Here is a 120,000-nt window from a genome sequence, read left to right as displayed (position 1 = left end):
TCTGAGATTCATAGTGACTGACTGCACTGGCTAGACAGGTTGAGGCTGCTGTGAGGTTGCGGCTGTGTGTGTGATCTCCTCACCTTGTGTATGAACTCGTCCTCGTGCAGCAGCAGTAGCTTGGTGATGCTGTACTGCTGTTCCAGCACCAGAGCAAAGTACTCAATGCAGCGGAGAGACAACTTGTCCTTCAGAGTCAGAACGATGTCCTGCAACAACAAAACAACAGCATATCTCAGTCAACTAACACCAGGTAAGGTATTTTGCAAAGTAATGCTGTTGTAAGGTTGCCTGACAAATGAATACTTCTGTTAGCGCTAGTGGGGTAGTGAGTCATGCAGACGGCACAGGTTTACAAGCACGAGTGATTCTACGGCATCAAATCAGAATATTTGTAGGTAAATGTAATATATGTTATATCCATACTTTGACGGTGGTGGTAGTGTCAAACTTGAAGGCCTTGGTCTGTCCGTTCTCCAGATACACCTTCAGAACATTGGGCAGGAACAGAAGAGAGTTCCCCTGCAGGAAAAAAAAACTAGAGGATGAGAGAATGAGAGAGAGTGAGAGAGAGAGAATGAGAGAGAGAGCAAGAGAGAGAGAGCAAGAGAATGAGAGAGAAAGCAAGAGAGAGAGCAAGAGAATGAGAGAGAGAGCAAGAGAATGAGAGAGAAAGCAAGAGAGAGAGAGAGAGAGAGAGAGATAGAGTGAGAGAAGGAGAGAGTGAGCGAGAGAATGAGAGAGAGAGAGAGAATGAGAGAGAACAAGAGAGAGAGAGAGAGAGAGAGAGAGAGGGAGGGAGAGAGAGAGAGAGATAGAGAGCAAGAGAATGAGAGAGAGAGAGAGAGAGCGAGAGAATGAGAGAGAGAGCGAGAGAATGAGAGAGAACAAGAGAGAGAGAGAGAGCGAGAGAATGAGAGAGAGCGAGAGAATGAGAGAGGGAGAGAGAGAGAGAGAGAGAGAGAGAGACAGAGACAGAGAGAGAGAGAGAGAGAGAGAGAGAGAGGGGGTCCTGACCTGAGTGTGACCGTTGACAACCACTTCCTCTGCGAAGCGTACTTTGATCGGGTTACTCCTCAGACGAGCCCTCTTCTCTGCCGACATGATGGACGACTTAGGACCCTGACACATGGAGAAACAACATTATGTCATCACATACACACAGGTGTGCACACACAAACACACACCCACACACGGACACACTTGCATGCACACACACACGCATGCACACTCACACACACTTACTGTCATGTTCCTTAGGATTGTCATTGTGACAAAGTCCTCCAAGTCCCTAAAGAAACACAGAGACAAGATGTTTCTGTCCAGTGGTCACGGAAACATTTACATTTGACCTGACTGACTTAGCATTTGACCTGTCACACCCTCAAACTCACACACACACACACACAATCACACAGACATTATGAAAGTATGCTTTCAGAACTGGAAGGAAGTCCTAGTCCCAGTAACCTGTCTGTACTCTCTAATCTAGTGAGCATATAGAGACTGAGAAACAGAGGGAGAAAACAGAGTGAGGAACAAAGAGAATAAAAAGAGAGAAAACAGAGTAAGGAGAGGGAATAAAGAAAGAGATAACAGTGAGGAACAGAGGGAATAAAGAAAGAGATAACAGTGAGGAACAGAGGGAATAAAGAAAGAGATAACAGTGAGGAACAGAGGGAATAAAGAGAGAGATAACAGTGAGGAACAGAGGGAATAAAGAGAGAGATAACAGTGAGGAACAGAGGGAATAAAGAGAGATAACAGTGAGGAACAGAGGGAATAAAGAAGAGATAACAGTGAGGAACAGAGGGAATAAAGGAGATAACAGTGAGGAACAGAGGGAATAAAGAGAGAGATAACAGTGAGGAACAGAGGGAATAAGAGAGAGATAACAGTGAGGAACAGAGGAATAAAGAGAGAGATAACAGTGAGGAACAGAGGAATAAGAGAGAGATAACAGTGAGGAACAGAGGAATAAAGAGAGATAACAGTGAGAACAGGGGATAAAGAGAGAGATAACAGTGAGGAACAGAGGAATAAAGAGAGAGATAACAGTGAGGAACAGAGGGAATAAAGAGAGAGATAACAGTGAGGAACAGAGGGAATAAAGAGAGAGATAACAGTGAGGAACAGAGGGAATAAAGAGAGAGATAACAGTGAGGAACAGAGGGAATAAAGAGAGAGATAACAGTGAGGAACAGAGGGAATAAAGAGAGATAACAGTGAGGAACAGAGGGAATAAAGAGAGAGATAACAGTGAGGAACAGAGGGAATAAAGAGAGAGATAACAGTGAGGAACAGGGGGAATAAAGAGAGAGATAACAACGTTAGTTACTTGGTGATGTCTTGCAGTTGTTCATAGCTGAGATGGTCCACCAGCAGGTCATTGATCTGTATCACCTGGTCTCCAGGGTACAGTATCCCATCTGCTGGGCCTCCTACACACACACAGAGGACAAAAAGTTATATAGTTCAACACAGTCACATGTGCTTACAGTAGCTCCTCTGGGGAGGCATATGAGAGTTAACATTATTCTGGGTCCTTGCCAGCCTCTCTGCCAGTCTTTCTGGATCATTGCCAGCCTCTCTGCCAGTCTCTCTGTCAGTCTCTCTGCCAGTCTCTCTGCCAGTTTCTCTGACAGCCTCTCTGCCAGCCTCTCTGCCAGTCTCTCTGCCATCCTCTCTGCCAGTCTCTCTGCCAGTCTCTCTGCTTTCTCTGGTTGGTTGTTTATACTCATTTGTCCTCAGGCCAGAGAGCAGGACTGAGGCACAGCAGTTACTCTGCTGCCCTCTCTCTCCACACACGCACACACACCCCTCCGCCTGCCCAGCAAAGCCCTGTCCCTGATCCCACTCTACTAACCACTGACAGCATATGGCACTATCACACACACACACACACACACACACACACACACACACACACACACACACCCACACACACACACACACACACACACACACACACACACACACACACACACACACACACAGTCTGGTGCAGCTAACCTTGCGGGGACATACAATTCAGTCCCATTCAACATCCTATTTTCCTTAACCCCTAACCCTAACCCTAACCCTAACCCCAAAACCTAACGTTAACCCTAACCCTGACCCTATATCCTAACCCTAAACCTAACCCTAGCTCCTAACCCTAACCCTAACCTAATTCTAACCTTAACCCGTAACCCTAAACCTAATTCTAACCTTAACCCTAAACCCACTAGAAATAGCATTTGACCTCGTGGGGACCAACAAAATGTCCCCAGTTGGTCAAATTTTTGTTTGTTTACTTCTGGTCCCCACAAGTATAGTTAAACACACAGAAACACAGACACACACACACACACACACGCGCACAGACACACACACACAACACACACACACACACAACACACACACAACACACACACACACACACACACACACACACACACACACACACACACACACACACATGCACCACATTCACTCTCTCTCCCTCTTTCACAATGTCAGGTCTGCCAACCCCCTGCTGTGCTTTCGTGCCAGCACTGCCAATACCCTGATCCAATACCCTGATCCCTACAGCTCACTCTCTTCTTTTCTCTTACCTTCTGATCCAATCCCTGATCCAATACCCTGATCCCTACAGCCACTCTCTCTCCTTTTCTCTCTACCCTTCCTGATCCAATACCCTGATCCCTACAGCTCCACTCTCTCTCCTTTTCTCTCTACCCTTCCTGATCCAATACCCTGATCCAATACCCTGATCCCTACAGCTCCACTCTCTCTCCTTTTCTCTCTACCCTTCCTGATCCAATACCCTGATCCCTACAGCTCCACTCTCTCTCCTTTTCTCTCTACCCTTCCTGATCCAATACCCTGATCCAATACCCTGATACCTACAGCCCCACTCTCTCTCCTTTTCTCTCTACCCTTCCTGATCCAATACCCTGATCCAATACCCTGATCCCTACAGCTCCACTCTCTCTCCTTTTCTCTCTACCCTTCCTGATCCAATACCCTGATCCAATACCCTGATCCCTACAGCTCACTCTCTCTCCTTTCTCTACCTCCTGATCCAATAGATCAATACCCTGATCCCTACAGCTCACCTCTCTCCTTTCTACCTTTCCTCCGGACACTCTCTCTCACCCTCTCAGTCCTCCTCATTGTTCCACACCATCACATCCTATCTCTCTTTTCTCTCTACCTCTCTAACTTCACCACTCACTCTCTACTCTTACTCTCCATCTACCCCTCTTTTTCTCTCTCCATCTCTCTCTCATCCACCTCTCTCTACCCTCCTCTCTCTACTGCCTCTCTCTTACCCCCCCCCCCTCTTTCTCTCTTCCTATCCTCCCTACTCCGCTCCCCTCTAATCTCTTCCTCTTCCCTCTCCCCTCCTTTCCCCTTCCCCCCCTTCTTTCACTCTCTCTCCCCCTATCTCCCTCCCCCCCCCCCCATTCCCTCTCTCTCTCCTCTCTCGCTCCCTCTCTGTCTCCACCCTCTCTCTCCCTCTCCCTCCCTCTCTGTCTCTCCCCTCTCTTTCTCCCTGCCCCTCTCTCTCCTTCCCCCTTCTCTCTTTTCCCCCTCCCTCTCTTCTCCCCCCCTCCCTCTCTCCCTCCCTCTCTTCTCTCCCCTCTCCTCTCCCCTCCTCTCCCTCCCTCTGTCTCCCCCTCTCTCTCCCTCCCTCTCTGTCTCACCCCTCTCTCTCCCTCTCTCTCTCTCTCCCCCTCTCTGTCTCCCCCTCTTCTCCTCTCTCTCTCTCCTCCCTCTCTCTCTCCCTCTCTCGCTCCCTCCCTCTCTCTCTCCACCCTCTCTCTCCCCTCTCCTCCCTCTCTGTCTCTCCTCTCTTTCTCCCTGCCCTCTCTCTCTCCCCCTCTCTGTTTCCCCCCTCCCTCTCTTTCTCCCTCCCCCTCTCTCTCTCCCTCCCTCTCTGTCTCCCCCCTCTCTCTTTCTCTCACTCCCCCTCTCTCTCTCTGCAGCAAGTTGTGATTATTGGGCCGGGGGCAGCAGGGTACTCCTCAGGGTATTGATCAGGGTATTGATCAGGGTATTGATCAGTAGATTCTACAGAGAGGAAAGAAACACACAGCTCAGCAAGGCGTGTGTGTGTGTGTTAATGTGTGTGTCCAACTAAATGAAGAGTGATCAAATCTAAAAAGGATGAGCAGGTGGCTCTGTTGTTTCACTGGCTTTTCTGGCACGGTGCCTGGCATTCTAAATGCCAGGAGAGGGTTGGTGTGTGTGTGCGTACGCGCACATGTGTGTGTGCATGTGTTTGTGTGTGCCTAAATCTGTCTTGCTGTGGGCGAGTCTACTGCGGCATGATGAAGCAGGTGGCCACATTTCGGAGAGAGCGTTCACTCTCTCGCTCTCTCAGACACACGCGCATGGCGTACCTGTAGCCACGTCCCTGACCAGCAGAGGGTGCTGTTTGGAGAGGGAGAACCCATGACCGCTGGAGTCCAACACCGGGTCTCTGACGATCTGAACCGTTAGCCTCACCGGGAAGTTCTGACTGGTCACGCTGCCAGACCGGTTGGACCTCCCATCCCCAAGGATCCGCTCTCTGAGAGGTCAAACAGGGGTTAAATAGGGGTTAGAGGTCAGGGGTTATTGGGAGTGGCAGAGCAGCTGGTGTGAGACTATGTGAGTGAAGTATTTGTGTAAAACATTGAATTAGATTCACTACAGAGGGCTAAAGGCATCCTCTTCCATCTCTGTCAGCTGTTTCTGGCGTGTTTACTAGCATGACTAACAGGTGGCCAGTCCACACACTTCATTCTATTGTGGGAGTGCAAACCTCTTGACATCGAATCTATGTAGGTTTCTCTGTCTATGAATGTGTGTTTCTCTATCTGTGAATGCATATGCCTCTCATGTGTTGATACTGTACCTGCTGAGTGATTCGCGGGTGCGTCTGATCAATGTCCCCACCACCTGCTGCACCCGGGTGGCCCTACGGCTACGAGACAGAGACCGACTCCTACTCCTCTCTTTCTCCTCCATTTAACTACACACACAGAGAGAGAGAGAGAGAGAGAGAGAGAGAGAGAGAGAGAGAGAGAGAGGAGAGAGGAGAGAGAGAGAGAGAGAGAGAGAGAGAGAGAGAGAGAGAGAGAGAGAGAGAGAGAGCGACAGGGGTGTTAAAAGGGTGAGAGAGAGAGAGCGACAGGGGTGTTAAAAGGGTGAGAGAGAGAGAGGGAGGATAAAATGAAAAACTTTGTTGCACACAACTGAAATATGTTTTTCACATTTAATCCAACACCTCTAAATCAGAGAGCTGCAGTGGGCTGCCTTAGTTTACATCACCAGCACCCAGTTGTTGTTAACCGCCTTGCTCAATGGCAGATTTCTCCACCTTGCCGGCTCTGGGATTCAAACCAGCGACCTTTCAGCTACTGGCTCAACACTCTTAACCACTCGCCCAGTGGTCAGATGAAGCAGATGCTAAACTGGAACATGTTCCGGGATTCTTCTGATGGCATTGAGGAGTACACCACAGCAGTCACTGGCTTTATCAATAAGTGCATCGAGGACGTCATCCCCACAGTGACTGTACGTACATACCCCAACCAGAAGCCATGGATTACAGGCAACATTCGCACTTAGCAAAAGGGTAGAGCTGCCGCTTTCAAGGTGCGGGACTCTAACCCGGAAGCTTATAAGAAATCCTGCTATGCCCTGCGACGAACCATCAAACAGGCAAAGCGTCAATACAGGCCTAAGATTGAAACATACTACACCGGCTCCGACGCTCGTCTTATGTGTCAGGGCTTGCAAACTATTACAGACTACAAAGGGAAGCACAGCTGCAAGCTGCCCAGTGACACGAGCCTACCAGACGAGCTAAATCACTTCTATGCTCGCTTCGAGGCAAGCAACACTGAGGCATACATGAGAGCATCAGCTGTTCCCGGACAACTGTGTGATCACGCTCTCCATAACCGACGTGAGTAAGACCTTTAAACAGGTCAACATTCACAAGGCTGCGGGGCCAGACGGATTACCAGGACGTGTGCTCCGGGCATGTGCTGACCAACTGGCAGGTGTCTTCACTGACATTTTCAACATGTCCCTGATTGAGTCTGTAATACCAACATGTTACAAGCAGACCACCATAGTCCCTGTGCCCAAGAGCACGAAGGCAACCTGCCTAAATGACTACAGACCCGTAGCACTCACGTCCGTAGCCATGAAGTGCTTTGAAAGGGGTAATGGCTACACTCAACACCATTATCCCAGAAACCCTAGACCCACTCCAATTTGCATACCGCCCAAACAGATCCACAGATGATGCAATCTCTATTGCACTCACACTGCCCTTTCCACCTGGACAAAAGGAACACCTATGTGAGAATGCTATTCATGACTACAGCTCAGCGTTCAACACCATAGTACCCTCAAAGCTCACCACTAAGCTAAGGATCCTGGCACTAAACACCTCCTCTGCAACTGGATCCTGGAATTCCTGACGGGCCGCCCCCAGGTGGTGAGGTAGGTAGCAACACATCTGCCACGCTGATCCTCAACACTGGAGCCCCCCAGGGGTGCGTGTCAGTCCCCTCCTGTACTCCCTGTTCACCACGACTGCATGGCGAGGCACGACTCCAACACCATCATTAAGTTTGCAGACAACACAACAGTGGTAGGCCTGATCACCGATAACGACGAGACAGCCTATAGGGAGGTCAGAGACCTGGCCGGGTGGTGCCAGAATAACAACCTATCCCTCAACATAACCAAGACTAAGGAGATGATTGTGGACTACAGGAAAAGGAGGACCAAGCACCCCCATTCTCATCGACGGGGCTGTAGTGGAGCAGGTTGAGAGCTTCAAGTTCCTTGGTGTCCACATCACCAACAAACTAGAATGGTCCAAACACACCAAGACAGTCGTGAAGAGGTCACGACAAATCTATTCCCCCCTCAGGAAACTAAAAAGATTTGGCATGGGTCCTCAGATCCTCAAAAGGTTCTACAGCTGCAACGTCGAGAGCATCCTGACTGGTTGCATCACTGCCTGGTACGGCAATTGCTCGGCCTCGACCGCAAGGCACTACAGAGGGTAGTGTACGCCCAGTACATCACTGGGGCTAAGCTGCCTGCCATCCAGAACCTCTACACCAGGCGGTGTCAGAGGAAGGCCCTAAAAATTGTCAAAGACCCCAGCCACCCCAGTCATAGACTGTTCTCTCTACTACCACATGGCAAGCGATACGGAGTGCCAGGTCTAGGAAAAAATAGGCTTCTCAACAGTTTTTACCCCCAAGCCATAAGACTCCTGAACAGGTAATCAAATGGCTACCTGGACTATTTGCATTGTGTGCCCCCCCCCAACCCCTCTTTTACGCTACTGCTACTCTCTGTTTATCATATATGCATAGTCACTTTAACTACACAATACATATTACCTCAATTGGGCCGACCAACCACAGAAGCAGAAAGGAAAGACAGACAAAAAGGTATTGTTGAAATGGGAACCAGAGAAGGACGGAAGACAGATCTTAGTGTTGTGTTGGACTACAATTATGTTAGTAACAGATCTGTATCTTGTGTTGTTTGGGAGGAGGGAGTCAGAAGGGTATTCAACTCTACATTCACAAGGCGAAACACGTCACACTCAACAAGATGTGACACATAGGACAACCACGCTTATAGGACACGCTTTTAGAACATTTAAGAAGGAACAAACACGCACATACACATTGCGCGCGCCCACACACGCACACGCACACACACACACACACACACACACACACACACACACACACACACACACACACACACACACACACACACACACACACACAGACACTACTTGTCTCTGTGTTTATCACAACTGACAACTTTGCAGCAGTGCACTTTCTGTTCAGCCTACCCTTTATGCAGATATGTGGGTGGCTGGGAACGAGGGATGGAGGGAGGTAAAGAAACAGGAGGAGGGAGAGTGGAAGGGGTTCGTTATGTTTTAATCAAATCCCAGAGAAGTGTGCTCAGCATTCGCTCAGTCTGACCACAACTCATGGCCAACACCACCCCGCAATACTGTTTCCTCCCCAACAGCCAATCAATAGCCCTCCTCGTGTTGGCCATATTCATCCTCTGATAATTCACTGACATGCTTTATCTGATGTTTCTGAGGTTTCTGACAGTCTGGGTTCCGTCTGGGTTCAGTACGATGCTAAAATTGGACATAGACACACAGCGTCTGGGTAAACTGAATTTAAATTGCAACCTTAATTCAAATCAGTCCATTGTTAATTTGTTGATATCCATGCTAACGTTAGCACTCAATAAAGAAAAGATCTAGGTTGATGGATGGGATCATACTGTGAGTTGAATGAACATCCCCTGCAACCCTGCTACTAGCATACTGCACAGCAGGAGAGAGAGATTCAATTGAAATTGAATTGAATAGAGAGAGAGAGAGAGAAAATTGAAACTGAATTGAATAGAGAGAAGCGAGAGAGAGAGAGAGCTCAATAGTGGCTAACGATGATGGATTTGGTGCTGAAGTGATCGATACACAAAGCTCCTCCTCTATCACCTCCATCTGCAGCTGAGGCTGATCAGCTCCACCAAAAACTGTCAACTTTCCTCGAGCTCAGAGAGAAGACGTTATCACGGTCTGACTGGCTGTTTCAGGACTCTCCAGTCTGCTTGCTCTGCTTCAGTAACTACAGCATCTGAGTGCTGTATTCTGTCTGAGTGCCTGTGCTTCAGCCAACCTCTTTTTATTGTCATGCCATGCCACACAATGACAAAGGAACTGGCTAAACAGGAAGTAACTGCCAACTGCAGGCGAATGTTCTATCAATCAGCGTGATTAGCTGGCAATATCAGACTGTTCACTGATTCAGGTTTTGAATGATATTTGCGGTAGAAACTGTGGAGTGAGCAGACTCGTTTAGTCATTCAGTACACTGAAAGCTCTTAATGGCTAGACCGCTAACAAATTGAAGTGAATGCTCTCAGGCGCCATGCCAGGCCGCTAACATCCTACACATTGAAATGAATGGTCGTAGGCGCTAAGGTAAGGCTAGCCCAGTCTACTAACTTTATCCCTATTGAAGTGAATCTTCTAAGGTGCTAAGGCTAGCCCTCTAGCGTTGCCCTCATTGAAGCCAATGCTGTGGGTCTATAAGAGGATTATGTCCTCTTTCTGAGCGGGCCTGGACAGGGTGTTACCTTGGCATCCCGTTGATCCGGATTGTTGTGGATGAGGGGTAACTCGTCTCTGACAGCTGGGCCTGAAAGACCAGCTTCTCCTGAGTCACACACATTACCCAAACCTGTTCAATCAATCTGAGATGGACACTGAGAGCTGTTCAGGTGTGTGTGTGTGTGTGTGTGTGTGTGTGTGTGTGTGTGTGTGTGTGTGTGTGTGTGTGTGTGTGTGTGTGTGTGTGTGTGTGTGTGTGTGTGTGTGTGTGTGTGTGTGTGTGTGTGTGTGTGTGTGTGTGTGAGTATGTGATTCTGTGTGCAGATGGACAAGTATCTACTTATGAGTGTGTGTGCATGTGCAGATGTCTCTGTTATGTGTGTGTATCCATGCTGCAGTGCTGACTCAGGTGAAACCTGTCTCTAGCTCTGTTTCTTCATCTCTCTTTCTCACTCACACACACAAATACACACACAAACACACACATACACACAAATACACACAGAAACACACACACATTTTCACTCTGCTCCCTGTGCCCTTGCCGAGTCAGGAAGTCATCTTCGGTGACACTTTCTCTTGCTGCTGCAGACACCATCCATAAATACATGATCACCTGGATCACTGGGGAATGGGTTCACTGCTGCCCCAACTATCTTAGCAAACTGCCTTTTGAACCAATGCATTTTGGCTATACATAATCCATTGTCCGATTTTCGGCAAGGTAATACACAATTCACTTTTGTAATTCATTACTCACTCCTTAAACTCTCTCAAATATTCCATCAGTGATCTGCATATCGGAGTATACAGATGTAGGATCTTAAGTTGAGCCAGTTTGCTACAGCGGGATAATAATCCTGCAGCAACAGGAAATGTGAATTATTATGTGGAATATAATCAATGGACATTTTTTGTAGGGCTTGATACATTTTTTGTTTGGTCAAATCAAGTCTGACATTTTAAATTGGAAATTACCAACTTTAGAAGCCTTTTAAAACCTTGGGTACACTACAAGTTTGCATTTACTGCTGTGCAGGAGAATTCTCAGCAACAAAAGAGTGATCCAATTAAGATCCTACATCTGTATAGATTATTATGATAATGTTAATATATTAATACTGTATATATTGTAGAAGTTAAGGAATGAGATAAGGAAGCCAATTCAAAGTACTGAGACCAGACTCAAGTGTTTAGTGAATGTGCCAAGACCAGATATTGTCTGTCTGTCTGTCTGTCTGTCTGTCTGTCTGTCTGTCTGTCTGTCTGTCTGTCTGTCTGTCTGTCTGTCTGTCTGTCTGTCTGTCTGTCTGTCACTCACCGTGGTATTGCTTGTATCTTCTGGATTCCCGAACATGAAAATCCTCGGGCCATCTGTGACATCAGCTCCGGAGCCCCATCGGGATTGGCCGACAAGAGGTGGAAGAGGGCCCTTGTGATCATCAGGACCAAGAATAATTTGTAATCCGGATAGTCGCCTTTGCAGAATAGAACAACAAATCAATCAGTTGCACTGTCATTGCCTCATAATGCAAAACAATGATACATTCTGGGGTAACTGATACAATGCAAAGAGTGGATATATACCCAAAGTGCTGTGGCGTCATAACATATATAGTACCAGTCAAAAGTTTGGACACAGCAACTCATTCAAGGGTTTTACTTTATTTTTACTATTTTCTACATTGTAGAATAATAGTGAAAACATCAAAACTATGAAATAACACATATGGAATCATGTAGTAACCAAAAAAGGGTTAAACAAATTAATAACAAAAATTTGATTTTAGATTCTTCAAAGTAGCCTCCCTTTGCCTTGATGACAGCTTTGCACACTCTTGGCATTTTCTCAACCAGCTTCATGAGGTAGTCACCTGGAATGCTTTTCCAACAGTCTTGAAGGATTTACCACATTTGCTGAGCACTTGTTGGCTGCTTTTCCTTCACTCTGCGGTCCAACTCATCCCAAACCATCTCAATTGGGTTGAGGTCGGGTGGTTGTGGAGACCTGGTCATCTGATGCAGCACTCCATCACTCTCCTTCTTGGTCAAATAGCCCTTACACAGCCTGGAGGTGTGTTGGGTCATTGTCCTGTTGAAAAACAAATGATAGTCCCACTAAGCGCAAACCAAATGGGATGGTGTATTGCTGCATAATGCTGTGGTAGTCATGCTTGTTAAGTGTGCCCTGAATTCTAAATAAAACACAGACAATGTCACCAGCAAAGAACTCCCACACCATCACACCTCCTCCTCCATGCTTCACGGTGGGAAGCATGTGACCCAAATGTACAAATTTCCACCGGTCTGATGTCCACTGCTCATGTTTCTTGGCCCAAGCAAGACTCTTCTTATTATTGGTGTCCTTTAGTAGTGGTTTCCTTGCAGCAATTCGACCATGAAGGCCTGATTCATGGAGTCTCCTCTGAACAGTTGATGTTGAGATGTGTCTGTTACTTGAGCTCTCTAAAGCATTTATTTGGGCTGCAATCTGAGGTGCAGTTAATTTCCGATATCTGAGGCTGGTATCTCTAATGAACTGATCCTCTGCAGCAGAGGTAACTCTGGGTCTTCCTTTCCTGTAGCGGTCCTCGTGAGAGCCAGTTTCATCGCTTGATGGTTTTTCAGCACGTGATGGTTGTTGCGAGTGCACTTGAAGAAACTTTAAAAGTTCTTGAAATTTTCCGGATTGACTGACCTTCATGTCTTAAAGTAATGATGGACTGTCGTTTCTCTTTGCTTATTTGAGCTGTTCTTGACATAATATGGACTTGGTATTTTACCAAATAGGACTCTCTTCTGTATACCACCCCTACCTTGTAACAACACAACTGATTGGCTCAAACGCATTAAGAAGGAAAGAAAATCTGCAAATTAACTTTTAACAAGGCACACCTGTTAATTGAAATGCATTCCCGGTGACTACCTCATTAAGCGGGTTGAGAGAATGCCAAGCGTGTGCAAAGCTGTCATCAAGGCAAAGGGTGGCTACTTTGAAGAATCTCAAATATAAAATAAATGTTGATTTGTGTAACACTTTTTTGGTTACTACATGATTCCATATGTGTTATTTCATAGTTTTGATGTCTTCACTATTATTCTACAATGTAGAAAATAGTAAAAATAAAGAAAAACCCTGGAGTGAGTAGGTGTGTCCAAACTTTTGACTGCTACTGTACGTGTCATAATGTTCGCTGAACAAGCAGTCTTTCTCTTTCTGTTAGAACCAGTCTAAGCAGCAGTGTGGTTTTATGATAGAGGCCACCACTGTTCTCCCCACCCCCAGGCCTCCTTGCCCCAATCAAAGCAGTGTAGCCTGAAAAGCACATGACGTTGTGTTGGAGAAGAGGCAATCTAGCTTTGTTCAGAGACCGTTCCAACTGGCCCCTTTTAAAAGCTGTAAGAGGAAAGACAATTCCACTGCGGTTGAAAGGAGCTGTGCCAAGGATCTCAGAAAAACGGCACCAGCCGTTATACAAACATCAACTGTGGATGAGGCTGAAGTGTAGGGCAACATTCTGTGACCCAAATACGCTCAGACCGTGCTTTGTGCACTAATATAATGGCTCTGAGTCGGAATATGTTCACCTTATCGAAATCAGTGGAGACTGCTGAGGGAGGACGGTTTATAATAATGTCTGGAACGGCGCAAACCATGTGTTTGATGTATTTGATACCATTCCACCTATTCCGCTCTAGCCATTACCAGGAGCCCGTCCTCCCCAATTAAGATGTCATCAACCTCCTGTGATCAAAATAAAGACACAGTTAAACACTTGTTTAGTGCCTCTCTGTTCTCTCAAGTGTCATTCCCATTTCAGCGGCTCCTGTTCCCTGAATGTCCCTGACATGCTGCTCTTTCACCAGGCCCGGTCCCCGGACACAGAGCTCCTTCACCAGGCCTGGTCCCCAGACGCAGAGGTCCCTAGTGCGCAGCTAGGAAATGACCCAGACTCACACAGACTGCAGGGCTCCAGAAGACGTGGATGTCGATTAAGGCAGCCCCCCACACCTTTCTGATTGAGAAGGTTTGGGTTAAATGCGGAAGACACATTTCAGTTGAATACATTCAGTTGGACAACTGACTAGGTATCCCCCTTTCCCTTTCCCTTTCGTGAATAATGCATAGAGCTAATGCAGCTAGTTAGGCCTCTTATCTCCTCCAGCCTCCTCTGACAACACATGCACCCACAGAGGAGCGATGGAAGGAGGAGAGGAAATAGAGAAAGAGGGGGGTGCAGGCGGTGCAGAGGGGTGGACTGTGGAGAGTAAAAATAGAGAAGGGGGAGCAGGGGGTAGAGAAAGGGGGAAAGAGAATTGGCCAAGGGGGAGAAAGAGAAAAGGACAGGATATTGGAGGGGGTTGTAGTGAGGAGGAAAGAGCGAGAGAATTTTTAAAGAGGGTGAAGAGGGCAGCAGCACAGGGGGCGGAGAGAGAGAGAGAAATGTAGATGAAGAGAAAGAGTTGAGAAAAGAACAGCTAGATGTAAGTGTTTTAGTGAGGAGAAAAGGCTGATCAGTACAGCATTTCTCTGCAAATACAGTACAAACATAGCCCAGCGGCAGGGATTGATGTATGGTCAATCGTTAAATAAATAATAAAACAAACCTACATTCATTATTGCACTATTCATCTCATGCTGTTCTTTCCCTGCAGCGTGATGGAAAACAGATGAAATGTACAAAATCAGGGGTGTTTTTTCCACTGGAGTAAATGTCTTGTAATAATGTGAGATCAGTACATAGACTTTACCCCACTTTAGAGCCACGGTCGGGATTTCCCTGTCTGTCTGTCTGTCTCTCCGTCTGTGGCTGGTGATAAATCTGCCCCTAATCTGGCTCTGAATCAACAGTAATCGTGACTGCTGTGTTTACAAATGTCTCCAAGCTGTCCACAAAATTCATCGGTACAGCTCGTAGCCTGTCTGTATGTCTGTGCCTTCTGTCTGTCTGTCTGTCTGTCTGTCTGTCTGTCTGTCTGTCTGTCTGTCTGTCTGTCTGTCTGTCTGTCTGTCTGTCTGTCTGTCTGTCTGTCTGTCTGTGTCTTTTCTGTCTGTCTGTCTGGGCTTTCTGGGCCTTCTATCTTTCTCTTTGTCTCTCACTATCTCTCTGCTACTCTCCATCTTGACTGTCTACAGAAGTCATTAGTACAGTTGCTTAAAGTCTGTCTTTCTTTCTCTTTGTCTCTCACGTTGTGCCACTTTCACCATCTTGATCGTCATTAGTATAGCTTGTAGAATGTCCAAGCTTTCTTTCATTCCTTCACTCTCACTTCCGCTCTCTCTATCTCTCTATCTCTCTCTGACACTTTCACCATCTTAGACTTTCCCTCTCTTAATATCACTCTCCTCTCACTCTCAACCATGGAACAATCACTTTGGATGAGCTTTGCTGTTTGCTAACCCACTCTGCATCTCTTGTCACACACTCTAGCTCTTATCCTCCAGATTTGAATGAGCAAACACACACACAGAGACACTACCTCTCTGTTTATCTTCCACCATCCTCTCTCTGTCTCCCTCTCTCTGAGAGGTAGTGTTAAAGGGGAGGCACTGATAGCTGGACAGGAAACAGAGTCTAGTTGAAATTAAATTAGGCATGCTAAGACAAGCCAGGCAGCGACCGGACCAACTGACAGTACAGTTCAGGAGAAATCTACAGTGGCTCGCGAAAGTATTCACCCCCCTTGGCATTTTTCCTATTTTGTTGCCTTACAACCTGGAATTAAAATTGATTTTTGGGGGGTTTGTGTCATTTGATTTACACAACATGCCTACCACTTTGAAGATGCAAAATATTTTTTATTGTGAAACAAACAAGACAAAAAAACTGAAAACTTGAGCATGCATAACTATTCACCCCCCCCCAAAGTCAATACTTTGTAGAGCCACCTTTTGCAGTAATTACAGCTGCAAGTCTCTTGGGTATGTCTCTAAAAGCTTGGCACATCTAGCCACTGGGATTTTACACCATTCTTCAAGGCAAAAATGCTCCAGCTCCTTCAAGTTGGATGGGTTCTGCTGATGTACAGTAATCTTTAAGTCATACCACAGATTCTCAATTGGATTGAGGTCTCGGCTTTGACTAGGCCATTCCAAAACATTTAAATGTTTCCTCTTAAACCACCCAAGTGTTGCTTTAGCAGTATGCTTAGGATCATTGTCCTGCTGGAAGGTGAACCTCTGTCCCAGTCTCAAATCTCTTGAAGACTGAAACAGGTTTCCCTCAAGAATTTCCTGTATTTAGCACCATCCATAATTTCTTCAATTCTGACCAGTTTCCCAGTCCCTGCCGATGAAAAACATCCCAACAGCATGAATCTGCCACCACCATGCTTCACTGTGGGGATGGTGTTCTCGGGGTGATGAGAGGTGTTGGTTTGCGCCAGACATAGCGTTTTCCTTGATGGCCAAACAGCTAAATTTTAGTCTCACCTGACCAGAGTACCTTCTTCTATATGTTTGGGAAGTCTCCCACGTGCCTTTTGGCAAACACCAAACATGTGTGCTTATTTTCTTCTGGTCACTCTTCCGTAAAGCCCAGCTCTGTGGATTGTTCGGCTTAAAGTGGTCCTATGGACAGATACTCCAATCTCCGCTGTGGAGCTTTGCAGCTCCTTCAGGGTTATCTCGGTCTCTTTGTTGCCTATCTGATTAATGCACTCCTTGCCTGGTCCGTGAGTTTTGGTGGGCGGCCCTCTCTTGGCAGGTTTGTTGTGGTGCCATATTCTTTCCATTTTTAAATAATGGATTTAATGGTGCTCCGTGGGATGTTCAAAGTTTTTGATATTTTTTTACAACCCAAGCCTGATCTGTACTTTTTCCCTGACCTGTTTGGAGAGCTCATTGGTCTTCATAGTGCTGCTTGCTTGCTGGTGCACCTTGCTTAGTGGTGTTGCAGATTCTGGGGCCTTTCAGAACAGGTGTATATATACTGAGATCATGTGACAGATCATGTGACACTTAGATTACACACAGGTGGACTTTATTTAACTAATTATGTGACTTCTGAAGGTAATTGGTTGCACCAGATCTTATTTAGGGGCTTCATAGCAAAGGGGGTGAATACATATGCACGCACCATTTTTCCGTTTTTAAATTTTTTATAATTTTTTGGACCAATTTTGGACTATTTTGTGTATGCCCATTATACGAAATCCAAATAAAGATGAATTTAAATGACAGGTTGTAATGCAACAAAATAGGAAAAATGCCAAGGGGGTGAATACTTTTGCAAGTCACTGTATCTTCAGAAAGGCCTGACAACTTCTTCTGAGGGTCCCACATGTGGAGCTCCTCCACCAGGCTCTGTCCTATTTTCCCGATGATCCCACAGGTGGAGCTGCACAAACAGGCCCTGTCCTATTCTCCTGAAGGTCCCACATGTAGAGCTCCTCCACCAGGCTCTGTCCTATTTTCCTGAGGGTCCCACAGGTGGAGCTCCTCCACCAGGCCCTTTCCCATTGACTGATATGATGGGGACTGACAGAAAGGCCTAATCGCATGGTCGGTGTTCTCAGCAGTAATGGATTTTTATATTATTATATTTATATATTAATTTTTTTACCCAGTTTTCTCCCCAATTCTGTGGTATCCAATTGGTAGTTACAGTCTTGTCTCATCGCTGCAACTCGCGTACGGACTCGGGAGAGTCGAAGGTCTAGAGCCGTGCATCCACGAAACACAACCCAACCAAGCCACACTGCTTCTTGACACAATGCCCACTTAACCCGGAAGCCAGCCGCACCAATGTGTCGGAGGAAACACCGTGCACCTCGTGACTGTGTCAGCGTGCACAGCGCCCAGCCTGCCACAGGAGTCGCTAGTGCACGTTGGGACAAGGACATCCCTGCCAGCCAAACCCTCCCCTAACCCGGACGACGCTGGGCCAATGGTGCGCCGCCCCATGGGTCTCCCGGTCGTGGGCGGCTAAGTAACGGATTTAGCAATGAACTTGCAACAGACCCCTGTCATTCATATTGTAGACATAAAGAGGGAAGCAGGGAAACAGCCCTTCTGTGTAGTTTCTGAACTGCATACATCTACAACGGTACAACAATCTAGGCCTACATCAAGAGTCCTCTTCGCCAAACCTCTTTTTGGAGAACAACAGACTTGAGTCAAAGCATGTCTCCGCCCACCTTAAATACAGTAGATAATAAAAGTGGAGAAATCCCAATCCTTACAAACCTTGATTAACCTATCTAGCCTATCCTTAACCACAACCCTTACCTAACCCTAACCTTAACGACTATAATAGGGTAGGGACGTCCCAAGGATCCCATAGGACCATGGTCCTAGGGCTCAGGTCCTACTGGTGGGGAGACAGATTGGTCTAACCAATTGGTCAGCCAATCGATCACCAGTCCAATCAATAATGGTGGTCATTAAGACATTACTGTAGATCCATATTGTGCAGTGCCCCAGACACATTTTGGCAGCTAGTGACTGTCGGGTCGTCAATCATTTTTTTCTCCTAACAACAATCCATTTAATGGCTGGGCCTTTTGCCCCTCCCAACAATTTGAATAGGAACGTGAGGTTGTATAATTTCAACCAAATTATATAAAAATAAAATCTGAACAATTTCCGAAATATACATAAAAAAATATATAGTACACTATCAATGCTAGCACCCTAAATGAGATTTCTCTGGATAAATTGTTCTTCTGAAGAGGGATGGAAGGGGTTGTTTAAAGAAAATCAATGCCTACTCACAGCCAATCAGCCAGCAGCCTCTGGCAGCCAGCGCTTCACTCATACCTACTGCTCCAATAGGAATTTCCACAGGCTCTGGAGAACCACTAGGCTCTGGAGAACCACCAGGCTCTGGAGAACAACCAGGCTCTGGAGAACAACCAGGCTCTGGAGAACCACCAGGCTCTGGAGAACCACCAGGCTCTGGAGAACAACCAAGCTCTGGAGAACCACCAGGCTCTGTAGAACCACCAGGCTCTGGAGAACAACCAGGCTCTGGAGAACCACCAGGCTCTGGAGAACCACCAGGCTTTGGAGAACCACTAGGTTCTGGAGAACCACCAGGCTCTGGAGAACCGCTAGGCTCTGGAGAACAACCAGGCTCTGGAGAACCACCAGGCTCTGGAGAACAACTAGGCTCTGGAGAACCACCAGGCTCTGGGGAACCACTAGGCTCTGGAGAACCACCAGGCTCTGGAGAACCACCAGGCTCTGGAGAACAACTAGGCTCTGGAGAACCACCAGGCTCTGGAGAACCACCAGGCTCTGGAGAACAACCAGGCTCTGGAGAACAACCAGGCTCTGGAGAACAACCAGGCTCTGGAGAACCACTAGGCTCTGGAGAACCACCAGGCTCTGGAGAACCACCAGGCTCTGGAGAACCACCAGGCTCTGGAGAACCACTAGGCTCTGGAGAACCACTAGGCTCTGGAGAACCACCAGGCTCTGGAGAACCACCAGGCTCTGGAGAACCACCAGGCTCTGGAGAACAACCAGGCTCTGGAGAACCACCAGGCTCTGGAGAACAACCAGGCTCTGGAGAACAACCAGGCTCTGGAGAACAACCAGGCTCTGGAGAACAACCAGGTTCTGCAGAACCACCAGGCTCTGGAAAACCACCACCAATCAATCAAATGTATTTATAAAGCCCTTCTTACATCAGCTGATGTCACAATGTTCTGTACAGAAACCCAGCCTAAAACCCCAAACAGCAAGCAATGCAGGTGTAGAAGCACGGTGGCTAGGAAAAACTCCCTAGAAAGCCGGAACCCAGGCTCTGGAGAACAACCAGACTATGGGTTGGCCAGGCTCTGGAGAACAACGTGAGCGAGGCCTGGAAGCCGAGGCTATGGGCTGGCCAATGGACCAGCATTGGGACATACTGTACATGAAAAATCCGCTCTAAATTGTAGAGTCCCTTCCAGACATAACAGCACCATGATCTATGAACATGTAAAAAGGTCTGGTCTAGACATAGGAGAGGCACAGGTCACTCATCCTAGATTTGCACAATCCCAAATCAACCCCTAGTTCCTATCCCTTGGCACTTGTGAAGGATTGGATAGGTGTAAGCAATATGGAGACAATTCCATCTCAGCTGTTGTCATATTGTTTAAAACCATGCTTTGAGATCACACCCTTATACAGGAAGGGGTTAAGCCGGGTTAAGGACAAGGTGTTGATTTGGACTGGAGTATGATTTCAATCCACCTACTAATGTCCCAATCTCTTCATCTTCTTCCCCAGACAGATAGTGACCTCAAGTACCCAGGTAGTCGTCTCTCTGACTCTGACCCGATCAAAACCCCAGATAACTGGAACACAGCAGACTATTAATCTTCCAGTGGCCTAGTATTTAATAGTGCATTGGGGACCTCAGTCTCCCCCTGGTTGCTGTTGCAAGTGGAGATGAAATGAGTGGTGCAGGGGCGGGTTCTGTCTTAATAATGCTAATGGAATGAGCTGACAGGGGGAACGCAGGATGGAACGGTAGATTTGATTAGGTCTGGAAGGGAACTGAGGAAGCGGGAACATCGCCAACCAAACAAACAATAATGCAACGGAGCGCTCCTGGGGAATAGACAACAGGAGTACACCATTACATTCATCATCATATATTACATTCATTCATATATATTTTTTATATTCAGTAATATGATTTATTTGGTTGTTTGCACAGTTCTATGACTTTTTGTATGCATATTATTATATTATATAACACAACCATATAGCGTCTGGCTTTCTGTGTTGGTTTGTGTTGTTTTGTACTCTGCACAGCCCCTCTCCTGTTCTGGTCTGGTTTGGTCTGGTGTAACTCGGTGTCAGACTGAGGTCCTGAACAGATCTGTCTCCCGCTGTGCTCCTCCTCATGGGGTGCAGCTACACCCGGTGGGTAACTCAGGCCTACTGAAGGGGGTTCGCCCACTCAGGCAGAATTAGGCCTCAGACGTCAATAGCAGACAACTGGTTGATCCGCAAAAATACCTGTTTTTTGTTGTTGTCATAGGCCGAGGCCACATGCAGCCACACAAGGAAAGGGTTTGGATTGGAACATATACCACTACTCTCCCGCATATAAAAGCTGATTAAGTATTAAGGATAGGCTAGATAGGTTAATCAAGGTTTGTAAGGATTGGGATTTCTCCACTTTTAGGGATTATCTACTGTATTTAAGGTGGGCGGCATGCTTTGACTAAAGTCTGTTGTTCTCCAAAAAGAGGTTTGGCGAAGAGGACTCTTGATGTAGGCCTAGATTGTTGTACCGTTGTAGATGTATGCAGTTCAGAAACTAAGGTTAGGATAGGATAGGAATTAAGGTTAGGGTTTAGGGTAGGGACGTCCCAAGGATCCGGGGATTGCATTGACCATGCCTCAGGACTACCTGGCCTGACAACTCCCAGCTGTCTCTGTCCCCAGTCCACTCGGTCGTGCTGCCGATCCAGTTCTGCTTCTCTGCCTGCGGCTATGGAACTAGCTTGTCCCGGACCTGCTGTTGGCCTGATGACTCCTGTCTGTTGGTTATGAAAACTGTTTCACAGAACACGCTGCTTTGTTCCAAATCTGCTGTTTTCAACTCTTTCTCTCTCTCCTCTCTCGCTCTTTCTATCGCTCTCTCTCTCTCTCTCTCTGAACCTCTTGCAAGAACGGCTTTTCACTGTACTAGCCACCATGCTTCTACATCTGCATTGCTTGCTGTTTGGAGTTTTAGGCTGGGTTTCTGTATAGCACTTTGTGACATTGGCTGATGTGAAATGGGCGATATAAAATGCATGTGATTGATTGACCAGCACACAACTCAAACTGCCCTAGAAACAACAAGGAGCAAGAATGAACTGACACCCTATTCCCCACATAGTGCACTGCGTTTGACCCCTAGTCCATATGGCTTGGGTAAAAAGTTGTGTGCTATGTAGGGAATAGGCTGTAATTTTAGATGTGGAGGCTCCGGGGTAAGAGAGAGCAGTAAGAACACTCAGTAAGGCAGACAGGCAGACAGTTAGGCAGGGAGGCAGGCAGATAGGCAGGAAGGCAGATAGACAGTCAGGCAGTTTGGCAGACAGACAGACAGACAGACAGACAGACAGACAGACAGACAGACAGACAGACAGACAGACAGACAGGGAGGGAGGGAGGGAGGGAGGGAGGGAGGGAGGGAGGGAGGGAGGGAGGGAGGGAGGGAGGGAGGGAGGGAGGGAGGGAGGGAGGGAGGGAGGGAGGCAGTTGAGCAGTGAGGCAGGCAGGCAAGTAAGAAGATAGATAGGCAGGCACGCAGTTAGGCAGGTAGACAGGCAGGAAGGGAGGCAGTTAGGCAGGTAAGTAGGCAGATAGACAGGCATGCAAGTAGGCAGATAGACAGGCAGGCAGGTCGTTTGGTAGTCAGGCAGTTAGGCATGGAGACAAGCAGGCAGGCAGGCAGGAAGGGACACAGCTAGTCTTTCCTGATGTGCAAGTCCTGTCATTCCTCTTGCATTTCTCTGGTGGTTGGGTAAACTCAGAGCAACAGCTCTGGTGGCTGGATGAACTCAGAACAACAGCTCTGGTGGCTGGATGAACTCAGAACAACAGCTCTGGTGACTGGGTGAACTCAGGGCAACAGCTCTGTTGGCTGGGTGAACTCAGGGCAACAGCTCTGGTGGCTGGGTGAACTCAGGACAACAGCTCTGGTGGCTGGGTGAACTCAGGGCAACAGCTCTGGTGGCTGGGTGAACTCAGGGCAACAGCTCTGGTGGCTGGGTGAACTTAGGGCAACAGCTCTGGTAGCTGGGTGAACTCAGGGCAACAGCTCCATCACATGTTCTACCATACATCCCTAAGTCATCATGCACACTGCCTGCAGCACTGGCATAGCAGCACAGGCAAAACACACACACACACACACACACACACACACACACACACACACACACACACACACACACACACACACACACACACACACACACACACACACACACTTATGCTCATACAACCAAGTGTGCACACTCACAATGTGGGGCAGGTGCTCAAACTGAGAGAAAAAAAGTTACATGAGAGAAAGGAAACTAAAAATAAAATAAAAGGTAATTAATTGTAAATAAAAATGCCACCATTCAAAAGGGCACTTTTTTCATATGAGGGCAAAGGGACAGGTGCTCCAGCACCTCTAAAGCTCTATCTGGGCACGTGCCTGCAAACACATACACACAGATGGTATCGCATGCGCACAATCACACACACTGAGGAGTCACGCCCATAAGGCAGCACAAGACCAGACCGACAACCGTCCATGTGTGAGATGATGTGGGCTATGTGTGTCGGTGTGGGAGTGTAGGAACGCGGTAGTCCTACATATTTATATGTGAACATAGTAAGTGATCATTTTCTGTGACATTAAATACATACTCTCATGGGCAGCATGTACATTTTAGGTACAGCACATGTCTGACCTATATACAATCATAATCAGTGGTCATATTAAATCATGTCATGAATTAAATAAAGGACCCAGAAAAGCTAAATGCATTGTTTCGGTCTAGTTGTGTTGCGATATTCTTGCTTGTCGCCGCATCGAAAACATAATGAACGTCGCATTTTCACAAACCTATGGAGACGCGCATGAGGAATAAGGCTGTTTCTGTGTCTCTTCACAACTCGTCGACGCCCATTGATAACAAGACATTGGCCATTTACTATAAAGGCGTTTTACACCACCACTAGAGACACCTGTCATCAGCGCTGGATCTACTACTCTCATTCAATTTATACTATCGCCATTTGCATTAAGTGACAGAAATGTCATGTTGCACAGAATTCCATTGGCTGCGTATTAGCCATGCAAAATGCATGTGTTGAGTATCCTAGATGGATGAGGATAGGTATGAACGAATGACAAAATAACTACGACCATAGCCACAAATGCATGGGGTAACAGTGGGCTCCTCAGCATGCAATAAAACGAAACACAGAATAGAATAACAACAGCCCATCGCGCCATAGTTGTCCCCCTAATTCATATGCAATTTTCTCTACGTCGATATAAAATATTTAAATGTGTTATAACTCAGATATATCTGTGTATTATGCTGTTTTCATATTTCATAGTTCACCCTCCAGGATCAACACTAACCCGAGATATAATCGGTGACAGCAGTCCTGACAGATTAGCCCGTAAACAAAGAAAAAAAAGGTCAGTCTTTTTTACTATAGTCCTAATCCGATTAAGATCTCTCTACTCATCTCCGAAACAGGGGCACGTGGACCCGCATGAGGTCCAAATCCTGCAGATAGAATCGATATTTTGTTTCTATGTGAAAAATGTCACACCAGATTCTTGCAATCAATGCAAGGTGCACGCAGAAACATACCCACCGGCTCCTCCAGCATCCGTCCAGACAGTTTGACAATAAAGAGGAGAATAAAATCACGAAAAAACTAACTCACCTCGTGTTCTAAAGAAAAAGACGGACCGGGGTTGTGGATCGGGAGGGTCAAATTAAGTGATTGAAGAGAGAGAGCAGACAGAATAGTTTGTCAGAATCGGTAGAATCCGTGTCCGGACGGTGTGGCGCGTGGGGGTTTAGGCTGGATGCTGTCATCGTATTGGGATTGCTCTCGACCGCTTAATCCCCGGCCCTGAGCTCAGAAATAACCCATCCCCTCCCTTCGTCTTCTCCTCCCTTTATTTTCTCAGCCTCTCCTTCACGTTCATCATTGTTCGCTCCCTCTCCGTCTGTTTTGAAGCCCCCCTCACAACGCCAGTTTGATTGAAGGCGAGGGAGATCATGATTAACATTAAAACATTCAATAGATATGATATTACTGTATTAAGTGTGGGGGGGGGGGGGGGGGGGGGGTCGTAAACAAATTAGAATTACAGTATATTGTAGCCTAATAAGCAATCATATAAAACAAACATAAAATATAATATTTACATTTTATTGACATTGTTATTCGTCTCTAAATATATATTTTAAATAGACTTATACTTAGATAAATTGGAAAGTCTTGAGTTAGTAGAAATTCCTCATAAATAAATTTGTATAGTTTTGCCCTTCGCCTATCGTAGAGTTTGTACCTCTACGGCCATTTCATTTACAGTAATCCTTCAAGCGTAATTTCCGGTTTAAACAGTCACATTTCCGCCATCAAGCACGCCGGTACTGAGAATCAAACCAAAGAGCAAGCGTAACACCAATTTGCAGGGAAATCGCAGCCATAAAATCACAACCAGCGCAGGGGTTGGGTGTAAAACCTTCACAGACCACGCCGGGATGTTCAAACTCGAGGGGTTAGGGCCGAAAATGGACCCAGAGGAGATGAAGAAAAAGATGCGACAGGACGTCATCTCGTCCGTGCGCAATTTCTTAATCTATATTGTCCTTCTCAGAGCCAGTAAGTATCGGCCTTCACATTCCTCTCGGTTTGCACATTTTCTCACAATATATTGTGTAATGCATGTGTCACTCAACTGGTCAGTGCTCAGACCAGAGAATGTACACAGAATCAATGACATCACCAGACATGACCTTCCACAGATCATCCAACAGGTAGTGACCCCAAAAAATGGTTCCCCGCTTTTGAAAGGGAGCCAACTATGCATGAAAATTAATGGCCATTAATATAGATAGCATCCCCGGGGTCTTCAATAGCACTTTTGACTGCAAACAATGTCTCAATCAAAAGTTAACATTTATGTATAATTTACTCTGTCTCCACAGCTCCATATATTTTGAAGAAGTTGGACAGCATTTGAGACCATCTACCTCTCCAGTATTCCCACACTCCATTTACTGCATCAAGCACAATGGACATAACGATGACAGGGGAACAAAGCTAAACACCATCATATGGATCCTATATGGAATACTTATTTATAGGCTTCAATGAAGACAGTGCGTTGTGTCCCACATAGCACTTGAACACTAAGTAGTTGTCAGTTGTAGTTTTCAAGATGTCCTCTGTTTTTGTTTACGGTTAGTGCTCAGTAACAGAAAAACATCTGATTGCATTTTGGTTTTGAGTGATACTGTACCTCCATTTGCAATGGTCCCTAACAATAAATGAGAGTGTTGTAATTGAACGTTTGAATTTTGTTGGTCATGTGAATCACCTGCAATAAAGGGAAGACATGTTTAAATATTGATTGGATGTTCATATCATCAGGTATACCTAAATGTCTCCCTGAAAAAGCAATGTCCAAACTGGCAAAAAAAACTTTAACAACTATAATTTATGGGTTTTGATATGAAGATATTCAGTGGATCATAAGGTATACACTATTCTGCAAAAGGGTGGTAGAGGATATTATGTCAAATTTGCTACACACAGATCCTTACTTGCCCCCTGGACTCCACATCATAAAGATACACCGTATATATACTGAACACAAATATAAACGCAACAGGTAAAGAAGTGTTGGTCCCATTTTCCATGAGCTGAAATAAAAGATCTCAGATATTTTCCATACACACAAAAATATTATTTCTCACATTTTGTGCGCAAATTTGTTTACATCCCTGTAGGGTGAGCATTTCTCCTTTGCCAAGACAATCCATCCATCTGAACGGTGTGGCATATCAAGAAGCTGATTAAACAGCATGATCATTACACAGGTGCACCTTGAGCTGGGGACAATAAAAGGCCACACTAAAATGTGCAGTTTTGTCACACAACACAATGCCACAGATGTCTCAAGTTTTGAGGGAGTGTGCAATTGTCATGCTGACTGCAGGAATGTCCAATCGAGCTGTTGCCAGAGAATTGAATGTTAATTTCTCTACCATAAGCCACCTCCAATATCCTTTTATTGAATTTGGCAGTACATCCAACCGGCCTCACAACCGCAGACCACGTGTAACCACGCCAGCCCAGGACCTCCACATCCAGCTTCTTCACTTGCGGGATCGTCTGAGGAGGGAGAGGGAGGGGGTGCTGAGGAGTATTTCTGTCTGTAATAAAGCCCTTCTGATTGGCTGGGCCTGGCTCCCAAGTGGGTTTGCATGGCTGTACCCATGCCCAGTCATGTGAAATGCATAGATTAGGGACTCATTTATTTATTTCAATTGACTGATTTCCTTCAATGAAGTGTATCTTAGTAAAATCTTTGAAATTGTTGCATGTTTATATTTTTGTTCAGTATAGTGCGGAAGTAAAGCAGTCGTGCATTACCTGAATATCCCACAATGGGGGCGCTCTTGTCCTGTTTTTGAGGAGTACATCAGCATTCTGATCATAAAGTTGACGATTTCAAATGCTTTTTTTCTTTATTCAGATAATGTTGCATAATATTGTCTGATATATTAATAATAGTTGACGGATGGGATGCATATACGAATGAAGAGTGTGGTTAGGGTTAAAGTTAGTGTTATGTTTTAAGGGTAACTCTCAACCTCAATTTCAGCCTTTGCCCAATCTCAAAAAAAAAAAAAAATGCATTCAAATGAGAAATTGTGGGTTACTCATAAATATTAATTTTGGGGGTGGGTAAACGTAGTTGTACCTGATCCCAACACTTTCTCACTAAAGTTTACCATAAATCCACCGCCACGCTCTGATAATAAAATGATGTGCATAATGAGCAAATACGGCTCTGGACAGTTAGTTAGGTTAGTTTACAGTGGTAAGGTGCCGAGTTCCTGACATCTATTGCCACTTGCGGGGTGCAAATTCGAATCGCCCACGGGTTGCAAAACAAATCTCACATTTATTGCACTATTGTGATTGGAAGAAAAGTGCAATCATCACCTTGAAAATAAAGATTAGGTGCTCAATTCGGTCCGCATTGCAGTGTTTACGCAGTAGCTCTTTTTCCAATGGTCAAATGAACTCACAGATTGGTCTTGAGTTCTGTATAAAAACCTACAACTACTACCAGGGCGACTCCTCTCACAGGTATGCTTTCACTTTTCAGAATTAGAAGTGTGTAGGCACAGAATGAATATTGTAAATAAAGGAGAGAAAATAATAATATGTATCCCATGTGGGATTAGAATTCACAACCATTGGACTATCAGCCAACTGTTTTAGAGGACTGCGCCACCAATCAGTTATTAACCGGTGGAAAAAATACGAGTTCAAATCACCATTATTGTCATCTATTGTTGCGATGGATGTAGCAACGAATGCATAATCCCCATAGCCAACATGTTTTTTTCTTCGTAAAAACATGGAGGTGTATGAAACAGTAAGAAAAAACGTTGAATTTGGTCATATGAGGAAATGTGCCTTAACTGCCTTTAATATGTAATGTCAGTAGTCTAGTCAAGGAAGCATCATGCGAAATACAGTATATTACCACGTTCCTTTACCAAGACCATGGCCAAGTAAGGCGCACTGTCACCTGCTTTCAGTGGTTGACTTGGACTGAAATAGGTGCTGGTACTCATTTTGGTTGCGATACTGTTTACAGTTAGGTGCAGTAGTAAAAAGGCACAGCAGTAGAACATGTACGGTGCTGGTACTCAGCTCTGGTGAGCTCCTGGCAAAGTCAAGCACTGCCTGCTTTTATAGTAAACCTTAATGTGGTACCATGCAGCTCACAGATACCCTGCAGATATAGAAGGGTATGTATTTCATACCGAACCCCTCCCTTGAGATGACGTAGAGGCACCTGTACGTCACGATTTCAATGGTAGAGTTGAACCACTAGGGGCAAAAACAGCTAGATTTACCTTTAAAAGACCAAAATATATCACTTTTGCAACGAACTGTCAAAATGAAGACCATAATTGACGTGTCTCACTATAACTAAGCCTTAAATATCTGTTTTTGATTATAAAAAAAAAAAATTCTTCATGAAAGTTAGTCTTTAAAGTCACATTTTAAGAAGATACATTTTGAAATGGGCGGGGTTTATGACTTTGTGGCTGTGGTAACTAGTGACGACCGATGAGACCCCGCGTTCTTGTTCTTCCGTGTTTTTGTTAAGATTAGATGTTTGGGCCCGCCTCCTCCCAGTTTACTGTGACCCCATACATCTTTTGCAGGCTAAAGACTATTTTCAGGTAAAGTAAGCCAAATATTGTAGTTTTTTTTTGCGTTGATCGCTTTGTTACAATTTGAGAAGCTCGCTAGTTAGTGTATGTAGCTAACTGGGCCATTTTCATTCATTCAGCGAATGATACAAACGTAAAAGGAGGGCGGTACTGAACGAACGTGAGCCAGGTCTTCTGGTCTATATTTCAGGCACGAGCATGGGGACAGTGCGAGATGATATGCCGGTTTTCATACAATTAGTAACTAATATTTGCAAGGACAAATGTGATCTACAGTGTCAGACCTTTATACCAGTCAAATTAGTCCATAGACATTACATTTGCATTATAGTTTTTTGTTACTAGCATTGAGTCTATTGTATGGAAACTGGCCTGGGTGTAGTGCATTGAATGATCAGAATTTTTTTTGTCAGCTTGATCTCTCAGTTTGACTATTCCTCATGTTCATCCTCAGGCAAAGATGGACTTCCCAGGTCACTTTGAGAACATCTTCCAGCAGCTGAACCACCAGCGTGTCAGTGGTCAGCTCTGTGACTGTGTGATCCTAGTGGGAGGCCAACACTTCAGAGCACACCGCTCTGTCCTGGCAGCCTGCAGTACACACTTCAGGGCCCTTCTGAATGCAGTGGAGGGGGATGGTGGAGGAGCCAGTGTGATGGAGCTGGATCTAGAGGTAGTGACTCCTGAGGCTCTCTCTGCCCTGCTGGACATGATCTACACCTCCACTCTCACTCTGGGGGCCTCCAACGTAATGGATGTGCTCCTGGCTGCCTCCCACCTGCACCTCAACACTGTGGTCAAGGCCTGCAAGCACCACCTCACCTCCCGCAGCTTCCCCACATCGCCCCCGCGTGGTTGGAGTTCGCCAGTGCAGCAGCAGCGGTTCAGCCATGCAGTGGACCAGCAGCACCTGAGGCAGTCTCCATGCCAGGCAGCAGCCATGGCTGGGGTCAACTCCAGGCAGCAGAGATCTGTCCTACTCCAGCAGCTGGGGCTCAGCCTGGTCACATCGGCCCTGGAAGGTAGCCTCGACGTTGGCGAGACTGAGTTGGATGCTAGCCAGGCTGGAGGCAGGGACGGAGGGGATGGAGCAGATGGAAGCATGGAGCAACTGGCAGCTTTCTCAGGTCGGCGTCACCACAAACGCAAGAGCTCTTCTCCCCAAATGTTTCAGGAGGAGAGGCTGAACAGCAAGCAGAGTGGGTGCAGGCTATCTGAGGGGAATCACTGGGAGGGCTACCCAAGGGTGTCCAGGAGTAATGAGGGTGAGGAGCTTCCCTCCCCTGACTCCCTGAAGACAGACGAGTGCCTCTGCCTGGAGAGGGAAAGTGCAGAGAAGCAGGAGGAGAAGTATGAAGGGACTTTACAAGAAGAGGTACAGCTGCCTAGCCAATCAGATAGTAATGTGGGAGGGACACGGGATAATGGGGGAGAGGATCACACAGAGGGTTCTCAGGTGGATGGAGGGATCATGTTTAAAGTGAAAGTGGGAGAAGAGGGAGAAGAGGAGGATCATAAGATGGATGTAGTTGTGAAGAGTGAGCAGGTGAACTCTTATCCAGACACACCAGGTGTGTCCAATTATCCTCCATTCCCATCCGAGGACACTGGTGATCATCAGGATGAGCCAGCAAATGATGAGAAAGACAAACTCAGCCCGAAGGGAAATGACCCAAGCTCATCCAACCCCCAATCTAGCTCCAATCCTCAGACAGACACACACCCACTCCAAGACAACACGAATGGAGATGGGTTGTCTGATAATGAGGGCCTAGACAGCAACCAAGACCTGGGCCTTTCATGCATTCTCAACCCCAGGAATCAGCTTGAGGCATTAGGAGAGGACAGTCTCCTTAACACCACCATCAGTGAGGCTCAGGCAGAAAGCAATGAGGCTGTTAGGTCACTTCAAAACTCAGAGGCAACAAACGCCTCCTCTTCCTCCTTTATGTTCCCAGTAACCTCTGTCCCCTTCCAGCAGCTCCTCAGTAGCGAGGGGCACAGTTTCAGTGATGGATTCATCCTCCAGTCCACCCAGACTCAGGATGTTCTGGGGGGCTTCTTGAGGGGTGTCAGGCCAGATGTAGGCACCTTGGGCAGCCTCAGTTTGAGCACATCCCTCTCCCGATCATCCAGGGCTGAGATGACCGGAGTTGGGGGTAGCTTAGGCCTGCCAGCTTACCGTCGCATCGCCCCAAAAGTGAACCCCAACTCTGAGGGCCAGATAGATGGACAACCCCAGGATCCTTCCTCCTCCTCCGGTCCAGCAGGGGGGGATACTGCTCCTCGCCCTGCCCTCACCAGAGCATCAGAGGACGTCCTTTCAAAGTGTAAGAAGGCCATGACGGAGCACAACGTCCTGGTAGTGGAGGGGGCAAGGAAATACGCCTGCCGGATCTGCTGTAAGACCTTCCTAAACCTGACTGACTGTAAGAAACACATCAGAGTCCACACAGGAGAAAAACCTTACGCCTGCCTCAAGTGTGGCAAACGCTTCAGTCAGTCGTCCCATTTGTACAAACACTCTAAGACCACCTGTCTACGCTGGCAGAGCAGCCACCTGCCTGCCACGCTGCTCTGAGAGACAGGGAAATCAGGTGGAAACACTGTGAAAAATAGCCAGTGCTACCAGTCAGAAAGCTCATTGACAATTTCCATTTCAAAATGTTCTGCCATATCAGGGTTATGCTTGTCTGGTCATTGTTATAAATCTTGTTTAAGTAGACACTTTAATATTGATGTGAAAACAAATGTTGACTGTGTGTTGATGATTTTAGAAAGCACGTACAGAATGTACTGTAGTTTGTCTAGAAGATGACTACATGAAATGTGATGTTATCATCATAGAACAGAGAGAATGGAACTCTTTAAAATAATCTTTACACTACTCAGTAAGATCACTATTGAAGAGTGGTACAAATTAAACTACATTGGAACCAAACTGAACCCTGACCATCTTTTAAATGATCTATTCTAACTTTGTTCATTTACGCATGGATCTAGAATTCTTCTTATGGGGGAAATATGTTCACACATTTCTACATACTGTACAACATTTCTACTTTATTCAACAAAGCCAGAATGACAAACCATGTTAGAGGGAGGGATCAGCTGGTTTGAAACAATGATTACAGACGAGGTGTTTTACCATAGATTAATTAGAGATGGTGTTTCTTAGAATTATGCACAAATATACAATGGAGATGCATATCTCAACAAACACAAAACTGTCATGAGAACAAGAGAAAACATTACCATTACAACTACTATTTTATTCAAGTATTTTGTACAATTCGACAGTGTTTCATAAGAACAAGAAGGCCACTAATGAATTGTGTGCAGAGACATTGTAGTGCTTTTCTACGTCTTTAAAAGGAAGTCATGGCTGACCCTTAGGAGTACTGTTAGTGTACTAAGGCATGTTCTCAAAACACTAATACTATACACTTCCTCTTTCAAGTAACATTTTATAAGTTAGTTCTTTCTTATAAAACAGTAAGAGCAAGAGGCAGAAGTTTACCTTCATGTTAGGAGAGCATGTTAAAGGAAACATTCACCCATTTTAAATGTTATACAGTTTTTGTGCATCTATTTGCCATTCAAGCAGGCATAAATACAGCCGAAAGGACGAATTTTACATCATATACAAAATTCATCATACCGGCTGTATTTCTATGACGCAAAAGACGTCATACCGGCTGTATTTCTTGCGATGCAAAACATGGCATACTGGCTGTATTTCTGCATGTTTGAACGACGAATAGCTCAGGTACACATGAAAACACATGAAAATCCCCGGGAATCGATAGAACATCGCTCAGAGACGCACAAAAATGATAAAACATTCAAAACGGGTGAAACTTTTCTTTAATAGAACTGCAATAATCTCAACACAGATTCCTTCCTGGTTACTTAAGGCTTTTACCTTCCCTGGTAAAGACTACTGATTGGTTGATTAAAAAAATCATTCTAACAGGAGGACCCAGGCAGAATTGAGTAGTTGTAGAGCAGCACTAGAATTTGAGTTCGCTGGGCATGTCTGTGCCCTGTAGGCCTGCTAGCAGGTTGTTTGCGGACAGCTCTGCCATGATGCCACGTGTGGAGTAGGTAGCACTGCCAATGTGGGGCAAGACCACTGCAGGTGGACAGAGGAGAGAAAAGTATTAGCAGGGATGTGAGGGATTGCACAATATACACTGAACAAAAATCTAAACACAACATGTAAAGTATTGGTCCCATGTTTAATGAGCTGAAATAAAAATGGCACAGAAATGTTCCATACGCACAAAAAGCTTATTTCTCTTGTTTATATGCCTGTTAGTGAGCATTTCTCCTTTTGCAAGATAATCCATCCACCTGAAAGGTGTGGCATATCAAGAAGCTGATTAAACAGCACGCTCATTACACAGGTGCACCTTGTGCTGGGGACAATAAAAGGGCACTCTAAAATGTGCAGTTGTGTCACACAACACACTGCCACAGATGTCTCAAGTTTTGAGGGAATGTGCAATTGGCATGCCGACTGCAGGAATGTCCAACCGAGCTGTTGCCAGATAATTGAATGTTCATTTTTTGCCTCCAACGTTGTTTTAGAGAATTTGGCAGTACGTCCAACCGGCCTCTCAACCGCAGACCACGTGCATGGCGTCATGTGGGCGAGCGGTTTGCTGATGTCAACGTTGTGAACAGAGTGCCCCGTGGTGGCGGTGGGGTTATGGTATGGGGAGGTATAAGCTACGGACAACGAACACAATTGCCTTTTATCGATGGCAATTTGAATGCACAGAAATACCATGACTAGTACCTGAGGCCCATTTTTTTAAGGTATCTGTGACCAACAGATGCATATCTGTATTCCCAGTCATGTGAAATCCATAGATTAGGGCCTAATGAATTTATTTCAATTGACTGAGTTCATTATATAAAACTAACTCAGTAAAATATTTGAAATTGTTACATGTTGCGTTTATATCTTGTTCAGTATAAATCATCTCTGGGGAAAAGCAACTGGTTCATTTTAATGAGCAGGCGTAAAAAAAAAATAGTATTCTTGATTCCCCTGGAAAGACCACAACAATGATTAGAGACAAATCATAGACAATAAAACAGAGTAAACTGGCTTCCATCCCTGTGTCTCCATATACTCACCACAGTTTTTGAGGGTGAGGAGGGGGTGGTCGGTGGGGAGTGGTTCTGGGGTTGTGACGTCCAGCCCAGCACAAGCTATCTGACCACTGGACAGAGCCTGGTACAGATCCTCCTGATTCACCACTGCACCCCTAACACACACACACACCTCTATTTTTACAACTTTGAATGATTGTGTGTAACAGTGCTTATTTCCAAAAGCAGTCAGTGTGGTTTGTTTTGCACTGCTCTACGTGTTTAATGGAGTACCTGCTGGTGTTGATGAAGACAGCGGTGTTCTTCATCTTGCTGAAGAAGTCCTTGTTACACAGGCCCTGGGTCTCTGGTGTGAGGGCGCAGGACACCACGACAAAATCACTCTCAGACACCAGCGTGTCCAAGGGCACTGCAACAGAGAGGGGAGGAGAGAGGGTGAAGAAACAGCCAAGTAAACACCTCATCTGATTCTCACCCTCTCTCTTATACTTTCCTGTTTTCCCTAGCCCCTCCAACCCCACTCACCGTATTCTCCCTCCACCTCAGCAGCATAGGATTTGGCAGTTCTTCCAGAGTACAGGAGCCTCTTCACTCCAAACGGTTTCAGCCTCCTGGCAATGGCCATACCTGAGCGAAAACAGCATTGACTCCAGACAATCAATCAGTTAGTAAGACATTTTGTCCAGCCCTTTCAGCTACAGTATGGATTGTATGGACCACAGGCCTAAAGGCAGGAGTCCCAGAATCCAGTATCAATCAATCACTGTCACTACCTATGCGTCCCAGTCCAATGACACCGACAGTGCTGCCTGACAGACCATAACCACACAACCACAGAGGTTTCCAGGTGCTCCAGCCTCCACTGAGAGAGAGAGAAAGAGAAAGTGAGAGAAAGCGAGAGACAGCGAGAGAGTTAATAAGTGGGAAATGAGGACACACATTCTGTTTTGCTCATATTAATTGTAGATAGAAATTTGGTTCAGCAACACATCCCTAAAGTATCAATGTACAACATGTAAGAGTGACCATCTGAAACTGAAGTCTCATGTAGTAAATGTATCTGTGTTTTTATTGGTCACTGACTTCTTGACCTCCACCACGCCCTCTGGTAGCCGCCGAGCTGTAGCCAGGAGCAGGGCAACGGTCAGCTCCGCTGTGGCATCAGTCAGGACGTCTGGAGTGTAGCCCACACGCACCCCTCTGCACAGAACATGGGGACGAGGGCACAATGAGAGTTTCTGACTTAGATGTGAGGAAAGTATTTGTTCGTACATTCATTGCTTGAATTGGGCCAGAGCGCCGTACCGGCACCTCAAATTTTCAAAAAAAGGTTGATCAAAGTGGAGAAGGCGGGGTGAATGCGGGGTCTGCATTGAATAGCAATTGAGAGTGGGCATCCATATCATGATTCCGCTTTGTTCAAGTTTATTTTCCGCTAGTCTGTGAATCCGGTGTATGCGTGGCAGTAGACTGTTCCAGTTTGAGAATGCGCCAGCCTGAATGAGCAGGATGCGATGTTCCAAGTTGTCAAATTGGGTTTCTTAAGGTCATGAACATCCTGGAAAAGTAATTTCATTTTAATATTGTGATTTCCTTTTAAAATATATTATCAAATCACTTAAAAATCAACATATCAGCCATGATCAGAATTAGGCATAGCCTTCAGCGCATCTCTCTGCGTGTGCTGTGCATTATCTGCATGTGCTGGGCATTATCTGCATGTGCTGTGCATTATCTGCATGTGCTGTGCATTATCTGCATGTGGGCCATTTGCCCGAGGAGAGAGAGAGAGACATTTCAGCAGCAAGTAGCCTATAAAAGAATGATAGACTAACTATATAGCCAATTCAAAACATAACTAGCCATACTAGAAGCTATCTCACTATGCCTAAGAATTAAAGTCGTTGACTCATTGTTGCCTTTTCACCGGCACTGTTGAGAAATAAATCTGACACCATCATTTGAAAGCTGTGATTCCCCTCTATTAAACAGTAGGCTAGCCATGTAAATCCGACAATGCAAAAAATATTCGAAGAATAGCCTAATTGACAAATAACTTTGATGCTGTGCATAGATCTCCCCTGAAACATGAATATTATAGATAAACATGTCTTAGTGAGCTACCTTGCTTTGAAGTAGCCCACCTTATTCGTTTTATCCCTGATTCATGGAATGAATGAGGGAATAATTGAATAGAAACATAAAAAAGTGTTTGGTTGTAAATGTTGCAATATTTTATATCGAGGGTGGCCAACAGCTACTGGGTGTGAAGGTTTTTGTTCCGAGCCCTGCTCCAAATTGTAGCCTAAACATCAGCTGCTCAACAGGAACTTGATAAGGAGACTGGTGTGTTTCAGGGCTGGATCAAAAACCTGCCCACCCTGTAGCTCTCCAGATGGAGGGTTGACCACGTGCATTTTATACAGTAGCCTAACAGTGCAGTTATTCTACTCTGTACGGGGTTAAGTGCCTTGATGAAGGGCACAACGGCAGAAGATACAGTGGCAAGAAAAAGTATGTCAACCATTTGGAATTACCTGGATTTCTGCATAAATTTTACATAGATGAAGATCAGGTCACAACAATAGACAAACAGTGTGCTTAAACTAAAAACACACAAATTGTATTTTTCTCGTCTATATTGAATGCAATATTTAAACATTCACAGTGTAAGTTGGAAAAAGTATGTGAACCCCTAGGCTAATGACTTCTCCAAAAGCTAATTGGAGTCATGAGTCAGCTAACCTGGAGTCCAATCATTGAGACAAGGTTGGAGATGTCGGTTAGAGCTGCCTTGCCCTATAAAAAAACTCACAAAATGTGAGTTTGCTATTCACAAGAAGCACTGCCTGATGTGAACCATGCCTCAAACAAAAGTGATCTCAGAAGACCTAAGATTAAGAATTGTTAACTTGCATAAAGCTGGAAAGGTTTACAAAAGTATCTCTAAAGGCCTTGATGTTCATCAGTCCACGGTAAGACAAATTGTCTATAAATGGAGAAAGTTCAGCACTGTTGCTACTTTCCCTAGGAGTGGCCGTCCTGCAAAGATGACTGCAAGAGCACAGCGCAGAATGCTCAATGAGGTTAAGAAGTATCCTAGAGTGTCAGCTAAAGACTTACAGAAATCTCTGGTAGATGCTAACATCTTTGTTGACGAGTCTATGATACATAAAACACTAAACAAGAATGGTGTTCATGGGAGGACACTACGGAAGAAGACACTGCTGTCCAAAAAAAACATTGCTGCACATCTGAAGTTAGCAAAATGCACCTGGATGTTCCACAGCGCTACTGGCAAAATATTATGTGGACAGATGTAACTACAGTTGAGTTGTTTGGAAGGAACACACAACACTATGCGTGGAAGAAAAAAAGGCACAGCACACCAACATCAAAACCTCATCCCAACTGTAAAGTATGGTGGAGGGAGCATCGTGGTTTGGGGCTGGGCCTGGACAGCTTGCTATCGTCGACAGAAAAACGAATTCCCAAGTTTATCAAGACATTTTGCAGGAGAATGTTAGGCTATCTGTCCGCCAATAGAAGCTCCACAGAAGTTAAGTAATGCAACAGGACAACAACCCATTAGACAGATGTAAATCAACAACAGAATGGCTTGAACAGAAGAAAATAAGCCTTCTGGAGTGGCCCAGTCAGTCCTGACCTCAACCTGATTGAGATGCTGTGGCATGACCTCAAGAGAGCGGTTCACACCAGACATCCCAAGAATATTGCTGAACTGAAACAGTTTTGTAAAGAAGAATGGTCCAAAATTCCTCCTGATCGTTGTGCAGGTCTGATCCACAACTACAGAAAACGTTTGTTTGAGGTTATTGCTGCCAAAGGAGGGTCAACCTGTTATTAAATCCAAGGGTTCACATACTTTTTCCAACCTGCACTGTGAATGTTTACACGGTGTGATCAATAAAGAGATGTGTGTGTTATTAGTTTAAGCAGACTGTGTTTGTCTTTTTTTCTGACTTAGATGAAGATCAGATAAAATGTTATAACAAATTTATGCAGAAATCCAGGTAATTCTAAAGGGTTACATACTTTTTCTTCCCATTATAGTAGGCCTACATGGGATCAGAGACCAGAAGCCTTTAATTATGCTGACTTTTTTCATGTAGGCGACAGGGCCACAACCAATTATTGGTCATGGAAATTTGGTTAAAAGTCATGGAGAAGTCATGGAAAAGTAATGAAATTCCATCTGTCAAAATGCGTATGAACCCTTCCACTGGGCACAGCCAGAAGAGGACTGGCCACCCCTCAGAGCCTGGTTCCCTTCCTAGGTTCCTGCCTTTCTCAGGAGTTTTTCCTAGCCACCATGCTTCTACATCTGCATTGCTTGCTGTTTGGTGTTTTAGGGTGGGTTTCTATATAGCACTTAGTGACATCTGCTGATGTAAAAATGGCTTTATAAATACATTTGATTAACAGTGAATAAACAGATCTCTGTAGCATAATATAATTTGAGAATTTCTGTGAACATAGTCTAATGGACTGACTTAGAAAAAGACAGCTCCTGCACCTCTTTCCTCCCAAGTTAAGCACTGCGTACAAGCTAGTTGGTAGTTAGTCTTACCGTTTCTTGATCTCATCTATGGCCATGTGGTCAAATCCGACAGACAAGGTACTTATAACCTTCAGGTTTGGACCTGAACACAAATCAATAGCTACGTGTTAGGAGAAGACAAAATGGGAACTACCTTACAACACATTTACTGTATAATACATATCTAACAGCCTCAAATTACAGATTTCTAATTTACTTACTTATGTAGGCATATGTATGCTGCAATTCAGCTTTTAGCTGCAAATGTATACAATTCAAAATAAACCTTAAATATACAGTACCAGTCAAAAGTTTGACACACCTACTGATTCAAGGGTTTTTCTTTATTTTTACTATTTTCTACATTGTAGAATAATAGTGAAGACATCAAAACTATGAAAAAAACACATGGAATTATGTAGTAACCAAAAAAGTGTTAAACAAATCCAAAAATATTTTATATTTGAGATTCTTCAAAGTAGCCACCCTTTGCCTTGATGACAGCTTTGGACCCTCTTGGTATTCTCTCAACCAGCTTCACCTGGAATGTTTTTCCCACAGTCTTGAAGGAATTCCCACATATGCTGAGCACATGTTGGCTGCTTTTCCTCAACTCCGCGGTCCAACTCATCCCAAACCATCTCAATTGGGTTGAGGTCGGTGATTGTGGAGGCCAGGTCATCTGATGCATTCTCCTTGGTCAAATAGCCCTTACACAGCCTGGAGGTGTTGGGTCATTGTCCTGTTGAAAAACAAATGATAGTCTCATCAGTGTCACCAGCAAAGCACCTCCACACCTCCTCCTCCATGCTTCACGGTGGGAACCACACATGCAGAGATCATCCGTTCACCTACTCTGCGTCTCAAAGACAATGGCGGTTGGAACCAGAAATATCAAATTTGGACTCCTCAGACCAAAAGACAGATTTCCACCGGTCTGATGTCCATTGCTCGTGTTTCTTGGCCCAAGCAAGTCTCTTCTTATTATTGGTGTCCTTTAGTGGTGGTTTCTTTGCAGCAATTCGACCATGAAGGTCTGATTCATGCAGTCTCCTCTGTACAGTTGATATGTGTCTGTTACCTGAACCCTGTGAAGCATTTATTTGGGCTGCAATCTGAGGCTGGTAACTCTAATGAACTTCTCCTCTGCAGCAGAGGTAACTCTGGGTCTTCCTTTCCTGTGACGATTCTCATGAGAGTCAGTTTCATCATAGCGCTTGATGGTTTTTGCGACTGCACTTTCAAAGTTCTTGACATTGTCCGCATTGACTGACCTTCATGTCTTAAAGAAATGATGGACTGTCGTTTGTCTTTGCTTATTTGAGCTGTTCTTGCCATAATATGGACTTGGTCTTTTACCAAATAGGGCTATCTTTTGTTGTCACAACACAACCGATTGGCTCAAACGCATTAAGAAGGAAAGAAATAACACAAATTAACAAGGCACACCTGTTAATTGAAATGCATTCCAGGTGACTACCTCAAATTAAATTGTATTAGTCACATGCTCCGAATACAACCAGTGTAGACCTGACAGTGAAATGATTACTTACGAGTCCCTAACCAACAATGCAGCTAAAAAATATATAAGAATAAAAAATAAAAAAGTAACAAGTAATTAAAGAGCAGCAGTAAAATAACAATAGCGAGACTATATACAGGGGGGTACCGGTAGAGTCAATGTGCGGGAGCACCGGTTAGTTGAGGTAATATGTACATGTAGGTAGAGTTACTAAAGTGACTATGCATAGATGATAACAACAGAGAGTAGCAGCGGTATACAAGTGGGGGAGGGAGGAGGTGCGGCAATGCAAATAGTCTGGGTAGCCATTTAATTAGATGTTCAGGAGTCTTATGGCTTGGGGGTAGAAGCTGTTTAGAAGCCTCTTGGACCTAGACTTGGCGCTCTGGTACCGCTTGCCGTGCGGTAGCAGAGAGAACAGTCTATGACTAAGGTGGATGGAGTCTTTGACAATTTTTAGGGCCTTCCTCTGACACCGCCTGGTATAGACGTCCTGGATGGCAGGAAGCTTGGCCCCAGTGATGTACTGGGACGTTCGCACTACGCTCTGTAGTGCATTGCGGTCGGAAGCCGAGCAGTTGCCATGCCAGGCGGTGACGCAAACAGTCAGGATGCTCTCGATGGTGCAGCTGTAGAAACTTTTGAGGATCTGAGGACCCATGGCACATCTTTTCAGTCTCCTGAAGGGGAATAGGTTTTGTCGTGCCCTCTTCACGACTGTAATGGTGTGCTTGGACCATGTTAGTTTGTTGGTGATGTGGACACCATGGAACTTGAAGCTCTCAACCTGCTCCACTGCAGCCCTGTTGATGAGAGTGGGGGCGTGCTCGGTCTTCTTTTTCCTGTAGTCCACAATCATCTCCTTTGTCTTGATCACGTTGAGGGAGAGGTTGTTGTCTTGGCACCACACGGCCAGGCCTCTGACCTCCTCCCTATAGGCTGTCTCGTCGTTGTCGGTGATCAGGCCTACCACTGTTGTGTCATCGGCAAACTTAATGATGGTGTTGGAGTCGTGCCTGACCGTGCAGTCATGAGTGAACAAGGAGTACAGGAGGGGACTGAGCACGCACCCCCGGGGCCCCTGTGTTGAGGATCAGCGTGGTGAATGTGTTGCTACCTACCCTTACCACCCGGGGGCGGCCCGTCATGAAGTCCAGGATCCAGTTGCAGAGGGAGGTGTTTAGTCCCAGGGTCCGTAGCTTATTGATGAGCTTTGAGGGCACTATGGTGTTGAACACTGAGCTGTAGTCAATGAATAGCATTCTCACATAGGTGTTCCTTTTGTCCAGGTGGGAAAGGGCAGTGTGGAGTGCAATAGAGATTGCATCATTTGTGGATCTGTTGGGGCGGTATGTAAATTGGAGTGGGTCTAGTGTTTCTGGGATAAAAGTGTTGATGTGAGCCATGACCAGCCTTTCAAAGAACTTCATGGCTACAGACGTGAGTGCTACGGGTCAATAGTCATTTAGGCAGGTTACCTTAGTGTTCTTGGGCACATGCATGCTTAAAACATGTTGGTATTACAGACTCGGACAGGAGAGGTTGAACATGTCAGTGAAGACACTTGCCAGTTGGCCAGCGCATGCTCTCAGTACACGTCCTGGTAATCCGTCTGGCCCTGCGGCCTTGTGAACGTTGATCTGTTTAAACGTCTTACTCACATCGGCTGCGGAGAGCGTGATCACACAGTATTCACGGAACAGCTGGTGCTCTCATGCATGTTTCAGTGTTATTTGCCTCGAAGCGAGCTTATGAGTAGTTTAGCTCGTCTGGGAGGCTCGTGTCATTGGGCAGCTCTCGGCTGTGCTCCCCTTTGTAATGGTTTGCAAGCCCTACCACATCCGACGAGCGTCAGAGCCGGTGTAGTACGATTCGATCTTAGTCCTGTATTGACGCTTTGCCTGTTTGATGATTCGTCGGAGGGCATAGCGGGATTTCTTATAAGCTTCCGGGTTAGAGTCCCACTCCTTGAAAGCCACAGCTCTAGCATTTAGCTCAGTGCAGATGTTGCCTGTAATTCATGGCTTCTGGTTGGGGTATGTACGTACGGTCACTGTGGGGATGACGTCATCAATGCACTTATGGATGACGCCAATGACTGATGTGGTGTACTCCTCAATGCCATCGAAGGAATCCCGGAACATATTCCAGTCTGTGCTAGCAAAACAGTCCTGTAGCTTAGCATCTGCTTCATCTGACCACTTTTTTATTGATCTAGTCACTGTTGCTTCCTGCTTTCATTTTTGCTTGTAAGTAGGAATCAGGAGGATAGAATTATGGTCAGATTTGCCAAATGGAGGGCGAGGAAGAGCTGTGTGTGTCGAGTAAAGGTGGTCCAGAGTTTTTTACCCTCTGGTTGCACATTTAACATGCTGATAGAAATTTGGAAAAACAAATTTACGTTTCCCTCCATTAAAGTCCCCGGCTACTAGGAGCGCCACCTCTGGGTGAGCGTTTTCTTGTTTGCTTATGGAGGACTACAACTCATTCAATGCTGTCTTAGTGCCAGCCTCAGCCTGTGGTGGTATGTAAACAGCTACGAAAAATACAGATGAAAACTCTCTAGGTAGATAGTGTGGTCTACAGCTTATCATGAGATACTCAGGCGAGCAATAGCTCGAGACTTCCTTAGATATCATGCACCAGCTGTTATTTACAAAAAAACATAGTCCGCTGTCCCCTTGTCTTACCAGACGCCGCTGTTCTGTCCTTCCGGTACAGCGTATAACCAGCCAGCTGTATGTTGATAGTGTCGTCGTTCAGCCACTACTCCGTGAAGCATAAGATATTACAGTTTTGAATGTCCCGTTGGTAGTTTAATCTTCTGCGTAGGTCATCGATTTTATTCTCCAAAGATTTTACATTTGCTAGCAGAATGGAAGGAAGTGGAGGTTAATTTGATCACCTACGAATTCTCAAAAGGCAGCCCGCCCTCTGGCCCATTTTTCTCTGCCTCCTCTTCACGTAAATCACGGGGATCTGGGCCTGTTCCCGAGGAAGCAGTATATAATTCACGTCAGACTCGTTAAGGGGACAAAAGGATTCTGCCAGTCCGTGGTGAGTAATCGCATTCCTGATGTCCAGAAGTTATTTTCGGTCATAAGAGACGGTAGCAGCAATAAGTTAAAAAATAAGTTACAAATAAAGCTCATGAAGCTGGTTGAGAGAATGCCAAGAGTGTGCAAAGCTGTCATCAAGGCAAAGGGTGGCTACTTTGAAGAATCTCAAATATATTTTGATTTGTTTAACTCTTTTGGTTACTACATGATTCCATGTGTTATTTCATAGTTTTGATGTCTTCACTATTATTCTACAATGTAGAAAATAGTAAAAAATAAAGAAAAACCCTTAAATGAGTAGGTGTGCCCAAACTTTTGACTGGTACTGTATTGGAAAATACTGAGAAGTGCTATTTGAGTTAATCTGATCCAGATTATGTCCAGTGTACCTGCTGCGTCCAGAACCTCTGTGTCGATCTTGTCCGACAGGAGGCACAGCAGCCCATGGGCCCCCTCCACGCCCTTCAGAAGCTCCGCCCTCGGAACAGGCTCATCAGAGTCCCACAGTGACACTTTACATCTGTTTCCATGGAAACGGGGAGATGACCAGATTAAAATGAGAGACCAAGACAATTTACAACATTTACTTCATTGTACAGTACTCTCCACATATTCTGCATTGTCTGTCTGTGTGCTTTTTTTTCAAGGTCTGTTTTCCCCCCATACCTTCCACTACCTTTAATCTTTATTATACCTCATTACCTAAACCAAATGTTACATAGACGTTTGTAAGTGTTATAAAAACGCCTTCAGAGAACCCGCTATAATGTGTGACCTGGAATAAAGGTCATAAACAACTCCAATGAAATTTCACTTTTAGAACACGGTGTAACATTACTCTCCACTTCCTGTGTGTGTGTCCAATGCATTTATACAGCAAGAAGTAGACTAGCACTAAAATTAAGTAACACAATTATAACACTACTGGCATGTCATGCATTATAGATTAAAAGTGCCAGCTCATGAGATACTCATTAGGCTAGCTACCAAGCTGATCATAGCAAACTATAAAGTGAAACCTGCATACACTCCAGCCTGTGACAGAATCTTCATTCCCTCCTGTGGGATGCGTCTTGTTATGAAAACCTTCATGATCTGTGTGCGTCCTCCGATTGACGGAAAAAGTCAGAAGAACTGCTTGAAATAACGACCCGAATACCCTAACAGATGTAGCTAAATTTGCGGATTGTTTAGTGTTCACGATGACATTTCAACGTGTGCACACGCTGTTGAACCAGGAAGTGTGTTGGGGTCAGACAACATTGTACATGCGTAGTACTGCAATCGATTCCAGACGGAGATGCTTTACTCCATGATTTGTTGTTAATGTTTGTTTTTGTTTTTGCATAATGTCAGGACGATATTCCTTGTTGTTGACCTATCTATCCTTTCACTGCCTTCACGTATTTCTGGACATCCTACGTCAAATGGATGAATAAATAGATAACCACAATAAAATGATCAATATGGAATAAATAAAAGTGAGTTGGAATTTATATTTTTTAATTTGTTTAATTTAAGAAGGCAAGTCAGTTAATAACAAATTCTTAATTACAATGATGGCCTACTGGGGAACAGTGGTTTAAGAGGAGGGCTGGCTTTCACAGGGACGTGATGAGCAATCAGTACAATATGGAGGCGGGAGTTGGATTAAAAGTAGGAGTTGGAAGTCATTGGAGTGAAATACTTTCAATGGCTTAACTGCCTTGTTCAGCGGGGATTCGATCCAGGAACCTTTCGGTTACTGGCCCAACCACTAGGCCGCCCCAAATAAATGTATCAATATAGTTTGCTAAAGGCATACATCAGATATACATCAATTAATATGGTTCTGGAAAGTAGCCTACACTAGAAATAAAAAAACAAAATAACTGGATTGATGCAGATAATTTACAAAAGTAAAACAACATCATTTTGAGAGCGATTAGGATATTCTTTATAATATAAATCGTGTCCTTTCCCCTTTAAGAGAACCATTCCTCCATGCCCCTCCTTGTAAGGGTATGTTTACTTTTCCGTGCCTATATGTTTTCTTCCTGGTTCCATTAAATAGTAAACTCTCCTTGACTTTGGATATCAGAGTGGAGCAACTTTTGCCAAAGCGAATTATTAAAAATAGCTGTCTATCGAAGCTGACTGCGTGTGAAGGAGAAGCGTCCAAATACAAAATAAGTAGGCATTTTGTCGGAAGCAAGGAATAGAGGAACTCTTGCTCGATCGTTCTCTATCACTTTCACGCTTGTTTTTAGCTAGCTAGCATATGGATCAGTTGCCTATCGACTGTAAGTTACGTCCTGACTAGCTTGTTAGCTGGCACAGCTTGTTGATTTGTAGTCGATCAACAGCACTGTCAACTCAAACATAATTGATGTCTTCCATATGACATCAACTCCATGTTCTAGCTTCTCAAATGTTGGTATTTTTCAGACACGACTAGTTAGCTAGCTATTGTTTAATTGTAACTACTATATATATATATATATATATAATGTTTTGGGGGGATCTTTGCGTGTGATGTGCACTCGAGCGCAGTATAGCACACGATTATTTCATAACCATACGTGGACATTGTGAAGGAATGCTTGGCATGTCACTACAATGGCTATCTTCCATGTGATGCCTAACTATAACGTTACGTTTCAAATGTCCATTTGCGTCTCCTCCACTATCTAGGTTGTCTGCAGAGCATACTGTATCTTTAGAAACGGGTATTTGATAATCCGCTCCAACTACGTTCCAGATTTGTGATTACATCCTCGCCACCACGCCCACCCTCCCACATATTTGAGGAACCCCCCTGTCCGCGTCTCGCAAGGCGCTTGTGACCCGCGTCTCGCAAGGCGCTTGTGAAGAACCTGCGGACCGAGCCGTGCATTGCTATGGCTCTGCTGACCCTGCACCGGCCCCCGTCCATCTCCACGGCTCCGGTGAGTCCCCTTTCCCGCGCACATCTCAATGTAGAAATACTAGATTTTTTATTTTCCATGACATTGCCTTCACATCATAACACTGTGCGATTTGATGCACTGCCTACACCTGCTATTGCCTATTCATCCAGAATATATTTTCTTTGATTTAATGAACAACAATCATTGCCTGAAGCTGTCAAGTGTCCAGCTTGATGTATTTATTATATTCTCGACGTCATCACGACATTGTACCCTGTGGATGTCAAGGGTCTTTGATGGTCCCTGGTAGAGAAGATAGCATAGCCTCTGGAAGTAGGGATACTGAGGGTGCTTCAGCACCCCCTAATAAATCACAATAAATAAAATAAAAAAATGTGTTTTGTTATTTAAAATAGTTTAATATATTGTTCCACAAAATTAGTGCTCTAGGCCTTTATTACTCCTGTATGAGCGGAGAAAACTACTCGTCAGCAGAGCGGAGAGCTATTTTGTACCCCCGTGCCCCACGCCTCAACAAAATATTTCCTCTGCACCCCCCCAGACAAATGTCAGCACCCCCACCCCAAAACATCGGCCATGCAGCAATAAAGCAGATAACTAGAGGGCACAACATGCCATAGATCAGTTCTTCCCAACCCTCTCCTCGTGGACCACCCAACATTTCACATATGTGTTGTAGCCCTGAACTGGCACACCTGATTCAATTAGTCAAGGGCTTGGTGATAGTTGACTAATTGAATCGGGTGTGATTTAAGGTCAAGGTACATTATGTCACAGTGTATCTGTATTTGTGGGTGACTACAGTAGTCAAATCTACTCCTGCTGCCTAACCCTTGATTCCACCACACAGACAGTGTTCCAAATGGTAACACTCATCCTCCTTATGTCCTTATCATTTCTCCCCTCACTCTTTCTGTATTTCTCTTTCACTTCTCTTTAAACATTTTAGAGCAACTTTAACAGGCTCATTTAAACGTTGTTAATTCCAAGGCCTCTTTGGTATGTTACGAGTGTGCCAATACATCAGGCAACAGTTTCACTTTTCTGTTCCCAGCTTCCCCAGGCTGGCGGACATAACTTTGCCATAACCCCCCCCCCCTGCATTCCACTGTCATTGAGTCTTAAACCCCTGCATTCCACTGTCATTGAGTCTTAAATCTCTACTACTGTTAGTTCCTTTTTTTTCTTCTCCTTCACTCCTCCTTTGTAACCCACAATGCTCCTCTCCTGTCCTCTCCTGTCCTCTCCTCGTCTCCAGCACCCCTCTACTCTTTTTCGTGTCTGTCTAGACATGTCAGTTGCATAACAGGTAATGTTACTGTCTCAAGTTTCACTCACTCACACTGCTAAACCCCACTCCCTCATGCATTCTGTTCTTACTCTTTTTCCCCACCCTCTCTGTTGTCTTTTCTATTCCTCTGTTTCTTATCCCCGTCTCCCTCCTTTCTCTGTGTCCCTCGGTTTTTTAACTTCCGTAGTTGTTTCCTCTGCCTCTTATCTTTGTAGCTGCACATTTTACAAGTAATCCTGCTCATTCTTTCAGGACACGCCACTTTAGATTTCTGCTGTAATCAATGGAATGACTCTATAATTAAAGAGGTTTGTCACTCTGTAATCAGCGGACTTCATCATGTAACAAAAGATGACATATTTATCAGATTGTAGATTTTCACAGTGAAGAGTTTATAGCCTGGTCCCAGATCTGTTTGTGTTCTTGCCAACTTCATTGTGGTCATTGTCAAGTGAAGTTTGGCATGGCAATGATTGACAGGGAGTTTGCATGATAGCCCAAACGGACTGGCACTGGCTAAAGGGTTAGTGAATTAATCATCTTTCAAATAATTTCTTGAAGGATGAAAGCATTCCAAGAAGAGGCAGACTTCAGAAAAGGTATACTTTTTGTTGTTGTTGGCCTTTTGGTTGTGAATTAAATGTTTCTATAGTTTGGATAAAATAACTACAGTTGTGATATGTATGTTGTGAACATTTGAACTTGCAGAGAAAATGTTTTTAATATATAAATATATTTTTACAACCATTCCTGCACAATAACATAATATACAGTTTCACAGTAATTCATAATACAGGAATAATAATTAAATCCCCCATAACAGGGAGAGCTTTGCTCTGGTCAAGGGGGCCGTCCTTCTCTTGGAGGGAGAGAGGGAGGAGCCTCATGAAGAGACATCACCCAATCACTCTTCTTCACCCCTGAAGCTGGGGGGCGGAGCTTCAGACACACAGCACAGACATCTGCATGCCATGGTGTCATTACTAAGACCAGAGGACACTATCAAACTGGTGAGACCCATCAGCTGTCACATGACCACCGGTAGAATGTATAGAATAAGCATACAATAGATAGGACTGGCATTGTGTGACGGTTTAAACTTGGGTCATCTGTAGTCTGCATACCACAACACTGTGTTAGTGCTTAGATAATGCCAGTCTTCAGGTCTCTCATCAGCCAGGGTTACTCATCACTGTTACGTGCTTCACCAAACCACTTCTGTTACAATTGCATGACAATAACAGGCGCGATGCACTGAGCAATGTCATGTTAAAAGCATCTACTAATGGGTCACATTCATGTAATGCTTTTCACTAGGTCTCAAAGCACCTTACATTATCGCAAGGATGGTATCTCACCCTATACACCACCAACATGTAACATCCTAGATCTGGTACCAGATCTGTTCGTGCCAACTCCATTGCTCGTTGTCAAGCCCAAACATGTTTGGCATAACAAGGAGTTGGCGTGATGGTACACACAGACTGGCACTCATCCACTAGTAACATCCACCTACACATTCATAAATGCCCTTTACCCCTCTCTCACCCCTTATTATGCTTAACCGTTCGCTTATCCCACTGTTCTTCCCTCTCCTTCCTACCTCCCTCTCTCCTTCCTACCTCCCTCTCACCTCCCCCTCCCTCTCTCCCTCCTACCTCCCCCTGTCCTTGCAGGCAGTGAGGTTGGAGTCAGTGAGTCCAGTCAGAGTGAGGTATCTGATCGTGGTCTCCACCCTCGGTAACAAACAGGAGAGCATTCTCCTGGGCATGGACTTCCCCGACACAGACAGGTGTGTTCCATGCTGTAACCATTAACATGTTTCCATGGATACATCAGATGGGTCTAGACTAGAGAACGACTTGTGTTAAAAATAAATCTAGTAAATGTTGCCAAAACCGAGGGATGAAAACAGTCTGTCTCTGTGTCTTTCAGTGATCAGTGTACTATCGGTATGGTTGTGCCCATATGGAGTGCCACACAAGTGTACCTGGACGGAGATGGGTAAGAAGTGGGAGAAAACCCACTGCCGTTAGAAACAGAGAGAAAAATTGATGGATTTCCTGAGTGCAGGAGTCAAATGAGGAAACTAGGAAATAGCTAGCTGAGCCTGTTCCACGGTTGGCCTGGCATCTTGGAGGCTGGCCAGACATAATAATACTAATGAGTAATCTCTCTCTGTTTATGTACCCGAATTACATCTGTTTCTGTCACTATGTCGCCCCTTATGTCAACACTTTTAACATCTGCATTCATCACATACAGTGCATTCGGAAAGTATTCAGACCCTTTGACTTTTTCCACATTTTGTTACGTTACAGCCTTGTTCTAAAATTGATTAAATAAAATTCTCATCCATCTACACACAATACCCCATAATGACAAAGCAAAAATAGGTTTTAGAAATGTTTGCAAAAAAAAGAAGGAAATATCACATTTGCATAAGATTTCAGATCCTTTCCTCAGTACTTTGTTGAGGCACCTTTGGCAGTGATTTACAACCTAGAGTCTTCTTGGGTATGACGCTACAAGCTTGGCACACCTGTATTTGGAGAGTTTCTCTCATTCTTCTCTGCAGATCCTCTCAAGCTCTGTCAGGTTGGATGGGGAGTGTTGCTGCACAGTTATTTTCAGGTCTCCAGAGATGTTCAATCGGGTTCATGTCCAGGCTCTGGCTGGGCCACTCAAGGACATTCAGAGACTTGTCCCGAAGCCACTCCTGCGTTGTCTTGGCTGTGTGCTTAGGGTCGTTGCCCTCTTGGAAGGTGACCCTTCGCCCCAGTCCTGAGCACTCAAGGATGATCAATGGAAACAGGATGCACCTGAGCTCAATTTTGAGTCTTATAGCAAAGGGTCTGAATACTTATGTAAATTAGGTTTTTAAGTTTTAAATTTGTAATACATTTGCAAAAATGTCTAAACCTGTTTTCGCTTTGTCATTATGGGGTATTGTGTGTAGATTGATGAGGAAAATGTTTATTTAATTAATTTTAGAATAAGGCTGTAACGTAACAAAATGTTGTAAAAGTCATTGGCTTTGAATAATTTCCGAATGCACTGTAAGTACTTTATAAAGGTTTGCTAACAATGTGTTGACTGTAAAGTTTATATAGTGCTTTTGGCTGTTCTGTGATGTGGTCAGGATTGTGTTGCTCATTGACCTGAGTGTGCAGGAGTGTCGGCTCAAGCAAGAAGTTTCCTTTTACCACAGATCTAGGATCAGATTACTCCACCTCCGATCTTAACTAGGAGTATGAAAGAGCTTTTGAGGACATGTTCAGATCTGGAGCTAAATAAAACCCCAGAAACAGCATTAGAGTTTTGATTTTGTAGCCCTGCCTGTTCTGTGTAGTTGTAATGTATAGATAATATGTAGGGTTGGGCTCTATCCAGATTTTCATACCGTTTCTGTACTATACTGGGGTATACGGTATTACCATAAGTGCGTACAAGGGGCGCTAATTAGTCAATTATAATAATAATGACACAAATATTTGTCTCACAACACAATTTAGGCAACAGGGATCTTTATCCAAGAGGGAATTTAATGTCTCTGCTGTAACCAAGAAGCTTGATCTTGACATCTAGACACTTAGCTAGCAAGTTAGCAAACCAAATATATAGCTGGAGCCCTGAACTGGATATAATTTATTTGACACATCTTAGACTTCTTATAGTTGTACTCAACTTTTATATTTTTTTGTATTTTTTTTTAACGGTATTGAAAATTATACTGGCTGTATTTTGAAATACCCCGTTAAATGGTATATTCGGCCAAGTCTAGTAATAGGGCTCACATGCTGTGTCTGTTTGATACAGACGGTCTTTGATCTGACACTCACACCCACAGACTGGTTTTCTGCCATCAGCAGGCTCACACAGTTAACAGTGTTCTCATTCTCACACCATCTGTCTTGCACACGTTCTCTCTCAATCTCCCTCCTCAGTGGGTTCAGTGTCACGTCAGCAGAAGAGACAAGAATCTTCAAGCCTGTTTCCATACAGACCATGTGGTAGGTTTTATTCAAGCCTGTTTCCATACAGACTGAGTGGTAGGTTTTATTCAAGCCTGTTTCCATACAGACTGAGTGGTAGGTTTTATTCAAGCCTTGTTCCATACAGACTGAGTGGTAGGTTTTATTCAAGCCTGGTTCCATATAGACTGAGTGGTAGGTTTTATTCAAGCCTGTTTCCATACAGACTGAGTGGTAGGTTTTATTCAAGCTTGTTTCCATACAGACTGAGTGGTAGGTTTTATTCAAGCCTGGTTCCATATAGACTGAGTGGTAGGTTTTATTCAAGCCTGTTTCCATACAGACTGAGTGGTAGGTTTTATTCAAGCTTGTTTCCATACAGACTTTTATTATGTTTCCATAAAGTAAACACACACACACAATATTCCTTTTCAGTACTGTAATAGAATGACCTAGAACCTCTACGCTTTCATCTGTCATGGCCTTGCCACTTCCCCTGTCTAGATCCTGCAGGGGTGGGCAACTCCAGTTGTCGAAGGCCTTATTGGTGTCACACTTTTTCAGTGGTGTAAAGTACTTAAGTAAAAATACTTGAAAGTACAACTTAAGTCGTTTTTTGGGGTATCTGTACTTTTAGATTTTTGACTACTTTTACCTAAATACATTCCTAAAGAAAATTATGAACTTTTTACTCCATACATTTTCCATGATACTCAAAAGTACTTATTACATTTTGAATGGTTAGCAGGACAGAAAAGTTGTCTAATTCACACACTTAACCAAGAAAACATCCCTGGTCAATCCTACAGCCTCTGATCTGGCAGACTCACTAAACACATGTTTGTTTGTAAATTATGTCTGAGTGTTGGAGTGTGCCCCTAGCTATCAGTAAAAAAAAAAAAAAAAAATCTAAGAAAATGTCTGATGCCAATTTTTCTCCCCAATTTTGTGATATCCAATTGGTAGTTAGTCTTGTCCCATCATTGGAGGAAACACCGTACAAACTGGCGTCCTGTGTCAGCGTGCATGCGTCCGGCCCGCCACAGGAGTCACTAGAGTGGCCAAACCCTCCCCTAACCCGGACAATGCTGGGCCAATTTTGTACGGCCTCATGGGTCTCCTGGTTGCGGCCGCCTGCGACACAGACCGGGATCGAATCCGGATCTGTAGTGACGCCTCTAGCGCGGCGATGCAGTGCCTTAGACAGCTGTGCCATTCAGGAGGCCTACTTAAGTACATTTTAGCAATTACATTTACATTTGATACTTAAGTATACCTAAAACCAAATACTTTTAGACTTTTACTCAAGTAGTATTTTACTGGGTGACTTTTACTTGAGTAATTTTCTATTAAGATATCTTTACTTTTACTCAAGTATGACAATTGGGTACTTTTTCTCCATCCCTAGCCAACACAGCTGATTAATCAAATTGCATTCTAAACTGAAGATCATGATTAGGTGATTATTGGAGTCAGGTGTGTTAGCTGGGGAAAAACTGTGACACCAATCAGGCCCTCAAGGACTGGAATTGCCCACCCCTGCGCCTAATGTGTCTGTCGCTGTCCCCAGGTCAGTGTTGCAGGCGCTGCATGGCTGCTGTGAGCGGGCGGTGAAGGGTGCAGTGATTCCAGGCTGTGGGCTGGACTGGGCCCAACACTACTATGGGCATGTGGAGTCTAATCGCCTCTGTCTAAACGAGTGGGGAGCCATGACAGGCCTGGAGTCAATTAGGAGGGACAGCGCCGGACAGAGGTGTGTGCACGTGTCTCTCTCTATTTATTTTTGACATCCTAGGGGGCGCGGCAATGCTGCCTGACCCTGAGCTCACCTGCGTGAATTGTTTGTTTATATTGTTTGTTTTTATAGTTATATCGTTACATTTTGTTTCGTTTTATCGACATCTAAGTGTGTCGCAAGTTTAACAGTGTATATTGTTCGTGGCATGTGTGACGACCTTAATTCTAATCGCAGTAAAATGCGGAAAACTTTACAATCACTGCCGGAGGTTGTAGAGATTCAGTGAGTAAATCAACCACCATCACCTACTCATGAGTTTATGCTCTCTTTCCGAGATAAAGTTCACACTCCAAAACAGCATTGCCTTGCCTGATGGTTGTTCTACAAAGTCAAAAAGGGAAACTAAGAAGAAGCGAGGCTCAAGAGGTGGTAACAGGAACAGATTATGGAGGCGGGGAAGCCGTCACCCGCTCCCGAGAAAGCTCACACCCAAACAGCATTACCTTGCCCGATGATTGTTCTACAAAGTCAAAAAGGGAAACTAAGAAGAAGCGAGGCTCAAGAGGTGGTAACAGGAACAGAGTACGGAGGCGGGGAAGCCAACATCTGTTCCTGATACCACCTCTTGAGCCCTGTGAAATGTGCGGTCATTAAATAACAAACTGGATGAGTTAGCGGCAAGGGCTACATTTGAAGAGGACTGTAGGGGAAGTAATTTCATCTGATTTACAGAAACGTGGCTCAAGCAGGACCAGGCTGTATCACGACCGGTCGTGATTGGGAGTCCCATAGGGCGGCGCACAACAGGCCCAGCGTCGTCCGGGTTTCGCCGGTGCAGGCCGTCATTGTAAATAACAATTTGTTTTTAACTGACTTGCCTAGTTAAATGTGAACATTGATGGATACACTGTCTTTAGAGCAGATCGAGACAAAACGTCACAAATTAATGTATCTTTGTAGATAATACTTGGGCCACGATGTGTAATGTGATTGGACAAGTGTGCACCAGGCACCCATCGGGAACATTCTATCTACCACACGAGTTTGGACAAATTACCATTATTCTGGTCTATGTGCCTGGACCTAGGATAAAGTGGAGCAGAGGTTCTGTACATGCAAGACAAGCATGGGAAGGGCTTAATGCAATGATGGGAAGAAAATGGAGAATAATATGGCAGACTGTTCATCCTTTGTAAACGACCTACACTGGTTTTGTTAGAGACGAATGTAAACAAATAGGTGCGAGTATCACCAAATCCTCTCCTGTCCAGATAAGAGAACGAGGTGGCCTCATGCTTGTTAAATATTAAGCCACACAAAGCACCGGGCCCAGACGGACTATGGGGCAAAGTACTGTAGGTCTGCGCCGACTGGCTCAAGGGAGTGCTCACACGACTGTTTCAACTCCTGATGAGAACCTGTACAGTGCCAAAATCCTGGAAGGTGTCGACCATTGTACCGGTGCCTAAGAAGTCAGGGGCCAAATGACTTTCGACCTGTGGCCCTCACACCACTTTTGGACAAATGCATGGAAAGGGTTGTTAGTAAGCACCTTAACCTTTCCATAGCAGATCAACTGGACCTGTTAGTTTGCTATTAGGCACAGAGGGGGACTGAGGATGCTACCCTGACATTGGTGAACATGATGGCTAGTAAGCTTCAACATGCAAAATCACATTTTATTTATTGATTTTAGTTCAGCTTTTAATACAATGCAAATACACACTGCTGAAACGACATTCAGGTCCAGTAATCAACGGAGGCCTCACAGGTTGGATGAAGAACTTTTTAACTGACCGCCTACAGAGGGTCCTCATGAATGGAGCCCCCTCTGTTGAACTGACCCTGAACACGGGTGCCCCAGGTGTGTCCTTTCACTGTTCTCTATCTACACTAATGAGCTGAAGATCCAAGGAAGCAATGTGAGCCTTTTCAAGTATGAGGATGACATGGCTCTGGTAGAACTCTGTATTTAAAAACTAAAAATAAAAACAAGGTAACGCCTGTTCTTAATCAGGAAATGAAAGGGGTTTGGGGTCAGCCAGGATGTACTGGAGAGGGTGTACAGCAGCTTGGTGCATCCTCACGTTCAATATGACCGCCTGGTAATCTGAGCGTGACGAGCAAAAGCAAATTGACCAGAATAGTAAACACAGCCAGCAAAGTAATTGGTCGATCACAAGCACATTTGAGCGTTCTCTTCCACAAGGCAACCAAAAAGAAGGCACCGGCAGTCGTTGGCGACCCCTCCCACCCTCAGTTTGAGAGGCTTCACTCTGTCTGGCACTTCAGAATGGCCAAGAAGAACGTGTTCAAACATTAATTCGTACCTTGTGCTGTTGGACGACTAAATGCAAAGTAAATTGTATCAGTATATGTACTTATCTATCCAGTGTAGTTGGGACAGCGGTCGGTTGTGAGTGAATGTATTCATGTCCTCTGTTAGTGTACAACATGATGGACTGACTGGTTTAAATGTGTATGATATGAGAATGTATGTGTATGTGATTATTTTAATGGAAAGTGATGCCAAAGAAAAATGTCCATCCTGGATGGACAAAGTTTTATTCTATGTTTGTGTGTTGGTGAACTGTGTAAGGGGAAGCGGGTAGTGATACTCTTGTCTCTGCACAGCTCGACGGAGAGGGTGTCTGTGGAGAGGCAGATCAAAGAGGAACTCCGAGACATCATGAGAACAGAGGACCTGGAGAACATCACCTCCAAACAGGTACCACAGAGAAGGACAAGACGATGGGATGTTATATATTGGAACAAGCCCCAAAGTATGCAAGAAGACCAATACTTGTCACGGACAAACAATGGCTGACATAGCTGTCTGAAATACAAGTAGAAGTAAATCAATTGTCTGGTAATATAGAGGCAGTCTGTCTACAGTCTGTGACCTAAATTAATGACTTTAAGAGTCTTGTGTCCGGATCTATGACACCTCACTTGTAACACAAGCCAATTAAACCAGCCAAGTCACAACCAGAGCTCAACAGCCCCTTATAACCTCATGGATGGATTGAATTCCCAGAGGGAGCAAACATGGTGTTGTGCTGTTGATCAGTTGGCCATCCTCTTCCTGTCTCCTTCCCCAGGTCCGCAGTGCCCTGGAGACCAGGATAGGCATGGATATGAAGAACTACAAGGAATACATCGACAATGAAATGATGGTCACCATGGCGCAGATGGACAAGCCCTCCAAAATATTTGACTATTTGTACCTGGTGAGTCCCATCTGACTCACATTTGACGTCTTGGCTTATACCACTCAGCAGTAGCCCCTAACCACAGCTCTGGAATCAGATGCCACTCAGCAGTAGCCCCTAACCACAGCTCTGGAATCAGATGCCACTCAGCAGTAGCCCCTAACCACAGCTCTGGAATCAGATGCCACTCAGCAGTAGCCCCTAACCACAGCTCTGGAATCAGATGCCACTCAGCAGTAGCCCCTAACCACAGCTCTGGAATCAGATGCCACTCAGCAGTAGCCCCTAACCACAGCTCTGGAATCAGATGCCACTCAGCAGTAGCCCCTAACCACAGCTCTGGAATCAGATGCCACTCAGCAGTAGCCCCTAACCACAGCTCTGGAATCAGATGCCACTCAGCAGTAGCCCCTAACCACAGCTCTGGAATCAGATGCCACTCAGCAGTAGCCCCTAACCACAGCTCTGGAATCAGATGCCACTCAGCAGTAGCCCCAAACCACAGCTCTGGAATCAGATGCCACTCAGCAGTAGCCCCTAACCACAGCTCTGGAATCAGATGCCACTCAGCAGTAGCCCCTAACCACAGCTCTGGAATCAGATGCCACTCAGCAGTAGCCCCAAACCACAGCTCTGGAATCAGATGCCACTCAGCAGTAGCCCCTAACCACAGCTCTGGAATCAGATGCCACTCAGCAGTAGCCCCAAACCACAGCTCTGGAATCAGATGCCACTCAGCAGTAGCCCCTAACCACAGCTCTGGAATCAGATGCCACTCAGCAGTAGCCCCTAACCACAGCTCTGGAATCAGATGCCACTCAGCAGTAGCCCCTAACCACAGCTCTGGAATCAGATGCCACTCAGCAGTAGCCCCTAACCACAGCTCTGGAATCAGATGCCACTCAGCAGTAGCCCCTAACCTTAATTATGAGGTTGTAAAGAATATATGACACTGGACCAGTTAAGTTGTAAGGAAATCTCCTCAGAGCTGATCATGACAGGAAGTACATTTTTAAATGTTTACATTTGAGTCATTTAGCAGACGCTATTATCCAGAGTGACTTCCAGTAGTGAGTGCATAGTTCATACATTTTGGTATTGGTCCCCCCGTGAGAATCAAACCTACAACCCTGGCATTGTATGCGCAATGCTCTATCAACTGAGCCACAGGGGAAGTGTGCTGCAACCAAGAGTATGTCGCATGACTCGAACTTCCCTTTTCAGAGCCTAGTGTTTACAGCTGTTGAATATAAAGCTCTGGCCCTCTAGTGTCCTCTCGTCTTCAGTGAATAAGGCTCTGTCTCTCTCTCTTTTAGGGGTCTGAGTGGAATGCTGCCAACTTTGAGGAGCTACAGAAAAACAAGTAAACCTTTCATTTACTGTGTTGGTGTGCGTGTGCTCTTGTTATTGACTTGTATAAGGTGCGTGCAAACGAGCAAGCCAAAGTGTGTGGTTGCTGGGTAACTAAGTTTCTGCCGATGTTTCAGTGTGGGCTACATCCTGAACATTACGCGGGAGATCGATAACTTCTTCCCAGAGTCCTTCAGCTACATGAACATCAGGGTGTACGACGTGGAGGCTACAGACCTGCTGTCACACTGGAAAGACACATACACCTTCATCAACACAGCCAGGTAGTTCCACCCTCCTCCCCTCTCTCTCCTATACGTTCTCCCTGCATTGTACTCTAACGATATGGCTTTGACATAGATTTGTTTTTTCTATAAATATTTTTTTACTGTTTGAATGTGTTGTAACTTTGTGCCCCCCTGGATAAACCAGCGACAGTCGCACAATGATGACACTCCATCAGTAGTCGCACAATGATGACACAACCCCTCTCTTTCCCCCCATACAGGCAGAGTGGCAAGGCGGTGCTGGTGCACTGTAAGATGGGCGTGTCTCGCTCTGGGTCCACGGTGGTGGCGTACGCCATGAAGGAGCAGCGCTGGCCCCTGGAGGTGGCTCTGTCCTACGTCAGGGACCGCAGGCCCATTGTCCAGCCCAACGTCGGCTTCATGAAGCAACTCCACACCTACAGCGGCATCCTTAACGCCAGGTCAGCATATTCATTTATCGTGTTTGGTTTGTGTGTGTGTGTGACATTATTATTTTTTATTTCACCTTTTATTTAACCAGGTAGGATGGTTGAGAACAAGTTCTCATTTACAACTGCAACCTGGCCAAGATAAAGCACAGCAGATTGACACATACAACAACACAGAGTTACACATGGAATAATCAAACATACAGTAGAAAAAATAAGAAAGTCTATATACAGTGTGTAAATGAGGTAAAATAAAGGAGGTAAGGCAATAAATAGGCCATGGTGGCGAAGTAATTACAATATAGCAATTAAACACTGGAATGGTAGATGTGCAGAAGATGAATGTGCAAGTAGAGATACTGGGGTGCAAAGGAGCAAGATAAATACAGTATGGGGATGAGGTAGTTGGATGGGCTGTTTACAGATGGGCTATGTACAGGTGCAGTGATCTGTGAGCTGCTCTGACAGCTGGTGCTTAAAACTAGTGAGTGAGATATGAGTCTCCAGCTTCAGTAATTTTTGCAGTTCGTTCCAGTCATTGGCAGCAGAGAACTGGAAGGAAAGGCAGCCAAAAGAGGAATTGGCTTTGGGGGTGACCAGTGAGATATACCTGCTGGAGCACGTGCTACGGGTGGGTGCTGCTATGGTGACCAATGAGCTGAGATAAGGCGGGGCTTTACCTAGCAAAGACTTGTAGATGACCTGGAGCCAGTGGGTTTGGCGACGAATATGAAGCGAGGGCCAGCCAACGAGAGCGTACAGGTCGCAGTGGTGGGTAGTATATGGGGCTTTGGTGACTAAACAGATGGCACTGTGATGGACTGCATCCAATTTTTTGAGTAGAGTGTTGGAGGCTATTTTATAAATGATATCGCCGAAGTCGAGGATCGGTAGGATGGTCAGTTTTACGAGGGTATGTTTGGCAGCATGAGTGAAGGATGCTTTGTTGCGAAATAGGAAGCCGATTCTAGATTTAATTTTGGTTTGGAGATGCTTAATGTGAGTCTGGAATGAGAGTTTACAGTCTAACCAGACACCTAGGTATTTGTAGTTGTCCACATATTCTAAGTTAGAACCGTCCAGGGTAGTGATGCTGGATGGGCGGGCAGTGATCGGTTGAAGAGCATGCATTTAGTTTTACTTGCATTTAAGAGCAATTGGAGACCACGGAAGGAGAGTTGTATGGCATTGAAGCTCTTCTGGAGGTTAGTTAAGTGTCCAAAGAAGGGCCGTAAGTATACAGAATGGTGTCCTCTGCATAGAGGTGGATCAGAGAATCACCAGCAGCAAGAGCGACATCATTGATGTATACAGAGAAGAGTCGGCCTGAGAATTGAACCCTGTGGCACCCCCATAGAGACTGCCAGAGGTCCGGACAACAGGCCCTCCGATTTGACATACTGAACTCTATCAGAGAAGTAGTTGGTGAACCAGGCGAGGCAATCAGTTGAGAAACCAAGGCTGTTGAGTCTGCCAATAAGAGTGTGGTGATTGACAGAGTCGAAAGCCTTGGCCAGGTTGATGAATACGGCTGCACAGTATTGTCTCTTATCGATGGCGGTTATGATATCGTCGACATCACCTGTATGTTCACTGTACCCTCCATTCCAGTCAGCAGCGCCACAGCGCTCTCTGGAGGCGGATGTCGCGAGAGAAGAGAAAGAGGTCTGCTGCTTCACGCAGCAATGATGAGGAGGACGAAGAGGAGGAGGAGGGGAGTGACGAAGAGGAGGAGGAGGATGAAGAAGAGATGGGGAGTCCGGATGAAGTTGATGAGGCAGATAAAGAGGTAAAAGTTACAGAATGTTTATGGTTAGGATTAGTGCTGTGGTGAACATTACATATGGTCAGCTAGTAACTGTCATGCAAATGATTGCCGGTCTCATGGTAATTGACCTCTAACATAAACACGTTAAGCATCTCCAAAGTATACAAACCGCTGATGTGCGCCTTTAGAACAACAAAAAATTTTAAAGTCTAATAAATTCATTTAATATACACCGTCACAGTAAATCCATTATTTTAGGCAGGTCTTAAGAAACATGATATGAAGAAATGTATTTAAGAACAGAATTTAATATTCTGAGTTGGTCTACTGTATGTTATCTGGCTATGCGCCATGACAATGGCAGCCAAGGCTGTTCATTTAGCAGACAAGATATGCTTATAATTCCCGTGACATTATTTTATGATTTTATATTAAGAAGACTATAAGTGAACATGGCTGAATAAAATACATTTTTCTCATACGATTGCCGAGGGAGTGAGGACATGAAGCGGCTGTTCTGTGTTTAGAGTAAAAAGCTATCATGTGAAAGCTCAGTTTCTAGCCTAGACTGCACACGCTGTTAATTAGTCTCTCATTCACAAGTAATAATAGTCTCACCCATCGGACTATTCTATATTTAATATTGTCTTTACATATTAGGGCTATAACAAATGCAGTGCGTTCGGAAAGTACTCAGATCCCTGGACCTTTTCCACATTTTGTAACATTACAGCCTTATTCTAAAATGGATTAAATCGTTTTTTTCTCATCAATCTACACACAATACCCCATAATGACAAAGCAGAAACACAGGTTTTTAGCAAATGTATAAAATAACTGAAATTACATTTTACATAAGTATTCAGACCCTTTACTCAGTACTTTGAAGCACATTTGGAAGTGATTTACAACCTAGTCTTCTTGGGTATGACGCTACAAGCTTAGCACACCTGTATTTGGGGAGTTTCTTCTCTGCAGATCCTCTCAAGCTCTGGCAGGTTGGATGGGGATTGTCGCTGCACAGCTATTTTCAGGTCTCTCCCAGAGATGTTTGATCGGGTTCAAGTCCGGGCTCTGGCTGGGCAACGCAAGGACATTCAGAGACTTGTCCCGAAGCCACTCTTGCATTGTCTTGGCTGTGTGCTTAGTTTCCTGTTGGAAGGTGAACCTTCGACCCCAGTCTGAGCGCTCTGGAGCAGGTTTTCATCAAGGATCTCTGTACTTTGCTCCGTTCATCTTTCCCTCAATCCTGACTAGTCTCCCAGTCCCTGCCACTGAAAAACATCCCCACAGCATGGTGCTAGGTTTCCTCCAGATGTGACACTTGGCATTCAGGCCAAAGAGTTCAATCTTGGTTTCATCAGACCAAATAATCTTGTTTCTCATGGTCAGAGTACTTTAAGTGCCTTTTTGGCAAACTCCAAGCGGGCTGTCACTTGCTTTTTACTTCTGTCTGGTCACTCTACCATAAAGGCCTGATTGGTGGAGTGCTGCAGAGATGGTTGTACTTCTGGAAGGTTCTCCCATCTCCAGAGGAGCTCTGTCAGTGACCATCGGGTTCTTGGTCACCTCGATGACCAAGGCCCTTCTCCCCCGATTGCTCAGTTTGGCCGGGCAGCCAGCTCTATGATGAGTCTTGGTGGTTCTAAATTTCTTCCATTTTAGAATGATGGAGGCCACTGTGTTCTTGGGGACCTTCAATGCTGCAGACATTTTTTGGTACCCTTCCCCAAATTTGTCTCGACACAATCCTGTCTCACAAACTCTACAGACAATTACTTCAACCTCATGGCTTGGTTTTTGCTCTGACATGCACTGTCAACTGTGGGACCTTACATAGACAGGTGTGTGCCTTGCCAAATAATGTCCAATCAATTGAATTTACCACAGCTGGACTTCAATCAAGTTGTAGAAACAAACAGGAAGGACTAAGAACAAACAAGAGAGAACTATTGTAAAGTAGACTGTGTATAAGATGTATAAATTGAAGGTAAAAGCAGAAGTGTTTATTAGTTTACTCCAATTGGGGGATCGATGGTAGGGTTTGCGGGGAATAATAATAAAGGTATATTCTTTTAAATAGTATGTATGTCTATATAGGTATGTGTATATGTATGGATACGTGTATGGATATATATATTTACCAAAAAAATATGGGGGATTGGAAATGATGCAGACAATTACATTGGAAGCAACATTCTTTCTGCAATATTAAGCTGATCCACCCCTTAAAAAAAAGTAAATATATATTTTTTTAATTTAAAAAATAAATAAACAATTGTAGAAACATCTCAAGAGTGATCGATGGAAACCGGATGCACCGGAGCTCAATTTCAAGTCTCATAGCAAACGGTGTGAATACTTATGTGTAACGGTAGTCCTCCTCCTCTTCAACCGAAGAGGAGGAGTAGTGATTGAACCAAGGCGCAGCTTTGTGAAATGACATGATTTAATAAAGACACGACAAAACAACTAAGACAGAAAACGAACTAGACTTGATTTAACTAACAAAATAACAAAACGAATGTGTAGACAAACCTATACATACGAACTTACAATAAAACACGAAGAACGCACGAACAGGGAAAAATAGACTACACAAAAATGACGATGTACAAACATACCGAACAGTCCCGTATGGTGCGACAAACACTGACACAGGAGACAACCACCCACAACGAACACTGTGAAACAACCTACCTAAATATGACTCTCAATTAGAGGAAACGCCAAACACCTGCCTCTAATTGAGAGCCATACCAGGCAACCCTTAAACCAACATAGAAACAGAAAACATAGAATGCCCACCCAAACTCACGTCCTGACCAACTAACACATACAACAAACTAACAGAAATAGGTCAGGAACGTGACATTATGTAAATAAGATATTTCTAAAAACCCGTTTTCACTTTGTCATTATGGGGTATTGTGACGTCATTATGTGGAGATTGAGGGGGGAAAAAATGTAATTTAAACCATTATAGAATAAGGCTGTAACTTAACTGAATTTTGAAAAAGTCAATGGGTCTGAAAACTTTCCGAATGCACTGCATGTGTGAAATTGGTGTTGATTAAAAATGAGCCATTATCAGCTGCATGGGCATGCCATCAGAATGCACTTGAATAGAGAATGTAGGACTCTTTTACCGAGTAGGCTACGCTGTTGAAAAGCGATGCAATTTGTGCCTAATATTAGAAGTTGAGAAATAAATCAAGCCTGGTAGAGGCCATCAGAACTCTGTTTTCACACGTGATTGCATAAAGAAATGTTGCGCTATGACTCGGTTTGAGGGCACTTTTGCTCCAACCCGGTTCAGCTTATCAACCAGATAATTATGTTAGTCTCTGTTTTAAAAGGTATTTATCCATTTCGGGTCGGAAAGCCCTGGGTCCATTTCGAGTGGGAAAGCCCTGGGTCCATTTCGGAATGAGAACTGTAACTCTCCATTTATCCTCATTCAGATCAGGGAGTCATGCTAGCTTTCAAAAGTCTGCCCTTCAGACCCTCAAAATCAGCATTTTAATAGATCTGCGTTCCAACTAAACTGACATTTAATACATGGGTTCACTTACTGCTCTAGTCTAGAATGCAGGAAAATACAGTGCATTTGGAAAGTATTCAGACCCTAAAATACATTCTCATAACGACAAAGCAAAAAAAGGTTTTTTAGAAATATCTTATTATATTTATTTATTATGTTTTTCTATCCTACTGTTCCACTCACTTGGAGCGTGGAGCTGTTTGAAGTATGGATGAGACATTTCGAATAATAGCGGTCTATTTAAATATAAAAATGTGGAACTTGACATTTAATTCCATGGTCAATACACGTACGTTTTCAGAATGCAACACATTTTTTTGGAGGCATGAGAAAAAAATGGAGCGTGGAAAAGGGCAGTATTCTACTATTGCAACTAGAGGTCGACCGATAAGGATTTTTCAACGCCGATACCGATTATTGGAGGACCAAAAAAAGCCGATGCCGATTTTATTTATTTTTTATATACATTTGTAATAATGACAATTACAACAATACTGAATGAACACTTTTATTTTAACTTAATATAATACATCAATAAAATCAATTTAGTCTCAAATAAATAAAACATGTTCATTTTGGTTTAAATAATGCAAAAATAAAGTGCTGGAGAAGAAAGTAAAAGTGCAATGTTTGCCATGTAAAAAAAACTGACTTAAGTTTCTTGCTCAGAACATATGAAAGCTGGTGGTTCCGTTTAACATGAGTCTTCAATATTCCCAGGTAAGAAGTTGTAGTTATTATAGGAGTATTTCATATACCTTTGACTATTGGATGTTCTTATAGGCACTATAGTATTGCCAGCCTAATCTTGGGAGTTGATAGGCTTGAAGTCATAAACAGCGCAATGCTTGAAGCACAGCGAAGAGCTGCTGGCAAATGCAGGAAAGTGCTGTTTGAATGAATGCTTACGAGCCTGCTGCTGCCTACCATCGCTCAGTCAGACTGCTCTATCAAATCATAGACTTAATATAATAGCACACAGAAATATGAGCCTTAGGTCATTAATATGGTAAAATCCGGAAACTATCATTTAGAAAACAAAACGTTTATTCTTTCAGTGAAATACGGAACCGTTCCGTATTTTATCTAACGTGTGGCATCCCTAAGTCTAAATATTGCTGTTACATTGCACAACCTTCAATGTTATGTCATAATTATGTACAATTCTGGCAAATTAATTACGTTCTTTCTTAGGAAGGAATGGTCTCACAGTTCGCCATGAGCCAGGCTGCCCAAACTGCTGCATATACCCTGACTCTGCTTGCACAGAACGCAAGAGAAGTGACACAATTTCCCTTGTTAAAAGAAATTCATGTTACCAGGCAATATTAACTAAATATGCAGGTTTAAAAATATATACTTGTGTATTCATTTTAAGAAAGGCATTGATGTTTATGGTTAGGTACGTTGGTGCAACGACAGTGCTTTTATTCACGAATGCGCTTGTTAAATCATCACCCGTTTGACGAAGTAGGCTGTGATTCGATCATAAATTAATGGGCACCGCATCGATTATATGCAACGCAGAACAAGCTAGATAAACTAGTAATATCATCAACCATATGTATTGATGTTAGAGGGACAATAGAACGCAGAGTTACCAGGCCATTAGTGACTTAACGACCATTAGTAGCCTACGCAACCTGCTAACGCCCATCAGCGCCTTTTATTTACAGAGAACCGTTTTGGAGTAGCCTAGTTACCTTGACTTAATGGTCACGTGGGATTTGACTGCGGTCATTTTTATTTAACCTTTTTTATTTTACTAGGCTAGTCAGTTAATAACAAATTCTTATTTACAATGACGGCCTATCAAAAGGCCTCATGCGGGGACGAGGGCTGGGATTAAAAATAAAGGACAAAACACACATGACGACAACACTACATAGAGACCTAAGACAACAACATAGCATGGCAGCAACACAACATGACAACAATATGGCAGCAACACAACATGACAACAACATGGTAGCAACATGGCAGCAGCACAAAACATGGTACAGACATTATTCGGCACAGACAACCAAGCACAAAGGGCAAGAAGGTAGAGACATCCATGCATCACGCAAAGCAGCCACAACTGTCAGTAAGAGTGTCCATGATTGATTCTTTGAATGAAGAGATTGAGATAAAACTGTCCAGTTTGTTGCAGGTCGTTCCAGTCGCTAGCTGCAGCGAACTGAAAAGAGGAGCGAACCAGGGATTTGTGTGCTTTGGGGACCTTTAACAGAATGTGACTGGCAGAACGGGTGTTGTATGTGGGTTATAAGGGCTGCAGTAGATATCGGGGGGGGGGGGGGCGCCTAAGAGGGTTTTATAAATGAGCATCAACCAGTGGTTCTTGCGACGGGTATACAGAGATGACCAGTTTCCAGATGAGTATAGAGTGCAGGGATGTGTCCTATAAGGAGCATTGGTGGCAAATCTAATGTCCGAATGGTAAAGAACATCTAGCCGCTCGAGAGCACCTTTACCTGCCGATCTATAAATTACTTCTCCGTAATCTAGCATGGGTAGGCTGGTCATATGAATCAGGGTTAGTTTGGCAGCTGGGGTGAAAGAGTGATTACGATAGAGGAAACCAAGTCTAGATATTAATTTAGCCTGCAGCTTTGATATGTGCTGAGAGAAGGACAGTGCACCATCTAGCCATACTCCCAAGTACTTGTATGATGTGACTACCTCAAGTTTTAAACCCTCAGAGGTAGTAATCACACCTGTGGGGAGAGGGGCATTCTTCTTACCAAACCACATGACCTTTGTTTTGGAGGTGTTCAGCACAAGGTTAAGGGCAGAGAAAGCTTGTGGGACACTAAGAAAGCTTTGTTGTAGAGTGTTTAACACAAAATACGGAAGGGGCCAGCTGAGTATAAGACTGTATCGTCTGCATATAAATGGATAAGAGAGCTTCCTACTGCCTGAGCTATGATGTTGATGTAAATTGAGAAGAGCGTGGTGCCTAGGATTGAGCCTTGTGGTACACCCTTGGTGACAGGCAGTGGCTGAGACAGAAGATATTCTGACTTTATACACTGCTCTCTTTGAGAGAGGTAGTTGGCAAACCAAGCCAAAGACCCATCCGAGACACAAATACTCCTTAGCCGGCCCACAAGAATGGAATGGTCTACTGCAGGTATTCCCAAACTGGGGAATGGTGTCGGGGGTACGCCAAATTAAAAAAATATTTTATTTTATTTTTTTATCACATTTTCAAACAGTGCATTTCATGTTTTCCAACGGGGCTATACATTTTGGATGAGTTTTTTTCGCCTGAGTAGCCTCGTTCCACTGCCAAAAATAAAATTAAACCATCTAGTGTTCAGCGAATTAACACAATGTCAAATACAGGTAGCCGATTCAAATAATTAACATCCAATCACATTAACTGTTACACTCTTGCGGGAAACATTCACTCTTGCACAGACATTTAGAAACGAAACATGACAATTTGTAAAATAAGCCACGGGAGTTTTTTGAGCGAGAATAAAGATGACTTTCGAGTAGTAAGACCTGTATAAAAGCAACAGATACCATTTTAATAAGGGGCTGGAAGCGTCTTATATGGTGAGCTACTGAGTGGCTAGGACAGGCAAGCCCCATACTATTGTGGAGGACTTAATTCTACCTGTTGCTGTGGATATGGCTGGGGGAAAAGGCCCAAAAAACTATACAGACAATGACTTCATCAAACACTGTTTCACAACACATCAGTGACCTAGCATGAGATGTTTTGAAACAATTACTGCTTTGCATACAAGCCAGTGAATTATATGCGTTACAGCTGGATGAGTCAACAGATGTGGCGGGCCTGGCACAGCTCCTGGTATATGCTCGGTACATTTATGGGGGGGTCAATTAAGGAAGACATCCTCTTCTGCAAACCACTGGAAACCAGGACAATATGAGAGGATATTTTTAAAGTACTGTACAGCTTTGTGAAATCAAATGGACTTTGGTGGTCAAGATGTATTGGTATCTGTACTGATGGCGCAAAAGCCATGACGGGGAGACATAGTGGAGTGGTAACGAGCGTGCAAGCAGTTTCTCCCGACGCCACTTGGGTACACTGCAGCATCCACCGAGAGGCTCTTGCGGCCAAGGGAATGCCTGACAGCTTGAAAGACGTTTTGGACACTACAGTGAAAATGGTTAACAAGCAAGGCCTCTGGACCCATGTATTTTCTGCATTATGCAATGATATGGGCAGCGACCATGTAACGCTTTTACAACATACAGAAGTGCGCTGGTTATCAAGTGGCAAAGTATTGATGTTTTCTTTTTAATTGAGAGATGCGCTTACTGACCATTTTCACTTGTCTGACTGCTTGCATGATGACGAGTTTCTCACACGACTGGCCTATCTGGGTGGTTTTTTTTTCTCGCCTGAGTTATCTGAATCTAGGATTACAGGGACTCTCCGCAACTATATTCAATGTGCGGGACAAAATTGAGGCTATGATTTAAGAAGTTGGAGCTCTTCTCTGTCTGCATTAACAAAGACAGACAACACACAGGTCTTTCCATCATTGTATGATGTTTTTTTTTTCTGTGCAAATGAACTCGAGCTTACAGACAATGTGTGATATAGCGACGCACCTGAGTGAGCTGGATCCGCAATTACGCAGGTACTTTACCGAAATGGAGAACACAAACTGGATTCGTTATCTCTTTCATGCCCTGCCTCAGTCCACTTCCCGATATCTGAACAAGAGAGCCTCATCGAAATTGCAGCAAGCAGTTCTGTGAAAATTTAATCAAGCCACTGCCAGGCTTCTGGATTGGGCTGCGCTCAGTTTCATCGTGCCATTAAGACACTGATGCTCTTTGCAACCACGTACTTATGTGAGATTGGCTTCTCGGCCCTCACTAGCATGAAACGCAGTCTGTGCCTTAGTTGTGGAAAATGATTTAAGACAGACTCTCCAATACAAACCAACATTGCAGAGTTGTGCATCCTTTCAAGCACACCCTTCTCATTAACCTGTTGTGAGTTACTCAGAATTTTTTATGGAAAAATAAGGTTTTATATGTAAGATGGCTAAATAAAGAGCAAAATTATTAGTGCCCTGGTCCTATAAGAGCTCTTTGTCACAACCCGGCTCGTGGGAAGTGACAAACTCACACTCATTCTAATGTTTAATAAATGTATTGTGGTGTGTGTATGGGGCAGGTTTACAATGATGGCAAAAAAAACATTTGAGTGCGCTGACCCTGGTGCTAGAGGGGGAACGCAACTGGAGGTTGAATGTTTGAAGGGGTACGGGACTATAAAAAGTTTAGGAACCACTGGTCTACCATATCAAAAGCTTTGGCCAAGTCAATAAAAATAGCAGCACAACATTGCTTAGACTCAAGGGCAATGGTGACATCATTAAGGTCATTACTCGTGACAGTCACCGTAACAGCCCTAGTTAGGATGATATTGTCAAGATCCGGATTATTTGGTTTTTGTGAATCCTTTGAGAGAGGAGTCTTTTGATTGCACCTCAATCTCTGTTTTGACTAGGTATTTGAAGAGCCTGCCCCCAAGGTTGAGACTGACGCAGACGCTTCACCCACGGAACCGGCCGCCCCACCCACAGACCCGGCCGCCCCACCCACGGACCCGGCCGCCCCACCCACGGACCCGGCCGCCCCACCCACGGAACCGGCCGCCCCACCCACGGAACCGGCCGCCCCACCCACGGAACCGGCCGCCCCACCCACGGAACCGTCTGCAGCCAATCCCCTCATCACTGTACACGACAGTGACAAGGTGGGCAACCTCTCAAGTGACATGACAAAACCTTCTCTAACATTTTATATTACATTGAACCAATGTCAAAACCAACCTGTTTATCCATCTTTAATATCCTCCCTCTAGGCGTCCTCTCAGAGCCCCAGTCGCAGTGGCAGGATGAACCTCTTCTCTCTCATGCAGTCCATCAACGAACTGGACAATGAGGACCTAAGGAATGAACAGGTAAGAGGTGTAAGAGAAAAGAAAGCAACCATTTTTCCTACCCTTTCTTAACTTTTTATTATTCGGCGATGTAGATTGCCAACAGTCACCGGCGGTCTCCAGGGCAGCGGAGGCAGAGTCATGGACGGAAGGGCCTCATGCATCAGAGGGCCCATGTGGATGTTTCACCTGAGCCAAGCAGCCTATCAGATCCCATAAAATGTGAAGGGGCGGGGCCAAGTAAACCTGGGTCCAGGGAAGGAGATACCAAGATGATGGAAGGGCGGTAGAGGGGGAGAGAGAAGGGGAGAATGGATGGAGAAAGAGAAGCCTAGAGTAGACACTAATAGGAAGAGATTAAATGTTCTGCCTTCTTTCAAGCTATAAACATGAATCACCCAAAGGTATTTATATACATCATACTACTTAAGCCTTGTTCACACTGCAGGCCTTAAAGCTAAAATCAGTGTTTTTCAATTCTGTTTTGGAATACTGACTGTCCAAACAGCAAGTTACAAGTGACCAAATCAGATTTGTGTTTGTTCAGACAGCAGGCATTTGCTTACATGGCTACACTAGTTATCATAGTAATGATGGGTGTGTGCGCGCGGTGGTGTAGGCTGATTGGTGGTGTAGCAATAAGTCATTTTTGACTAGCCAAAGCAGTCAACTAGCACATTCACTAATTTGTTTGTAAACAATTAACAAGCTCGTTAGCTACCATGTTCTTGTCAAACTGTCAACAGAGTGGCTAGCAAGCAACAAGATATGCCAAATGAGTCTAAAAACCATTAGCGGGCAAATAAATCCGATTTGACTGTTCAGACAAGTTGCATGGCCAGGAATCTGATTAGTACCTGATTTCAACCCACCTACGAAGGTGAAATATGTTTCTGTTCATACTGCAGGAAAAAGAACAGATTTGAATCGTATATGCATTTTTTTTTTTGTTACTTCAAACTGCCAATGTGAACAAGGCTTTAGACTCCCAACTATCATAGCGTTATACACGGAGTATACAAAACATTCATTGGGGAATGGACTCTACAAGCTGTCAAGCGTTCCCACAGGGATGCTGGCAAATGTTGACTTCAATCCTCGCCACAGCTGTGTCAAGTTGGCTGGATGTCCTCAAACACAGGAAACTGTTGAGTGTGAAAAATCCAGCAGCGTTGCAGTTCTTGACACTCAAACCGGGGTACCTGGCACCTTACACCGTTCAAATGCACTTAAATATTTTGTTTAGCTGATTTCACCCACTGAATGGCACACAAACACAATCCTCGTCTCAAAAATCCTTCTTTAACCTGTCTCCTCCCCATCATCTACACTGATTTGAAATGGTGACATCAATAAGGGATCATAACTTTCTCCTGGATTCACCTGTCACGGAAAGAGGTGTTCCTAATGTTTTGTGTACACTGTATAATTTGATTATTTAAGCGTTATTCCTTTTGCACAATATTTCCTTTTTGGTTCTTTTAATATATCACAAACTGTTCCCCAACACATTTACACTCCATTGGTAGTGATGGCTCACTTTGTTTTATGTCACTGCAGTATTACGACACCAATAATTATGTGTACGACCAAAGCTTAGTATTTCTGGTTAGACTTACCTACTGTCACTGAAGTACATTATCATACCGCATGTGTAGTGTGCCCTCCTTCTCTCATGACCTATGACCTCTATGGTTTCATATCTATGCAATAATTAATTTGTATTCTCTGAATTTGAGGCTGCCAGTTCAGGTTGTGTATTTTAAGTGCCCTTATTTTATGGATTTTCTTTTTTTTTTAAACGCACATACAAGCTAGATCTTTTTACTTTATGAAAATGGCATGCTAATTCATGCTGGCTCAATGATCCAAAACTTGAATTTTCTCACTGAGGTTTCAAAATAGTAATAATGAGTGACTGTTTTAAGCTGTGTTATTATTCTGGACCAATTCATGACCAATCCAAGGGCACCAGACTGTGACAATGTGTTCCTCTGTGCCAATTAACTTTCTGTCCTTGAGTTTTAGGGCCCAATTCAATCAGATCTGCTTCAGCAGACAGCCGCGTAGCTAATGTTTTGACGGTGTTGGAGGTGGAACTGAGTTAGAGCTGTCAAATTCACAACTGGCTCCCAGCATGCAGTCGCATTAAGAAAAAACCCATGCAGACTTGTTTACAAGTTCGAACACTGGAATGTGAGATGTAATCTACACCTTGATTACGCTGATAGAAATCCTCATTATTTTGTTTAATGATTTTTCAATTTGAGCGTAATTATTTCTATATAGCCTTCACTTTCTCATTCTGAACTTCTAACGTGAGTGCGGCGGATGTGGCTTTGTTACAATGATCGAGCAGCTGCTCACTGACTTGAGTTCCACTCACCTGCGACACCACCAAAACATCCGCTAAGCGGTTGCCTGCTATCTCCGGTTAACGCTTGAACTGATTGAATGTAGGCCTTAATCTAAAGACAACAGATTTGAGGATCATTAGAAAACTCGTACCCTCTTTTTAAATCTTGGGTGTTAAATCCCTTTAAATTATTGGAGATGTTTTAATTTTTTTAAATATTTTGCTGTCGTTCCACAAATAGCCTTGCTGTAAGAGTGCCTTGGACGTGGGACCCAAATAACCAAGTTATTACCCGAATACACAGACCCTGATTTAAAGTATTTATAATATCTACGGTATATTGCTATTTCTCTGAGCTGGTGGCTGTTTTTCATATTGATTAAAAGGTTTGTCTTGTTCCTTGCTTGAATGGGATTGTGTTATTATGTAGCTACTTGCATTGAATGCGTTCCTCTGTGTATGTCCTCTGACTTTGCTGATTATGACCAGCGTGCATGTTAGCGGTCAGGTTACAGTAGGGTTTTTGTCTATTTTGGACTTTTGAGAGGTTTGAGGTAGTTTTGGCATTATGGTAAGTTTCGGAACTTTCCTCAGTTAAACTGAATGGTTCTTCATGCTGATTTCTTTATCGATCCAATGGTTTTTAAAGTCTTCAGCTGGCTGTGTTTTTATATTCATCATTGAAACCTTCATCCCATTGACACTGCCTGAGCCAACCTCTGCTGTTATGCAATCAAATTGATCAATGACCTGTATCTGTTATTGTTCTGGATAAGTGTTATCTCCCCCACTGTTTTCAGCACATTTGTTTACAGCTATACTGTATGAGTGAATAAATGTTTCAGAGTAACCAATGTCATGTTCATTTGTGCCTTTTTTTTTTTTATTGACTTTTCTGTGTACAACAAACGGGGGAAAAATTGTTGGATTGGCTAAGAGCCTTTAGTTATGTTGATATTTACATAATACTAGTATAATGGAAACTTTTGGCCCCTAAAGTTAGGTCCCGATGAATTGTCGTGGTTCAGAGTAACTCCCTCTTTCATCGCTGTCTGAAACGACAACCTGGGAAGAAAAATAAATTAAAAAAGTGATTAACATATCTCCCTAAACACAACCCCAAACAACATGAAGCCTGTTGTCACATATGGATGACTTGACAGTCCTTTGGTCAAAATCCCTAAACCATTTGATACTGCCTCTATGTACTGTCTCAAACATCCGCCTGTACTTACAGCATCAGAGCGGTACTGCCAGGGGATGTGTCTGTACACCATCCTAATGATGCCAGCCTGACGACACCTCGCTGCCACACAACGGGTGAACAAGCTCACGCTTCAGGGCCCACTCTTTGGTGGAACATGACAGCACAGGGACTGGATCACTGTTGACAAACACCTCTGTCATGTGGTGCTGGGAGCGCGAGAACACCAACCTGAAGGAAATGGGGGGTAGAGGTGGAGAAGCAAGGGATGACAGATGTAGAGAAGAGGGGAAAAAGGCAAGAGGGGTTATAAAAGTGTACATCTGTCCAAGTATGAACGGGCACAGAGGTAGCCACACCTATGGTAGAACTTTTGAGGGCCAAGTTCTTCTCCAGCCCCCTGTCCTTCACTGCTAAAGCCATTTGCTCCAGGTTCATGGCTTTATCTACAGTGGGCTCGGGTTGGTGCGCCGCCTGGCTCATACAACGGACTGTAGAGGGAGAAGATGGGGATTAAAATAAGAGCACGTAGGAGTATAGAGCAGCTTTAGGAACATGCTAATCAAAATTTTATTTTCATAAACATGATTTACACACATTTGGCATCAACGGAGATCAGTATTTTCTTACCCCATTTGAGATAATGGTTGATTACAGAACCACTCAGCTCGCACATTGACTTAATTCACCCAACACTGCCATCTCGTTCCGTATGTGGTCATATATGATTAAAGTTCAGACTATACTTGATCATCCACTGTAGCGACTCAAAAGAAACCAATTACGGTCGATATTATTCAATAAACATTCGCCTTGACATGTGTGCCGCCATCTTTTACACTTTACATTGACCACTTCCTTTTTCATCACTGACATCCGGTTCAGTGTCCCCTCGCCACAGTGAGGCCCTGTTGCGCTTCACACACATTTACACCACAACCCACTTACCAGATGGAAGTGAAAATAGAATAAAGTCAAATGAAACCAATATTAGTTCATGTCCATAATTTAAGAAAATGGCCTCCTCGCCTTATTTCTACAATAGGAATACCAAGTCAAGAAGTAAAACGTACATCCACACAACTGTAAGAAAAAAAAACAGCTTTAATTTCATTTCAGCCATTGTTTTTACTATCAGTGTGATAAACTAAGACAGCATGATGTGAACCAGGATACAGAGAATGCGGCAGACTAACAGTTGTTCAAAAGCTTGAATATGTTCCATGATCAGTCTCAATGACTAATGAACAGATAAGGCCTGATTACAAACATGAAAACTAGATGGGCTCAAAGGCACACAAATCAACTTTATCTTTGGAAAAACATTGATATTCATTCAGATGGTTCTCTGCTCATATCAGACAATGTGAATGACATGGTTGACAAGTTTCCTTTCCATAATCGTTAACCGTGTCCAAATACGACATAAGAAACTGGAGGTGTTGAGTACCATAAAGGGTCGCTCACATTACCAATAACAAAAGCAGCACAGCCATCATGTCTACTTTGTCTTTCAGACCAGATGTGTTAAGACAACTGGTGTCCTTTATCTTTACAGACTTTGAGATCACTTTCATCATGTGTGAAAGTCAATACCAACCATTTCCTGAGTTATTCAACCAAACAACACTATGAAGATATTACAGTTTTCAAATCATGCTTAGAATGATAAACTAAGAGAATGTGAATGATAAAAAACATTTATTATCTAAAATGTACATTACTGGAAGCAACACATGGTCAGTCCATAGAAGGAACAACAGATATTCTGATCACACAACATGCATGCTGAAATGGGCACATAATCAATAACACAGTGCAAAGTCCTCAATGCATTCTTGGACATTGAACAAGTTCTTCAAAACACCAAGCTTTCAATAAAAAAGAGAGCAATCATTCTCAAATGTGCGGGGGAGCGATAGGTGCAGAGCAAGTGACTGATTGCCAAATGGTTGTTAATTATTCAAACATATTTAAAACGGTCAATAAATTGATCACATAGCCGACGAGGCGTGGATTAGGGAAGAGAAGGCGAAAGGGTTCAGCTTGTAGCCTGTTCCGCTGTAGAACTTATTCTGGAACTCCACCCTAGGAGAGAAAGAAAAATCAACAGACAATATTGCACATAATATATTTTCTCCAATCCTCCAGTCACACACTCCTCTCGTTCACTTATTCTGTCTTTCCCCCCAACCATCTCCCTCCATCCCCCAATCTCTTACCAGTGCAGACGCAAGGCATGCAGGAAGGCAGACAGGCCCTCCATGACCAGGAGGATGGAGACTGTCAGCACAGCAAAGAAGGAAAAGACTACAAACAGGACCACAGATCCCACGTAGCCTTGCCCGTTTAGGGCGATACGCATCACCATCACCCAGAGCACCTCTGACAGCTCTGGAGGGACGGAGGGGGAACACACAAAATAAGAGCTACAGCGAGTTAGTACTATTTCAAAATATGAGTCAGTTTGCGGTGAGTGACTACAAATCAGTGGAGAACGAGGGTGTGTGTGTGTGACTCACGTGCATGTGCAAGACTCAGGGCCCACAGTCGTAGGTAAGAGGCTGTGTTGGAGATGCAGCCTAGACAGTACTCTATGGTGTGGATGGCCTGGTGCATGAACACATCAGCAGCATCAAACTCCTACAGACACAGAGAATGTGATATTTATTAGATTTGTTTTTAAAGAGGGGGAGGAGTTGAAAAGTTGTCAGACTGAGTAATACGTTAAACGTGTCACTAGCTAAGCGTGTCACTAGCTAAGCGTGTCACTAGCTAAGCGTGTCACTAGCTAAGCCTCTGCGAACACAGAAATAGAGCTAGCATAGGTAACACTGTGATAACACCGCCTTTCCACCTCCTCTCTGTGACTCCCCGTCTCCACCTCTCCCTGATGAGCGTTGATGGAATTGTTCTCATCTAACAGGGGGCGGCTCTCTCCTGCCTGGAGGACACAGAATCACACCAGACCAACTCACATACAGAAGAAACAAAGTGATGCTAGATACTTACAATAAAATCAATACACTTAGCAAAAGCTCAGCCAGAGTCAAGTTGCTCACCATGTGCCAGTGGTTCCTCTTGTGGGTGATGTATTGATGGATGGGTTTCCCCAGCAGTAGGACTGGAACAGAACACAGCGCCAGCACCACAAGGACCTTCTGCACCACAATCTACAGTGCAGAGAGCGGGAGTTAGAACGTCACCACAGTGGCAGGTTGTACTTAGGGGTGAGCATGCTACCATACCATTGTTTACCTATAGATTATGTTTTCAAGGATTCAGCAAACATTAAGCATACTTTAAACAATTAAGTATTTTGTAGTGAGCCCGTTGTGTGCCCTTCCATACATATACTGTAACCGTCCCAAACAGTGGGAGGTTTCCCTACAAAACACACACCTGTCCTTTGTAGAGGGGCGGGTTTTCCTTGTTCACTGTGAATAGGAACATGTCTATGAAGTGGATGAGGATGCTGGGGGTGGAGTTAGAGTGGGCCGTGTCAAAGGCCAGCCACTTGAAGATGACCATGAAGACCAGGTAACCAAACAGACACAGCATGAAGAACAGCTCTGGGATCAGTACCAGGAATACACTGCTCAACTGGTTAAAGTGTCTGGAGGGAGAGAGAGAAAGAAAGAGAGATGGGGGAGAGAAGGATGGGCAGAGAGAGATGGGAGGGAGGAGAGAGCGATGGCCGAGAGAGAGGGATGAAAAGAGATAGCCAAAGAGGTGGGTGGGTAGAGGGAATCATAGGTTTAAGAGAAAGGAATGCATAGGCAAAGGTATTGGTTTGAGTAGAGCGAGAGAGAGAGAGTAGGGATAGCAGGAGAGGGACGGTGAGAAAATTAGTAGATTACAGCGATAGTCCCTTGCATTTCATTACACACACACAAACTAACGTAATGTTCCCTCACTTGTAGTTGAAGAAGGACAGACAGACTCCGAAGGTCATGTGGATCACCCCGATGATGACGGACATCTTCATCTTGTAGGAGTTGAGGAACGTCAGGTGGTTGTTGGACAGACCCCAGATCTGAGGACCACACAGCACAGTTACTCATTATAACTGAGTCATGGAAACAATCACAGGGAGAATAGAGAGAGAGAGAAATGAGGAAGAGAGAAATTAGGAAGGGAGAGAGAGAGAGGAGGCAGTGTGGTGGATTTCCATACCGGGTCGATGCCAAAAGGATAGGGTCCTGTAAAAACCCCAGTGATGTTAGGGTCCAGGGACAGGAAGTTGTTCTCTTTAAGAGTTGTTGTACTGAACGAGAGAGAGAGATACAGAACTCAAATATTTGAAAACATACAGGACAATCAGAAAAAGGATTGTGGCGCTGTTACGCAGGTGTGAGTGATGCGGCATGTGTCCCTACCTCCACTCTCCGCTCTCGAACATGGGTCGTACGTGCCAGCCGGAGCTGAAGGGGCTGAGTCCTCTACTGAAACACTCATTGTAGATGGCCCCAGTGTAGACAGAGAACAGTCCCATCAACAGGATCAGATAGCGTCCTCCAAACATCATCCTCCAGATCTACACCACACACAGAGACTTTATATATTAGGACTGTTCCTCTGAATCCGTATAATTGTCAGCCTCTCAATTTAAAGTGTGTTTAAAGTGTGTGTATGAAAGAGTGTGACGTATTTGTGGGCGCAACCTCATTGGTGTTGTTCCTGAGTTTGGGGTCCTTCTCCTCCAGGACCATCCAGAGGGCAGCCAGGAACATCAGCAGGCCGTGACCCACGTCCCCAAACATCACCGCAAACAGGAAGGGGAACGTGATGATGGTGTACACGGCTATGGAGAACGGGAATAAGAGGGTTGAGCGAGAGAACAAATTTCTGAACATTTACATATACTAGAGGTGGTTCTTCCCTGGGTTGGTCTGTTGGAGGGTTGGCGGTTTGAAGTGATACATGTATTGATTGATACCTGGGTTAACCTCACGGTAACTGGCCACTCCATAAGCCTCTACGATGCTCTGGAAGCCGGCCGTGAAGGAGTTGGTAGGGAACAGGGTGGGAGGAGGGGTGGAGCATGGGAGGCGGTTGTAGAACGAGTCCATCCCACTGCCACTCTTCCTCTGATAGGGGGAGAGCCAGAGACAAAATGAAGGGGCTTAAAGTCGTACACTTTTGGGGTACCTTGAAAAATTACATACATTCCTCAGTTTAAACAGCATGACCAAAGACAACCCTCTCTTGTTGCCTTGCATCTTGCTTGGTTACTCAATCTCCCCTTCCCTCTTTCCTTCCCCTCCCTCACCCCTCCTTCTCTCAGGGCACTCTGTAGTTCAGGCAGCTTGCTGACGGGACACCAGGCCTCAGCGATCAGACACTTGTCGGTGACGGAGGGGCTGCAGAGGTTCAGCACAGCCTGGACAGCCTTAGACTTCTGGACCCGCACCTTCCACTGGGGCAGCACGGCTACAGCACGCACCAACAGCTGCTGGAGGTAGTGCTCTGTCTGGGACAGGACCTGGGGTAGGGGGGGGGGGGGGGGGGGTGAAGGAGGACGAGGGATGGATTAGAGATGGAGTGAGGCAAATTTAAAAGTAAATGTTCGCTCACTGTTTGCTGTTCCCAATGTGATTCTTATTGAAGTTGGAGATACAGCAACAAAAATGAAGGTGAATGTGTTTTATACAGTGGTAGTCTGCCTTACAGATTTGATGTCTTCAATTCTGCCCTGCAGTCCCTGGAGAATCTCCTCTCTCTCCGTGGGGCTGTCGGGGTACACAAACGTCTGTGTGTGGAAGCTGGGAATGCAAGTTATTGAGGAGGTGCAAGAAAGACATGGGTTGTTAAACAAGCATAAACATGAACCACTGCAATGTGTAAAATATCACAACGAAGGAGAAGTGGACAGGTTTACTCACCAATCACAGATCTTCTTGACCTTCTGTCCGATCTGATCTCCCCAGTAGGATATGAGGAACACCGTCCACTGCATCTCCCCCTGCCATCACATCAAATATTAGAAGATTTGACTCACTGACCATCTTACTTGCTACTCTACTTTTAGTATAGAGCTCCTCTTCCTTTCTTCCTCTCCTCACCGTGACAGGAAGCTCTAGTTGCTCCTCCATCTCTCTGAAGTCCACGATGATGTAACCACGGCATGCTCGCCATAGCAACCGCTCGAACGAAGGGACTTTCCAGGGGTGGACCACACCGGCCACAAAACTGCAAATGAGAGAGGGATGGGAGAAATTTAAAAAACGAGGTAAGTTGGCACAGAGAGTATGTTGACCAACTGGAAAATGGAAATCAGTCATTGTCCAGAGCCAATGTAAAAAAAGTTAGGTGGAAAGACACTGGCAATCGCTTTGACTAATGAGGTTTACCTGAGGTGGACGTCCTGTCGGTTAGGCTCCAATATGCCTACTGTTTCCAGTGGAGGCGGCGAACCCTGTGAGAGGGAACAATGAAAATAGTTATGAGATTGTAGTTCTCCACTTTAATACATCCAAACAGTAGTTGTAGTTCTGAGGGAGTGGGTCTGGGTGGTGTAGTTCTGACCTGTGAGGAGGTGAGGGAGTGGGTCTGGGTGAGAACCCCTTTGTATTGGCTGAGCTGGGTCATCTGGGCTCTGAGACTGTCTCTGTTCCTGGACACCTCTTTGAGCTCCCTGGCCAGCCTCTCACTCTCTTCCTCAATGGTGAGTAGGTCTCTGGGCTGGGGGGCTGAGGGTGTCGGGCAGGGGGAAGGGAGGGGGCCATGGAGGGGGGGCCACAGAGACCGATTGATCTCCTGCTCCAGGAACGCTGAGTGGAGAGAAGGATGAAAAGAGAGAGATTGAGGGAAAGATGTAAGGAGAGAAAGTCAAATGCATAGGAGACAACTGTCAAACAATTTTCTTGTATTAGGATCGCTTTAATGAGGATCGCCTTGTTTCAGGAGCCGATAGTGAGGGATCTAGATACTTACAGAAGGTTTTCTCCAGTTCCTCACATCGTCTCACCTCCCCCACAAACTTCCTCTGGAAGGAGTTGACATTGGGGTTCAACTGATTCACCACAGAGGGAAGAGTACAACAGACACAGTTAGTTACTCACCAGTTATTCACACGAGGCATTACTACACGTCAGCTAATGTCGCTAATTTCAAACTTAATAGCAAGATGGTAGAGACATTAGTTACAGCTACTGTTTCTGAGACAGTCATTCTTAGTGAAGATACAAGACAAACGAGGTCAGGGGAGAACAGAACTCACATCTCTGAACTCGACCAGGCCCAGTTCTCCCAGTTCACTGACACAGTTGTAGGCTGAACCAGACTGGAGGAAGAGCTGCACCAGGCACACCTCCTCACTGCGGAACATAGAACCCATCGCCACCTAGAGATAGGCCTAGAGGGAGAGGGAAAAGGGGGGAGAGTAAGAAGGTAAAGAGACAGGGAGATGGAAAGGAGATAGGATAGAAACAGTGAATAGATAAAAGTGGTGAGGGATAAGGTGAAGAGAGAGAACGGTATTAGTGTATGGCGGTTGCTTCAAAAATCAGGTGACCGCTGACAGTTACAGATAAGGGAAAGACAAAGTGCATTCTTCCCCTCTGACTAACTGAAAAAGTCACATGAATTGCGACAGTGGAATTTCCACTCAAGCTGCACTTCACAACTAATTAAACTCTGACCACAAGTCAGTGCAAAGGCCTCAATACACCACCCTTGATGTGGGTCACTAAAATAGGTTTAACCACATCGACATTTAGACTGGGGAGAGACTGAACCAAGATCGTCCGTGTACATTTTGGCCAATTGATTATTTATTTAAAAAAATGTTTGTTCCAGTTTTGGCATATAAACATAAAAACACTTGATATTTAGAATTTCACAAGCGGGTTGGGTTAAATGTGGAATGTCTGTCACTAACCAAATGCAAACAAACACTTCCTGTTCCTTCAAAATAGCAGTTCACCCTTAATCTAATTATATTCATCTATAAAGTAATCTATTAATACATCCATCAATCCCGATAGGTATATTTCCCAATGTCTATTTAAGATAGTCTCAACAATTTAATTAATACTTTTGTATCACTATGCTTTGTTTAAGGTTACATTGCATTTTAGCCACCTACCAGCAGTCAAATCCTTGCTTCCTCTGTCTTCACTTCACGGGGTACCAGTACCGAGTCGATGTGCAGGGGTACAAGGTAATTGTGGTTGATATGTACAGTTGAAGTCAGAAGTACACATACACCTTAGCCAAAAACTGAGTATAAATGTATTCACAATTCCTGACATTTAATCCTAGTAAAAATTCCCTGTCTTCGGTCAGTTAGGATCACCACTATTTTAAGAATGTGAAATGTCAGAATAATAGTAGAGAGAATGATTTATTTCAGCTTTTATTTCTTTCATCACATTCCCAGTGGGTCAGAAGTTTACATACACTCAATTAGTATTTAGTAGCATTGCCTTTAAAATGATTGACTTGGGTCAAACGTTTTGGGTAGCCTTCCACAATAAGTTGGGTGAATTTTGGCCCATTCCTCCTGACAGAGCTGGTGTAACTGAGTCAGGTTTGTAGGCCTCCTTGCTCGCACACGCTTTTTCAGTTCTGCTCACTAATTTTCTATAGGATTGAGGTCAGGGCTTTGTGATGGCCACTCCAATACCTTGACTTTGTTGCCCTTAAGCCGTTTTGCCACAACTTTGGAAGTCTGCTTGGGGTCATTGTCCATTTGGAAGACCTATTTGCGACCAAGCTTTAACTTCCTGACTGATGTCTTGAGATGTTGCTTCAAAATATCCACATAATTGTCCTACCTCATGATGCCATCTATTTTGTGAAGTGCACTAGTCCCTCCTGCAGCAAAGCACCCCCACAACATGATGCTGCCACCCCGAGCTTCACAGTTGGGAAGGTGTTCTTTGGCTTGCAAGCCTCCCCTTTTTCCCTCCAAACATAACAATGGTCATTATGGCCAAACAGTTCTAATTTTGTTTCATCAGACCAGAGAACATTTCTCCAAAAAGTATGATCTTGTACTTTTCGCACCAAAGTACATTCATCTCTAGGAGACAGAATGTGTCTCCTTCCTGAGCGGTATGACGGCTGCGTGGTCCCATGGTGTTCATACTTGCAGACTATTGTTTGTACAGATGAACGTGGTACCTTCGGGCATTTGGAAATTGCTCCCAAGGATGAACCAGACTTGTAGAGGTCTACAAATTTTTTTCTGAGCTCTTGGCTGATTTCTTTAGATTTTCTCATGATGTCAAGCAAAGAGGCACTGAGTTTGAAGATAGGCCTTGAAATACATCCACAGGTACACCTCCAATTGACTCAAATTATGTCAATTAGCCAGTCAGAAGCTTCTAAAGCATTGACATCATTTTCTGGAATTTTCCAAGCTGTTTAAAAGGCACAGTCAATTTAGTGTATGTAAACTTCTGACCCACTGGAATTGTAATACAGGAATTGTAATACAAGTGAAATAATCTGTAAACAATTGTTGGAAAAATTACTTGTGTCATGCACACAGTAGATGTCCTAACCGACTTACCAAAACTATAGTTTGTTAACAATAAATTTGTGGAGTGGTTGACAAACAAGTTAATGACTCCAACCTAAGTGTATGTAGACTTCCGACTTCAACTGTACATATAGGAATGTACTGTCTAAAATTTTTACTAGCTGTCAAATCCTCACCCTCTCAAAGCACATTGGGGGAGAGGATTGAAGGTTCCTCTCCTCGGGCCTCCTCCTCCGATGTGCTTTGAAAGAGGCGAGGGATGGAGGAAACAAGGACAGAGGAAGCAAGGATTTGACGGCTAGTGGGCGGGTCTGTAAAATGCAATATAACCATGAAGAAAGAATGGTAATACAATAGTCTCTGTGTGTGTGTGTCACTCCTACTTATCATCTGCCATTTCAAAGCTGTAAATACCAACAGGGTTCCAATAGAGTCCAGGATTAATGGCTACTCATTAAGAACCCCCAGAATCATTGTTAATATCCATTAAAGCACACATGTGATTGTCAATACAATGAGTTTTAGGTCTGTGGCACAACAAACTGGAGTGAGGAGTCTGAATCAGATGACAGGGTCTGTGTCCCTTGATAGGACAGAGGGAAGAGACCCGTGCACTTGTCTCATGAAAACACTGTGATTGCACAACGTGATATACAGGCTACGATCCATGATATTCCCTATAATAAAATACATTGACACAACAATTCAATACAAAGATAAATGATCTCCAAAATGATTTATTCAAATGAGCCTTTTCCTATAAAACCATTCAAAATAGGCTACTAAAGCTTTATTTGGCCACAGTGGATCATTAGCTTCTTTAAAATAAAATAAATGATGGATTGTTTTAAAATCGCATTGCCGACAGTCATTAGGAAAGGCAGCAAAGACCAACTACGTGATTGTTGAGTTGCGTTCAGTGAAAAGTAGAGGCCCAGCCAGGCATATTGCAATATTTCAAAACATAGTTTGAAAGCAAATGGCTATTTGCTGTAAAGAGAAGGAAATGAAAAGAATAGTCTGTCTTTTAGTTATAAAAATTCTCAACTTAACTGAGTGAACAACAGTATAGTCTATTTTATTGGCACCAACAGAGAGCATCAGCAATTTCCCCAGTTAGTGCACGCACACAACCACTCTTTATCATTGTTGGGTCAGTGCCACTTAAAAGATTGTTTTTGGACAATTTCCTCCAGTTTAGATGGATGTCATATTCCATTTGTGTCTTCCCTTCTCGTATTGTATGTTTTTATTGATCCATTTGTCAGGTTCAGCAGGCTACCTACTCTATAATTCGTCAGATTAAAAAAAGATTCTGCTAATGCCTCTAGTCATAAAGTATTTTATAATTGCATGAAATGTATTTATAAAAATAACTATCTTGACATTGATAGATGAACTACTAGCTATTAATAGATGACTAAATAGATAGTAGATTAATATAATGTTAGAAGGGTGATTGGCAAAGCGAAACCAAACCTGAACAGGCTCACAAAATCAAAAAGCCGCAAATTCGTCCAGCGTCAATCAAATGAAAAAGTATTCATTTCGCTGGGAGAGTTGCAGATGTAATCACGAGACATTGTTGTTTGCAACAACGTTGCCCACTATCTTGTCTGTCAAAAACAACAAAGTTGATCCCGTTTTGCCACAACGTTTCCATGCATTGCATTAGACTAAGTTACCACAGAAACAATATAAAAATCAAATAACTTATATTAGGCTAGATATTTCCAATGTCAGCAACTCAAATAGCCCACTAGCCTACAGAATGTCCACATTTGTAGATAGGAAAATATGTTGACCGACCACACACGAATCTATCCTTTGTGAAAGCAGGTAGGAAATATACGACTTTACCTGTTTCCTTCAATCTGTGCAGCTCAATCGAAAACTTTTGTGGTGGCCGCTTGTGAGAGTTGGCTCAAGGTGATAGACCAGAACAACAAACAGCGTCAAACAAATCTGTTTTCACCGGGAAGTCACAAAGTTTCTAAACATACCGTACTGGAGCGTATTAATTTCGCCAATTCTGTTGCAAAACGTTTCTTAAACAGAATCAAATGGGGCGGGATCTATCAGAATGTGTCCAATAGAAACTCACGTTTTCATTGCTAAACTTTTTCCGTTTGCTATGGTTTGAACAAATGATTACACCCCTCCCTGTTTTTGGTGAAATTATTTGGGAAGTACTGAGAGCACTTCCCGTTCGCTGGCTTTATGTCACGTTACTTGTTCTCACGTGACGGTAGATACATTTTGAGTGTCAAATAACCTTCCCCCCATACTTTATTTGCATAGGGGGAGATAGGTCAGAGGCCTGTGGACAGTTGACAAATATACATTTAAAAACATTTAGGATTTTCTGCCCTGCAGGCAAGTATAGTATAAAACGTCTATATTCTTCCCTTATCATCTCAGCCCAAATTTCTCAAGCAAAGCCCTATTCTAAAATCACTGACATGTACAGTGCCTTCAGAAAGTATTCACACCCCTTCACTTTTTCCAAATTTTGTTGTGTTACAAAATGGGATTATCATGGATTTGTCCTTTTTTCAACGATCTGCACAAAATACTGTCAAAACGAGATTTGTTTTTTTAAGTGATGAATAATAAAACACTAATATATCTTGATTAGATAAGTATTCAACCCCCTGAATTTGGGCTCTCCTCCGTGAGTAAGACATTTAAGTGTGTTAATCCTCGCAAGGCTGTTGGCCCATACTGTATCCCTAGCCGCGTCCTCAAACCTGCTCCTTTTACTCTCTGTTCCGAACGTACTAGACGACCAGTTCTTATAACCTTTAGCCGTACCCTTATCCTACTCCTCCTCTGGTGATGTAGAGGTTAATCCAGGCCCTGTAGTGCCTAGCTCCACTCCCATTCCCCAGGTGCTCTCATTTGTTGACTTCTGTAACCATAAAAGCCTTGGTTTCATGCATGTTAACATTAGAAGCCTCCACCCTAAATTTGTTTTATTCACTGCTTTAGCACACTCTGCCAACAGGGATGTCCTAGCCGTGTCTGAATCCTGGCTTAGGAAGACCATCAAAAACCCTGAAATTTCTATCCCAACGATAACATTTTCCGACAAGATAGAATTGATGGAGAATATGAAGCTGCAATCTACTGCAGAGATAGCCTGCAGAGTTCTGTCTTTCTATCCAGCTCCATAGAATATGGAGCTGCAATCTACTGCAGAGATAGCCTGCAGAGTTCTGTCTTTCTATCCAGCTCTGTACCCAAACAATTCGTGCTTCTACTTTTAAAAATCCACCTTTCCAGAAACAAGTCTCTCACTGTTACCGCTTGCTATAGACCACCCTCTGCCCCCAACTGTGCCCTGGACACCATATGTGAATTGATTGCCCACCATCTATCTTCAGAGCTCGTGCTGCTAGGTGACCTAAACTGGGACATGCTTAACACCCCGGCCATCCTACAATCTAAACTTGATGCCCTCAATCTCACACAAATGTTCAATGAACCTACCAGGAACAACCCCAAATCCGTAAACACGGACACCCTCATAGATATCATCCTAACCAACTTGCCCTCCAAATACACCTCTGCTGTCTTCAACCAAGATCTCAGTGATCACTGCCTCATTGCCTGCATCCGTAATGGGTCTGCGGTCAAACGACTACCCCTCATCACTGTCAAACGCTCCCTAAAACACTTCAGCGATCAGGCATTTCTAAACGACCTGGCCCGGGTATCCTGGAAGGATATTGACCTCATTCCATCAGTAGAGGATGCCTGGTTATTCTTTAAAAGTGCCTTCCTCACCTTAAATAAGCATGCCCCATTCAAAAAAAATTGAACCAGGAACAGATATAGCCCTTGGTTCACTCCAGACCTGACTGCCCTCGACCAGCACAAAAACATCCTGTGGCGTACTGCATTAGCATCGAATAGCCCCCGCGATATGCAACATTTCAGGGAAGTTAGGAACCAATATACACAGGCAGTTAGGAAAGCAAAGGCTAGCTTTTTCAAACAGAAATTTGCATCCTGTAGCACAAACTCAAAATAGATCTGGGACACTGTAAAGTCCATGGAGAATAAGAGCACCTCCTCTCAGCTGCCCACTGCACTGAGGCTAGGAAACACTGTCACCACCAATAAATCCACGATAATTGAGAATTTCAATAAACATTTTTCTATGGCTGGCCAGACTTTCCACCCGGCTACCCCTACCCCGGTCAACTGCCCTGCACCCCCAACAGCAACTCGCCCAAGCCTCCCCCATTTCTCCTTCACTCAAATCCACATAGATATTCTGAAAGAGCTGCAAAATCTGGACCCTTACAAATCAACCGGGCTAGACAATCTGGACCCTCTCTTTCTAAAACTATCCGCCGAAATTGTTGCGACCCCTATTACTAGCCTGTTCAACCTCTCGTATCGTCTGAGATTGCCAAAGATTGGAAAGCTGCCGCAGTCATCCCCCTCTTCAAAGGGGGAGACACTAGACCCAAACTGCTACAGACATATCTATCCTATCCTGCCTTTCTAAGGTCTTCGAAAGCCAAGTTAACAAAGATTACCGACCATTTCGAATCCCACCGTACCTTCTCTGCTATGCAATCTTGTGTCAGAGCTGGTCATGGGTGCACCTCAGCCACACTCAAGGTCCTAAACGATATCATAACCGCCATCGATAAGAGACAATACTGCGCAGCCGTATTCATCGACCTGGACAAGGCTTTCGACTCTGTCAATCACCACATTCTTATCGGCGGACTCAACAGCCTTGGTTTCTCAAATGACTGCCTCGCCTGGTTCACCAACTACTTCTCAGACAGAGTTCAGTGTGCCAAATCAGAGGGCCTGTTGTCCGGACCTCTGGTAGTCTCTATGGGGGTGCCACAGGGTTCAATTTTCGGGCTGACTCTCTTCTCTGTATACATCAATGATGTCGCTCTTGCTCCTGGTGATCCACCTCTATGCATACAACACAATTCTGTATACTTCTGGCCTATCTTTGGACACTGTTAACTAACCTCCAGACGAGCTTCAATGCCATACAACTCTCCTTCCGTGGCCTCCAACTGCTCTTAAATGCAAGTAAAACTAAATGCATGCTCTTCAACCGATCCCTGCCCGCCCGTCCAGCATCACTACTCTGGACGGTTCTGACTTAGAACATGTGGACAACTACAAATACCCAGGTGTCTGGTTAGACTGTAAACTCTCCTTCCAGACTCACATTAAGCATCTCCAATCCAAAATTACATCTAGAATCGGCTTCCTATTTCGCAACAAAGCATCCTTCACTCACTCTGCCAAACATACCCTCGTAAAACTGACCATCCTACCGATCCTCGACTTCAGTGATGTCATTTACAAAATAGCCTCCAACACTCTACTCAACAAATTGGATGCAGTCTATCACAGTGCCATCCGTTTTGTCACCAAAGCCCCATATACTACCCACCACTGCGACCTGTACGCTCTCGTTGGCTGGCCCTCACTTCATACTCGTCGCAAAACCGACTGGCTCCAGGTCATCTACAAGTCTTTGCTAGGTAAAGCCCTGCCTTATCTCAGCTCACTGGTCACCATAGCAGCACCCACCCATAGCACGCGCTCCAGCAGCTATATTTCACTGGTCAACCCCAAAGCCAATTCCTCACCCCCAAAGCCAATTTCCTTCCAGTTCTCTGTTGCCAATGACTGGAACGAACTGCAAAAATCACCGAAGCTGGAGACTCATATCTCCCTCACTAACTTTAAGCACCAGCTGTCTGAGCAGCTCACAGATCACTGCACCTGTACATAGCCCATCTAACTACCTCATCCCCATACTGTATTTATTTATTTTGCTCCTTTGCACCCCAGTATCTCTACTTGCACATTCATCTTCTGCACATCTATCACTCCAGTGTTTAATTGCTAAATTGTAATAAAGGTAAAAAAAAAAAAAAAAAATGCTGTTCTATGACTACAGCTCAGCCTTCAACACCATAGTACCCTCCAAGCTAATCATTAAGCTCGTAGCCCTGGGTCTGAACCCCACCCTGTGCAATTGGGTCCTGAACTTCCTGACAGACCGCCCCCAGGTGGTGAAGGTAGGAAACCACACCTCCACTATGCTTATCCTCAACACTGGGCCCCCACAAGGGTGCGTGCTCAGCCCCTCCTGTACTCCCTGTTCATCCATGACTGCGTGTCCACGCACGCCTCCTACTCAATCATCAAGTTTGCAGACGACACAACAGTAGTAGCTGATTAAGATAACTCCAATTTGCATACCGCCCAAACAGATCCACAGGTGATGCAATCTCTATTGCACTCCACACTGCCCTTTCCCACCTGGACAAAAGGAACACCTATATGAGAATGCTATTCATTGACTACAGCTCAGCGTTCAACACCATAGTGCCCTCAAAGCTCATCAATAAGCTAAGGACCCTGGGACTAAACACCTCCCTCTGCAACTGGATCCTGGACTTCCTGACGGGCTGCCCCCAGGTGGTGAGGGTAGGTAGCAACACATCTGCCACGCTGATCCTCAACACTGGAGCCGCCAGGGGTGCGTGCTCAGTCCCCTCCTGTTCACTCATGACTGCACGGCCAGGCTCGACTCCAAAACCATCATTAAATTTGCCAATGACACAACAGTGGTAGGCCTGATCAATGACAACGAGACAGCCTTTAGGGAGGAGGTCAGAGACCTGGCCGTGTGGTGCCAGGATAACAACCTCTCCCTCAACATGATCAAGACAAAGGAGATGATTATGGACTACAGGAAAAAGAGGACCGAGCACGCCCCCATTCTCATCGACAGGGCTGCAGTGGAGCAGGTTGAGAGCTTCAAGTTCCTTGGTGTCCACATCACCAACAAACTAACATGGTCCAAGCACACCACGACAGTCGTGAAGCAGACACGACAAAACCTATCCCCCCTCAGAAGACTGAAAAGATTTGGCATGGGTCTTCAGATCCTCAAAAGGTTCTATAGCTGTACCATCGAGAGCATCCTGACTGTTTGCATGACTGCCTGGTATGGCAATTGCTCGGCCTTCGACCGCAAGGCACTACAGAGAGTAGTGCGAACGGCCCAGTACATCACTGGGGCCAAGCTTCCTGCCATCCAGGACCTCTATACCAGGCGGTGTCAGAGGAAGGCCATAAAAATTGTCAAAGACTCCAGCCACCCTAGTCATAGACTGTTCTCTCTGTTGCCGCACGAAAAGCGGTACCGGAGCGCCAAGTCTAGGCCTAAGATGCTTCTAAACAGCTTCTACCCAAAGCCATGACTCCTGAACATATAGTCAAATGGCTACCCAGACTATTTGCATTGCCCCCCCCCCCTCCCCACTGCCACTCTCTGTTTTCATCTATGCATAGTCACTTTAATTTACTCTACCTACATGTACATACTACCTCAACTAACCAGTGCCCCCGCCCATTGACTCTGTACCGGCACCCCCCGTATATACTGTTATTTTTTTTACTGCTGCTCTTTAATTACTTGTTCCTTTTATCTCTTATTCTTACCAGTATTTTTTGAAACTACAGTTAGGGGCTCGTAAATAAGCATTTTACTGCAAGGTCTACACCTGTTGTATTCGGCGCATGTGACTAATACAATTTGATTACCAATGATGACAGGACAGCCTACATGGAGGTGAGGGCCCTGGTGGAGCAGTGCCAGGAAAATAACCTCTAAACGTCAACAAAATGAAGAAACTGATCGTGGACTTCAGGAGACAGAGGGAGAACGCCCACATCGACGGGGCCGCAGCGGAGAAGGTGAAAAGCGTCAAGTTCCTCAGAGTACACGTCACTGACAATTTTAAATGTTCCACCCACACAGACAGTGTGGTGAAGGCCGCGTAACAGCGCCTCTTCAACCTCAGGAGGCTGAAGAAATTTGGCTTGGCCTCTAAGACCCTCACAAACTTTTACAGATGCAGCATTGAGAGCATCCTGTTGGGCTGTACCATCACCTGGTACGGCAACTACACCACCCGCTGGTCTCTCCAGAGGGTGGTGCGGTCTGCCCAATTCATCACCGGGGGCACACTGCTTGCCCTCCAGGACACCTACTGCACCCGATGCTACAGGAAGGCCAAAAAGATCATCAAGGACATCAACCACCCGAGCCACGGCCTGTTCACCCCGCTATCATCCAGAAGGCGAGGTCAGTACAACTGCATTAAAGCAGTGACCGAGAGACTGAAAAACAGCTTCTATCTCAAGGCCATCAGACTGTTAAATAGCCATCACTAGCCGTCCTCCACCCAGTACCCTGCTCTGAACTTAGTGACAGTCACTAGCCGGCTACCACCCGGTTGCTCAACACTGCACGTTAGAGGCCGCTGCCCTATGTACAGTGCATTCGGAAAGAATTCAGACCCCTTCCCTTTTTCCACATTTTGTTACGTTACAGCCTTATTCTAAAATTGATAAAATAATTCCCCGCCCCTCAAACTACAAACAATACCCCATAATGACAAAGGGATAACAGTTTTTTAGAAATGTTTGCACATTTATTAAAAATAAAAACAGATACCTTATTTGCATAAGTATTCAGACCCTTTGCTATGAGACTCAAAATTGAGCCCAGGTGCATCCTGTTTCTATTCATCATCCTTGAGATGTTTCTACAACTTGTAGTCCACTTGTGGTACATTTAATTGATTGGACATGATTTGGAAAGGCACACACACTGTCTATATAAGGTCCCACAGTTGACAGTGCATTTCAGAGCAAGAACCAAGCCACGAGGTCGAAGGAATTGTCTGTAGAGCGCCGAAACAGGATTGTGTCGAGGCACAGACCTGGGGAAGGATACCAAAACATTTATGTAGCATTGAAGGTCCCCAAGAACACAGACCTTCGCCATTCTTAAATGGAAGAAGCTAGGAACCACCGAGACTCTTCCAAGAGCTGACCGCCCGGCCAAACTGAGCAATCGGGGGAGAAGGGCCTTGGTCAGGGGGATGACCAAGAACCCGATGGTCACTCTGACAGAACTCCAGAGTTCCACTGTACAAATGGGAGAACCTTCCAGAAGGACGACCATCTCTGCAGCATTCCTCCAATCAGGCTTTTATGGCAGAGTGGCCAGACAGAACTCACTACTCAGTAAAAGACCCATGATCAGCCCGCTTGGAGTTTGCCAAAAGGCACATAAATGACTCAGACCATGAGAAAAAAGATTCTCTGGTCTGACAAAACCAAGATTGAACTCTTTCACTTGAATGCCAAGAGATATTCAAGGGCTGCTTTTTAATTTTTTTACCCGTCTACCAATAGCTGCCCTTCATTGCAAGGCATTGGAAAACCTCCCTGGTCTGTGGTTGAATCTTCTTGAAATTCACTGCTCAACTGTGTGGGGTACAGTAGAGATTACATAGTCATTAAAAAAATAATGTTAATCACTTATTGCACACCGAGTCCATTCAACTTATGTGACTTGCAAAGCACATTTTTACTTCTGAACTTATTTAGGCTTGCCATAAAAGGGTTGAATACTTATTGACTCACGAAATTTCAATTTTAAATTATTTTTTATTTTTTTACGATCCACTTTGACATTATTGGGTATTGTATGTCGGCCAATGACAAAAACCATATAAATGCAATCCATTTTAAATTCGGTCTGTAATAACTAAATATGGATAAAGTCAAGGGGTGTGAATAATTTCCAAATGCACTGTACAGACCACACAATCTTTGAGATCAAAGTCATATTGGTGCCTCTGACAGGCTGAATCGACAACTGGAGGCATATACAATACATTCCATTGATCAAGCAAATAGCTGGCTGTTTTTACATAAAACACTTCATTTATTGAGGTGTAAAAAGCGTGGAAGAGAATTCAAGGGACTAAGTAGCCAGCAGATCCGACCTGCTTGTTTACAGCTGTACTAGGGTCAAACAGCATTCCTGTGCAGATTAAGACGAGCCGGCGCCAGACATGGCCCGGAAAACGTATCTCAATCCAGGGATGAGAAATGCATTGTACTCTGAATTGTCCCATTATCCCAACTGTTAAACTAAGAGTGAACGACTGCTACTTCTTCTGGAAAACTGTCCTTTCCGTCCTCATGCTAGGTAACAGAAGTCACAGCAGCCATTTTGGAATGGCAGTGTTAGTCAATCAGCTCCTTTGTTGTTCAACACGAAATGCCATTCCAAAATGGCTGCTGTGGCTTCTGCTACTAAAACTAGCAGTGTTCAATCTCCGCGGTGTCTTAATCTACACAAGAATGCTGTCCAACCCTGTAAGCAAGCTGGTCAGATCGCCTGGCTATGGATGAACACATCAATACAGGGAATTGGCTTATACAATGTGACAGAACTTAGTTAAAACAAAAATACAATTTCAACAGAAGATTACTATTGGTCTAACCAGCAAAGGAGAACAGAGATTTGGAGAGTTATTTACGGAGAATAAATGAAGGGGAAACCTAAATACTTCAGCACCTGTTCCTTCACCCACCCTGGGATCCTAAATAACTATATATCAACACAAATGTTTTTTTGTTTTTTTAAATGCTAAGACCATCAACTGCTGGTAAATGTGACTGAAAAGCTCCTGCCTAGGCCAGTCAACCCACTACATTCGGATCACTGGTCCATATTTCTCAAACCCCAAACCCGACTGCAGCCGAGTCAAATTTGTCGCACAGGTCTAGACCTTATCCTCTCTTTCACTTCCTCCATCTGTCTGTCTGTACTAATTTACAGGCTGTAGAACTTAAGGCTTCTGTCCATTCCGGCAGAGGAAAGGAACTGAGCATTGTCTCCAAACGCCACGCCGGTCACCAGGCCAGAGTGGTCTGGAAAAAGAGGGAAGACAGACATGATTAAAGATGGGAAAAAGAGCAACATGAAGGTGACTACTGTAAAATGAGGCATGCCATATGACACAGTTTTTGTTAACCATGTGTACATATGTATGAGTTGTTTTATCACTGGTGAGCAAACAAGGTCAGGTGAAGGTTGAATGTGGATAGAAAATGTAAGAGTCTATGAATGTTTCTCACCGCTGAAGTTTAGGACCTCCGACCACTGCTTGCAGATGTACACCCTGATGTCAGATCCACCCACAGCCAAGTACGTACCACTCTGATCAAACACCAGAGACTTAACCTGAGAGAGAGAGAGAATAAGGTTCCACTGAAAAACTCCACAATAAATAATTATGTTATTCGCAGTAAATTAATTAGCCATATGTGTCCGACAGATGGGGAATACTGTGGCTAGCAGACTGCACGGTCGCTCATTCTCACTTCGTAGTTGTTGTCCAGGGCGATGGTCTTGAAGTTCTTCAGTTTCCTCAGATCCCATAGCTTCACAGAGCTGTCCTGGGCACCTGGAGCAGAGAGAGAGACTGGGTCAGGTCATGAGAAATACATCACACTGTTTTGACATTACATTTCAGATTGTTTATCAATTCAAAGGGCTTTATTGGCATGTGAAACATGTTTACATTGCCAAAGCAAGTGAAATAGATAATTAAAGTGAAATAAACAAATCAGAAATTAACAGTAAACATTAAACCTACAAGTTTAAAAGGAATAGAGACATTATTATGGCTGTGTACAGTGTTGTAACAATGTTCAAATAGTTACAGTACAATCTATTGGCTCGGTGGTTGGAGAGACTGACCTGTGGCCAGGTAGTATCCGTTCTCAGAGAAGGCGATGGAGGTGACAGGACCGGAGTGACCGGGAAAGTTGGCCACGTTGGTGCGCTCCTTCAGATCCCAGATCTTGATTTGGGAGTCAGCTGTTCCCGTCCCGAAGATCAGACCGTCAGGGTGGAACTGAGCACAAGTCAGAGCTGGGGAGAAGGGGGGATAAATATGTAACAGGGAAAACCGGAACCCAGTTTCCGTACTGTGTCAAGCACAAACACACTTACCAACACCAGCAGCCTCATCAGTGACTTTGGTAAGGACTCGGCCAGTTTGGATGTCAGAGAAGGCCCAGTACTGAGAGAGAGAGAAGAGTATTAACACACATCCAGACCTGCCAACTTTTTAGAGTACCAGACGCACACGGCAAATTGGAGATTCAAATCGCACACCTAGCAAGTGCCGAAATGGGGTTCTTTCCCCAGCACAATCGTGCACGCACTGTTTGTGAGTCTGATCACAATTATAATCAACACTAAAAGCAAAATCATTTTGAAAACAAAAACAAATGATCAGGTCGACACAGACCGCAAACTGGCTACACAAAGCTTAAGTAGGCCACCGCAAAGGGAATCTGACCACTGTTCACTAGGCCACCGCAAAGGGAATCTGACCACTGTTCACTAGGCCACCGCAAAGGGAATCTGACCACTGTTCACTAGGCCACCGCAAAGGGAATCTGACCACTGTTCACTAGGCCACCGCAAAGGGAATCTGACCGCTGTTCACTAGGCCACCGCAAAGGGAATCTGACCACTGTTCACTAGGCAACCGCAAAGGGAATCTGACCACTGTTCACTAGGCAACCGCAAAGGGAATCTGACCACTGTTCGCTAGAAGAGTCCTCTGTTTCAGCCAATGTAAAGGTGCCTATTGGATTTCTTTGCAGCGCATAGATCATTTAAGATTTTAGAAATTGATAAAATCTCAAATCTAGTGCCAAGGCATTTTAGAATCATTGCCTCTATAGATAATACCGGACACTCCATCGTGCAGTCTTCTAAACTCCATTTAAGATGTTTATATTTGATTATACCTTTGTAATGCTTTTTGTGACGCGGATCATAATTACAGTTACAGTGTCGGGTTGCGTGATCCTCGTAATATTATGTGGAAAATACAACTAATGGGACGAGGAATAAAATGTATATCACACTCGCACAAATGAGACCAGTTATTTTTCGTATTTGCATTTAAATTCTTTCACTAGCAAATGCGAGTGAACTGCTGGCACTTTAGAGCCCACTGAATGTCCATCTTAGGTTCGCCAACGTTAGCTTGAAACAATTAGTGTTTACCTTTCCGCAACACACAGTCGAAAGCAATTTGTCCACGTGTTTACGTACAGCTGACAGTCGGGAAACTCAGCATCACAACAAACAGGCGGGGCAGAAACGTCCAATAATGATGTATTCATCTCCATGTCCGTTGACACAAACTCCATACATGTCTGTGTTGCAGCTCGAGAATCAGGATGTTACATTTACTCAGTGGATTTACTTTATTACAACGTAACAAATAAGAACAGTCAGACCCTATTCATTTCTGAGTCCTTTGAACTCTGATCTCGTAGCTGCGTACATGGACAGAGAATTGCGTAGTTGGTACGCAAAACACGTGCATGTTGGCCGGTCTGCACATCCACCAACACAGAGGTGCCATCATTTACTATTGACAACAGTACAGCTGGTGCATTCTATTCCACAGACCAGGGGACCCGAGTGTTGGGACAATACGGTGGGCTTGGGTGCTGGGACAATACGGTGGGCTTGGGTGCTGGGACAATACGGGGGACTGACCTGGTCCTCAGAGGAGCTAAGCAGGTAGTCTCCGGTGGCGTGAAGTGACAGCCCGGTCACGCTCGCCTCGTGAGCTCTCACCACCTGGACACAGTTGCCCCCGGTAACAGACCACACCCGGATGGTGCTGTCTGGAGAGGCAGAGAACACCACCGACTGGAGAGGAAAGAAAGACAGAAAATATAAATGAATTAAATAGTGTGGAAGGAAATTAGGCAAGTTAGTTGGTGCAGGTTACAAACTAGAACACAGCACATGTTCAACCAGGCACACAGATCGAGTCCTCTTTTAAGTCCTTTACTTAGAATGTCACTGTATGCACAATGCTACTTCATACAGAGGTTCTCTTAGATCCTATGTTCTAGAAGTTCCACCCAAGACAGGTGTATAGACACGTATTGTTACCTGGGAGGGGTGGTAGATGACAGAGGTGACCTTCTTGGTGTGACCCTTGAGGGTGGCGATGATCTGCTCCTCCTTCTTATCAAACACAACCACGTTCTTATCAGCCCCTCCTGGCAACACAGAATACAGTCATCATGTACACTGTTTAGATATGCAAGAAAGAGAGATGTGGGGGAGAGTGAAAAAAAAAATGTTTTAAAGAGGGTGCTTACCAGTGAGTACTTTGTTAGTATCTGAAGGACAGATGTCCATACACAGGATTCCTGGGACACTGGCACTATGAAGACCCTGAAAGATTCAAAAGAACAGACAGTTCAGGGCAACCTGGGATAGTACTCAGCAGCTCAGTCAGTCCAACTACGGGTTACTAGACAGACAGTAGTACTCACAGCGTGGGAAGCCACTTGTCGGTACTTGCTCAGATCCTCAGCCCTGACCAGCTCCTCTGGCACAGTCTTGCCTCTCTGGTTAGGGAGTGAGAAGGGAGGAGTGAGCAAACATAAAGGACTAAATGAGAGGGTGTATTAAAAGATTGAGTGGTTTGATGATTCATCTGTGCAATCCTACAACGCATGAGACAACTTCCTGAATTAAAATCTGACCTTCTTTCTCTCTGTGGTAAGGACGGTGGCCTTATCTTGTAGCTGAGAACAGAGCAGGAGAGAAGCAAGAAAGATGTTAATCACAATTCAATGAATCACAAATCCATTCCCATATTGGGAGGGTCACAGTAATGAGAACACTAATCACATTGGATTAAGAGGGGGAAAAATATCTTACCTTCTGGATGATCTCTGGGGTCATTCCCACCTGCTCACTAACCTCCATGGGCTCCCCACCTGCACCCTGCGAGAGGTAAACCAACACAGAGAAGACGAGTTAGAAAAGAGAAAGACAGCATGTATCCTCAGTCTCTGATGGACAGGAATCCTGTTTGATGGATGGGAATCTTGGTCAATCACTCACCCCAGTGGCAGGCTGAGAGGCAGGCATAGCCTGAGGGGCGACCAATCCGGCTTGGGGCTTGAGTGTGGCCAGGGCTGTAGAATGGGAGAATGGGCACAGAGTAAGCATTGGCTTTCACAGGTCAGTGAAGGAGAGAAGATGAGGGGGGAAAAAACGTCAGACTATAGAGAACCCCACCAAGGCTCCCTTGGCTCTCTCTTACCCTCTCTGGCTGCAGTAACCTCCTTGGTGAGACGGGCGATGACTCTGCAGGCTGCGTCATGCTGGTAGAGGGCGTGAGAGAGCTCCTGGCGAGTCGTCTGCAGCTGCTGCCTCAGAGTGAAACTGTGGAGCATCACCGCATCCTTGAAAGAGAGAGAGGGGGAAGACATTGAGGGAGAGATTCAACACGACTGAGGAACAGTACTTGGCTGTAACACTGTTCACAGTCAGACCACAAACTTCTGACGGTCTAGACACTCACCCACTCATCTTGCAGAGACTTGAGTATGGCAGGAATACTGGTAGCGGAGGCAGCCTTTGGTCGGATAGGATGAGACACTGGGCAACAGAAGAAAGGGCAGCAAAAACAATGATTTCAAATCAATAACTAAATATTTGAAAACACTGAACCAACTTAGTTCTCCTTAAGCCAAAACTAAAATCATTTGATGTGATTGACCCTACACGATTACGTTAACCGTTTACTCCTGCCCTCTGTTTACCTTTAATATCGATAAGTTGCTCCTCGGACAGTGGTTGGCCGTTCATGGGGTCAACTCCATTCTCCGCGATGAACTTCTCGATCAGTCGGCGCTCGAACACCTGGTTGGACACCGGGGACACGCAGGGGTGCTCCGGGACCTCATTGGAAACTGAGTAGGGGAGGAAGATTAAATCAACGTGGCCTCAGAGCATTCCATATTATTCTGTACACTCAAATTTGTTAAATAAAAACATATTGTAAAAAATGTATATGTTAAGTATCGTAGTTTCAAAACGTAGTTACCAATTTGCAAAACGTATGATATGTTACGTATGATATGTCGCTTACGCTAACTAGGCAGCTAATGCTAACTTTAGCTAGCTCTAGGGGTTAAGGTTAGGAGTTAGTACTAAGTAGTTGTAAAGTAGCTAAACCGTAGTAAGTTACTAATCAGCTAAAATGCTAAAGTTGTCCATGATGAGATTCGAAAACAACATTTTGGTTGCTATACGTTTGCGTATTCAAATTTCAAAACTAACATATACTCATTTGAGAGTCCCGGATGTAAGTTTACTATGTTACGTCTAGTCTATGAGACCAGTCTGAGTAAGTGGATAGTACAATTTTAATATCGTGAATAGATCCAATACTGTTACGGTTAACTAATATAGCTAAATAGTAAGCCACCATGAATACCATGTTGTGACAGATTACAATCAACTACAAGCAAACGTTAGCTTCCTAGCGTTGCACACTGTTAGCTAGCCAATGCTAACGTTAGCTAGCTCATTTATCGAGAAGCATGTTCAACTTACTTGCGCAAACCAAAGACATCTTTCAAGTGCACGTCCCTCCACAGCCAAGCAAGAACCGTCGGTGTTATATTTGATGCCAAACTATCTTGAAATGTTTTGCCTAAAAGGCAACTAACGTTATTGTGCCTACTTTATTTTTGGTCCAATTTTGCACGCTGGGGTTTCATTGCCGCTTCAAAAACATTGCATGCTGGGATAGTATCAGTTCTCCAACGCGGGCTCTTCTTCGTTTTGTTTTCAAATCAATCAAACAGTAATATAAATCACCGCCCCCTAGCGTCATTAAACTAGTTTTATTTTCTTCATCAACATAACATTATTTGACTCACATACCAATGATACGTTAATAATACACAAGCAAACATTGGGAAAGTATGATGTGAAAATCACATATTGACACACGTTCAGATTGATGCCAATAAAGAATACATACAATGTAAATACCTGGTGAAAATAAGTCATATACTCATATGGATGCCATTTTATAGAAATCACTCAAATTTTCTTATTTAACGATATGTTATCTAAAAAAGATAAATTGGTTATTATTGTGTTCATTCATTGGATTAATAGTAGGTAACACATGCAGTTAGCTATGCTTTTAGATTGAGAGGCCATTCACTTATCAATCTACTACAAAATCTTCCAATTCCTCATCTCTTCTTTAACCTTGCCTACCATCCTAATGTAACAATATAATTACACACATTACAGTAAATATACAGACATCTATGGTTAAAATGTGTCATCCTGAGGGTTCGAGGTAGGTAGCAGCAAAGTAATTGTCGGGTTGAGTTCTAGGAACATTAACTGTCCAGTCGTACAAATTAATGATATTCCAAATGCAGGATATTGCTCATCTCATGCTTAAAAAGAATGATAATGAAATGATCATACATACATTATATGAAGTAATACTCAATACTCAAACAGGAAGGCACTTTTTGAGTATTGAGTATTAGGCACTATAGTGACAAAATTCAGCCATGAACGGTAATATATATATATGATCATATCTCCCTCCACTATTTTCTCTGCTCCCTTTCTTTACCTGCGTTCACTCTTCTTCTCTGTGCTTTTATAAGAAGTTGAGTTTGTCAGAAGTGTAGATGCTGCAAGTCTCCGAGGTATCCGTGTCCAGTGGAAGTGTGGAGAAGTAGTCTTCTGCTTTCCTCCATCTCTCCTCGACTCCCTCTTTCTTGATCCGGAACTGAAAACAGTCTTCAGATGAGTGGAGGCAGTCGGAGGCGCCAGCGACAGAAAAGGAGATCACCCTCTCACTGCCAGCAGTCTCCTGAGGAGTGAGAGTCAATGATAAAAAGAAAGAATAGAATATACCTGTCTATTGTGAGACAGAATATAGAAATTACAGAATGTATTTACCTCTCTACTGGGAGTGTGAGTAGTGGCAGTCTCAACTCTAAGTCGGTCTGTCTCCTGTTGTCTCCCAGTCCTCACTGGCTCAGGGGAGGGCTGTAGTGCACTGTCCACTACAAGTGGTGCGCTGTCCCCAACAGGAGTGTATCCCTGAAACAGACACACGTAATAATGAAATTAAGAAAGGTAAAAAGAAAAACATAAGACAGAGCCTACATTTACAACTTCACCGTCTACCTACAGAATGTGTAGGTCTGGGGCTCCATATTTTTGGCGTTCCAATCTGCTGTGAATGACCGTAAAAACCATAGGGCTGGGGGCTGGGCGGACTGTAGTCCTGCAGGGGACATAAATAAAACAACTATGTAAATATCACAACCACTACACTGAGTATACCAAACATTAGGAACACCTTCCTAATATTGAGTTGTATATTCAGCATAGACACACAGGGGAACACACAGGAAGATAAACATAAACCATCCACAGATAAGCTGTATGTGACCCTTGACCCAATTTAAATATGGAAGGAACTGATGCCTGAGGAAATTCAGACTGGCGCAAAAGACTGGTTCCATTTTTACTCTGACACTCACTTCAGAATGCGATAACATCATACAGTTGAAATAGATGGACAACATAGTACCATGACAACAGGCTCACAGCATTGCGCACACACAAACCCTGGAATAACCCCACCATATTGCTTCTACCTTCCAAGCTCACACATAACTCTCACTCTACAGCCGTCACCTGGACATTGACTCTTGGCGGGTTAGCTGCGGGTGTGTGGTGACCTCTTAGGCCATTGATGATCATAGTGAGGCTGCAGTTAGGGTAGCGCTTCATAAACAGGATGAAACCAGCCAAAGTCACAAACATGCCAGAAGGGACGCTGATGGACTTGAGGACCGCTCTCCATCTAGCAGTCTTATCTGGAGAAAGAAAAAAAGAATTGGTAGAGCCATAGATACAAAGGGTGTGTGAAAGAAAATAAATTAAGGGAAAGGGGGATACCTAGCCAGTTGCACATCTGAATGCATTCAACCGAAATGTGACTTCCACATTTATCCCAACCCCTCTGAATCAGAGAGGAAGAGCTCTGCATCACGTAAAGGGAAAAGCTGTTGCTCACAGACACACACACACACGATCACTGTCTCTCACCGACCACATGGACAACGGTAGACGACACCAGGTTGCCATCCTGATCTCGAATCTCATACATCCCATCATGCTTTGCACTCAGCCTGGTGATGACCACCTCGTTGACAGTCCTATTTCTCCCCAGAGAGATGAGGCCCCAGTACCGGGAGTCCTGATCCACGATATGCCCGTCCCTGATCAGCTGCACGGGGCGGGAGTACCGGGAGTCAAGGGGAACATTGGAGGGGTTGGACGGGTGCAGGGAGGGGGTAAAAATGAGGTGGACATGAGGGACAGGGAGAAACAGGGGAAGGTTTAGCGACTCCTTGAAGAAGCGGGTGACATTGAAGGTGTGCCCTGCACCCACACAGGTGATAATGAGGAGCGAGAAAGAGAGTATGGGAAAGAGTGGAGAGGAATGAGGATGGTGAGGGACATCCAGATGAAAGAAAGAATCAGATAGATACAAGCATTAAGTGTCAGTTTGGTCAATTTATCAGACTGCTCTAAAAACTAATATCGCTTTCTCATCTCCATCGCTCTCTTATCCCTCCATCTAGATATTTTTGACATTTCCAGTGCTCACCATTGACAGTGAGTTTGCTCCGGGAGATTACTTTCCCATTCTCGTCTCTGATGGTGTAGTTTCCCTGGTCTGCCTGGGTCACCCTCTCTGCCACCCAGACCCTCCCGTCCGACCCCAGCCTCCCCCGGCCCGCCTCACTGGTCTCGAGGTCTGTCCGGTTCCACAGTACCACCGGCTGGGAATCAGGGCGGGAGCCCCGGGGTGAAAACTCCAGCAGGGAGCCATCTTTAGGGATGTTGTGCTGAAAAGTCTCCCCATAGCCCCGTCGAAAAGTTTTTATACATTCTGAGAAAGGGAGAAAGAGAGAGAGATGACATCGAGAGAGTTCTAAAATGTTTCAAATGTCATACAATCAATTTCAACAGATATAATTAATCATTATATAATATTATAGAGAAAGAAACATACAGTTGGAAAAAATTGAGAGAAAGAGGTGGAGAGCGGTAGTCCCTGAGGCTGAGTTGTACCTGAGACAGTGAGGCGAACGGTCTCATCTGTGAATCCAGAGGACAGCTTGATAGAGTAGAGTCCCTGGTCACTGTGTGTGACGTCCTTCAACAGCAATGTTCTATCTTTGGTCCACTCAAACCGCGAGTCCTTCAACTACAAGACACAATAGCAATGCTTAGCACACAGGAACATGCTGTACACATGCTGTACACACGCTACTGTACCTACATTGTTATTCTCCAGTAGCACTCTTCTTGGTCCTGGAGGGTAGCTGGGGGTAAAGGTCACAATCCTTGACCCTGAGTAGACCGGCAGGCGGAACTCTTGTCCAGAACACACTATCTGGAAGTCTTCATTCCAGCCTGAAAAAGAGAGGGACAAATAGAGGGAGGCAGAATGACATGTAACACATTGATAGGAAATTAAATGATCAAAATAAAAAAATAAAATTTTTACAAATCCATGTGTGACTTTTTGAGGATTGAAAAACAACCACAGCGATACTGACAAAGAAAAGCTACGGGGAGAGAGAGGGGAATCCAATTCTACTACTGTAAAGTAAATCACTGGTTGAACAACCATCTACGACTGGAACCAACAGCTATAATACTCAAATGGCAACAACAAACAACTCACCCAAAGAGACAGGGATGCTGAGAAGGGCACTCAGTAGGATAGAGAGGTGCATTTTCTGAGGACAGACACAAGACAACTGTAGAGACACACCCACTGGGTCAGAGTTTAACTGTATAGCTGGTTCTAATTACATCTCACTTGTATCCTTCAAAATAAAGCCTACTTCATAATCTATGGAAGATTTGTTATACATATTTTAACATAGTTGAATATGTGTTAGACATAATAGATGTTAGAAAGTGGACAGAAAATGTGTTGTGCAATACAATAAGCTAACAGTACGGTATTCCAACAATTAATCTAGTTCATGATGAACATTTACAACTAGGCTACAGAAAACAAGAATAGGATTGTCCATGATTCATGGCCCATGAAACATTGTTCCATCGCTGCTCTCCTTTTCGACAGTGGAGTTTATCGAAGAACATCACCAAGGTGACTTGGTCCACAGAGCTAGTGGACTACTGTATAGTCAATTGAACACTACAATTGTCATTCACCCCACTCCCCACAATTACCGAGCCAGCAAACACTGTTCACCATCAATCAACTACACAAGGGGGTGCTAAAAGTCTATCTTTAGAATGTTGCACTGCTAATTTCACACGACCTGTGATGCTGATATTTTTCGCTGAATATTGGCTTAGAGTATTAGGCTATTATCGACGACATTAAACTGATGCACTACGCCAAAATATTTTCCAGTAAGCTACTTATCGGAGCAATTTCTTACAATCAACATTGAATAAAATGCAGATGTATTAGATGCCCATATTTGCACTCACCTATGCACGACGGCAAAATATACAGTGCTAATATTTTATATTATTGTATTGCAAGCCCATGTAGTGAATGAGCCAAGCAGCGTAAACATAATTAACTGCGTATTCTTTGGAGAGGTTCTTCTTCTCTGGTATAATGGCATTTATAACAATTGGTGGATATGCATGTCGCCACCTACTGTACGGCTGGATAACACGATCCCTAAAAATGGAAAATGCGGTGTAAAAATATTCATACAAACGATCAAAAATAAAATGAAACTAATCAAAATCAATCTGCTTTACTCCATACACAGACTCAGAAGGAGCCTGGAAGGTCGTGAGTGAGGTTGTTTCCTATGCTGCTACTTGTTCTTAGGTTAGCGTTCCAGGTCGTCTTTTTAAAATCAGATTTCACACAAGGACTGGAATGTTGCACTGGCCACTCATTAATCGCAATCTTCTAATGCGCAGTGCAACTAGACAATTATGACCTGGAACGCTATCAAGGTGCTGCGCAGATTATCATAAATCACCCCAATTTGCAGATAGTGGGTTTATGAAATTATGTACAGAACAGGCAGGTCACTGTTCACAAACAGACCCCACAGAGCTATCTTTTGAGTGAAATACCACAATGTGCAATCACAGCAACAATTTGTGACCGTTTGCCACAAGAAAAGGGCAACGAGTGAAGAACAAACGCCATTGTAAATACAACCTATGTTTAAGTTTTATTTTCCCTTTTGTGCTTTAACTATTTGCACATCATTACAACACTGTATATAGACATAATGACATTTGAAATGTGTAATGTTTACTGTTCATTTTTTGTTTAATTCACGTTTGTTTATCTATTTCACTTGATTTGGCAATGTAAACATATGTTTTCCATGCCAATAAAGCCATTTAAATTGAAATTGAGTGTCAATTTGTCGGTAAGTGAATGGAAGAGTGTCCTCCCCTCCTCCATAGCCACCTTTCAACGAGGATAGTCATGTGGAGCATCCTGAGTCCTTTGCGGAATAATTTTGAAATATCAGCTTTTGTTTTGTCGGAAGACAAACGTATGCACACTTTTAAAAACAATATGCTATTTATCTTTTTATCAATACAATGTCTTGCACAACTAACTTAATGATACACTATGCAGAAATCGCTCTGCCATTTCCTGGTTGCTAAAATTTGAATAGTCTATTTGACAAAACAAGCAAGTATAGTATGTTGTAAAGCAGGTGCGTCAAACTCTTTCCATTGAGGGCCTCGTGTCCGCGGTTTTTTCGTTTTTCCTTTCAATTAAGACCTAGACAACCAGGTGAGGGGAGTTATATACTAATTAGTGACCTTAATTAATAAAGTACAAGAGAGGAGCGAAAACCTGCAAACACTCGGCCCTTCGTGGAATAAGTTTGACACTTGGTGTAGAGAATCTTTGTATCATCTAAATCGCTGTGAACTATATTTTCCACAACCAAAAATATTGTATTTCCAGCTGTATGAAGCGGGTGTACAAAACCAAAAGACACAAAACTGAAACTTACGAACGGGAAGCATAGAAATAGCGCAAATAGAACAGATGTACCGCTTCTTAGACTTGCTTTCAATGACAGATCTATAACTTACATTTATATGGACATTTTGTTGGGTCGCCAAAAAGTTACATACTACAGCTTTAATTTGTTATTACTTTAAACATATATTTTTGGTCCCACCCCTGTAAACATCATTTTCAAGTACAGAAGCAGAGTCTCATTTCATTAAGTGCATTTTCCTCAACCTTCCCTCACTTTGCCAGCCTGACTTCACAGCTTTCCCTACGCTGGGTCAAGTGGGCGTGTACCCACGTGACTCACATTACAGGAAAGCTGTGACGTCAGGTGGACTTCAGTCAGGTGGTAGCCAGGCTACCTTCCTGTCGACTCTTTTCAATAACCTTCAAACTTTTTCGAAATGAGGAGAGAGTATGCTGGAGTCAAATATTTCGGATTGAGAAAAGTTCTTGGGCATTAAAAGTGATCTCAAATAGAGTGCCACTGTATGTGACATAATACCCATAAAACTTAGCAGTCAAACAGGGAAATGGTTCCAATTGTTTTTCCACCATTCATTTTTCCCATAGGGGATTTTAGAAACACTTAAAATAAGGGCTGTGTTTTGTGTAGGCGTACCCTAGTGTGATGTTTTGATAACCGTGTAAATCTCTCTAGGACAAGGTGACTTTTATCAATATATTTGCCTGTATTCACCCCCTAAAAATTAAATGCTAATTAGCTGCTAATGTGGCTATCATAAAGAATTACAAATGCCATGATGATTTGGCAAATGTAAGAATCTATGGAAAGGTAAGAATCTCTGGATTAACTGTCTAATGTTAGCAAAGGTGTCAGCTAGAGATGACATGCATGAGCTTGCAGGGATTTGTAGTTTTACATGATGCCTACTTTTACGCTAATTAGCATTTTCGAATCTGAGAGTAAATGGAGCCGAATATGACAAAAGTCACCTTGTCTAAGTGAGATTTACATGGTAGAGTTCGTGCCCCCCTCACACATCGGATGTCCTTGTCAATCATCCAACATGTATGGGTGTGTTCATTATGGCCAAATAGTGCAATCTAAAACTCCCATGCAGTGTTTTTTTAAGGTGGAATGGGGGTAATGCTGTGCTATTTGAATGTTTTGACAATGAAAAGACTGACCTTAAATACATGGCAAAGGAGAGTTATCACAAAATGGCATTGAACAAGGACTGCAACTGTTGATTATTATTTAAAATTCCGACAAATAGCCTAGGTGTATTCACTAGAAACAAAACGAAAGCAAACAGAGAGGGACCTACCTCAAGATCTCCAAACTCGTTTAGTTGCAAAATGTTTTCGCTATGGTGTGCATTAGTCTAATGAATACACCCTAGGTCTTGAGATCTGAAAGTAAATAGCCTTGAAGTCTAGGCTACAAATGAGTGGCCTATATATGAATTCTGAAGGACTTATTTGTCATGTTTGCATATCCATTATGAAAGATAAGAAGTTTAATCCTCATGTGACTTGTGTGAATGCTTGTGTCCTCTGTAGATCATGTTGAGTAAACTCAGCAAAAAGGGAAACGTCCTCACTGTCAACTGCGTTTATTTTCAGAAAACTTAACATGTGTAAATATTTGTATGAACATAACAAGATTCAACAACTGAGACATAAACTGAGCAAGTTCTACAGACATGTGACTAACAGAAATTGAATAATGTGTCCCTGAACAAAGGGGGGGGGGTCAAAATCAAAAGTAACAGTCAGTAGCTGGTGTGGCCACCAGCTGCATTAAGTACTGCAGTGCATCTCCTCCTCAAGAACTGCACCAGATTTGCCTGCTCTTGCTGTGAGATGTTACCCCACTCTTCCACCAAGGCACCTGCAAGTTCCCGGACATTTCTGGGGGGAATGGCCCTAGCCCTCACCCTCCGATCCAACAGGTCCCAGATGTGCTCAATGGGATTGAGATCCGGGCTCTTCACTGGCCATGGCAGAACACGGACATTCCTGTCTTGCTGGAAATAACGCACAGAACGAGCAGTATGGCTGGTGGCATTGTCATGCTGGAGGGTCATGTCAGGATGAGCAATGCAGGAAGGGTACCACATGAGGGAGGAGGATGTCTTGCCTGTAACGCACTGCGTTGAGATTGCCTGCTGTCATGTCTTTGGCTATGCCGGATTAATTGCTATGACATGCTATTCTATAAAATACTTTCTCCGTAATTAATATTACCTGATTGAACTAATCATGTAAATGTAATTAACTAGAGAGGAGGGACACCACGAAATAATATTTATAGAGCTGTTATCTTCCGAATAAACTCTTAAAGATTTAGTAATATTTTACATCAATAGCAGTCAACATTAATCGTCATCTTACTTCAGTCTCATATTCTGAAAGTTGTAAATTCTTGGTTATCTTCACGAACCCTGGCTAACAAGTTGAATCAGCAATACAAAATTGGGTTTAATTATTTATTTACTAAATACTTAACTAATCACATAGAATCACACATACACAATTAAATCATAACTTGATTACAAATTGCCGTCATAAAGGAAAACGTCCCTAGCGGGCGGAACAGATATGACAGCTTGTTACACAAAGGAAAGGGGGCTGGGTTTTAGTGAAAGAGCGGGAGACTGGAACAGAGGCGAAGCTGTGCTATCGTAAATACAGTATCTTATGCATTCTAAATTACCGCCCATTTGGAAAAGGAAAATGCAATAAATATTTACTCTGAGCTGCGCTTCAGTAGGTTGGTGGTAGATGGAAGACCGTGTTGCCAAACCGAGTCCTCTGTCCTTTGAAGAATGTCTCTGGTGGTCACTGGATACGTTGTAGTAACGTCGCTGTGTAGTAGACGGGATACTCTGAATGTCCTTCCTAACCTGCGTTTGTAGCAGCTGTTGCTAACTCAACGGCTAGGAGGTATCACTTCTGTAGTGAATACGAGTTCAAAGTTCATACCATTCACAACCAAAGCTCATGCTGATGTTGGCTTAGTTCTGTAGTTATTATCTGAACCATTCTGACATGGGATCGTCACCCTCATATCCTCGGAACCGAAGGTTATATTTTTGTCAATGGCTTTATATAGTGGAGGGAGAGGGGTGTGTCTGAAAAGTTTAACCCATGTCTCTTCACAGGGGCGGGCCACTGGTTGAGCAGAGGCCCAAACTTATGAAAACCCAAATCTCTCATTTGGAAGCTAAAATTACATTTCATCTCTTCGCAAATAATTTCATATTCAAACATTTGAATTAAACAACAATTCCATGTGAATCCGATACCTCTGATGTTTAGACTTTCCACAGTAGAGTTTATGTCATTCTATCATTGATGAGAATGTGTCAGAGGGCAACCGAACTGACATAATATACCTTAAGTACCACCGCATATGTTCAGTTGGTCAGATTACCAGAATATAGTTCATTTCCCCCCAACTTCTGATGTTCCCAGAATCTCTATGTTAACCAAAGGGGCTTTCTAATGTCACATCAGTAGAGTAGGGAAGAGGAACGGGGGAGGGGGGAAAGAGGTATTTATGACTGTCATAAACCTACCCCCAGGCCAACGTCATGACACTGCATTGACAACAAGCTCAATCCGATGATGCTGTGACACACCGCCCCAGACCATGACGGACCCTCCACCTCCAAATCGACATCGCTCCAGCGTACAGACCTCGGTGTAACTCTCATTTGATAACCGTCACCCCTGGTCCGACCATAACCCCCGGTGAGACAAAACCGCGACTCGTCAGTGAAGAGCACTTTTTTCCAGTTCTGTCTGGTCCAGCGACGGTGGGTTTGTGCCCATAGGCGACGTTGTTGCCGGTGATGTCTGGTGAGGGCCTACCTTACAACAGGCCTACAAGCCCTCAGTCCAGCCTCTCTCAGCCTATTGCAGACAGTCTGAGCACTGATGGAGGGATTGTGCGTTCCTGGTGTAACTCGGGCAGTTGTTGTTGCCATCCTGTACCTGTCCCGCAGGTGTGATGTTTGGATGTACCGATCCTGTGCAGGTGTTGTTACACGTGGTCTGCCACTGCGAGGAGATTCAGCTGTCCATCCTGTCTCCCTGTAGCGCTGTCTTAGGCGTCTCACAGTACGGACATTGCAATTTATTGCCCTGGCCACATCTGCAGTCCTCATGCCTCCTTGCAGTATACCTAAGGCACGTTCACGCAGATGAGCAGAGACCCTGGGCATCTTTTGGTGTTTTTCAGAGTCAGTAGAAAGGCCTCTTTAGTGTCCTAAGTTTTCATAACTGTGACCTCAATTGCCTACCGTCTGTAAGCTGTTAGTGTCATAACGACCGTTCCACAGTTGCATGTTCATTAATTGTTTATGGTTCATTGAACAAGCATGGGGAACAGTGTTAAACCCTTTACAATGAAGATCTGTGAAGTTATTTGGATTTTTACGAATTATCTTTGAAAGGCAGGGTCCTGAAAAAGGAACGTTTCTTTTTTTGCTGAGTTTATTACTGAGTGCCTTATTTATTTATGGATGAGTATAGTTCCATCTGTACATCATCTCTCTCTCTCTCTTTCAAATACACACGCTCACCTCCCATCTCTGTTACTCATCATCTGTCTTTGAAACCCTCATGGTCAGTTGTTGAATAGGTTGAGGTGTAATATGGCAGAGAATACATGATGCCACAAAGACATTTCAATTTTGTTTACCAAATTTCTTCCAACCAACTTCCCCCTGGGGTCCCAAGAAGCTTGGGTTGGACGGACCTGAGATGAGCCGTTTTGGAATAAGGTCAGAAGGGGAACTAATATGGGGATCCATAATAAATACAAATATGCAGGTGTTTTATTTTTCACTACATGTCTTATGCACTTCTAAGACCTGAAGACAGACTTGTCTAAGTATGTATTTTTGTCCTTCTCATCTCCAGCTGAAGGACCCACGCTACATAAGTAGAACCTACAACTCATTGACTGTACCAGATGTGATGGAAAAAAATATCCTCGTCCCCCTCTACCATGCTTGAGACATCCTCAGAGTTGAAGGTGATGGATTTCAACAGTAGGTCACAATCTGATTACACCTACACAACATATCTAATACAGATACACTGCTCTCATAACTACTATCACCACCACCACCACCCTCTCTCCTGTCTCTGCTCTCATAACTACTGTCACCCCCACCCTCTCTCCTGTCTCTGCTCTCATAACTACTGTCACCACCACCACCCTCTCTCCTGTCTCTGCTCTCATAACTACTATCACCACCACCACCACCCTCTCTCCTGTCTCTGCTCTCATAACTACTGTCACCCCCACCCTCTCTCCTGTCTCTGCTCTCATAACTACTGTCACCCCCACCCTCTCTCCTGTCTCTGCTCTCATAACTACTGTCACCACCACCACCACCCTCTCTCCTGTCTCTGCTCTCATAACTACTATCACCACCACCACCACCCTCTCTCCTGTCTCTGCTCTCATAACTACTGTCACCACCACCACCACCCTCTCTCCTGTCTCTGCTCTCATAACTACTGTCACCACCACCACCACCCTCTCTCCTGTCTGCTCTCATAACTACTATCACCCCCCCACCACCACCCTCTCTCCTGTCTCTGCTCTCATAACTACTATCACCACCACCACCACCCTCTCTCCTGTCTCTGCTCTCATAACTACTGTCACCCCACCACCACCCTCTCTCCTGTCTCTGCTCTCATAACTACTATCACCACCACCACCCTCTCTCCTGTCTCTGCTCTCATAACTACTATCACCACCATCACCCTCTCTCCTGTCTCTGCTCTCATAACTACTATCACCCCCCCACCACCACCCTCTCTCCTGTCTCTGCTCTCATAACTACTATCACCACCACCACCACCCTCTCTCCTGTCTCTGCTCTCATAACTACTGTCACCCCACCACCCTCTCTCCTGTCTCTGCTCTCATAACTACTATCACCACCACCACCCTCTCTCCTGTCTCTGCTCTCATAACTACTATCACCACCATCACCCTCTCTCCTGTCTCTGCTCTCATAACTACTATCACCACCACAACCACCCTCTCCTGTCTCTGCTCTCATAAAATTACTATCACCACCACCACCCTCTCTCTGTCTCTGCTCTTCGATAATACTCCTATCACACCACCACCCTCTCTCCTGTCTCTGCTCTCATAACTACTATCAAACCACCCTCTCTCCTGTCTCTTCTATCAACTATATCAACCACCCACCGTACTTCTCCTGTCTTCTGCTCTCATAACTACTCTAACGACCATCAACCCTCTCTCCTGGTCATCTGCTCTCATAACTACTATCACCGACCACTCACCCTCTCTCCTGTCTCTGCCTCTCAGTAATCTACTATCACCACCACCCCCACCCTCTCCCTGTCTCTGCTCTCATAATCTACTATCACCACCACACCCTCTCTCCTGTCTCTGCTCTCATAACTACTATCACCACAACCCATCTCTAGTCTCTGACTCTAAACTATACCCCACCACCCTCTTCTCTGTCTCTGCTCTCATAACTACTATCACCACCACCACCCTCTCTCCTCGTCTGCTGCTCTCATAACTACTATCACCACCACCATCTACTCCTGTCTCTGCTCTCATAACTACTATCACCACCACCTCTCTCATGTCTCTGCTCTCATAACTACTATCATCACTACCACCCTCTCTCCTGTCTCTGTTCTCATAACTACTATCACCACCACCACCCTCTCTCCTGTCCTCTGCTCTCATAACTACTATCACCACCACCACCACCCTCTCTCCTGTCTCTGCTCTCATAACTACTATCACCACCACCATCACCCTCTCTCCTGTCTCTGCTCTCATAACTACTGTCACCACCACCACCCTCTCTCCTGTCTCTGCTTCTCATAACTACTCTCAACACCAGCCCCCTTCGTCTCCTGTCCTGCCGCTGCTCTCATAACTACTACACCACCACCACCCCTTTTCCTGTCTCTGCTCTCATAACTACTATCACACCACCACCCTCTCTCCTGCCTCTGCTCTCATAACTACTATCACCACCACCCTCTCTCCTGTCTCTGCTCTCATAACTACTATCACCGACATCACCCTCTCGATCCGTCCTCTGTCCATAACTACTATCACGACCATACCCTCTCTTCCTGTCTCTGCTCTCATAACTACTATCACCACCACCACCCTCTCTCCTGTCTCTGTGATCTCATATCTACTATCAACCACCACCACCCTGCTCTCCTGTCTCCTGCTCTCATAAACTACTATATCACCACCACCCCTGCCTCTGTCTCTGCTCTCATATCTTACTAATACCACCACCCTCTCCTCCTGTCTCTGCTCTCACCACCACCCCTCTCCTGTCTCTGCTCTCATAACTACTATCCACCACCACCCTCTCTCCTGTCTCTGCTCTCATAACTACTATCACCACCACCACCCTCTCTCCTGTCTCTGCTCTCATAACTACTATCACCACCACCACCCTCTCTCCTGTCTCTGCTCTCATAACTACTATCACCACCACCACCCTCTCTCCTGTCTCTGCTCTCATAACTACTATCACACCCACCACCTCTCTCCTGTCTCTGCTCTCATAACTACTATCACCACCACCCTCTCTCCTGTCTCTGCTCTCATAACTACTACCACCACCACCCTCTCTCCTGTCTCTGCTCTCATAACTACTATCACGACCATCACCCCCCCCCCCCTCTCTCCGGTCTCTGCTCCTCATAACTACTATCCACACCCTCTCTCATGTCTCTGCTCTCATAACTACTATCACCACCACCACCCTCTCTCCTGTCTCTGCTCTCATAACTACTATCACCACCACCATCACCCTCTCTCCTGTCTCTGCTCTCATAACTACTATCACCACCACCCTCTCTCCTGTCTCTGCTCTCATAACTACTGTCACCCCCACCACCACCCTCTCTCCTGTCTCTGCTCTCATAACTACTATCACCACCACAACCACCCTCTCCTGTCTCTGCTCTCATAACTACTATCACCACCACCACCCTCTCTCCTGTCTCTGCTCTCATAACTACTATCACCACCACCCTCTCTCCTGTCTCTGCTCTCATAACTACTATCACACCACCCTCTCTCCTGTCTCTGCTCTCATAACTACTATCACCACCATCACCCTCTCTCCTGTCTCTGCTCTCATAACTACTATCACCACCACCACCCTCTCTCCTGTCTCTGCTCTCAAAACTACTATCACCACCACAACCCTCTCTCCTGTCTCTGCTCTCATAACTACTATCACCACCACAACCACCCTCTCTCCTGTCTCTGCTCTCATAACTACTATCACACCACACCCTCTCTCCTGTCTCTGCTCTCATAACTACTATCACCACCACACCCTCTCTCCTGTCCCTGTCTCTGCTCTCATAACTACTTCACCACCACCACCCTCTCCTGTCTCTGCTCTCTACTACTCTCACCACCACACCCTCTTCCTGTCCTCTCTCTCATAACTACTGTCACCACACCCTCTCTCTGTCTCTGCTCTCATAACTACATCACCACCACCCTCTCTCCTGTCTCTGCTCTCATAACTACTGTCACCACCACACCTCTCTCTCTGTCTCTGCTCTCATAACTACTATCACCACCACCACCCTCTCTCCTGTCTCTGCTCTCATAACTACTATCACCCACCACCCTCTCTCCTGTCTCTGCTCTCATAACTACTATCACCACCACCACCCTCTCCTCCTGTTCTGCTCTCATAACTAATACACCACCACCACCCTCCTCCTGTCTCTGCTCTCATAACTACTATCACCACACCCCCTCTCCTGTCTCTGCCTCATAACTACTATCACCACACCACCCTCTCTCCTGTCTCTGCTCTCATAACTACTATCACCACCACCCCTCTCTCCTGTCCTGCTCTCATAACCTATCACCACCACCACCCTCTCTCCTGTCTCTGCTCTCATAACTACTATCACCACCACCACCCTCTCTCCTGTCTCTGCTCTCATAACTACTATCACCACCACCATCACCCTCTCCTGTCTCTGCTCTCATAACTACTATCACCACCACCATCACCCTCTCTCCTGTCTCTGCTCTCATAACTACTATCACCACCACCCCCCTCTCCTGTCTCTGCTCTCATAACTACCACCACCACCACCCTCTCTCCTGTCTCTGCTCTCATAACTACTGTCCACCACCACCACCCCTCTCTCTGTCTCTGCTCTCATAACTACTATCACCACCACCCTCTCTCCTGTCTCTGCTCTCATAACTACTACCACCACACCACCACCTCTCTCCTGTCTCTGCTCTCATAACTATTCACCACCACCCTCCTCCTGTCTCTGCTCTCATAACTACTATACCACCCCACACCCTCTCTCCTGTCTCTGCTCTCATAACTACTATCACCCCACCACCACCCTTCTCCTGTCTCTGCTCTCATAACTACTACCACCACCACCCCTCTCTCTGTCTCTGCTCTCATAACTACTATCACCACCCACCACCACACCCTCTCCCTGTCTCTGCTCTCATAACTACTATCACCACCACCACCCTCTCTCTTGTCTCTGCTCTCATAACTACTATCACCACCACCACCCTCTCTCGTCTCTGCTCTCATAACTACTATCACCACCACCCTCTTCCTGTCTCTGCTCTCATAACTACTTCACCCCCACCCTCTCTCCTGTCTCTGCTCTCATAACTACTTCACCCACCCACCCTCTCCCCGTCTCTGCTCTCATAACTACTTCACCACACCACCCTCTCTCTCTGTCTCTGCTCTCTAACTACTTCACCCCCACCCTCTCTCCTGTCCTGCTCTCATAACTACTTCACCACCACCCCACCCTCTCTCCTGTCTCTGCTCTCATAACTACTCTCACCACCACCACCCTCTCTCCTGTCTCTGCTCTCATAACTACTTCACAACCACCACCACCCTTCTCCTTTCTCTGCTCTCATAACTACTATCACCACACCACCTCTCTCCTGTCTCTCTCTCATAACTACTATCACCACACCCCTCTCTCTGTCTCTGCTCTCATAACTACTATCACACCACCACCCTCTCTCCTGTCTCTGCTCTCATACTACTATCACCCCCACCCTCTCTCTGTCTCTGCTCTCATAACTACTATCACCACCACCACCACCCTCTCTCCTGTCTCTGCTCTCATACACTCTCACACCACCACCCTCTCTCCTGTCTCTGCTCTCATAACTACTGTCACACACCACCACCCTCTCTCCTGTCTCTGCTCTCATAACTACTTCACCACCACCACCTCTCTCCTGTCTCTCTCTCATAACTACTTCACCACACCACCTCTCTTCCTGTCTCTGCTCTCATAACTACTATCACACCACCCCTCTCTCCTGTCTCTGCTCTCATAACATATCACCACCACCACCCTCTCTCCTGTCTCTGCTCTCATAACTACTATCACCACCACCACCCTCTCTCCTGTCTCTGCTTCATAACTACTTCACCACCACCACCCTCTCTCCTGTCTCTGCTCTCATACTACTCACCACCACCACCCCTCTCTCCTGTCTCTGCTCTCATAACTACTCCCCCACCCACCACCCTCTCTCCTGTCCTTGCTCTCATACTACTATCACCACCACACCCTCCCTCCTGTCTCTGCTCTCATAACTACTACCACCACCACCCCCTCTCCTGTCTCTGCTCTCATAACTACTATCACCACCACCCCCTCTCTCTGTCTCTGCTCTCAAAACTACTTCACCACCACCACCATCCCTCTCTCCTGTCTGCTCTCATAACTACTATCACCACCACCCTCTCTCCTGTCCCTGCTCTCATAACTACTTCACCACCACCACCCTCTCTCCTGTCTCTGCTCTCATAACTATGTCACCACCACCCCACCCTCTCTCCTGTCTCTGCTCTCATAACTACTATCACCACCACCACCCTCTCTCCTGTCTCTGCTCTCATAACTACTATCACCACCACCACCCTCTCTCCTGTCTCTGCTCTCATAACTACTTCACCCCCACCCTCTCTCCTGTCTCTGCTCTCATAACTACTTCACCACCACCCTCTCTCCTGTCTCTGCTCTCATAACTATTCACCACCACCCCCTCTTCCTGTCTCTGCTCTCATAATACTATCTCACCACCCCACCCTCTCTCCTGTCTCTGCTCTCATAACTACATTCACCACCACACCCTCTCTCCTCTCTGCTCTCATAACTACTGTCCACCCCCACCCTCTCTCCTGTCTCTGCTCTCATAACTACTATCACCCCCCCCCCCCCCCTCTCTCCTGTCTCTGCTCTCTAAACTACTATCACACCCCCACCACCACCCTCTCCCTGTCTCTCTCTCATAACTCCTATCACCCCCCACCCTCTCTCCTGTCTCTGCTCTCATAACTACTACCACCACCACCCTCTCTCCTGTCTCTGCTCTCATAACTACTACCACCACCACCCTCTCTCCTGTCTCTGCTCTCATAACTACTATCACCCCACCACCCTCTCTCCTGTCTCTGCTCTCATAACTACTATCACCACCACCCCCCTCTCCTGTCTCTGCTCTCATAACTACTGTCACACCACCACCCTCTCTCCTGTCTCTGCTCTCATAACTACTATCACCACCACCACCCTCTCTCCTGTCTCTGCTCTCATACTACTATCACCACCACCCTCTCTCCTGTCTCTGCTCTCATAACTACTATCACCACCACCCTCTCTCCTGTCTCTGCTCTCATAACTACTGATCACCACCACCCCCTCTCTCCTGTCTCTGCTCTCATAACTACTGTCACCACCACACCCTCTCCCTGTCTCTGCTCTCATAACTACTTCACCACCACCACCACACTCTCTCATGTCTCTCCTGTCTCTTATCTCTGATAGGGTATGCCGTAATTATGGGGAGAAGTACGCCCTGCTGGACTTTACTGCCCGGGGCTCTACCTCTCAGCCAGTGGTCCAGTGGAACCGCACAAACCCAGGGACCTTCAATGTGGAGGGTAGAATGTGGGTGTATGGGATCTCCCCAGGCACACTCGGCCACCATGCCCTCCAAGCAGTGACAGGAGTTGATGAACGATGCTTTTTTTTAATTTTTTTTAATTTTTTTTAAATTTTATCCCCTTTTCTCCCAATTTTCGTAGTCTCCAATCGCTAGTAATTACTATCTTGTCTCATCGCTACAACTCCCTACGGGCTCGGGAGAGACGAAGGTCGAAAGCCATGCGTCCTGATGAACGATGCTTAACGTCACAGCTGAGGGAAGATTCTGCCTACAACTTTCACTTTTAGCTTGCTTGTCATTTCCCCTCACCGCATATAATTAACATTATTTTTATTATCCCTCCTAATGCAATGCGTCTGAATGTCCTCTCTCAGCACGTAGTACTCTAGGTCTTTTGGTTACTGTGTTCATTGTCATCATTGCTGAGGTGCTGCATGCTGCTATGTGAAGAGTGTTGCTGCAAGACGGAGACCCTCAAACTAACAGCTGTGTTCCTATGCCAGGACGGCTATGGTTTACCATGATGTAAGTACTACTACAACAAACCAACATGTGTATCAAGGTCTACAGGAGGATGTTAACTCCCACATATATTTTGGGGAATTTTAACTTGTGTATGGTTTTCAGGATAACAGTGAATCTTCTGCACCAATTTACCCTAGCCACCCCAGGAAACCAGCTTCACCAGTAGGTGTATTCTCTCCTCTTTTATTTTGCCTCTGCCTATTGAACGGAGGGTATATGCCCTGCGTCAGGAGGTTGATTGCTTCGATGCGACGACAGCTGTTCCCTATTGGCCAGTGATAGGCTGTTCTGGGTGACGATCGGCACTGTTCACCACGTGAGCGGGGCTACCAGGCTGACAGGCCATCAGAAGCCAGCAGTGCTTCATCGCCCCCACGGCTCGAGAGGCTATGAGGCCTACTCACCCGGTAGCACTGCACTGGACATCAAACTGCGTGACAGTGATGCTCTATCTGTCCCAATCTTGCTGAGTTCTGCGAGGCTTTGCCGAGAGCTGGGCCTCTGCCGAGGGTGCTTCCGACTCACAGCAGAGACTGGACAGGACCCTGACACACCCCTTCCCGCGCTCAGCCACTTCTCCTGGTCTCAAAGGGCCAAGTGGGAGGAATGTGTGGAGTCCCCATGGGTGTTGTCCACAATGCTCGAGGGGTACCGACCCCCTGAAGAAAACCTGTGGCTGGAGATCTCCTCACTGCTGGACAAGGGTGCCAGGATCAAGACATCAGAACGGCTAGGTGGGTTTCTACTCCACTTTTTATTTATTTAACCTTTATTTAACCAGGAAAAGCCCATTGTGACCCAGAGTCCCTCTTTTCAAGGGAGACCTGGCCAAGAAGCAGTAACAATCAATACATTACATCATTAAAACATACAACAATACAACAACGTGATCCAGCCTAAAAAAAAGCATTTGCACTCCTCTGTACAGTCTCCCATCAATATTTTAAATTCATTCAGTGGCACTAACAATCTAGATGAAGCATGGATTGTAGACTATTCCATGTGTCTGGTGCACAAGAAGAGAAGGCGTCTGCTTAATCTGTGAATGTCCTGGGGACATATCAACACTTAGCAGACCGGTATGGTAACTGCTGGTGGTGAAGGAGACCAGACTACAGGGTAAAGAGGGAGTTTATCCAAAAGGGCTTTGTAGATAAACACATACAAGTATCTTTATGCGCATATAAAGTGAGGTCCAACCTACCATTTGGTACAATGTGCAATGGGGGTGAATGACTTGGCATTTGTAATAAAGCGCAAGATGCATGATAAACGAGTCCAGTCTCTGTGAAGACGGAGGAGTTGCATGCATTACACAAGTAAGTCACCATAATCAATTACAGAGAGAAAAGTGGCCTGAACAAGCTTCTTTCTAGCGATAAGCGGGAAGCAAGCCTTATTACAAAAATAAACCCAATTTCAATTTAAGTTTTGTCACAAGATTATCCACACGAACACAAGGACAACTTGTCATCCAACCAAATACCTAGGTATTTATTTTGCGTCCCAAAGAGACGGAGGGTTTGACCGATTCTGGACCTCCGCAACCTCAATGGGTACTTGAAGGTACTGAGGTTCACATGCTGTCCCCGTCCCGCGTGTTGCAGGCCGTGACGCTGGACCTGAAGGATGCGTTCTTCCATGTTCCTGTTCACCCAGCTCATTGCAGTACCTCCGATTCGCTTTTGAAGGGAGGGCTTACGAATTCATGGTTCTTCCCTTCGGCCTCTCCTTGGCACCCCGCATTTTCCACAAGTGCGATGGACGCTGTTCTGGCACCTCCGTCCACCCCTCCGTC

At 44.7% G+C, this 120,000-nt stretch overlaps 7 protein-coding genes across 9 annotated transcripts; 3 read left to right on the top strand and 4 right to left on the bottom strand.

The window, feature by feature from the left end:
* Positions 1–25,245: 25,245 nt before the first annotated feature.
* On the top strand, positions 25,246–26,187 carry LOC120062031 (mitochondrial import receptor subunit TOM5 homolog). The gene is made up of 2 exons (XM_039011835.1): positions 25,246–25,502; positions 25,829–26,187. The coding sequence occupies exons 1-2, from the start codon at positions 25,382–25,384 to the stop codon at positions 25,861–25,863; spliced, it is 156 nt and encodes a 51-aa protein (XP_038867763.1). The 5' UTR covers positions 25,246–25,381; the 3' UTR covers positions 25,864–26,187.
* Positions 26,188–29,564: 3,377 nt separating this feature from the next.
* LOC120061969 (zinc finger and BTB domain-containing protein 5-like) lies at positions 29,565–31,685 on the top strand. Its single transcript, XM_039011753.1, has one exon. It carries the CDS (start codon positions 29,565–29,567, stop codon positions 31,683–31,685), a length of 2,121 nt encoding a protein of 706 aa, XP_038867681.1.
* A 462-nt stretch (positions 31,686–32,147) lies between these two features.
* LOC120062373 (glyoxylate reductase/hydroxypyruvate reductase-like) lies at positions 32,148–44,610 on the bottom strand. Its single transcript, XM_039012299.1, has 9 exons — positions 44,398–44,610; positions 43,760–43,890; positions 38,820–38,892; positions 35,312–35,428; positions 35,002–35,090; positions 34,754–34,855; positions 34,502–34,637; positions 34,253–34,383; positions 32,148–33,239 (listed from the first exon to the last, which is right to left on the bottom strand). Exons 1-9 carry the CDS (start codon positions 44,460–44,462, stop codon positions 33,118–33,120), a joined length of 966 nt encoding a protein of 321 aa, XP_038868227.1. The 5' UTR covers positions 44,463–44,610; the 3' UTR covers positions 32,148–33,117.
* Positions 44,611–45,395: 785 nt separating this feature from the next.
* On the top strand, positions 45,396–73,004 carry LOC120062372 (protein phosphatase Slingshot homolog 3-like). Of its 3 annotated transcripts, XM_039012296.1 has the most exons (17): positions 45,396–45,542; positions 46,111–46,297; positions 48,132–48,169; positions 48,394–48,580; positions 49,247–49,362; positions 49,506–49,574; positions 51,518–51,583; positions 53,115–53,297; positions 55,917–56,010; positions 56,384–56,512; positions 57,811–57,857; positions 57,982–58,128; positions 58,353–58,553; positions 60,153–60,330; positions 69,360–69,608; positions 69,717–69,815; positions 69,890–73,004. In XM_039012296.1, exons 2-17 carry the CDS (start codon positions 46,250–46,252, stop codon positions 70,082–70,084), a joined length of 2,046 nt encoding a protein of 681 aa, XP_038868224.1. In that variant the 5' UTR covers positions 45,396–45,542; positions 46,111–46,249; the 3' UTR covers positions 70,085–73,004. The 3 variants fall into 3 exon arrangements, with proteins under 3 accessions (XP_038868224.1, XP_038868225.1, XP_038868226.1); XM_039012297.1 differs by lacking the exon at positions 51,518–51,583; XM_039012298.1 differs by lacking the exon at positions 56,384–56,512.
* Positions 73,005–74,438: 1,434 nt separating this feature from the next.
* Positions 74,439–84,940, bottom strand: LOC120062371 (V-type proton ATPase 116 kDa subunit a3-like). The gene is made up of 20 exons (XM_039012294.1): positions 84,705–84,940; positions 80,577–80,711; positions 80,291–80,369; positions 79,883–80,127; positions 79,708–79,772; positions 79,420–79,546; positions 79,240–79,319; positions 79,026–79,119; positions 78,627–78,839; positions 78,294–78,444; positions 78,019–78,158; positions 77,734–77,891; positions 77,531–77,621; positions 77,272–77,390; positions 76,757–76,970; positions 76,417–76,527; positions 76,212–76,298; positions 75,877–75,997; positions 75,577–75,748; positions 74,439–75,442 (listed from the first exon to the last, which is right to left on the bottom strand). Exons 2-20 carry the CDS (start codon positions 80,691–80,693, stop codon positions 75,349–75,351), a joined length of 2,478 nt encoding a protein of 825 aa, XP_038868222.1. The 5' UTR covers positions 80,694–80,711; positions 84,705–84,940; the 3' UTR covers positions 74,439–75,348.
* Positions 84,941–92,346: 7,406 nt separating this feature from the next.
* On the bottom strand, positions 92,347–99,377 carry LOC120062370 (pre-mRNA-processing factor 19-like). Its single transcript, XM_039012293.1, has 16 exons — positions 99,175–99,377; positions 98,379–98,528; positions 98,138–98,214; positions 97,877–98,018; positions 97,675–97,748; positions 97,489–97,554; positions 97,311–97,352; positions 97,098–97,172; positions 96,921–96,996; positions 96,709–96,818; positions 96,304–96,459; positions 94,732–94,801; positions 94,477–94,650; positions 94,098–94,180; positions 93,852–93,957; positions 92,347–93,644 (listed from the first exon to the last, which is right to left on the bottom strand). Exons 1-16 carry the CDS (start codon positions 99,191–99,193, stop codon positions 93,547–93,549), a joined length of 1,518 nt encoding a protein of 505 aa, XP_038868221.1. The 5' UTR covers positions 99,194–99,377; the 3' UTR covers positions 92,347–93,546.
* Positions 99,378–99,461: 84 nt separating this feature from the next.
* LOC120062030 lies at positions 99,462–104,265 on the bottom strand. Its single transcript, XM_039011834.1, has 10 exons — positions 104,155–104,265; positions 103,370–103,424; positions 102,962–103,095; positions 102,751–102,886; positions 102,284–102,568; positions 101,719–102,054; positions 101,305–101,486; positions 100,793–100,888; positions 100,558–100,701; positions 99,462–100,468 (listed from the first exon to the last, which is right to left on the bottom strand). Exons 2-10 carry the CDS (start codon positions 103,419–103,421, stop codon positions 100,253–100,255), a joined length of 1,581 nt encoding a protein of 526 aa, XP_038867762.1. The 5' UTR covers positions 103,422–103,424; positions 104,155–104,265; the 3' UTR covers positions 99,462–100,252.
* Between the last annotated feature and the right edge of the window lie 15,735 nt (positions 104,266–120,000).

This window comes from Salvelinus namaycush, chromosome 17 (assembly GCF_016432855.1).
Source record: "Salvelinus namaycush isolate Seneca chromosome 17, SaNama_1.0, whole genome shotgun sequence".
Lineage (NCBI taxonomy): Eukaryota > Metazoa > Chordata > Actinopteri > Salmoniformes > Salmonidae > Salvelinus > Salvelinus namaycush.
This window is presented reverse-complemented; position numbering and strand designations above follow the sequence as displayed.

Excerpts from the sequence above, each read along its gene's own strand:
- LOC120062031 (XM_039011835.1), top strand. The coding sequence starts at position 25,382 with ATGTTCAAACTCGAGGGGTTAGGGCCGAAAATGGACCCAGAGGAGATG. Across the intron at positions 25,503-25,828 it reads TATTGTCCTTCTCAGAGCCA|CTCCATATATTTTGAAGAAG; the intron begins GTAAGTATCGGC and ends CTGTCTCCACAG.
- LOC120061969 (XM_039011753.1), top strand. The coding sequence starts at position 29,565 with ATGGACTTCCCAGGTCACTTTGAGAACATCTTCCAGCAGCTGAACCAC.
- LOC120062373 (XM_039012299.1), bottom strand. The coding sequence starts at position 44,462 with ATGAAGGTTTTCATAACAAGACGCATCCCACAGGAGGGAATGAAGATT. Across the intron at positions 34,638-34,753 it reads TGAGGTGGAGGGAGAATACG|TGCCCTTGGACACGCTGGTG; the intron begins GTGAGTGGGGTT and ends TCTCTGTTGCAG. Across the intron at positions 33,240-34,252 it reads CCTCACCCTCAAAAACTGTG|TGGTCTTGCCCCACATTGGC; the intron begins GTGAGTATATGG and ends GTCCACCTGCAG.
- LOC120062372 (XM_039012296.1), top strand. The coding sequence starts at position 46,250 with ATGGCTCTGCTGACCCTGCACCGGCCCCCGTCCATCTCCACGGCTCCG. Across the intron at positions 48,170-48,393 it reads AGAGGCAGACTTCAGAAAAG|GGAGAGCTTTGCTCTGGTCA; the intron begins GTATACTTTTTG and ends CCCCCATAACAG. Across the intron at positions 58,129-58,352 it reads ACCTTCATCAACACAGCCAG|GCAGAGTGGCAAGGCGGTGC; the intron begins GTAGTTCCACCC and ends CCCCCCATACAG.
- LOC120062371 (XM_039012294.1), bottom strand. The coding sequence starts at position 80,693 with ATGGGTTCTATGTTCCGCAGTGAGGAGGTGTGCCTGGTGCAGCTCTTC. Across the intron at positions 80,128-80,290 it reads GGAACTGGAGAAAACCTTCT|CGTTCCTGGAGCAGGAGATC; the intron begins GTAAGTATCTAG and ends CTCTCCACTCAG. Across the intron at positions 79,773-79,882 it reads ACTCCCTCACCTCCTCACAG|GGTTCGCCGCCTCCACTGGA; the intron begins GTCAGAACTACA and ends TCCCTCTCACAG.
- LOC120062370 (XM_039012293.1), bottom strand. Across the intron at positions 98,215-98,378 it reads GCAACTTATCGATATTAAAG|TGTCTCATCCTATCCGACCA; the intron begins GTAAACAGAGGG and ends TCTGTTGCCCAG. Across the intron at positions 94,181-94,476 it reads CGGATACTACCTGGCCACAG|GTGCCCAGGACAGCTCTGTG; the intron begins GTCAGTCTCTCC and ends TCTCTGCTCCAG.
- LOC120062030 (XM_039011834.1), bottom strand. The coding sequence starts at position 103,421 with ATGCACCTCTCTATCCTACTGAGTGCCCTTCTCAGCATCCCTGTCTCT. Across the intron at positions 101,487-101,718 it reads TACCGTTGTCCATGTGGTCG|ATAAGACTGCTAGATGGAGA; the intron begins GTGAGAGACAGT and ends TTCTTTCTCCAG. Across the intron at positions 100,702-100,792 it reads GCCCCAGACCTACACATTCT|GGATACACTCCTGTTGGGGA; the intron begins GTAGGTAGACGG and ends TGTCTGTTTCAG.